General features: G+C 38.8%; 2 protein-coding genes and 1 long non-coding RNA gene across 7 annotated transcripts; 2 read left to right on the top strand and 1 right to left on the bottom strand.

The window, feature by feature from the left end:
* The first annotated feature begins 18801 nt into the window (after nucleotides 1-18801).
* pm20d1.L (peptidase M20 domain containing 1 L homeolog) lies at nucleotides 18802-54989 on the top strand. 3 transcript variants are annotated; one of them, XR_001934395.2, is made up of 14 exons: nucleotides 18803-19096; nucleotides 32637-32723; nucleotides 34982-35214; nucleotides 39043-39129; nucleotides 41760-41893; nucleotides 42069-42188; nucleotides 44015-44090; nucleotides 44347-44408; nucleotides 44503-44581; nucleotides 46095-46166; nucleotides 48191-48353; nucleotides 50116-50215; nucleotides 50774-50919; nucleotides 52312-52384. XR_001934395.2 is itself a non-coding variant. In XM_018246483.2 (13 exons), the coding sequence occupies exons 1-13, from the start codon at nucleotides 18901-18903 to the stop codon at nucleotides 52439-52441; spliced, it is 1539 nt and encodes a 512-aa protein (XP_018101972.1). In that variant the 5' UTR covers nucleotides 18804-18900; the 3' UTR covers nucleotides 52442-54989. The 3 variants fall into 3 exon arrangements, 2 of the variants coding, with proteins under 2 accessions (XP_018101973.1, XP_018101972.1); XM_018246483.2 differs by lacking the exon at nucleotides 50774-50919 and having other exon boundaries at nucleotides 18804-19096; nucleotides 52312-54989; XM_018246484.2 differs by lacking the exons at nucleotides 46095-46166; nucleotides 50774-50919 and having other exon boundaries at nucleotides 18802-19096; nucleotides 52312-54989.
* Nucleotides 54990-62674: 7685 nt separating this feature from the next.
* Nucleotides 62675-117027, bottom strand: slc26a9.L (solute carrier family 26 (anion exchanger), member 9 L homeolog). 3 transcript variants are annotated; one of them, XM_018246480.2, is made up of 21 exons: nucleotides 116890-117027; nucleotides 94274-94455; nucleotides 92739-92878; nucleotides 92547-92657; nucleotides 92095-92270; nucleotides 91668-91832; nucleotides 91431-91583; nucleotides 90751-90833; nucleotides 90174-90321; nucleotides 87762-87875; nucleotides 86754-86831; nucleotides 85995-86090; nucleotides 81863-81969; nucleotides 80700-80769; nucleotides 79492-79584; nucleotides 78892-79011; nucleotides 71791-72078; nucleotides 69917-69971; nucleotides 64524-64675; nucleotides 64020-64094; nucleotides 62675-63543 (listed from the first exon to the last, which is right to left on the bottom strand). In XM_018246480.2, exons 2-21 carry the CDS (start codon nucleotides 94396-94398, stop codon nucleotides 63496-63498), a joined length of 2397 nt encoding a protein of 798 aa, XP_018101969.1. In that variant the 5' UTR covers nucleotides 94399-94455; nucleotides 116890-117027; the 3' UTR covers nucleotides 62675-63495. The 3 variants fall into 3 exon arrangements, with proteins under 3 accessions (XP_018101969.1, XP_041437906.1, XP_041437907.1); XM_041581972.1 differs by having other exon boundaries at nucleotides 94274-94452; nucleotides 116890-117016; XM_041581973.1 differs by lacking the exon at nucleotides 71791-72078.
* LOC108708129 lies at nucleotides 106942-143766 on the top strand. The gene is made up of 4 exons (XR_005965364.1): nucleotides 106942-106975; nucleotides 108338-108680; nucleotides 143143-143181; nucleotides 143435-143766. It is a non-coding gene; the product is annotated as an uncharacterized LOC108708129 (long non-coding RNA).
* The last annotated feature ends 413 nt before the right edge of the window (nucleotides 143767-144179 follow it).

Raw genomic sequence — 144179 nt, 5'->3', positions numbered from 1 at the left:
TGATGTTCACGCTCCTCGTCTGGTGAGGGAGTTCCACTCCAAATTTCCCCAGAAGCCAAGTCCTGGTGGTCCGGAGGCCCCCCGTGAGGGGGGGGGTACTGTCACGATCGCCGCCCGGAGCTCCGGGCGGCGCGTCCCTCCTTGCCGGCGTCGCTCCCAAAATGGCGGCGCCCATGGCCGCCACGTGGGTAGCGGCGCCGGCGCGATGACGTCAGCGCGTCGACGTCGGCGCAAGAGCATCAATGACGTCAGAATGGCGCCAAATTTGAAAATAAAAGCGCCAACTAGACGCCAGAATGGCGCCCAAGAATAGGAATACTTTCCCTAAAGTGTATCCTGGGTTTCCTGTGTGCCTTATTGCCAAATCTTGTTCCTGATCTGTTTCCTGACCCTTTGCCTGGACTTTGGACTTTGTTTGTATTCTGCCTGCCTGTGAACTCTTGCCTGATCCTGACTATTCTTCGTTTAACCCTTTGGACACCGCGACCTTGTTCCCTCAAGAGGGCTTCCTCCTTGATCCTGACAACCTCCCTGGAGGGAGCTCCCGGCTCCCTGACAGTCTTTTCTAGACTATGCACTGCGTTTGTCCTTGAAGACTGTATATTCCTCGCAAGGATGTACAGTCCTTTAGTGCAAGGGTTAAACACTTAATCCAAGCACTAATGCTCTAATAAAAAATTAAAACATCCCACCGCTGCCACCAATTGTCACAAAAGCGACTCACTCAACCACACTTAACTCTTGGGTTTGGCTACAAGGGGTTACAATCCGTCTCTCAATCGCCTTACACACAGGTTAGACTAACATCAGACACCCCAAAAACACACCAACACCCACAAAGTTCATTCGCTGCCACCATCTATTATTAACAGGCGATAGAAACCTAATGTGACTATTCCCCTGCCCTCTATAACAGGTAATAACTCACACTACACAATACATCAAACACTCTCTCCTATGGTAGTTACTCAGGGTAAGATCCTACTAGTCTAACAAGCACTCCAGCAGCCAAAGGGTTAATCTACATTCAAACACACTTTCCTGCTAGCCGTACTAGTTATCCAACATACAAATAGGCAACTTTCCCTTTCCACACATACGAAGAGTTCATACACGTAGGCACAAGCATTCATATGGGCAATGAGTTTGTTTAGAGCACAAGGACTAACGTATTAAATGATATTTAATATTTAAAAGAAACAGTGCATATGTATATATATATAAAAATAATATTACAAAGATGACAGTTGCAAATACAGTAAATAAAATAAAAGGGAGTAAAAACACAAAGAAAACTCTTACTTTACCAAGTTTTGAAGTTGTCAGTGTATTTCCTCTGAGGCACGAGTTGGAAGCTGGACATACAATCCACTGAAAAAATGGAGCCTCCTTGTATGACAATGTGATATTGGGAATGTCACCTTTTTATTTCCTGCTGGGACACTCCCCTCATTACCTTATGCATGAGGTAGGAGTGCCCAGGAACATGTCATTTACGACCCCCTGCAGGGGGTTTGCTACTCTCAGGCAATATTCCCCAATATCCCTTAATATAATATGGGTACTTGCCAGTACCCAAAACTATAATAAAAACATGGGCAGGCTGTGATCCATATGTGGGCAAGAAGAACAATACCAAACACTAATAGGTTCCCACTTTCCAGTCCCCCAGGAACCAGCCCTCCTAACAGGTGGGTATAGGCTAGCCCTGTTTGGTATTGTTAGGAAGCATGTGACCTCCTCATAACCAATATGTGAGTTATGAGGTTGTGAATCCTATGACACAGGAGATATGGATACTTTCCTATAATCCATAATTTTCTACTAGCTATCCCCCCCTGCTGCTCTAGGTCCACAGCTCTGTTCTTTGATCAGCCGATCAAAGAACAGACTGGCCCAGCTTCCTTGCCCAAATGGTGTGGCTCCAGACCGTCTCAGATGACAGATATGGATGTCACCTTTCCACAGCCCCCTGGTGAGATATACAATAAAGGGTCTCTGTGTGAGCCTGAGACTGAGTAATTGCAGTATTAACTTTAAAAATGCCAGTGCAAGGTGGCCCTGGCATGACAGGTGGCCATAGACGTAACAATTACGATCTTTCTTGGAAAAGATCATTGTTTCAATACACACATGTAGAGCTGAATCGTCAGATATACAGGTAGAAACAAAAGAATTCTACCTGTATCTGACGATTCAGCACTAAAAATGGCCGATGTTTGGGTGCCTTCAAAGGCCCTGATCAAAGTTTTCATCCAGCCCGATCAACGAGCCGACCGATAATAAAGTCTTCTGCCGATATCAGTTGGCTCTTTTCCCACCATACACGCACTGAAAATTTGTTTTGTACGATATTATCTGTGCGTCTATGGCCACCTGAAGGCTGATGGCACATGGAGCATTGGCTCCCCTGCTCTCAGCCTGTGTTTTTTATGCTGGCATAGAGAAGTGGAATCACTGCCTTCTGCAGCTCAGTTTACCTGCACTGCAAAATACAGCTTCCACTCTGGTGCTGTGCCAATGAGGCAAGTTAAATGAGGCAGGTTACCAGGGGCGGCAAATTATCAAATTTACGTTTTTTAAATTGGAAATGTGGCTTTTATTGTGCAAGCGATGCAGTTGTGCTTTCTGCACTAGCAATGCACTTGTAATGCAGGAAAGGTAAACGCTGGGGGCTAGAGCGGGGCTGCATTGCAGTAACCAGAAACAGCCCTGCTTCTGCTTAAGTGTAGGTACACGGACCAGAGGAGAGGGTGGTCCAAAAATGTTTTTGGGCCAACAGGAATACAGGCATCAACTAACTTATGTGGTTCTCACTATGACCGCCTGTATTCCCCAAGGCTCCAACAATCGAATCAGATTGATATCGCCCACCTCAAGGTAGGCATATCAGGGAAAGATCTGCTCATTTGGCAACCTCGCTAAACTAGCAGATCTTCAAGTGACATAACAAGAAAATCATGTGTCAGACCTAGGAATACATTAACATTTAGTTACCATAAACATATGGGGTGCCGTTTGTCCCAAATACATTCTGTATATAAAACTATCTCTAATACACAGAATGAATGTCTCTCATGTTATATAAGTATTTGTGACCATACACAGAGAAAAAAATATACAAAAGACATTTCTATTAAAGAATGAGAACAAAATCTGGTTAGTGCACAAAAGGATGTGATTATATCACAAACTCCATTCTGTACATTTAACAAGCAATCTGTCTCACAAATGTATAACCTCCATGTAACGGACGCACTTATGTGCAAAGTTACTTACAGAATGAATTATGTAAAAACAAAGTTGGACATAATATATAATAGTGTAAGTAACTTGTGCTTGTCAAGCTAGATTTGACTGACAAAATAGATATCTGTGACAAAAAGTAAGATTTTATAGCACAGGATTCATTCTTTCCACAAAATGACAGTTTTGTTTCACAAAACAGATAAAATAACCATTCTGTGAAGCAACACTGTCAGTCACATTCCTGAACCAATAGGAACAAACCTTATTGCCATATACAAACAAGATGAGAAGTGGCCAGCTCTGCTCCACATGGCTAAGGCAAAGTATCTGACCTGCTATAGAGGCTCCTCTAATGTCCCCTCTGCTGCATAGAATTAAACATGAACAAACATTTCCTAAAAGAGCTGCTGTTAAACACTACAGGTTCATAAATGGAAGTTTTTACAAATGGCTGAGAAATATAATGCTGCACTTATAATGATTGTAGAGAAAGAAAAGTATGCAAAACATAAATATGATCATTTTAGGTGATATGGCTATTCTTATTGTAGTAACCTGCTTGTGTGGCCATTTTGGTTAAGGGCATTCCTGCTGTTTTGCCATTATCTTATGATTCAATCCTGTTCCTCTTCCTGTCTAAGCTGAGAGCAATAATGGGACAGGCCACACCTACCTGTGATGTTGTTTTACATGTACTGTACCAGAAGTTACTGTGCTTGTCTGGCTGCTTTGCCTGACTCTCAGAGACAGTTTTGTATATGATAGTTAGACTCCAATATCTACTCCTAGCTGTAATCTTGCACCAATTAGCTTGTTGTAGTCTCTTAATAATGTGCTTAGCTATAGTTCAACTACTACATAATAGCTTTAGCCAGAGACTTGGGACTGATCATGTGCATCACACATTATGTTTAGTATGATGTGTAGGTTATATGAGCAGCCACTCCTGAGTACTGTGTGTAAACAAAAGACTTCAGGACTTCAACTTCACCTCCTTTCGTGAATTCGGGTCTTTTCGCCGATTCGGGACTTCAGCTTCGTCTTTTCGGCACTTGTGCATTCGGTAATATGCTAAATGGCCGCACAGCTCGGGCGCTCATAAAGGGGACCCGGCCCTTTGAAAAATGCAGCACTTCTGGGCCCCCCTTCAGGCCTGGAACACTTGTCCCCCCTGTCCCCCCTGCTGGCGGCCCTGGACATGCATGTGACATGGGCACAGTTGTGCTCTCTGCTCTAGTGTTGTGCCCCCCTCGACCCACTCTGATGTGAAAGGGTTAAGCACTGGGCAGGTAAGGGGACGGCATCATTAGAGTCTTTTGTTATAAATAAATATAAAGCATTGTGCAGCTTGTTGCTTCTATATAAATAGATTATGATCCCCTAAAATTGCCCCTGCCTAAATGACCCCCTTTTGTTTACACACAGTACTCAGGAGTGGCTGCTCATATAACCTACACATCATACTATACAGAATGCGTGACTGTGCACATGATCAGTCCCAAGTCTCTGGCTAAAGCTATTATGTAGTAGTTGAACCATACCTCCCAACATTTTGGAAATAAAAAGAGAGACAAAAAATTTTTTTGCATGTAGTGCAGCAAATTTTTTTGACCACACCCATTTTGTGGCTGCACCCCCTAATTACCATCTTCATTTTACAAAGTTTGGCAGGTTATAAAAATTTGAAAATATTTCTCCTTAACTAAACTGTTAAAATTACTTATTTTCTTATCTCAAAATTGTTATAAAGCATCTTAGTTGCACCTGTTAGCTGTTCTGGGCTCTCTGCCAAAAGCCAATTAAGTTAGAAACTTTGTTTCTTTTTCTGGCTGTTCAGTGCAGAGAAAAGAGGGACTTTCCAGTACAAATGAGGGACCTCAGGTTGAGCTGTCAAAAGAGGGACTGTCCCTCTGAAAAAGGGACAGTTGGGAGGTATGCACTGTGCATATGATCAGTCCCAAGTCTCTGGCTAAAGCTATTATGTAGTAGTTGAACTATAGCTAAGCACATTATTAAGAGACTACTACAAGCTAATTGGTGCAAGATTACAGCTAGGAGGAGACATTGGAGTCTAACTATCATATACAAAACTGTCTCTGAGAGTCAGGCAAAGCAGCCAGACAAGCACAGTAACTTCTGGTACATGTAATACAACATCACAGGTGGGTGTGGCCTGTCCCATTATTGCTCTCAGCTTAGACAGGAAGAGGAACAGGACTGAGTCATAAGATAAAGGCAAAACAGCAGGAATGCCCTTAACCAAAATGGCCACACAAGCACGTTACTACAATAAGAATAGCCATATCACCTAAAATGATCATATTTATGTTTTGCATACTTTTCTTTCTATACAATCATTATAAGTGCAGCATTATATTTCTCAGCCATTTGTAAAAACTTCCATTTATGAACCTGTAGTGTTAAACAGCAGCTCTTTTAGGAAATGTTTGTTCATGTTTATTACTATGCAGCAGAGGGGACATTAGAGGGCGCCCTCTATAGCAGGCCAGATACTTTGCCTTAGCCATGTGAAGCTGAGCTGGCCACTTCTCATCTTGTTTGTATATGGCAATAAGCTTTGTTCTTATTGGTTCAGGAATGTGACTGACAATATTGATTCACAGAATGGTTATTTTATCTGTTTTGTGAAACAAAACTGTCATTTTGTGGAAAGAATGAATCCTGTGCTATAAAATCTTGCTTTCTGTCACAGATATCTATTTTGTCATTCAAATCTAGCTTGACAAGCACTAGTTACTTACACTATTATATATTATGTCCAACTTTGTTTTTACATAATTCATTCTGTAAGTAACTTTGCACATAAGTGCGTCCGTTACATGGAGGTTATACATTTGTGAGACAGATTGCTTGTTAAATGTACAGAATGGAGTTTGTGATATAATCACATCCTTTTGTGCACTAACCAGATTTTGTTCTCATTCTTTAATAGAAATAAGTCTTTTGTATATTTTTTTCTCTGTGTATGGTCACAAATACTTATATAACATGAGAGACATTCATTCTGTGTATTAGGGATAGTTTTGTATACAGAATGTATTTGGGACAAACGGCACCCCATATAAACAGTTATATTCTTCACTTGTGTCCTGTTACTGTCCATCTCCTCCGCTTCTCTAAGTGCCACCATCTTTTTACACCATCTAAACCCACTACCATTAGGAGGTTAGTTCATCAGTCTAAAACCTTTCTGTCTCAATGCTCTTCATCTGTGGAATTCGTCTGTAAGGAATACTCTCTCAACTTTCTTAAACAATATCTATTTTAGTCCAGTACTGGCACTTAAAGAGATACTGACACCAGAGATTAAAATTTTTTTTTACATCTATCTTAACATTGTGTTTGAATACTATCTTTAATTTTGCCATAAAAGTATTTGCAGATGCTTTTACATTACCAATCTGATCCCCCATGTTCCTCTATGAGGAGGCTGCCATATTTAAGCTTTAGTAGTTTGTTAGCATTAGAAATTCTAACTGACATGTTGAGAAGGGACAGTCAGGTTGGCAAAACAGTCAGTTTTAGGAACTTCAAGTAATGATTAATTACAAAAACCTATCTATGAAAAACGATCAATATGAGCTATAGGTGACTTTTAATCTACATTAATATTTTGAAGAATCATTTTTAGTGTCAGTACTTTAAGGGTCAATGCCCAAACCTTTATACACTTTTGCCCTCCAAATTGGACTTATATGTTATCCACCCAGTAAGACTGTAAGCTCTATGAGGCAGGGACCTCCGTCCTACTGTGTTTCTTACCACATGGCACATAATCTCTGTATATTTATGCATGTTTATTTTATTTAATAAAATGCTTGTCCTCCCTGTGTGTACATTGTAAGATTGTAGGGCAGTGGATATACTTGTAGTACTCTATAAATACATTTATAAATACCTACATACAATTTCTTTGGTCACCTATGCAGGGAGCCATGTCAGGTTGATCTGACAAACATGAATATCTGTCTAAAACGTGGTTAGATATTTATTAAGCAAGTTCACAGAACAACATTGGCATTGATAAAACAAGCAAATGTCACTATGTGTTGCCAGACGAAAATTCTTGCTAACCATAAACATAATGAATAAATATAATTAAGATTAGACAGAAGTGTTGAACAACAGCTATCCATGAAGTTAAGTGTTACTTTACTGCACTCTAGTGGCTATATATGTTATTGCCTATAGCAAATTATAGAGTAAAACTTTACAAAAAATTTTCACATTACAAAACTGGTGTGATGGTAATACCTTTATTTGCAAAGATGATAGCCACAGCAAGCTTTGAAACATCACTTGTGTATCCAATGTTTTGGCCCTCATTCCTATTCTATTTTGGGAGTTCAAAATGTTAGCTGTAATTTTGCTGAGAAATGTCCACATTTGAATTATGAGAGTGTGACTGTGGGGAGGGAGTGAGGTCACACGCATTGTAAAATGTGTAGGGGTGACCCCATAGTGTAAATGTTTTCCTAGAGTGCATGACGTAATTCATAGTGAGGAACACCTGAAAGCAGATGTCGAGCGAAAAATGCATTCTTGTTGTGCTACCTGAGGAGTTAAAGCAAAGGGTGAAGAACTACAGTCATGCAACAGAGAATTAAACCTGGAGGTGTCTTAACCCTTTAACTGCCAAGCACATACGGCGTACGTGCTGGCGGTTCAGGGCTCAGGCTGCCAAGAACATACCTTGTACGTTCTCCTGCAGCTGAGCCCTTCTCTCTGCATCGGCGCCTCTGCAGAGAGTCAGGAGGGTTGACAGCCCCCTGGGCAACGAGGCTGGGGGGCTGTCAAGTCGGATCTTTGACATGAATGTCGCAGATCCGACGTCAAAGTGCAAATGCTGCTGCAAAAGCGCTGCTGCTGCTCTCTTACCTGATCTCTGTCGCACATTTGCCCACTCACTTCCTGCTGTGCAATGACTCTGCTGACACGCTGTCCTGGCTGCCTCCAGTGTTTCCAGTGATCCTTCTGCTACAAAAACTGTAAGTGCACGTTTTTTTACACACTTACCTGCACTTACACATACTTACAGTACATTTATACACTTACATACACATTTTAGTAAAGTTTTGGTATTTGGTATTGGTATTTTTTATTTTTTTATTTTAGCACACTTGGTCCCTTTTGTACAATTATTTACACTTATTTGCATGTATTTGCACACTCAGACAACTTTCAGAAGTGCAAAAATATGTATACACAAAAACTCACAAACAGGTTTTTTTTTTTGTTTTTTTTTTTACTTATTCATTGTACCGTTTGTTTTGCCTAAAAATGTGTTATTTTGACAGCATGATTATTGGATAATCGATTTCGGCCACTAATTACGCTGTTGGATCAATTATTATGTTATTTCATTGATTTATGCTATTTTTGTGGTTTTATTGCAATTTTATCCCTGCATTATTGTTCCTTATGTATCTTTAGTATAGTTTTGCTGTTTGGTGCTTTGGTATAGAAAGATTTATTTAACTTAGTTTGATTCGCAGGAATATATACTTTCCAAAAATATATAGTTTTCTGGGGGTCTTTTTACAGTTTGGGGGTCTTAGGCGCATAACGCACAGTTGGGGCTCTCTTTTCTGCAGCTGAGTTGGCTAGCATGAAAATTCATATGCATGGTTTTCATTTGGGGTCTGTACACACCACATACTTTGGTAAATCTATGCATATTGTGCATCAAACTATTCAGTTGACCTCTGACATCCTTATTTAGGGTGATTTTTCTTTGTACATAAAACATTGTGTGCGATACATACGGCAAACTGCAACAATTTTAGGTAATTTTCAGAAATGTTGTAAAAACCTCTACGTTTAGAAAACTTTTGCAGTTTGGTGTAGAAAGACATCTTTATCTTTCGTCAGAATGTGTACTTTCCAAAAAGATATGGTTTTGGGGGTCTTTGCTGTTAAGAAGGTCTTGAGGCACATAATATGAAGTTAAGGGTCTATGTTCACAGAAGGCGAATCGGCAGCAGAGAAAAATCATATGCACTATTTTCATTTGAGGTCCGCACATGCCAGTTGCCTTGGTATATCAATGCATATTGGGCATCAAACTGTTCAGTAGACCCTTGGCATCAGTATTTATGGTGTTTTACAATTGTATGTAAGAAATTGGGTGAGATAAATGCAGCCAATTGCAATATTTTTAGGCAATTTTCAGAAATGTAAAAACTGTTGCTTTTATTACCAAATTTAGGAAAGGCTTGCGACTTGGTACTTTGGAGTACAAAGACATGCATACCCAATTTGTATACGCGGGAATGTGTACTTTCCGAAAATATATGGTTTCCTGGGGTGAATGTACTTTTTTCTACCTTTGCTCCCCCCCAAAACTATGTATATGTGTTGATTTTGCAGTACCTGAATAGACAGACCATTTGGGGGTCTTCCTTTTGGGGCCCCTAAATGCCACGTGCTTGGGTACACCTATACATATTGGGCATCAAACTGTTCAGAGGAGCCTAGGATTTCATATTTGGGGTGATTTCTCTTGATACCTAAAAGTTTGCAGGTAATTGATGCTGCAGGGTAGAAATTTGGAGGTGATTTTTGGAAATGTCACCATAATCACCAAATTTAGGAATGGTTTGCGGCTTGGTACTTTGGAGTAGAAAGACATGCATACCCAATTTGGATTCAGGGGAATGTGTACATTCCGAAAATTTATGGTTTTATGGGGTGAACGTACTTTTTTCTACCTTCTACCTTGGAGGTGATTTTTGAAAATGTCCCTAAAATTGCCAAACTTAGGAAAGTTTTGCAGCTTGGTGCTTAGGAGTAGAAAGACATGCATACCCAATTTGGATTCCAGGGAATGTGTACTTTCTGAAAATATATGGTTTACTGGGGTGAACATGCTTTTTTCTACCTTTGCTGTCCCCCAAAAGGATGTAAATGTGTTGATTTTGCAGTACCTGAAATGACAGACCATATGGAGGGTCTTCATTTTGGGGCCCCTATATGCCACGTGCTTGGGTACACCTATACATATTGGGCATCAAACTGTTCAGGGGACCCCAGGCTTTCATATTTGGGGTGATTTATATTGATACATAATAGTATGTGGGAAATATGATGTTGTAGGTTGGAAGTTTTAAGTTGATTTTAGAAAATGGCACCAAAATTGCCAAACTTAGGAAGGGTTTGCGGCTTAGTGCTTTGGAGTAAAAAGACATGCATACCTAATTTGGATTCGGGGGAATGGGTACTTTCCGAAAATATATGGTTTTCTGGGCTGAACGTACTTTTTTCTAACTTTGCCCCCCCCCAAACTATGTAAATGTGTTGATTTTGCAGTATCTGGAATTACAGAACCGATAGCTCAAATGAGGTGCCTACATTTTAGGGCCCCTATATGTCACATGGGTACACCTATACATATTGGGCATCAAACTGTACAGTGGACCCCAGGCTTTTATATTTGGAAGTGTTTTAAATTGATACCTAATGATGTGTAGGAGATATGATGCTGTAAAGTGGAAGCATTGAGGTCATTTTTCAAAAAATTCGCCAATTTCTATAAAACATTATAAATTTAGGAAACAATTGCAATTTGGTAGTTTGGAGTACAAAGATATATTTACCCATTTTTGATTCACCAGAATCTTTTCTTTCTAATAATGGGTAGTTTTCTAGGGTAAACCTACTGTTAGTGGAATGTTTGGCCTTGAAATCAGAAGTATGCCATTTGGGGAGTGGTGCTTTGGAAATTTGGTAGTGTACTGCTTGTAGATTTTGAGCTGTACAAGTGAGAAATCTCCATAAAACTATATATATATTGCTGCATTCAGGAGACATAGACCTTTCCAAATCGGCTGTGTTCTCATACATAAAATAAACAATGTTTCTGATATATCTGATTGTTCTCTGTGAAACATGATTTTTTTCATTTTATTAGATACTAAGAAGCCTATATTTTTTTACAGAAGTAGAATTACACCAAAATTCTTGCATATTTTGAAAGTTCAGGTTGTCCTGAAAAAAACAATATATTGTTTCCTGGGTAAACTAAAAGACCACCCCAGGAAAGGCCCTTAAAGTGAAAGAGTGCAAAATATCTAAAAACTGCTTGGCAGTAGATGTTCGCATCTAGGACAAAACGGCTGGCAGGGAAAGGGTTAAAGGTTATGTGAAACCTAGGCCCTGCACCATATGCGATTTGTCTGGGACTGTATGAAAAACAGAACCTATAAACTGCCCCTGTTGCTTTGCCCCAGGCCATACCACTGACACTTGTCCCTTTGAACAGTCTGCTGTTGCATTTGCCCAGCTGTTGGAGGCATATGACCGGTACCTTAAAAGTAAAGAGCGATTGTGTGAGCAAGTTGACACAGCTGGATGTTCCCAGTGCACCAGGTGAAGACAGCAGCCCTGAGCTACATACTGTGGAGTCTTTGAGTCATGTAGAGATACACTGTGTGTCAAGAGAATGGGGTAAGTGCTGATGCAGATGGAGTCAAATGTGGGCTGCATGTTAAAACATGCACTGGTTATATTGTGCCCTTCCTCAGCAGGCAATTTTGGGGTTTCTTATAAACTTTAGTCTTAAACTTTAAGTAGATGCAGTGGCGTAACTACCGGGGGAGCAGGAGGTGCAGTTGCACCATGGCCCACTCCCCCTCAGGGCCCGCCGGAGCCACTGACTTTTTTTGGGGGTTTTTTTGCCTTTTTATTTTGTGCTGGCTGGGCAGGCTCTTTTTTTGTGCTGGCTGGGCCTTTGAAGTGGAAGTGTCCGGGCGAGGGAAAGGAAGCCCCGCCTGCTGCAGTCTGTGTCTGCAGAAACAGGAGGCCCGGAAGAGGATCAGAGCATCTCGTTGACGCGCTGCTTCCACATAATCCAGGGGTGCAGGCTGTGTTGGGCAGTATGGCCCCTTTCTGTCAGTGAGCCGCAGACTTCGTAGAGGAGAGCGGGATGTAGGGTACACGCATGTTCTTTTCACTGCACCTCCCCCGATGGTGCAGTGGCCCTAACATGCAATATCAGTGAAGATGCACAAATCTGGGTATGCCGGTGCTGCTAGGGGTCGCCTTGTCATATTAGCCTGTGGATTTTTGCTACTCCTGCCTTCCAGATCCCCATTCCCCAGCTGCATCTCTATGAATCCAACTGCACTTCTGCTATTTACTCCCTGCCCATAGCTTTTCCCAACTGCGCCCTGAGAATCCCAGTCCTATTGTAGTCCTGGTACCTTGTAAATCATTTTCTCTTCTGTACTCCTTGAACCCCCCCCCCCACCCCCATAACCCTCAACTGGCCGATAATTCACGTTTGTCCAAATTTTCATATGAATCCCTGGTAGTCGCCCTGTGAATCTGCAGCCCTGGTTTATTTACTGTGCAAATCCCATTCATTAGTTGCACCTTGCACACTGCATTTTCCAGCAACAGCCCTGCTACCCACACCATAAAAATCCCATTTGCATCTATATGTGGGATAGCAGGTATAGTAGGGAGAGATGGTGCCTATAGTAACAGTGGGATAATAGTCTCTGGGAAGGGAGTGTGACTGTGGGATAGCAGGTATAGTAGGGAGAGATGGTGCCTATAGTAACAGTGGGATAATAGTCTCTGGGAAGGGAGTGTGACTGTGGGATAGCAGGTATAGTAGGAAGAGATGGTGCCTATAGTAACAGTGGATAATAGTCTCTGGGAAGGGAGTGTGACTGTGGGATAGCAGGTATAGTGGGGAGAGATGGTGCCTATAGTAACAGTGGGATAATAGTCTCTGGGAAGGGAGTGTGACTGTAGGATAGCAGATATAGTAGGGAGAGATGGTGCCTATAGTAACCGTGGGATAATAGTCTCTGGGAAGGGAGTGTAACTGTGGGATAGCAGGTATAGTAGGGAGAGATGGTGTCTATAGTAACAGTGGATAATAGTCTCTGGGAAGGGAGTTTGACTGTGGGATAGCAGGTATAGTAGGGAGAGATGGTGCCTATAGTAACAGTGGGATAATAGTCTCTGGGAAGGGAGTGTGACTGTGGGATAGCAGGTGTAGTAGGGAGAGATGGTGCCTATAGTAACAGTGGGATAATAGTCTCAGGGATGCTAATCCTCGCCCTACTACTTGCTCTCCCAACCCAGTAATGCTGTATTCCAGCCCAATGCGTGGGGGGGGGGTAGGGGGGCCCAGTTTTAAATTTCCGTACCAGGGCCCTTAGGGGTCTAGTTACGCCACTGAGTAGATGATCGCCAGACTGTCCTCTGACAGCATTTGTTACTAATTGCCTGCAGTTTTGTGGCATACAGTTTGGCACACACTCAATGTTACAGGAGAAGGAAAGGCAAAACATATACTCTTTCCCCTTCCGTAGTCCTCATACTGTGCTCTGTGATCGCTATGTTTTTTAACCCTGAAGAATGTTTTCCTAGGAAAATATTAATGTTGTAATTTAGCAAGCCCATTAGTAGAACACCGCCGCCATTTAGTAAAGGACAAGCTCTTGCCTTCTGCCAGTAGTCATTAATGCACATGTGCCAAAAATTCCCTACCCCTACCTCAGAAACGCACAATAAAAACCCAGTACACACTCTATACGATCCTGCATGCAGCCCCCCTGTGGACTCATCACTACAATCCTGGCCAGAGCCCCCCCTGTGTACTCTGCTTACTAGGATCCCTCTCGCAGCTCAATAATGGACACAAAGGAGTCGAGTGTAGTCATAACAACGAGATTCCTACTGGCTGGGAGGGGCTCACTGACGTCAGGATGATGCGCATGCAAATTAAGACAGGATCGCTTCAGGCAAGGAGTAAAGGGAGATTCAATTTACAAGATTGCGCAGAAGAACATAAAAAGCTGTAATGCGACTCTTCAGTGCCAGAGGCAGCGGGGTGGGAGCAGTAGAGGATTTTGGCTACGTCATCCAACTCTTTGACAAGGATTATAAAAGCTTGTGATTACATCTGACTGAAGCCAGAGACATGGGATTCTCTCTGCACAGTAGGTGCTTAAAGGAATTGTTCAGTGTAAAAATAAAAACTGGGTAAATAGATAGGCTGTGCACAATAAAAAATGTTTATAATATTGTTAGTTAGCCAAAAATGTAATGTATAAAGGCTGAAGTGGTTTTATGTATAACAAGTCAGTCAGAAACTACTTCCTGCTTTTCAGCTCTCTTGGTTTACACTGACTGGTTACCCTGGCTACCTGGCAGTAACCAATCAGAGACTTGAGGGGGGGCTACATGGGTCATATCTGTTGCTTTTGAATCTGAGCTGAATGCTGAGGATCAATTACAAACTCACTGAACAGAAATGTACAATGTGGCCCCCCTTCAAGTCGCTGACTAACTCAGAGTTATAGAGCTGAAAAGCAGGAAGTTGGATTCTGGCTGTTTTATTAGACATCTGTTCACTCCAGCCTTTATATATTACATTTTTGGCTAACTAACTATATTAGAAACATTTTTTATTTTGCACAGCCTATCTATTTATACAGTTTTTATTTTCACACTGAACTATTCCTTTAAACAGAATACCTTTGTTTTCAGCCAGAATGGTTTTTAAAATTTCATTGTCCTTTAAGGCATAGGGTGATTGTAAAATTCAGAATATGCATAATTTTGAGTCATGTGTGACACAAGCACACTGCTGACACAAGCAGGAGTAGGAAATCTGTGCAGCAACTCCAATAGATACACGTGTTAAGCTGGCCATCGATGCAAAGATCCGATCGTTCGAATCCTCGAACGATCGGACTTCCCCATCTCCAGACCTGCCACTAAACTTTTCAGATTAAATAAAGTCGAAAAAGAACAGATCAGCCGATGTTCTGCCCCTGCAGCAATCGTACGAAAGTTATATCCGACAAAAGCTGGTAACAGTCTCCCACTGAAAATTGTCTGATCGGCAAATACATGCAGAGATATTATCAGCAGCCAACAGAAACCTTTTAACCTGTCCTATCGACCAAACGACCGATCTCCATGGGACGAAAAATGTCGGGACTCTCCACACACGGCCTGAAAATCGTACGAGTCGAGGATTCGTATGTTCGGATCTTTGCGTCTATGACCAGCTTTAGATCTCTGGGGTAGAGGCAATATATTTGCCTTAAATGGTTCTTCCATATAAATAAATGAGCTGCTGTGTAGCAATGGGGGGCAGCCATTCAAAGGAGAAAAGGCTCAGGTTACACAACAGATAGCATATAAGCTATGTAGAACATAATGGTGTTATCTGTTAGCCACTTTTTAACCTCTGCTTGTTTATATGAACTATAGTGCTCTTTCTGAAGCAAACTGATCAGTTTTACCAGTGCAAGGCAACAGTACATGATATTTTCATTACTTTAAAACATTCATGTTTTGGTGTTACTGTTACTTTAATGTCAGAATCTGCATATGAAAAAAGTGACTCCCTTAATTTAGTTGTGATAACATTGCTGAGTACATTAAAGCGAGAGTACCAAAGAATGTGGGTAATGCCTGAGGGAGATTCCGATTCACAGGAGAGCATGTGTGTATAATTACAGATTGAGATGAAGGTGTTAAAGTTTTTACATGATGAAGAGAGGTCAATATGTGATGAAAAGTAGGTCCCTATCCCTATCAACCAACAGAGTGGAACAACTTCAGATAGAAATCCCTCTAAGGAAAAAGGAGTTTCTGTTGGGGTTTCACCGTGTTCCACTCCTGGGTCGAAGCGAGGGGGGGGGTGTAAGAGATATACTGGACTAGTGTTCACCAGTGTTACACTCTGTTCAGTGTTTACAGCTTGTGTGTACCAACATTGCTTCTTTGTAATCAGCTTTGAAGAAGGAACTGCAATGTTCTGAAAGCTTGCTGTGATTATCATCTTAGTAAGCCATTAAAAAGGTATCACCTTTACACCACTTTTGTTATGCTTCATATCAAAGGTTCTACCCTATATCCATTAGTGTTAGACATTCTAATGTACAGGTTGGCAAATAGTCGGTCAGGTTGGCAAAATAGTCAGGTCTAGGAACTTTTAAGTAACAATTACTTACAAAAGCAATCAATTATCCATATTCTGACGTAATCTTACTGGTGTATCTGGGTAATTATGGCTAAAGGGAGTTGCAAATAGCCTTAAAAATGTAGTACTGCCCAATATTGTGTTGAGACATAACTGTTTGTCTGTGTAGGACGAGGAGGGCAAACAGAAAACTGTCAGGGGTTGTGGCAGCCGGTGCACTAATCTGATGTGTGGGCCCCTGGTGTGAGGTTCTATGGTGGGCCCCAGCTACACCATCTGATATTGAACCCCATTGTCCAACTTTCTACTTACAAGCCAAACAAACATACTTTACTTCACTCCTTAACTCCCTTTCTAAAAAAACAGCACAACTTTTCTCCACCTTTAACACTCTCCTTTCCCCTTCTCCACCCCCTCCATGCACATCTGTCTCTGCTCAAGATATTGCTGAGCACTTCAAAAACAAAATTGACACTATCAGAAGGGACATTACACTACTCAACCCCCCTAGACTTCCACCTCCCTCCACACTCCCCAGTCTATCCTGTGCTCCTTCACCCCTGTCACTGATGAGGAAGTCTGAAAGCTTTTGGCCTCTTCTCAACTTACCACCTGCCCGCTTGATCCAATTCCCTCAAAACTTCTCCACAATACCAATCCTTGTCTAACCAAAGCCTTAACTCACCTATTTAATCTTTCGCTCTCAACTGTACTGTTTCCTTCTAAACTAAAACATGCTCTTGTCATCCCCATTCTGAAAAAACCCTCTCTTGATCCCTCCAATCTTGACAACCTCCGACCTATCTCTCTGCTACCTTTCATCTCTAAACTACTTGATCGCCTTGTCTACAACCGACTAACCTCATTCCTGCTGGACCCCCTACAATCTGGTTTTAAGCCACAACACTCCAGGGAAACTGCCCTGACTCGACTAATTAATGACCTTTTAACCGCTAAAGCCAACAATCATTTCTCACTACTAATACTGCTTGATCTCTCAGCCGCATTCGACACTGTAGATCACCCTCTCCTCCTCCAGTTCCTCCATTCGCTTGGCCTTTGTGACACAGCCCTGTCCTGGTTCTCTTCTTACATCACCAATCGTTCCTTCAGTGTCTCCTACAACGGAGTAATATCTTCTCCCCTACCTCTTTCTGTTGGGGTTCCTCAAGGCTCTGTCCTGGGACCATTACTATTCTCCCTCTATACTTCCTCCCTCGGCAAACCAATCAACTCGTATGGTTTCCTCTACCACCTCTATGCTGACGATTCTCAGATCTATCTCTCATCTCCTGATCTCAACCCAGAACTCCTAACTCTAGTCTCCTCCTGCCTGTCTGCTATCTCTACCTGGATGTCGGAATGCTATCTTAAATTAAACCTCTAAAACTGAAATGGTTTTCATTCCTCCAACTTACACCAGTAACATCCAGGAAGTAGCCATCATAGCTAACAATTCCACTATCACCCCCCTCTCCCCAGGCCCGGTGCCTTGGGGTTATCCTAGATTCTGCCCTGGCATTCACTCCTCATATCCAGTCACTTATTAAATCATGTCACTTCCACCTAAGGAACATATCCAAAATATGATCATTTATCACTCAAGATGCTGCCAAAATTCTTATTCACTCTCTCATCATATCACGGCTAGACTACTGTAACTCTCTTTTAATTGGCCTTCCCCTCCAGAGACTGTCACCTCTCCAGTCCATAATGAACACTGCTGCAAGGCTCATACACCTCAGCAACTGCTCCTCCTCTGTCACACCATTCTGTTAATCCCTGCACTGGCTTCCGCTACATTTCAGAATCAAATTCAAATTAATGACCCTGACATTCAAAGCACTTCATAACTCTGCCCCACCCTCCATCTCTGAACTCATCTCTATATACTCACCCAACCGCTTACTATGCTCCTCTACTGACCTGCTACTCAACTCTTCTCTCATTACCTCCTCGCATTCAAGACTTTGCAAGGGCTGCACCCCTCCTATGGAATGCTCTCCCACGGTCTGTCCGACTTTCTCCCAACCTTTCTGCTTTCAAGAAGCCTACCCTCACTCTGCTTAACTACCAAACACAACACCACATACAGTACATTTCTCACCCACTTAATTCGATCTTGCCCACTCCCACTCCTTGTGTATTACTCCCTTCCCTTTAGAGTGTATGCTCCTTCCTCACCTTTTTGTACTGGTATTGATTGTGATGTATGTAACCCCATATGTTCTATGTATATAATTCATGTGATTTAGTTGTATAATCACATTTACTTTACAGTGCTACGCAATATGTTGGCGCTATATAAATACATGTTAATAATAATAATACCTTATCATAAAATGCAATTAGATTTGTTTGACATGCTCTTTCTTCATAAAGCCATGCTGTTTATTACTTATAATACTATTCTCCAGTATATACTGTTACATTTGTTAAATCCAAAGATGGCACCGCTGTACTAATTTTTTTTTTTACATTCACATGTGGGTGTGTTACTGTCCCTTTAAAGCAGAGAGTGTTGAAGTCAGCAAATTCTGTGAGCCTTCAGATTCTATTTCCTGCAACAGCAGGGTGTGTGGGAGAGGGAGGGCTTAGTATTCAGTGACTGCAGCCAAGTGATAAAGGAAGAGATCTGACTATTATTCGACAGCAGAATGTGCAGTTGAAAGACTGTAATGGCAGTATCTCGCTGGAAGGCTGTGGGGAGCACCCTGCTTGCTATGTTTTTAGTGGGGCTGGTAGCGCTCCTAGCAGTCTTGTTCATCAGAACTTACACTTGGCCTAATGAGGTTGGTCGGTGGAATAGCAATGAAACTGTGATCATTGAACTTACTGAGAAAGAGAGAAAGCAACTGGTGGAGGCATTGAAAGGTAAGGGCTACCAGTGTTTTCTTCAGTGGCGTAACTAGAAGTCACAGGGCCCCCCTGCAAAAATACATTTGGGCCCCCCCGCCTCAACTCATCCTAGTTAATGCTACCTTCTACACGGCTTTGCTATATCCACAAGCATACTGTATAATGTGTAGAAGGAGCACATCCACACAGGTTTAAATTGCAAAATGTACTTAATGTATTTTAAATCTACCATCCTCATATACTGTGCATCCTTCCCCTGTGCTGATAGGGTCTGCTAAAAAAAGCTGACAGAGTGGTACATTGTATTCATGCTCTGATGCCCCATGTTGTGTGACTTTCTGGCCTTGCTTTGCCATATCTATTTCAGCTACATAACCTTCTCTTCATTCACTATTAGATACAACATCCTAAAAATGATTTTAATAATAAGATAAAGGATGAATACTATGAATACTTGACAAGGCAAAACAGTTCTTCCCTGATGCTGTTGCCTTACCTATCAACCTGTAATCCTGTAGCCCTGCTATACAAATAGCTAAAATGATCTCAGCCATGAAGCAGGACAGGACTGCTGCTTACAATGGGGATCAGACATGATCTGTGCAGCCACTGGGACAGAATGTTCAGTTATACAGATAGCTAGAATCTCAGCTGCCATAAAGCAGGGCAGGACTGCTGCTTACAATGGGGATCAGACATGATCTGTGCAGCCACTGGGACAGAATGTTCTGTTATACAGATTAGGGATGTAGCGAACGGCGGAAAAAATGTTCGCGAACATATTCGCGAACTTGCGACAAAACATGCGAATAGTTCGCGAACGTCGCGAACCCCATAGACTTCAATGGGAAGGCGAATTTTAAAAGCTAGAAAAGACATTTCTGGCCAGAAAAATGATTTTAAAGTTGTTTAAAGGGTGCAACGACCTGGACAGTGGCATGCCAGAGGGGGATCAAGGGCAAAAATGTATCTGAAAAATCCATTGTTGACACAGCGCTGCGTTTTGTGCTGTAAAGGGCAGAAATCACACTACGTCACTCAGGTGATGTTTCTGGACACGGAATGTGAAAAAGCTCACACAGCTAGGTGGCACTTGGTTAAAGACTGGGCAAATAATGCCTGCAAGGTCAACGTATACACTACAGCCGTTGGATACGGAATATATTATTGCTGCTTGAAAAACGTCACTCGGGAGGTGTTTCTGGAGACGGTATTATTATTGATATTTAGACAGCTAGGTGGCAGTTGTTTGAAGAACAGATGCAGATGAGAGATCAGCAGCAGGACAGCTGCCCACAGCAGCTACATACAGAGCACTGCAGTAGAAGGTAGATTACTAGCCAGCAAAGCTACCTAACCTAAAATGTCCCTCAAATCCCTGCAGAGTTCTGTCCCTACAATACAGAGCAGTATCAAGTAGATTACTAGCCAGCAAAGTTACTATCAACTGTCCCTCAAATCAACTAACAGCTCTCTCCCTACACTAGCTCTTCCAAGCACACACAGGCAGAATGAAAAAATGCTGCAGGGCTTTCAGTTTATATATGGAAGGGGAGTGGTCCAGGGGGTGTGGGGGTGGTCCAGGAGGGAGAGCTTCCTGATTGGCTGCCATGTATCTGCTGGTCTGGGGTGAGAGGGCAAAAATAAGCGCCAGCTAAGGCGAACCCAAATTGGCGAACGTCGCGCGACGTTCGCGAACATTCGCCGAACGCGAATAGTCGATGTTCGCGCGAATTAGTTCGCGGGCGAACAGTCCGCGACATCCCTAATACAGATAGCTAGAATCTCAGCTGCCATAAAGCAGGGCAGGACTGCTGCTTACAATGGGGATCAGACATGATCTGTGCAGCCACTGGGACAGAATGTTCTGTTATACAGATAGCTAGAATCTCAGCTGCCATAAAGCAGGGCAGGATTGCTGCTAACATTGGGGATCAGATAGGAAGGGATTGAGTGGTCAAATGAGTTTAGCTGGTTGACACTAGATGTCACCTCTTTATATACCAGTATACAACATGAAACAGGGATGAAGACCATAGAATTTTGGCTACTTTATTCTAATATTTATGATACAGATACACAACAGTTTATCCTGCTCAGTATTGAATATCTCCTAACACATAATTATTTTATGTTTGATGGGGTTTTTTACCTCCAGAGACGAGGCACCGCTATGGGGGCCAAATTTGCCCCCACATATGCCAACCTAGTAATGGGTTGGTGGGAGCGGTGCAGCGTCTATGGACGGATTAACCCCTTCAGACATTGTATAAAAACTTATCATCGTTATATAGACGATTTAATTGTAATATGGGAGGGTACTGAGCAGGAAGCCATTAAATTTGTGGAGTACTGTAATACCAACAATTACAATTTACATTTTACACATAATTGGCAAAAAAATGAAATTGAGTTTTTGGACATCTTATTGAAGGGTGTCACTCAGGACAAAATTGAATGTGATATATATATGAAACCCATCATGAGAAATACAATTTTAAGAGCTGACAGTTGTCATCCCAAATCGGTCCTGGGGGGCATCCCGGTGGGGCAATTTCTACGTCTGAGACGTATTTGCACCACATGGGATGCCTTCCAGGACCAGGCCATGGCACTTTGGGATAGACTGCTGGAAAGGAAATACGATACGAGGGTCATTAAAGAGGCCTATGAGAGAGCAGTGGCCACTTCTAGACAGGACCTTTTGAGTGGGGCTCGTAACAAAAAACAGAGTGACAGACAGACAGATAAAAGAAATAATTCACAAAAATACTTTAATGAACAGTCAACATTGTTTATTACTCCTTATAGTGGTCAGACGAATCAGATTAAGAAAATAATTAAAAGAAGATTGGATGTCCTTAGAATGGATCCACTGTTGGATCAATCGGTCTTGAATGACATTAGATTTGTATTCAAACGTAATAGAACCATTGCAAGCGATGTCTCTCCCAGCTTATACTCTTCAAAAAACACTAGAAAAGAAAGCAATAAATGGTTAAACAAAAATGGATGTTACAAATGTGGCAAAAATAGATGTAAGGTCTGTAAACACATAATGATAAAGGACAGTTTTCAGAATAGTATAACTGGAAAGAATTTTCCTATACGTAGTTACATTAATTGTGACTCCAAATGTGTCATTTATTTAGCCACGTGTGAGTGTGGCATACAATATGTGGGTCACACCTGCAGACCGTTAAAGGAACGGGTACGAGAACATCTTATACCCATCAATTTGAACAACCTGGATTATACTAGTTATAGCCACAAGAGAGTCTCAGCCATAAGTAAACATATTATGCTAAATCATAACGGCAATTTCAACTTAATAAAATTCCAAGTCATTGAATCAGTTAAACTAGGAGTGAGAGGAGGAGACTTGCAGAAAGTGATAGATCAAAGGGAGGTATATTGGATCTTCACATTGAAAACACGCCTCCCACAGGGGTTGAATAGCGATTGGGAGGTCTCATGTTTTCTTTAAATTAAACTGAATTGAATTAAGTATACTTGGACAAAAATATTTCCCAATCTGGATTCCGACTATTGTATAAATTTTGTTCAAACATTCCCACAAATACATAGTGAAATTATAGCCTGAAAACAAACCTAAAGTGTAATATGCTAATTTTAAAGGGTGTATTGTTTTAATTGTATTTACTATATAAGGCAGAGAGCTAGGACTAGACTCCACCTCTGATGAAGTGCCAAAGAGAGGCACGAAACGCGTCAGGTGACTAGACACGTCATGGTTTAGTTGAACAGTTCCAGGAGAATGCCTGTTTGTGTTTTTAAAGATGCTTGGAAATAAAGACATTTTTTTATCTTAACACTACCCGTGGTTATTACGGCTCCTGTCTATCTACTGTTGTCTTGGATGTTGCCAGTTTGCCAGGAGCGGAGTCCGGCTGACGGAGGGCCACCACGAGGGTAGATGCGGACCAGTCGCATGTGAGTAATTTGTATGCGTATAAAGCAGGACAGGACTGCTGCTTACAATGGGGATCAGATAGGATCTGTGCAGCCACTGGGACAGAATGTTCTATTATACAGATAGCTAGAATCTTAGCTCCCATAAAGCAGGGCAGGACTGCTGATTACAATTGGGATCAAATAGGATCTGTGCAGCCACTGGGACAGAATGCTTTGTTATAGATAGCTAGAATCTCAGTCGTAAAGTAGGGCAGGACTGCTGATTACAATGGGGCCAGCACCAGCATGACCCCGATACTGGAATAGGGATCTATGGAACAAATATAACTCGGGGGGGGGGCTTCTGACTGCACAGACCAAACCGCTTTATTTGCCAGGGAGGTTAATGTGCTTGCTGACACTCTCTTTAACATAAAAATAAATCATCACTTTTCACGTCCTACTCCTTCCTAGAATGTGAGGCAAAAGTGCAGCGGTAAAGCCGGCAAGGAATGAGGGCTACGGTACGGCCAACTATTCCCTTGGTTGTCAGCAGGGAAAATAGAAAGAATAGTGGCTAGTTACCTACCCTCCATTGTCACACTGGGCCGCTGTGGACATTGGCGCAGAGCGCACCAACTGTGACATCACACACAGCACGCTATGGAGATCCTGGCAATGATGCAGGGCCGGAACTAGGGGTAGGCAGAAGGGGATGCAAAGGTGGAAGGGTGCCTGGCAACGTACCTCTTCTGATGCCTTGCCCCTAGTTCAGACCCTTGTTTCCCCTGTGGCATCAATCCAATACTTCTTGAATATGCACTGTTTTGCGAATGCGCGCACGCACAGCAGCAGGTTCTGCGCTTGTGCACGCTCGCATATAAGAAGGAGGCTGATGTAGTCATAAGTTACTCGTGTTGCCTTTGGCGCCCGGCACTGGCTCTCCCCTCTCCTTTTGTCACACCCCCTACCTCCCTCCACCATCTTCCTATGGAGCACTCGCACATGCGCACAAAGAGCATGTATGCGCGCACACGGGGGTGCAATAGCCGATCCGGTGCCTAGGGCACTGTTAGTACGGGCCGGCCCTGCGATGATTGCGGGCCCCATAGGGTAGTTCCGCCACTGCTGAAATGGTCCCTGCCGGTTGCGCATACTGCTGAGGAAGCAGGCCCCGCCGGGCCCCCTGTACCCATGGGCCCCCCCCGCGGCTGCGGGGTCTGCTTCCTCGGTAGTTACGCCACTGGTTTTCTTTATGCTGGGTAAAGAAGAAGCAGACGTGTGTGTATGTATGTATGTACGTATATCTGTGTTTATACACATTACTGTACACAACGCCCTTTATTTACACTTAAACCTTGTGGCAAAAATTTTAATTACAAGGATTTTAATCACTGTATTGTGAAATGTACCAAATCACTCACATAAATGTAACTGGCATCAGCGAGACTGCACTAATAGTTACACTATAGTTTAGCAAAAATAATAAAACATAAAACCAAGGTCAAGGAATTATAATTAGTAAATTTTTGCATGATAAAAATAAGCTTTATTATAAAATGGATTTAGACCACAATACCTGCTCTAAATGGGCATGGCTGTACCAGGAAAAGGGCTGTCACTTGCCAGCCTTAAGTTTATTTTGCCCTGTAGTTTATATGTGTTATATATTAATAACAGAGGCACCTCGTCATTGAGGCGAGTTGAAAAACTCTCTAGCAATGGGGCTAGATGGTATGGCTGTAGCAGTGTATTTAAGCTGGCCAACTACGTCAAAGTCATCCCATATCTGGCCAGTCCTACGCTTAACTTTCATCTGATTCATTAAGAATTCAATTGCTTAATTATACATTTTACAAAGGGACTAAGTTTTACCTGCAACTTACTAGCTGCTTTCAAAGTAAAACTCCCAAACTTGGCTGCCCTTTTATTAGACACCAGTGGGATCACCTGACTATAGCTGGGAAGGGTGGGAGCTACAACATGGAGCTGGTCACTGCTCCTGTATAACTATAACAAACAAGGGAAAGTTGTGCTCACCACTATTTTTTAAAACCATTAGGCGAGGGTGCAATGAGGGTGTGACCACAAAATACATATAATCAACTACAAGAGTCCTCTGCACTCAACCTGGTCACACCGTCATTGCACCCCCGCCTAATGGTTTTAAAAAATAGTGGTTAGCACAACTTTCCCTTGTTTGTTATGGCTGTAGCAGGAAAAGGGCTGTAGTTTATATGTGTTATTTATTAATAACAGAGGCACCTCGTCAATGAGGCAAGTTGAAAAACTCTCTAGCGATGGGGCCCCCAAGAATCCCCCTAGCACACACAGGTCTTAAAGTGGATATATATATATATATATATATATATATATATATATATATATATATATATATATATATATATATATATATATATATATATATATATATATATATATATATATATATACCAGAAGGAGGCTCGCACTCACAGGTCTTACAAAGAAATAACGGTGTTTATTAGTCATAAATAAGAACTAATGTTTCGGCTAGCACTCTCACCTTTTTCAAAGTGAGAAAGGCTATATATTATATATATAATAGCTCAAAAGAAGCTAGCACTCACAGGTCTTAAAGTGGAGATATCTATCTATCTATCTATCTATCTATATATATATATATATATATATATATATATATATATATATATATATATATATATATATATATATATATACTGTATATATATATATATATATATATATATATATATATATGTCTGGATGCCGGCACGACTCGTGTAGAGGTTTAAGTTGCCTGGGTATAGATAAGATAAATATATACCAGAAGGAGGCTCGCACTCACAGGTCTTACAAAGAAATAGCGGTGTTTATTAGTCAAAACGGTGTTTATTAGTAAAATAAAGAACTAATGTTTTGGCTAGCACTCTCGCCTTTTTCAAAGTGAAAGGCTAGAGTGCTAGCCAAAATGTTAGTTCTTATTTTTGACTAATAAACACTGTTATTTCTTTGTAAGACCCGTGAGTGCTAGCCTCCTTCTTGTGTATACAAACAGAACGCACAACCTTCTGCCAAAGCCTCCACCTGGATGATAATTCAATGAAGATAATATAGATGGAAAATGGCAGCACTCTTAGTAATTTTCAACACGATAAGGTATATAGCAAAATCAGGTTTATTAATTGCAACGTTTAAGTTCCGTAGAGGAACTTTCATCAGGGAAAACCAGAACTCATACACAGGGGGACGCTTAAAACCACCTTATGGCGCCAAACGATGTTGCTAGGCTAGCTCAGGGAGCCGGGAGAGACACGCCCCCTGTCTGGGGCAGTCCGTTCTTTACCCACCTGTTCCACAACAAGTAGGATGAGGATCTATTTAAAATTCCACACCACTTAGCACAGAAATCAGGGTTACTGCTGTCCAGGGTAGGAATGTTGCTTATTCTGAAACCCCTGGGGATAAGGCGTTGTCTATGATAATTAGACAGGTAGATGCCATGTACATACAGGTCCTGTTCTTTTCTCTTTAAATTTAATAGTTTGTGATACTCCGGGTCACGGCACCAAAAATGTTGCTTTATAAAATATTATAATCCGTAGAGTGTTGTGAAATGTAGAGTCCTCAATTTACCACAGCCAGGTAAAAGAATGATTTTGTCAGGTCCCAGCAGATCTGGCTCAAGCTGAGCCGACGTCTCCTCGGGCCAATATCCCCACACCGGCGCCTGTTGCTAGTTCAGGCGCGTTCAGACGCAGGCGCGCATTCTGACGCAGGCGCTCGTTCTGACGCCAACATGCGTCCTGGGGTTAAAAGGTCACTCCGGCCTAGCCTCAATGCGAGGTGATCGTCTCTACTGACACTAAGCGTATTTCTACTGATGAATTATTCTGATTACGACTACGGCTTGTTCCTGACTACTCTCCTGATTATCCCTGGATTCCTGTATTTGCTTCTCCTGATCTCGACCTTGGCTTCCCTGACTACTCTACTGGATTTCCCTCAACTGGCGCCTGTTTCTTGATTGTTTCCTGTGTATGACCCGGCTTGTTCCTGACTTCGCTTCTTCTACTGCAGATAAGTGCTGAGTCCCTATTACGAACTGTTATTTCTGCGGGCTCACTTAGCACTCCTGCTATTCCTTATCTGGGACCGTCCTGTACCAACCTTCAGGGCGCAACTCAATGGGAAGCGTGGGGGAGGCTCATACCTTCAGACTCGCCTTGATTCCTGACATATTTATTCAGATTATCCAGACCAGAGACAGCAAATTATACAGAGATCTTTCAAAATGTGCCCACAGGTTATACTTCCTTCCTTCTCTCTTTCCCTCTTCTTTTTCCCAATCCTTCTCTTCCTCTGCTTACCTTCCTCTTCTCCTCAGCAATAGGGATGTAGCGAACGTCGGAAAAAAAGTTCGCGAACATATTCGCGAACTTGCGCAAAAATGCGAGCGGTTCGCGAACGGTTCGCGAACCCCATAGACTTCAATGGGAAGGCGAACTTTAACATCTAGAAAAGACATTTCTGGCCAGAAAAATGATTTTAAAGTTGTTTAAAGGGTGCAACGACCTGGACAGTGGCATGCCAGAGGGGGATCAAGGGCAAAAATGTATCTGAAAAATCTGCTGTGTGTGCTTGGAAGAGATAGTGTAGGGGGAGAGCTGTTAGTGATGCTACCTAAGCTTAAATGTCCCTCAAACCCCTGCAGACTTCTGTCCCTCCAATAACAGAGCAGTATCAAAACGATTACTAGCCAGCAAACTTTCAACTGTCCCTGAAATCACTAACAGGCAGCAGCTCTCTCCCTACACTATCTCTTCAGCACACACAGGCAGAGTGAAAAAACGCTGCAGGGCTTCGGTTTTTATAGGGAAGGGGAGTGGTCCAGGGGAGAGCTTCCTGATTGGCTGCCATGTACCTGCTGGTCTGGGGTGAGAGGGCAAAAAAAAGCGCCAACAATGGCGAACCCAAAATGGCGAACGTCGCGCGACGTTCGCGAACTTCCGGCGAGCGCGAACACCCGATGTTCGCGCGAACAAGTTCGCTGGCGAACAGTTCGCGACATCTCTACTCAGCAACAACCAGCTCCGTTGTTATACTGTTTCTATGCCATTGACCCAAATAGGGAATGGTTCTGATTGGCTGATGGCAAGTTAAACAGGGAAACAAGCTAATTTCTTTAGATGTCCCTTTTACCAATAACAACTGTACAAACAGTTCCTCTTTGAAATGTAAAAGACCCTCTCCAGATGGTTGTTCTGGGTGTGTTCCACCTATTTAACAAAGCATCCTATCTTATTTTTGCATTTTATTATAAGACAGGACATATACTAGCTAAATGGGGTTAATTACAATCCTTTGAAGTAGGTAGGAACTAAGAAATGTGTATTCATGTATACATAGGTCTACATATATTACTACATCAATGTTTGGTTGACTCACTATATCCAAGGGAGTCTCGGTGAATAGAATCCTATCTGCATCTTGTGTGGTAAAAGTAAACAAGTAGTGGGCCGTGTCCAATGTCCAGTATGTTGTATTGGAAGTCAGCCAGTTCCCGAAATAAACCTCCGTCTGAAGTAAGAAAACAAAAAGTTACTTAATATGGGCCGTTAGAGCCAAGCATGGCTTGGCCCCACCAAAGCCACAAAGGCAAGCTGTGAACCCAGGACAAAACCTTGATGCTGATTAATCCAAATATACAATGCACACAGAACGCACAACCTTCTGCCAAAGCCTCCACCTGAGTGCTAATCCAATGAAGATAATATAGATGCAAAACGGCAGCACTCCTAGGAATTTGGGCTTTTGGAACAACAGTATTTGGAGACATTGAAAACCGACACTACCACAAACTGGCTCAACAAACTTCAGAAGGTGGTTGACCAGAAGGTGGTGGACTCGACTACATTCAAACAGAATAAGCTTAAGAAAGTGTCTGACGACTATAAGCCCAAAAGGGTATATGGTTGGCTGATGGGACTCAGATCAGACAACTACAGGGCACCCCTTCGTAGCAGAAGACGGATCCCTCGAACACTCCATAAAGTCGATAGTTCGGATCAAGCTACTGACTCTGACACCGGACCCGAAGTCTTTTTTAGGAGTGGAAACCAGATCAAAAAAGGGAAAAGAGAAAGAAGGAGGAGAGAACACACAAGACTTGGTGGGAAAACCCCCCAAAGGGAAACCACCCAGGAGTAGGAAAATATGATCTTCAACTTGAGTAAACATTTCCTTTCACAGGGTGAAGTTTCATTGCTCTCCAAGGGCCTCTCCTTCATACCCAGCGTCTCTCCTGATACTTTTGACCTACTGGTGGATGTTCATAAGATTTCAGCTAAAACTAAATCTTAAAGACCAGCGGACAAGGGTATTGCCATAGTTTTATTGGACTATTCATACTATAGAAGTGAGATTTTGGGCCAGCTATCCGACAGTGCGACTTATCGACTACTCCCAGGTCACCCTTCTACTAAATTTAAAAGGGAACTGGATGAATATCTAACATTAGTCAGAAATGCTGGATGGCTTGACCAGAATACCTACAATTTTTTGATTACCGACTACCCCCGTATGCTGATCGTCTATACACTCCGTAAGGTCCATAAATTCTCTACACGTCATCCCGCATGACCTGGGAATTCAAGCCTGTAATAGAGCTTTATCCTCCTCCCCAACCTCGGGGAGTACCTGTTCATCTCCTCATTCACCTGTTGGAACTAACTTTGTCCAGTAATTTTTTCAGATTCGAGAGGCAGTTTTACCTGCAAGTATCTGGTACGGCTATGGGAAGTGCGTTGGCACCTTCCTATGCCAACATCTTTATGCTGGAATATGAGACTACAAACATTCTGCCACATTTGGGGCATTTGATACTAATGTACTTCTGTTACATAGATGATCTTTTTCTGATATGGACAGATACAGAGGAGGCCCTCCTTTCTCTCCATCAGGGTTTGAATGAACTTGATAGCCCTACCTGGAGCCTGACGACGGCTCCAGGTGAGCCGAAACTTGTTGATACACCATGCACCAATAAATAATCTTTTGATGTCCATCTTTTGATGGCGTCTGCTGTGAGTGCTTTTAGGACTGTATATATATATATATATATATATATATATATATATATATATATATATATAACAAATGTAACAAAAAATAAAGTTGTGGTATCGCAGAGCAATTGTTTTCATGGATGCTGTTGTCATTCCAGAATATTGTACTTTTCCCTCTGCATAAATGCCTTTGTAGATTTCGAAGTGTGTTTAGGGTCAATGTCTTTTTGGAATATCCAACCCCTGCGTAACTTCAACTTTTTGACTGATGCTTGAACATTATCCTGAAGAATTTGTTGATATTGGGTTGAATTCATCCGACCCTTTACTTCAACAAAGACCCCAGACCGTGAACTAGCCCCACAGCCCCACAGCATGATGGAATCTCCACCAAATTTGACAGTAGGTAGCAGGTGTTTTTCTTGGAATGCCATGCAAATTGCTTTTTGTTATGAGCAAATCAATTTTTATCTCATCGGTCCAAAGCACTTGGTTCCAAAATGACTGTGGCTTGTCTAAATGAGCTTTTGCATACAACAAATGACTCTGTTTGTGGCGTGAGTGCAGAAAGGGCTTCTTTCTCATCTCCCTATCTTTGGAGGTGATCTTTGTGTTGTCTGTAACCATTCTCACAATCCTCGGCATATTTCACTCCTGTAATTTTCTTGGCCTGCAGACCTAAGTTTTACAGCAACTGTGCCTGTGGCCTTCCATTTCCTGATTACATTCCTTACAGTTGAAACTGGTAGTTTAAACCTCTGAGATAGCTTTTTGTAGCCTTCCCCTAAACCAGGAAACTGAACATTTTGTTTTCAGATCTTTTGAGAGTTTCTTTCAAAGGATCCCATGCTGTCACTATTCAGAGGAGAGTCAAACAGAAGCACAACTTGCAATTAAATATCTTTTTTTCTCATGATTGGCCACACAATTGAGCAGTATTGTATTGAGCAGTTACATGCATTCAAATTTGCAAAACTGAGTGGAGTAAATTATTATGCAGCTTGAGGGGTGTTCCCAAACCTAAATTTAATAATTTAGATAACTGGCACTCTAAGCGGGCGACAGTGGTCTATGTCAGTGTTTTGTGCAAAATGTACTTACTTTACCAGACCAGAGGTTCAGGACACCTAATAGTTATGATCAAGACCTTCAAATCTGCCCACAGGAGCTCCCCTTCTTGGATCTTGCTAGGTCAGCTTTTGTCTGTCAATGATAATGCACTTGCTCAGTATGGTCTGGGCTTTTGTTGAGCTAAGGGTTCATCAGATACCAACAAGCAGAAAACGAGGGTTGTTGCTACATGGTTAATTTATAATCAATTCTGATGCAGATTTCTATGCTGTTGTGTAATGTGAATCCAATTTAATAACAATTTATTACTAGCCATGCAATGTAAGTTTTACATTATAAACCATATATTGTGAGTTGGTCCCTAAGCAGCCCAGAAAATATTTTGTGAATCAATAGAAAAGAAGCCTAAAATTTCAGCTTCTCAATAGCATCAATAATCCAGGACTTCAGACTTGTCACAGGGATCACTATCTTGGAAAGTGTCTGCAACACTCACATGCTTAGTGTGCTTTGAGCAGCTGTTGAGAATCTAAGCTAAGGGGTTGTCACAAATCATAAAGCAGAAAATGAGGTTGGTCTGTAATATAAGCTGATGTTGCAAGGCTGATTATAACATTCTGATGCTAGTTGCATTGGTTTCTGTGCTGCCATGTAGTAATTATCTGTATTAATTAATAATCAGCCTTATATTGTGACATTTATATTCTATGTGTATATATATATTTTGAGGTCTATAAGTTCAGTAACTGACAGCAGCACAGGGCATGTTCACGAGTCAGCAGAAAATAAGATGGGGAGCTACTGGGGCATCTTAAGAGGCACAGATCTAAAGTGACAAAGTGCTCTGGTTGCCATGGGCTGGTATAAAAGCTCAAAACATAATGTACAACATTGCTAGCCTACTTCTTTAGTTAAGCTTTAGTTCTCATTTAAGGTAGGCAGTGTAAGTGTAATCAGGTCCTGTCAATATGTTGCAATGCTTTAAACCAGAGATCCATGACCTTTTTTAACTGGTGCAAATGTAAAAAGAGTTGGGGAGCAACACAAGCATGAAAAAAAGGCTCATAGGGAGTGCAAATAGGGACATTGATTGGCTATTTGGTAGCAACATGTGGACTGGCAGCCTACAAAAGGCTCTGTTTGGTAGTACACCTGGTTTGTGTGACTTAAAAACTTCCCTACAAGCAAGGAATTAAAAAATTAGCTCTTGGTTTGAGCTCCCTGTGAGCAATATCAAATGGGTCAGTGAGCAACATGTTGCTCACGAGCCACTGGTTGGGGCCACTGGTTGGGGATCACTGGCTTTAAAACATTCTTGTTAAACTTTCATATTTGTTGTGTGTTTCTTCCTTAGGCAATCTGTTAAATATAAACCAATGACTTATGAGGAAAGCCGTGTGTTGGCACTACTGTTTATTTTTTTAGCCTTACTGCATTATGTGTTGCGCACTGTATATATCTTCATAATGCACATACTAGATATTTTAATTTTCTCTTTGTAGGTGCCATTCGCATTCCCACTGTCTCCTTTTCAGAAGAGGAACAGAACACCACTGCACTCAGAGAGTTTGGAGAATACATACAGAAAGGTAATCTTAAACAGAATTGAGGAGACCATTTGATTATTTAAAGTTGTTTTTACCCTTAGCATAGAGTAATTGTATATGACTTCTTTATGGAAGTAGCACCTCCCACTCACCAAATGTCCATTGCCAACATGACTTTGTGCCTGTCCTGTACCACTGGCACTTTGATGTGCAGTATGCTATAGGTCTGATAAAGAAGAGCAGTAACATGAACAAAACCTGACTTATCACTTTTAGCTCTATAGCATCATATACTGGAGAAGGGGTGAGGTGTAAATAGCAGCTGTCACAATGTAAAAATCATGTGGTCACAATCTTACAAACTAAATTCTGGTCTCAAATTTTGCATGCACATTTTTTAAAATTTGCTCTTAAAATATATTTTTTTGCCGCACATAGCCACAAAGGAATTAGAGTGAACATTGCATACCTTGGCGTATTTTCAGTTATGTATCCTTGTAAAGTAAAAAAAGAACAACATAAATATTTACTCCACAAAACTCTCTATTGTACTGTTTTTTAATGTGCATATTTACCCATAACAACTCTATTCAGAGTTAATTGGCCTATTTAAAAAATAGAGTATACTCACAAGTCTGTGGAAAGATTCTTTTCAAGACAATAGTTACCACAATGAAAGGGCAATAGAGAAAAAAATCCACTGCCTTCCTCTTCCTGAATGTGTGTGCACTGACAGGAACAGGATCAGCCCATCAGTGCATACTTTGCATTTGTGTGCTGAAAATTACTGTGTGTACATAATTACTTTAGACAAATATAGAGTACAATTTACTGTTGGTGTCATTAACTCCATTTTGCTGAGTTAAATTCGAATTAGAAAGATGGAGTAAGGCTAGCTAAATTGCTTTGCTCCAGCTTGCAAAATAAATGCATTTTGGTATTTGTTAGTGTAAATTATGAAATGGTGTCAAGACAATTGTGAATTTGTCCATTTTTATTGATATACTGGCCAAAATGAACATATTACACAAACTTAGCACCACATAAAAATCTGTATAATTATAGTCCTTTTCAAATTAAACATGAAACCAAAATAATTTTTTCGTGAAAACATCCATACCTGCTATAAAACTCATTTACAAATCTCAGCTGTCAATCATATTTTGCCTGCCCCTCTTCTGTGACTTAGGCATAGAGGCAGGGCAGGCAATTACTTTCACTTTCCATTATGCACTTAGTAGATGTCCCTGCACTCCTCACATTCCTCCTCCCTTCTCACCATCTGATTGTGTAGCCAGAGCATGGGCATTGGCATCAGGCATGATGCAAAGCCTGCCTTAAGTACAGAGCCCATAAAATGACTGCTGCCTGCTTGTTGTGATTGTGAATACCAAGACTAAGGGGCACATTTACTAAGGGTCGAATATCGAGGGTTAATTAACCCTCGATATTCGACCATCGAAGTAAAATCCTTCGACTTCGAATATGGAAGTCAAAGGATTTACCGCAAATACTTTGATCGATCGATCGAAGGAAAAATCGTTAGATCAAATTATTAAATCCTTCGAATCGAACAATTCGTCGGATTTTAATCCATCGATCGAACGAGTTTCCTTCGATCAGAAAAGGCTTACAAAACTTATGGGGAAGGTCCCCATAGGCTAACACTAGAGCTCGGTAGGTTTTAAGTGGCGAAGTAGGCAGTCAAAGTTTTTTTAAAGAGACAGTACTTAGACTATCAAATGGTCGAATAGTCGAACGATTTTTAGTTCAAATCGTTCAATTCATAGTCGAAGGTCGAAGTAGCCTATTCGATGGTTGAAGTACTCAAAAAAAAAAACTTCGAAATTCAAAGTTTTTTTACTTCGAATACTTCACTCGATGTTAGTAAATGTGCCCCTAAACAAACAAGATTTAAATCATTTTGATAGTGTAAGTAAAGGTTATTTTGCTTGATTTACATCATAAAATAGGATTTGAAATTATTTCTTAAGGTGACAAGTCCCCGTTAATGGCAGCTGAATACTGTTTGTGCCAGTAAACACTGCTTACTTTATTGGTAGACTTACTAGACATTCCTATATCTGTGAATTGTTGTATGTTATAATTCTACATGCTATTTAAGCCCGTATAAGCATTCAGTGTAATCAGGTGTATTTTACTGGGATCCCATATGCCCAGATTTTTGCTTGTTGTGTAAAGTCCAAGATCTAGGTGTCTAAAGATGCGGGGAGTTGCTTTGCACAAAAGTTGAAGGGTTGAGAATATACAGAAAAATAATCAGTTTTTATTTCTCTCAGTCTTCCCTCAGGTTTTCTCCTCAGTTCTAATTCACCATGAAGTATTGGGAGGTTACAGTCATCTTTTTAAAGTACAAGGCACTGACCTCAGTCTACTGCCATACATGTTACTGGCTCACATTGATGTTGTACCAGCTCCGCCAGAGTCCTGGGAGGTGCCGCCTTTCTCTGGCGAGGAGCGAGATGGTTATGTTTATGGAAGGGGGACTCTAGATGACAAGAACTCTGTTATTGTGAGTAATGGGAACACACTGAGGCTGATGTACTAATATAGGTACATTTTACCAGGACAAGTAGTTATAGCTAAAAATAGCCTCTTTGCTTTAATTTTTTAACATGCCTGATGGTTGCTATTGCTTTTACACTGGTGGAATTTAGTATCTGTATTAGCAAATTAGCCCCACTATTAAAATTGGTCTTATTTGCTTCCTAACAAGTACTTAAGCTGAAAAAAATAGCTGAATGACATCACAAAGTTAAAAAATAGTTTAAGTAAATATGAATGTGTCCTTAAAGTGCAAAGAAAACCCAGCTTTGACATGTTTTCTTTTCTTAGTGTTAGATCAGATTTGATAGTTGCTGTGCCACCACCCAGAGCCAGTAGCTCTATGACTGAACTTCGATGGTAAATTGAACTTATTGGGGCAAATTTACTTACCTACCAAATTTGCGCCAGCGTTGGCTTCGCCGCAGTTCACCAGACAAAGTTTCACCAGGGCACCGCTAATTCACTAAAATCCGAAGTTGCGCTCAGGGAGGCGAAAGGTAGCGAAGTTGCGCTAGCGTTAATTCATCAAGCAAAGCGAAGTTATGTTAGCGATGCCTAATTTGCATTCGGCGCCAAGTTAAAGTACAATGGACATATATGTAGCAGAAAATACATTACACTACACAAGCCTGGGAAAGCTTTATAAAATGAAATAGAGTTGTTATTTTGCCCTATACATGTGCCCACTGTATAGTTTAGGTGCCATATGTTAGGAAATGTAGGGGGGAAGGAGTGTACCTCCAAAAAAATATACAATCTTTTTCAGCCTATCACCCTTAAAGGAGAAGGAAACAAAAAAAACTAGACCACCTTCAATATGTTTTCCTTCAGGCCCCCTCCTGAAACGCCACAGTAAAAACGCTGAGATAGCTGCTGCTTCTGTGCACCACTGTTCAGAAGTTTTGCCCCTTTTCAAAGTTTGGCACCGCCATTTTAGAGTTGGCGTATCATTTCTGCCCTGCGCTCCCTCTTTGTGACCCCCTCCTGTGACGTACTCATAAGCATATTTAACTGCACATACCTGCGCTAACCTACAGACCTCAGTCAGACAGTCCCGATCACTGGCTGGCTTATTTAACATTCCCCTCCTCCGCTCCTGCGCTCGCTCACTGACAAACTGTAAATTAAACCAGAGCGAGGAGCTTCAAAGCTTCCCCTAATAGCCTAGCAACAGGAAGCTGCGTCTGCTATTGGAGTGAGAACGAATGAGGCGGGGGCAGAGAGGTCAGCATCAGCATGACGAATGGCTGCATCACGTGACCGCTTTGTCATTGCTGCACAGGGAAGACTTGTGCGCATGCGCAGGGCACTGCTGGTAACGATTGCGCATGCGTGTGCCATATTTGGAAGGATTTCTGGACATCAGACAGGGTAGGCTGTTACATACATGTTTAATCTTTTTAAAAAAACTATTGCAGCAAAAAGAGGGAATGCTTGGGGTTAAACATATATACTCTTCTTTGGCAACACTTAGAGCTTAGGTTAAATTTTGATTTCTCCTTTAAAAAGTAAAAGATGCCAGCGTTTTTTGGGACTTGGGAAAAAATGTCAACTTTTTTTGAAGCAAGCCCTATCTACTCTATTGCACTTCGCCTGGTCTGAGGTGGTTAAGGCAAGTCTGGCGCAAGAGGTAACGTTTAGTAAAATGCGCAAGTTATTGAATTAGCGTAGTTACGTCCCTTCGCCATAGCACAACTTCGCCTGGTGTAAGGGTGCGAAGTAGTGCTAGAGTAGGTCCACTTCGCTAGCGAATTTACGCCAGCACCCATTAGTAAATCGGCGTAGTAATGAAATTACTTCACACTGGCAAATTTGTCCTAGCGTTAGCCGCTTTGCCCTTTAGTGAATTTGACCAATTTTCTCTTTCAGTTTTTCTTCAAGTCCCATATGCAGTACGGGAGTATGCCATGCATGTTCCAAGTCCAAGCATTCCAATCTTGAGGCATATTTAACGAAGTATAAAACTAGAATTCACTACAGTTTGCCAAAAGGAATTCTTACCTCTGCCTATAGAAAGTTAGCACATGTTGTTTTTTAACTTTGAAAGTTTTGTTGTTTGCTACATATTATCCCTTAAGTTACTGAACTACTACACCACTCGAAAACATGAATTGTACTGTGCATGGAACCCATGCTCTTATTTCCTTGATTCCCAGAGTGTTATTGGAATAATGCTGAATTCAACTTTTCATACACCTTATAAACTCTGTTGCCTCTTTTCAACATTCTCCTCAACAAAGATTGTATCTATTGTACAGTGCTCAGTAAGAAAATCTAGGTACTGTAGCTGCTGTCCTTCCATTTACCTTTTTGCTTATTGTACTGCATAGGCAAAGTCCATCTGTTGCTATCTCCTTATCTGTATTGGATCTGAAAAGAACAGATAATAATAAAAGAGTGCTTGATTGTAGCTTTCCCAGTTAATAGGCAACCTAGGAATGCATTTGTGCTTACCAAAAATACCTAAATGCAAAATATTGTCTTTATACTTGGACAATGGGAAAATTCATAATTAGTAATAATTTAATTTAATCATATCTATCCTGCTACTGAAAATTAATTCATCATAATTCTTACTTGGTTTGTTTTCCATTGAGGGGCCCAAAGATAACAGAATAAGGGTATAATTTATATGCATAGAACACATTTATATTTACACACATTTCACCTAACCGATATAGAGATATAAGAAGTGAATGAAACCCAAAGCATCAGATTTTTGCAAATTCCTCATTATTACAGCAGATCTGGACTGGGAGTCAAAATAGATCCTGCCATTCCAAGTACACAGAGGCCCAAATAGTCCTCCACCAGCCCACTAAATATTGACAGCCTATGGGACCTTACAGCAGCCCCTCTGGCATTTACCAGAACCCACAGCTTGCCAGTTCGGACCTGTATTACAGTATATTGATTTACAATGATAATTGAACATACATAAACCTTTTTGTTTACAGAAAAATTGTTTGTGTTTACTGCATGTTTGATTTTTTTTGCAAAGTCACAGAGTAGAATGAACATCAATGTAATAAATAATTTTGTGAAGTTTTGTATTTCTTTCAATCCTGAGCAACCATCAAATTCTAACCCTAAGTCTCCCTATAGGCAATGGCACATGGGTCATTAGGGATGCATCTTCAACTAACCCATACATGAGGCTCTAAAGTGCCCACTAGACTTTTATTTAACCTGTGGGTTTTTTTTGTGTTGCCTCTTTGGCACTGGGTTTTTTGAGATAAAATATCTGGCCTGGGATCAACTACATATATCTATTGAAAGGCTTGGAAAATACAAATAGGCCAGGACTAAAAAAAGCTTTTTCATAGGCCCATGTTCATCCACTTGTGGCTTGGGGGCCAAACAAGAAGATTATCCTGATTTGGCTCATCAGCTTGGTGAAACAAAGCAAACATACATCAACTCATTTGGCAACCTCACCAAACAAGTGGATCTTTGTTTATGGCCAGCCTGATATTACCTTGTATTCTTGGAAAAATGGACAAATGATGCACATTCAGAAGCATGATTCCTCCTCCTCACCCAATGTGCTCTCTGTACTAGTATATCCAATTTTGTTTTAACAAAACAGAATTTAAGCTCTTAAAGTTTACCAGGAGTGACTTTTTGCCATTCCTGATAACCTGTTGGCGCTGAAGCCTGAGGTGAGTTTCTCAATTTGCCTCATGGCTGGAGTGTACCTGTACACATTCCATATAAAGTGATTACTGTAAACCTATAGTTACTTTGTACTGGACACTGATATTAACCTTGTTGTCATTTTCTTTGTTTAAAGGGGATTCTTCAGGCACTTGAATTTCTCCTGAAAAGAGGCCACAAACCTCAACGATCTTTCTACATAGGACTTGGGCATGATGAAGAGGTAGTGTGTGTGTATGTGTATGTATATATATATATATATATATATATATATATATATATATATATATATATATATATATATATATATATATATATATATATATATATAAATTGTCTGGTTCTGTACCCTTTGTTAAAAAAAAACAACAAACATTCTATCTGCAACTAAAATGTAACAATGAAATTAAATGAAATTACAATTCACTGGTAAAAATAGTCTGCAGTGACAGCTGCTATTTGAGTTAGTTTCCACTAAATGTTAAACAAGTTTCACTTAAAGAGGCAGTATCCCCTTTTTCAACATGAGTATAATGAATAGGACTTGTGCTGAACATACTTTTTGCCATTTATTTTAATCACAAAAAAAAATCTATTTTTTATTTCTTTAGCTAAACGGGGACACTGAATTTACTCCATGTTTGGTCTTTGCAAGGTTGATGATTATATTATCCGGCTACAGCTAAACACAAGTCCATCTGTGCATTGTTAATTTATCTGTCTTGCAATGACCAAGCATGGGGTCACTTCAGTTTCCCTGTATGACCTGTTAATCTAGAACATCTCGTTATGTTTCAGCTGTAACAGTCTTGTTTGGCCTGGAGGAAATGTGCTGGAGCTGGTAATACAGTGAGCTCTCTGTGTATCATGAATTTGTGTTTAGATATACAATCTTACTTTTTATGTAGTTTCCCCTACATATGGTAATCCACAAGGACATTCAACAGGTTTATCACATATGTAGATTCACATGTAAAAAAATTATGATTTCATATTTTCTGCAAGAGTGCGGGTGCTAAAATAAATTGTACTTAATAACATAATTACACTGAATACAGCATGAACAAGGGTAAGTTCGAATTTGGGATTATATAAGAACCTTTACCTTTTTTAGAAGAACTCCCAATGTTAGCATGACAAGATGATCTTACCAATTAAATTTTAACTTCTTAAGTCTTAGGTAATTTTAATATATGTGTTGGTTCCTTCACATATAATTTGATCTTGTGAACCAGTGGTTGTTAAGTTTTGTCCAGGAACATAGCTAGTGGGCTTAACATTGAGTCTTTGCCTGCTACAATAGGTCCGCCTGGTGGTGTACATAAACTTTTGTATCTTTGGGAAAGTATAAAAAACAGGAGTAATTGGATTATCTTTGCTAAAAAATTCTTGAGATTCTCATCAATAATGTCACTAATAAGCTCAACGTTGGACACCCTGAGGGTTGACCATCATCTCTGCATATGGTGATGTCTCAGAAAAGTGCAGAGAACAGTATGCTGGAAATCTGCAATGCCTCTCGTGTATGTCGACTGTAGAGATATGCAGTTTTAGGTAATTTTCAAATATAGACAATATATGGACTATTACCACTTAAAAAGATTCACACCATAGACTTAAATCTCTTAGGACTTTTTTTGTATGTGACATCACAAGGGAAGGGGAGGGCCTATATACCCTGCCAACCACTTACTCTTTCTTATTAATTCACAGATTGTACACGCTAGACTTGATAAAGGGCACAGAGGGGCCTGAAATCCATTTGGGCTGACTAAACACTTTTTTCATTACTTGACAATTTATCAGTGTGCTACTGGATTCTTTCTTGATTAAAAAAGGCTACTATCAAATTTATTTAAACTTTGATAATCCATGGGAGGGTTGCTGGCGCACACAGGGTTAATGTTACCGGTTTTGACGGTTTAAGTACGTTTTAGTGTGGGCTGATTGGTAGTTTACCTTGATCCCGTGTGGACTTCCTGCGGGTATAAAAGGACAGTGGTTGCAAGCTTACCTTTTCATTCCAAGTATAGCTGGCTTGGAGGTGTCTTCAGCATGCTGTCAAGATTTGTAACCCACCCAATATTTATATTCTGTGTTTATTAAATATTGAGTAATGAAATGTTTATTTATTTATTCATGAGGTATGTATTAAAAATAAATAAATAAATAAAAAATAAATAAATATATATATATATATTATTATATATTGTCGCAGCTGGAGGGTATTAAGTATTGATGTGTTATGTTTAACCCAGCCTGGAGTGTAAGGCAGGAATTTTTGCATCAATTTAGCCACATTTTTAGTAGGCAGCCTTGAATGAAATATAATTCTAGGCCGGCTAGATCTAGTTATAACAATGAGCTAATTGTTATGGCTATTTGTGATATGATAATAAAAGCTGGGGCCATTTATATCCACTCAATTCCGACTTGTATGTTTTTATTTGTGTGAAATTGTACATTATACCATTCCCATGGACTGGGCAGGGTCAGATTGGCCTAACAATGGATCAATGGGTGGTCTCAGGCTCTAATTCCAATCTTTCTGTTTCCACTGTGGAACATATGGCACTTTCTGTATCTAACTGATACTGATCAACTGTGTGAGCCCAAGTTGTCAGGGTCAGGTTCTCTGGTCAGCCGTAAGAGACACAGTCTGACACTGTGTTTGTTGGGAGGGTGTCCTGCCATTACTAATACATGTATTCTAAAGTAAAACTAATTTTTATAATTACTGGTTTTAGGTTTATTGGCATGACAAATATTGGTCTCAATAAATTATGGGGCAAAATTACAATTTGTTAATGTAAAGGTTAATGTGATTTAAGTCTTTTTGTTTGTATGCTTAAGGTATCTGGCCACAAAGGTGCCCTAAAGATTGTGGAGAAGTTGCAGTCTCAAGGAGTTCAGCTGGCGTTTGTTTTAGATGAGGGCTTGGCAGTCCTGGATGGTGTTATTCAAGGAATACGTCAACCTGTTGCCCTGTAAGTAAAAATTAGAGTAGCAATATCGGAGTAGTGACAAAGTACTATTTTATTGGTGGTAATAAAACACATTAAATTACCCCTTAACTTCCTATTCCAGCTAAGGGCTCTTTTAAGAAATCTAGAATTATAACGCGTTATTTTTGTGGTAAAACTTCATTTTTATAATTCCTAGGATTGGTACCACAGAGAAAGGTTCAATTACCTTAGACCTCACCGTAAATCGTTCACCTGGTCATTCTTCTATGCCACCCTCTGAAACTAGTATTGGGATCCTAGCTGCAGCTGTGTCTAGGTATGTATTTACCAGCAGTTTTGTCCTGCTTTTCTCATGTAGTGGGTGATTATCCTGTCCTTGTTTGAAGAAGTTTAAGGAAAACTTTGGCATATTAAAAACTATAAAAACGCATGTGGGACAGCCGTGTCATAAAATCAAGCACACGAAATTACCTTACTTTTTAATAATGCATAATCAGGATATTTAACATTGTGGAAATGTCTCTTTTATCAAGCTTGCTATTGATAACAAATCTTTTTCTATTGACTTCATGGGGCAGATTTATTAAGGGTCAATTTGAAAATTCTAATTCTAATTTTGAATTTTTTTTTAAAATTCAAATTAGACTAGGGAATTTTTCATACTCAATTCGAGTTTTTACAAAAATTCAAATTCAGTTTTCGAGATTTATCATACTTTGGCCTTTTAAGAATTTGAATTTGACTATTTGCCACCTAAAACCAGCCAAATTACTGTTTAAGTCAATGGAAGAGGCCAAGGGATCAATTTGGAGATGTTTGCATTCTTCCTGACATATGATTTTTTCTGAGAAAAAACTTGAATCGAGTTTGATAGAATTCGATTCAAGTTTACGGTCATTTAAATTTGTTTTGAGTTTTCATAATTTGATTTTATTAATACATTTCGCCAGGTCAAATTTCGCATTCATTCGAATTTAAGGGAGTTTAAAAAACTCACATGAATTTGAAATTCAACCCTTGATAAATGTGCCTTTATGGGGCATATTTATCAAGGGCCGAATTGAAAAAACATAAATGTTGAAGATTTTTTTTTTTTTAGTCGAATAGGTCAGTTTTCGCTCAAATATGTCCTTATTCGGCTGCATTCAAATCGTACGAATCGAATTAGTAGCGCATTCGATCAAAATAGATTCAAAAATTTTCCCAAAAAAACTTTGATCTTTCATAGTCCACCAATTGACTCCAAATGGGTTCTAGGAGGTCCCCCATAGCCTAAAACAGCAATTCGGCAGGTTTTAGATGTCGAATGGTCATAGTCGAATTTTTAAAAAGACAGTACATGATAAATTTTGATATTCGAATTTGAGTTTTTTTCAAATTTGAATTGAATTTGGACTATTCCCTAGTCGAAGTACACAGAAAATAGCTCGAAATTTGAATTTTTTTCATTCGAAAACTCTCCTCAACCTTTGATAAATCTTTGATAAATCTGCCCCTATGTGTTGCCAACATGATGCAAGAAAAATAAGAGAAGAACTTGTTGTGCTCCCATCAAATAATATATTTAAATGAAATGGTTTTGCTTACACGATGGACAAAAGTCAGTACCATCTAATGTGTTATGTTGGTACATATGACATGATCTTGATACAATTTCATACACGTTGAATTCGGAAGTACGAATGAAGCACATATCAAGACAATTTCACACTTGAGAATGTCAGAAGCACCAAAGAAAGCACTGGGCGATATAGACATTTAGCTGGAAAATTGTACCACGACATTGTAAATACAACCATTTCATTTTATTAAATTGTTATATTCTCACACAATCATGATAGGAGCTGCCCATTTCTTCTTTTTTGATTGTAGCCACTTTCTCTGCTGGCACAGGTAGTCAAGCTGGGGAAACTTGTAGGCTGTAGGCTTACTTATAGGCTAATTTCTGAACCCCTACCAATTGTATTACAGATTTTGAATGCAGATTTTTATGGACTTTTTTTTGTATATACAAATTGACTTTTTAAATATTTTTTTCTATTGTTTGGTTTTAGCCCTCTGTGTTCTGAGCACCACTTCTATTTATTGTTTTCACCATAATGTAAGAGTCTATAACTTAATGTTTCTGTCAACTATGTAAAGGTTGGAGCAGAATGCAATGCCCAATATGTTTGGGGAAGGTCCAGAACAAGACATGTTTGAACGTCTTTCTACCAAGGTAATCACTGACCCTAAATTTCCTGGGGGGTAATTGTAGATTGAAAAAATGTCGGGACTCTCCACACACTGTCCGAAAATCGAGGATTCATACGATCGGATCTTTGCATCTATGGGAAGCTTTGTAATAAAGAGGCACTTATTGTTTTTCATAGACCCAGAAATAACTGACCCTTATAGAATTGTGCTCCATGTTCCCCCGATGACTTCCCTGGTTGCTTTTACAAATTTATACAAGTACTGTTTCTGTTTTACAGTTTGACTTTCCTCTCAATATTATCATGGCAAATCTTTGGCTATTCTCCCCCATTTTAAGCAGGTTAGTAAATTGCATTTATTCTTCTCCTGAGTTGGTGTTTCTCATTAAAATGTTGTAGACATTTTAACATTAATAAGCTATTTTTGTGTCATAGAATTCTGGAGCGGTCTCCTTCCACCAATGCCATAGTGAGGACAACAACTGCTCTCACCATCTTTAAATCGGGGATCAAGGTGAACTACAGTCGTTTTTAGATAACAAAAAACGTAGATGCTTTCATAAGGTCCACAATATTGATGTCTGATGTAAACAATGTTTGGACATAGGTTAGCACCCTTCTATAACCACTAATGTTTCTCTTGTCTATACATCTGACCTTTGTGCCTCCAGGGAGTAGCAGACAAACTAATAAAATTGCTTGAAACAAGGAAGAATAGGATGGAGCACACAATCCGCAGACTCTGCTGCACAATACTTTATTTGATCACAACATGTTTCAAGTGTACACTTGAAAAAAGATCCATGTGATCTGAAAGTGTTTTGCAGCAGAGTCTGCAAATCGTGTGCTCCATCCTAATCTTCCTTGTTTCAAGCATCTTCATTGGTGTGTTAGTGTGACCTAACATTGAAAAAGAGCACAAACACAGGTGAAAGTTGTTTGAACAAATTTGGTTTTATTTAAACTAATAAAATTGTACAGGTGGTTCATCCTGCCTAAATAATGACACATCTGTTGTTGCAGGGTGTGCTGTTTAGGGGCAATTATATTGTGCTTGATGCTGTTTGTTATGATAGCATGCACATACGCACACTTTTACAACTACCAGTGCCATAAATGAAACCAAGCCCCTTTCAGATTTGCACCTGAGGAAGGGGTTGACCCCAAAAGCTTGTGCCAACACTGCTGAATAAATGTCTTAAAAGGCAAAACCATATGTTTGGTGTGCTTCCTCCCTATGGGTATTTTCCGTTTCAGAACAGTACATGAGTGGCTGGTGCACAGCCAAATCCACTTGCTCGGCCGTATTCAGTCCCATGGACATATACTATGGGGACTTTAGGTTATCTACATATTATTATTCTCATCATGCTGTAGAATAGAGCGCACATCGACATTTCAATGTGGAATTATAGCCACAGCGCAAACAGTGTGTGGAATGAAAAATGTTTCCGGAGACTTCTGCCTCCCTTCCTCAGTTCAAGATCCTGCAAGGACCCACTTCTGGGATCTGTTAGAATTTATATTGGTATTGCATGCTACTATTTAAAAAATGCTACTATAATACTTGCTAAAATAAATGTCTACCTCCTTGAAGCTAAACCTCCTGGAGGCCACCTTTATAAAACCAAATACAATTACAGGATCCATTATCCAGAAACCCAGTTTCTAGAAAGCTAAGAATTCTGGGAAGGCCATCTGCCAGACTCCATCTTAAACAAATAATTCATATTTCCATAACTCATTTAATTTTTTATTCTGTAGTAATAAAACAGAACCTTGTACTTGATCCCAACTAAGATATAATTAATCCTTTCTGGGGGCAAACCAATCCTATTGGGTTTATTTTCTATTTAATTTTTAAATTATTCCTAAGTAGATGTAAAACAATGTGATCCAAATTACGGAAATACCCCTTATTTGGAAAACCCCAGGTCTCGAGCATCCTGCATAACAGGTCCCATACCTTGATATACATTTGAACTTTGCAGAATCTCAGTATAAAACGCTTCTATTTCTTTTTATAGTCAAATGTGATCCCACCTACAGCCACAGCAACAGTTAATTTTCGGCTTCACCCTGCACAGACGGTACAAGAGGTAATAACGGACACAGAATAGAGTCCTTTATCATATCCCTAGTTAAATACAACTTTTGCTGAATTTTGTGGGGTAAGCAACTGTAGTATGAGTTTATCTGAAGATGCAAAAATTAATATGCAGGTCTATGCTGACTGGTTTTGTGAACAAGGGATGCAACAATCCAGAATTAATTTTTGCAGGGTTCGGAATTGACTCAATCCTGAGTGACTAGTGGGATTGAGTTTGAACCCCTATAATGTCACGTGACTTTAAAGTGCAGGAAAAACCAAAGATTATACAATTTTAGGGATGTTTCTAATTCAGTTCAGTAGTCAGCCAAATACTCAACAAAAGATTTGGATGAATACATGGATTTAGTACATTTCTATTGTGAACTGATTTTTTTTCTAGCAGAAATATTTCTAGGCAAAGCAATCTGATCTCTTGTGATGTTGAATAGTATCATCCACTCTACTGATAGTCCTTGCTGAGATCCATAATCATTAACTCCTGTGATTTGGATCAAAAGTCTGTTGAACAATAAGGGACCTTTTACCTAGACTTTTCTCACATATTATTCTCATATATTATTCTCACATATTACTTTAATGCAAAAATTCCGAAAACGTAAAATCAAGTTTTCCAATGCCATTACGTTTCCACATTTTTTATAGCAAGCAATTTGCACAGGTTATATAGTGTACACCTACAAAAACAATATAATTCTGGGGGTGGGGGAAATGTATGTAAAAAAACAGCATTTTGCATACAAATTTAGCATTTTAGACTTTGCATGTTGCACTTGCTTTGTAAATGTGCCCTGAAATCCTAGTTTTATAAATTTGATTATTTTCACTTTGGTGTGATAGGGAGGGACAAAGACCATGTCTTGAAATTATATATGTTTTTAGCTAAAGGACAGTAGAAGATTGTCCCCATTGGCAGACTGAATAACATCAAAAATGATTCATGTGGTTCCTAGCATAAAAATAATGCATGATACTGCATTTTCAGCCAATGCAATATTTAGGTTGAAGTACAAGTTAGCCAGGGTTCCATCTCAGTTTTGCACCCAGTGTACTAAGTATGGGAGTTAGTTGGTTATCATATTGCTGTTCTTGCCACACTGCATCTATGCTATCTATAATAGGCATCTCGGTGTACACTGAAGTTTTGAGTAGATACAAGAAATGGATGTGAAATACCTAAAATATCTGGAAATCTTGTGTTTAATAGACCTGGTATCGCAACTGTAAGAGTACTGTGTCAAAGGTAAAAGATTGTAATCTATGTACCAAAGGTTATAGTAAAAACCTATGGCCTCCCTGAAGCCGAAGAGTGATGTTGGTAAGATGAGTACAAAGAGGGACGAGAAAGAAACAGGATACAGAGTGGCACCATACAGAAGACCTGCTGTATGGTAGCAATGCCACTGGGGAACATATGTGTGCCCTGTTTTTGATCTAGTAGAAACTAGTGATGATGGGGATCTGTTTGTTTGTAAAAATGATGTAACTGAATGTCTGCTTTTCAATTTAGGGCAATGGCACATGGGAAGTTTTGTTTCCCATGTAGGTGACAAAATGCCGAATAATATTTGGTTTTGAATAGTTTTGAATACTTTTTGCATTTTGTGCAATTGAACAATTGGACCATCTTGCATTGAAATTGTCTTTATTTTCAATTTTTGTGTATTTCAATGTTATCCTATACTGCACAATACTAAATGTTATGGTAAAGGTAATCATCCCCTAGTGTCTGTATATTTGGTTTGATTTACCCATAAAAAATACAATATGGACAAAGTTAAGTGCTATTAAGTGCCATCCCAATGCAATTTTTTTTGAAAATAAAAAAACTGGGACGAACTTATTATTAGTGCAAACTTTTATAAATTGTCCAACCTCAAAGTGCTCTTTTGCACTATTTTTTTTATGCTCTTGAAGTTATTTAATCAAGAACTTATATCTGCCATTTTAAATAGGATACAACTATGTATGTGTTTCTTGTAATAATGTCGTCTGGGTTTGATTCTTTTTTAGGTCCTGGATATTATGCAGAACACTATCAAGGATGAAAGAGTGGAAATATCTGTCTTGAATTCATTTGATCCTTTACCTGTCAGTCCAAATGATATGAGTTTAGGGTACCAGATTCTTCAGCACACCATTCATAATGTGTTTTCAAGAGCTCCAGTTGCCCCAGGTCAGCTTCTTAAATTACTGCTGCTAAGGTAGATTTAATTTTAAAATTTGCATCTTTTATTTATATAGTGTAGACATAATACAAAGGGCTTTGCAGAAATTGCTCATCATTCACCTCAGTGCTCCAGTGCATCTTTCAATGCAGTTTCTTGATCAAATGCACACAACACACTAGGACCAATTTTATGAGGAGCCAAGTAAGCTGTCTGTATATTTTTTTCGAGTGTGGGAGAAAGTAGTAGGAAACCCAGGCAGATACACAGCCAGGGAGAACATGAAACCATTTGTAGAAGGAGTTAAACATGTTGCTCCATTCCCTTATTTATTGTCATTTATGAAAAACTGTGACACACTGGGTACACATACACCTTGTATGCCTTTTGTGTGTCAAGTTTTAGTACAGTACATATGAACTAAATCTATGCGCATCATAGCCTCCCTAATATGCATGATTTAATGAAAGAAACAATTTCCAAGGGTGATGGCACACAATTCACACTAACACCAATGCAAAGGTATTTTCTGACATTTGTCACCCACTCTTGAGGTGATAAAATGTAGCACATGACATCACCTTAAGCGACTATTGCTTTTCCATGTAATCATGAATAACATTCATATTCTTCCGAATTACACATACCAAGGTGTAGTATTGTATACTAACTCGCTTAGGAGCACTGATCAAAGTATATATACATACATACACATAGCCACACAGCATGATGGAACCTCCACCAAATTTGACGGTAGCAGGTGTTTTTATTGGAATGCAATGTTCATCTTCCGCCATGCAAAGCGATTTTTGTTATGACCAAATAATTACATTTTTGTCTCATCAGTCCAAAGCACTTTGTTCCAAAATGACTGTTGCTTGTCTAAATTAGCTTTTGCATACAACAAGCGACTCTGTTTGTGGTATGAAGGCTTCTTTCTCATCACCCTGCCATACAGATATTCTTTGTGCAAATTGCGCTGAATTGTAGAGCGATGTACAGATACACCATCTGCAGCAAGATGTTCTTTCAGGTCTTTGGAGGTGATCTTTGGGTTGTCTGTAACTATTCTCACAATCCTCCGCATATGCGCTCCTGTATTTTTCTTGGCCTGCCAGACCTTGGTTTTACAGCAACTGTGCCTGTGGCATTCCATTTCTTGAGTACATTCCTTACAGTTGAAACTGAGAGTTTAAACCTCTAAGATAGCTTTTTGTAGCCTTCCCCTAAACCATCATACCGAAAAATCTTTGTTTTCAGATCTTTTGAGAGTTGCTTTGAGGATCCCATGCTGTCAGAGACATGGAGAGTCAAACAGAAGCACAACTTGCAATTGGCCACCTTAAATACCTTTTCTCATGATTGGACACACCTGCCTATGAAGTTCAAAGCTTAACACGCTAATCCAACCAATTTGTTGTTGCCAGTAATCAGTATTGAGCAGTTACATGCGTTCAAATTAGCAAAATTACAAGGGTACCCACATTTTTGCACAACCAGTTTTTCACATTTGATTTAATTTCATACAACTGAATGCTGCTTTTCACTAAAAATGTTTGTTCAATAAACACCCCAGTACCCAGATGTTCCTGGGAAATGAAACACATACCAGTGTTATCATATGAAACATAACATTTATATAACATTTTTACTGAGACTGAAATATCGGTTAAATAAATTACCACTTTTTTTGTCTTTGCAAAGACCTAGGAGTGCATTTTCATATGATGTTGCATAGTTTTTTATTCTGGTATCCATATTCCTTTTTAGGTGTTTGTGTTGGCAATACAGACAGCCGCCATTTTGTCAACTTGACTAATAATATCTACAGATTTAGCCCTGTGGTGCTCAAAAAGGAGGATGTGGATAGGTAAGTAAATAGCATCCAAGTGTTGGAAACCTATTTTACCTTTAGTGTTATTTCTGGAAATCATTTTGTCCTTGTTTGACGCTTTAGTAAGCGTATTTTTTATTCCCCATTAACATGTCCCAGTCATTTTAATTTGTGCTACAAATAGAAATATGAAAGTATAAATTACCAAACATAAACAGGTGTATTAAAGCTTGGCTTTATTACTTGGCAAAAAATTTATTAATTTTTTCCTGGAATTTACATTCAATATTGCTGGGTGCCTAATGCTAAGAACAGGTCATAACAATAGGGTACATAAATAATCATCCCAGAAATCATATAAGTTGTGAAGACACAATGGAGGTCACATTATTTGACAATTAACAACATGTATCTATCTCCACCTCAAAACATATTAACAAGTGAAATGCAGCTCTTTACCATTAGGGATGGCAGAGCCCCCATCCATAGCGGACTTTTCCAAGGTACCCTGTCTAGCTGTGTCTGTACAACAGCTGGTCCCCCATATAGGTAAAAAGCGAGAAGAGCTTTACACATATAACTTGTCACCCTCAGAAAAACGAATTAATATATGAAGAGAACTTGGCTTGACCGTCCGGCAGTACCCGTCAATTGGGCTCATCATGATCCACAGCCTTGCTACATCATAGAAAGACCCCTCATCTTCTGCCAAGTGACCTCTAAAGTTTTTATAGCTTTGTGTAAGTGAAGGGGCACTTTGATCCATTCTCTCTATTCAGACTGGTAGAAATAAGCTCATTTCAGATTAACTGTGCTCACTTGCAGGTCATGGAGTTACTAACTTTATGTCCCCTTGAAAGGCTTAAAGGAGTGGTTTACCTTTAAAGTGATACTGACACATTCCTATAAAAATAGGAACGTGTCGGTATCAGTGAAAAGAAGCTGCACGCAAAATGTAAGCTTCTTAGAGCTCCCAAAGCATGACTGAAGACACTCAGGAAGATGATTTAATGGTGTCGGAGGGTCGCCGTTACTAAGGTTCGCCGATCTAGCAGCGGCATTGAGGAGCTTTTAACTGCTTACATTTCATGCAGCTTCTTATCACTGATACCGACATGTTTTTATTTTTATAGGAATGTGTCAGTGTCACTTTAAGTAAACTTTTTGTATGTAATTGAATGGCCAATTCTAAACAATTTTAAATTGGTTTTCATTATTTATTTATTTTTATTTTTATAATTATTTGCCTTTTTCTTCTGACTCTTTCCAGCTTTCAAATGGGCGTCACTGACCCCGTCTAAAAAGCAAATGCTCTGTAAGGCTACAAACTTATTTTTATTGTTAATTTTTATTTCTCATGTTTATATTCAGGCCTCTCCTATTCAGGTTCCAGTCTCTTATGCAAATCAATGAATGATTGCAAGGGGAATTTGGACCCTAGTTACCAGATTGTTTATAATGCAAACTGGAGAGCTGCTGAATAAAAAGCTAAACAAATCAAAAACTACGAATAATAAAAAATAAAAAACAATTGCAAATTGTCTCAGAATATCACTCTCTGCATTATACTTAAAGTTAACTCAAAGGTGAACAACCCCTTGAAAGGAACAGTTCAGTGTAAAAATAAAAACTGGATAAATAGCTAGGCTGTGCAAAATAAAAAATGTTTCTAATATAGTTAGTTAGCCAAAAATGCAATGTATAAAGGCTGGAGTGACTGGATGTCTAATTTAATAGCCAGAATCCAACTTTCTCACTCTGAGTTAGTCATCGACTTGAAGGGGGACCAAACGGGACATAACTGTTCAGTGAGTTTGCAGTTGATCCTCAGCATTCAGCTCTGATTCAAAAGCAACCGTTGTGGCCCACCTCAAGTCACTGATTTGTTACTGCTTGGTCACCAGGGTAATCAGTCAGTGGAAACCAAGAGAGCTGGAAAACAGGAAGTAGTGTTCTGTTATTTTGACATCCAGTCACTCCAGCCTTTATACATTTTTGGCTAACTAACTATATTAGAAACATCTTTTATTTTGCACAGCATTTTATTTTTATATTGAACAAAAATACTAAAACTCAAAAATGTTATTATTGGCACAGGGGTGATTTTTTTTTTTTTTTTTTATCTCCAACAGGATTCATGGGCTGAATGAGCGAATTTCTAAAGATGCATTTGAACTCCTTGTGCAGTTTTACATCCAGTTGATTCAAAATGCAGATACAGATAAAATCCTTCCACCACACCTTAACACACATGAACTTTGATTGGAAAAAGCCAGATCAACAGCGTGGATGATTTTTGATATAAGAAGATGGGTGAGGACTGTCTGCATATTGTTCCTCTTCCTTACTGCAGAACATTACTTACTGACACATGTCTATTTTATGGATTAAACTCTATTTCTGAATATTTTACTGTATTAAATGCAGTGTATAAAACCTTTTAGAGCAAGACGCTATACCATTATAACAAAATGAACCTGGATACAGAGAATAGATAGTGCTTGTGTGTCAGCCCCTTAAATTGTATGATCTATGTGGCATAGAACAAGTTAATTAATCCACTTACCAGCATTAATATATCACCCAATCTCCATACTTTGGACCAAAACAAAAGGTTGTGGGAATTCACTCAAATAGCAGAATTGGTTATAACATTTCCAAAGTAAAAGGCAGAGACCAGCTGTAAACAAAACAGTCTGCTTTACTGCACTTGCGTTTTCCATAAAGAATGTTTTAACAGTACACACAGGACCACACGTGCCTGTCAATACAAAATGCAGTACAAAACACGGCTGAGCAAAGCGAATGATCCACTCAGTGGGGGTCATTTATCAACATTGGGCAAATTTGCCCATGGGCTGTAACCCATGGCATCCAATCAGATTGCTGCATTCATTGTTCTACTTGCAGCTGGCTTTAAAAAGCTAATCACTGATTGGTTGCTATAGGTAACAGCCCATGGGCAAATGTGCCCAGTGTTGATAAATGAGCCCCAGTATGTCCTTACCCTAACGATATATGGGTAAGTTTGTTCACCACTGCCAGCTACCAGAAAATAGTGGTGGACAAAACATAACTATACTGTAAGTGCCACAGGGTATTCACACAGAGCAGTGACAGACAGACCCAAATGTTTGTTTGAGCATTTTACCAGCTAATGTATTCCAATAACTTTTCAGTGTGCAGTAGAGCAGTTCACTTATCTTACATAGGACAGGCTTTACAATTCAGCCAATTTACTACATAAAAAATAAAGAAATGAAATGTTGGGAGAGATGTTCTGTTCCCAGGTGCCCTACAATTAACAAAATTAGCTGAGGTATATAGGAACAAACCAAAGCAGTTGTTTCTCTCTCTCACAGAACCAGTGAACATTGTCTCTCTCTTTGTTATCAGCAAGCCCTGAATAGAGATAACAGTACTAAGAAAATCCGTTCATATCAGTGAATCCCATACCATTGAATCTAACCTAGAGGGATCCATCAGGACTCTGTAAGATAGTAAGCCCCCTTTAAAGAAGACCTTCAATCTGTTTGATGCCAAAATCTTTGAAGCATAGATGGCTATTTATAACTTTATACGTTCCCCTATAACTTTATAACTTCATCTATAGGTAGGGGAAATTGAATCTGCCTGCTTAACAAATAGATCTGTTAAGCACTGACACATACCTTAATTATAGATAGATACTTTGATTATTTTTATTCCAAATAACCTGACTTTAAAAGTGTAATACAGGTATGGGATCTGTTATCCGGAAATATGTTATCCAGAAAGCTCGGAATTACGGAAAGGCCGCCTCCCATAGACTCCATTAGACTTGATCCAAACTAAGATGAAATTAATTCTTATTGGAAAACCAACCTTTTGGGTTTATATAATGTTTATATGATTTTCAAGTAGACTTAAGTTATGAAGATCCAAATTACGGAAAGAGCCATTATCCGGAAAACTCCAGGTCCCGAGCATTCTGGATAACAGGTCCCATACCTGTACCAATAAAACCATGGCAACAAATCTTTCAAATTAAATACCTGTTCCAAAGAGCATATAGCTAATGACATTCAACTGCATATATCTATCAAACAGAGAAAAGTCAACACCTGCCCAAAAATGACTAGTATGCAGATTTTTAAGAAGGTCATGCAGAATTTGTCCCATTGTTCCCATATGCACACCTATGTGCCATAACACACATTTCACAAACAGCCTCCAATGCAATACAGGGTTGAAGATGGAGAAGCACCCTTTGAAACCTTGTGCTGTTTTTCTGCATTATTCATCTATAAAATACCTGCCTAACTTGGTTAAGCTGCTGTTTTAATCACTATTCACGACAGCACAGAAATGTGTTAGATGATCAATCTTCCTTTGTACAAAACCTATTTAAGAAATTGATTTGAAAACAGGTAATATGCCTTATAAAGCTCACATTAATATTACAATGTTTTGGTAAATAATATTTTAATATACTTCCTTTGTGTTGGTATTACCAGAAATTGGGTAGGGTTTTGATAAATCAGGATATATCTCAGTACAGCTGGGTGTGACCATGCAGATTAAAGCATGGCCTAAAGCAGGTGTCCCCATCCCCAACCTTTTTATTTACATTTGAATGTGTCTAATGGGTAAAAGAGTTGGGGAGCAACATAAGCACAAAAAAGTCCCTGGGTATGCCAAATAATGGATGTGATTGGATATTTGATAACTCCTATGTGGAGCCTACAGGAGGCTCTGTTTGGCAGTACACCTGGTTTTTATGTAACCAAAACCTGCCTCCGAACCAGGAATTCAAAAATAAGCACCTGCTTTGAGACCACTGAAAGCACCATCTAAGGCAGTGATCCCCAACAAGTAGCTCGCGAGCAACATGTTGCTCACCAACCCCTTGGATGTTGCTCCCAGGCCTCAAAGGAGGTGCTTATTTTTTAATTCCAGGCTTGGAGGCAAGTTTTGGTTGCATAAAAATCATGTGTACTGCCAAACAGAGTCTCCTGTAGGCTGACAATCCTCATAGGTGCTACCAAATAGCCAATCAAGACACTTCTTTGGCTATCCCAAGAAGTGTTTGCATACCTGTGTTGCTCCCCAACTCTTTTTATTTTTGAATGTGGCTCATGGGTAAAAAAGGTTGGGGAACCCTGATCTAAGGGGTTGGTGAGCAACATGTTGCTCGTGAGCCACTAGGTGGAAAACACTGACCTAAACTGTCCCATTTTTAAAGGAGAATTCAATCCGTAAAAAAAAAACCCTCGCCCCTACCCTGGGTAGACCCCCCTCCTTCCTCCCCCCAACCTACCTGCCGCCGGGCAAATGCTCCTAATTTTTTACTCACCCCTTTTGTGCAGATTCTGGCCTCGGAGTTCATGGCAGCCATCTTCTTCTTTTTGGGAAGTTTCGGCGCATGCGCAGTTGGAGTCAATTTCTGGTCCCAAACCACTGCACATGCACCGTAAGTCACGAAAATTTCCGAACATTTTTTTGAAATTTGTGACGTTCGGCGCATGCTCCAACTGCGCATGCGCCGAAAATGCTGTCAAGACACGAAGATTACCTGAGAAGAAGAAGATGGCTGCCGTGACCTCCGAAGCCAGAATCTGCAGGGAGGAGTGAGTAAAAACTTTAGGGGCATTTGCCCGGGTGGGGCGGTCCACCCAGGGTAGGGGGGATGTTTTTTTTATTATGGGTTGAATTCTCAAGACTGTTCCTTCATTAAAGTCTTGATAAAAATTACTTCTAATTGTAGGTTATGAAACATGCATTCATTGCAGTGATAAAATATATATAACTGCTTAATTTATATGCACTTTTGTGTTCAAATAAATTAATTTATACTGTTATTTTTGTACAACATGGAGTTGTCAATGTGAAATAAATTAATTGCTAAACAGCACTGTATTTTATTTCTTTTACCATTAATACATTTTGCCAAAATATAGGGATATACTTCCATATCATTTCTTATATGATGCAAACTGATTTTTGACTCTCTTAAGTGGGAGGGCAGTGCGGAAAGCAATGAGAGCAGAGGTCATGTATAAATGAATACACTATAGCCATGGCTGTCGTGTAAAATATATAGTGGATAATGTACCAACGACTATAATCTATATAGTAAATAAAGTACCCCCTCTTGTAAAACATAAAGATATTATAAGTTACCAAGTAGTTCCATGACCATATAAAACATGAGGCCAAAGGTCATGGAACGCAGAGGTGACTTCTAATAGCCTCATATTTTGCAACAGGGGGTACTTTATTATAATACACACGTTTCAGTGAGTCATGCGACAGAAATTACATCACTAAACTCAGATTATAACCGATGACTTCACTAAGCACCATTTATCAGATGAAAATTGAGCATAGGACTGGCCAGATATGGGATGACTTTGACGTAGTTGGCCAGCTTAAATATATTGCAATATATGGACAAACAATCCCTGTTTTGCTTAAATGGTAAGGCATTTTTCATTAGCATTATGCACAAAATGTCTCTATCTTAAATATATTGATAATGGGTTGAGTGCAGAGGACTTTTGTATTTGTCTATATGTATTTGTGGTCACAGCCTCATTGCACCCCTGCCTAATAGTTTTAAAAAATAGTGGTTTTTCATACGATTGCAGTCTGTCAATTAATGGCCAGAACATCATCTGATATGTTATTTTTAGTACTTTATTGAATCTGGTTATTAGCAGCTCTGTTCATTGGAACGAACAATCATACATCATACATGGGAACAAAATCTGCATATTTATGGACAGCTTAACTTTAGAACTGTAGATGTAAAAGTCTCATTAACAAAACAAGTAAAATACTGATTAAACAAAAATGTATAATTTATACAATTTTATACATAAGTTTTTAACTCATATTTGCATTATTTTTCTAGTTTAACTTAATGAATAAGGCAATATTAGTATTTTGAGTGAATATATTTTATAAATCTAAAAGAAAAGTTTCCAGCAAGGCCCCTCACAGGTGAAGTGAAGGTCCCACATAACACATCCTAAAACATATTTATCCTCACAGAACCCATACCTGTTGTACCAACAGTATAAAAAAACTGGTGATGGGTCCAAGGTATATATCACCCAATAGCATTACTATTATATTATATATTCATATATATTAAATATTATATATTAATATATATTAAATATTATTATATAATATTATTATTATAGCATTACTATTTCTGAGAATAGCTCCAACGTTTTGGCACTATGGCCTTTGTCAAGGGGATTCTGACGTGTGCCAAGTTTTGTGTAGGTATAAATACCCCATTCAATTGAGTATGAATTCCTATGCTTCCAGGTATGTGATGTCACTTCTGCGGATAAGTAGTCCGACTTAGTGACGAAGCTCCCTCTACATTTGCTATCACCAGGCGTGCAAGAGTGGAAGCATGTGTTCACATTGTATCCAACAACCACAACATGGAACGATGTATCTCCCAGCCTTCATAACATGTCAGCTCACAGATCGTTACAAATCAGGACATACATATAATATGCAGCAATATTAAAGTCACTATGTGCAAAAAATTCATTCTAAATATAAAAATGTCACAAATAATTCATATATTCATGCTCCTAACATGATCAATTTATATAGATACAAACCACCATATATAATAAAAGGCACTAAGTTTGCCCATGAGCATAGTAACCAATAAGATGTTTGCTTTTAAACAGGGGACCAGTAAATTCTGTCAGCTGATTGGATGCTATGGGTTACTGCTCTTGGGCAAACTTAGTGCCTTTTATTATATAACCCCCTAAGAGTTTTTTCCTTCTGACACATCTTCTTGGATATGGCCCCTTGCACAGTTTAATCATACTCCCTGAATCTAGCAGGGCTTTACCACAAACACTGTTCACATACACTTTACATTCAAAACATCCTTCTGGCAAAACAGGACATGCAATGCAAACTGGTTGAGCATACAGTAAATGGATACTCTCTGTAGGGCATCACATTGTATTCGTTTCAACTGTAATGGACACTGAGCCCAAATGTGCCCCATGCATTAATGCTGATTCCAGGGTTGCTCCTAGTTCCTCTACTGTTTTGGGGTCTCTGTGGCTCACCCACCTCTGAAAGTAGAAGGGAAGAGAACACAAATACCGGTCCAGCATGACCCACTGCACAATTTGTGGGCCCGACAGGGATTCGGGCTGCAGCCATTAGCTATACCAGATCATGCATCTGGAAATGAGAGGAAAGCTTTGCTTGACAAGTACAGTTGTATACCCACTGGACTCTAACTAACTGCGGACGTTACTCCAAGACAGGCCAGAATCTCCCCTTTAAACTGATTATAGTCCATGGCATCCTCAGGTGAAAGGTTATAATAAGCCTTTTGAGGGTTTCCTAGACAGAAAAGTAGCAATGGGGCCAGCCCATTCATCCCAGGGCCACTCCTCTTTCTGCTGTTCTCTCAAAGGTAGTGAGTAAGGCCTCAACATCATCACTCAACTTGTAAAGTTCAATGTGATCACCCATGCACTACAGCCACAACTATAGAGCAAAGAAGGTGCACGCCATTCAAGCAATTGAGAAACATTAGGAGTGTAATAAATTTGCCAGTCGATCACTCTACCTCCGCTCTGTCCGCGGAAACAAACTCTTCAAAGTCAAACTTGATAGTGAGGGTTACATCACCAGATCAGCGATTTGCAGGAAAACCAAACTTAAATAAAACAATTGAAACTTTATAAATCCATGTTAAAATAAAGCAATGAAAGCGTGCATGGGAACTGGCTTAACGTGTTTCGTGACTAACTGACACTTCATCAGAAGCCTAATTGCCCCCTGTAGGTGAACAACTTATATAACCACACCAATAAAATATGTATAATTGACATGATTAAAAAGTCACAATACAAGCGTAAGCAATGGTTTCAATTGAATGGTGTAATCTATATATTAAGTAGCGTACTCAATCAATTGTTAGCCTAGTTAATATCTGATCATAGTAATAATGAAAATAGATGAATCACATTATACTAAATATAAAAAAAAAGATATTCATACATTTATATAATAGAAGAATAGTTAGGAAAAAAGTGATTTTAATAAACAAAAAAGATTTCAATTGCTTAATAAAATGAGTACTTTTTGTGTTGTTCTGGCACACTTTACCTGCATCCACGCATGCTGTGCTTTTGTTCTGTGAGTGCTCCTTCATGCAGGGTCGGACTGGGGCCGGAGGAACACTGGTAAAAACCCCTGGTGGGCCCTGGCTATTTTGGGCTCCGCCGGGCCAGATCCGCTCCTGAACTCCCTCTCCTTACCTCCCTTTCTTGGTTATGGTCTCGCTGCCTTTCTGGAAAAATGTGTGCACAAGTGCGTGCACTTGCATAGGAAGGGGTTTAGCGGCCGTGGCATAGAGTTGTTTGCAGCTGGGGGTGTATACCGTATATACTCGAGTATAAGACTTAAACTTATTGACTCTAGTATAAGCCTAGACACAACTACAGCCCTGTCTCCCAGCAGCGCACATTCCGCCAAAGGGACCCCCCCAGCGATCAACCGGACTTCTTTGCAAAGTTGATGGTGACAGAGAATTGCCAAACGGATTACTGTGTGCATTGTCCCACTATCCCACTACCATGTACAGAGGGTGCTGTGTGATATTGCCATCGCTGTTAATCTTTCATATAACCAAGAGAGGGCGCTGTGTGATATTGCAGTCACTGTTATTCTTTCATATAACCAACAGAGGGCGCTGTGTGATATTGCAGTCACTGTTATTCTTTCATATAACCAACAGAGGGCACTGTGTGATATTGCAGTCACTGTTAATCTTTCATATAACCAACAGAGGGCACACTGTTATTCTTTCATATAACCAACAGATGGCGCTGTGTGATATTGAAGTCACTGTTATTCTTTCATATAACCAACAGAGGGCGCACTGTTATTTTTTCATATAACCAACAGAGGTTGCTGTGTGATATTGCAGTCACAGTTATTCTTTCATATAACCAACAGATGGCGCTGTGTGATATTGCAGTCACTGTTATTCTTTCAAAAAACCAACAGAGGGCGCACTGGTATTCTTTCATATAACCAACAAAGGGTGCTGTGTGATATTGCAGTCACGGTTATTCTTTCATATAACCAACAGAGGGCGCTGTGTGATATTGCAGTCACTGTTATTCTTTCATATAACCAACAGAGGGCACTATGTGATATTGCAGTCACTGTTAATCTTTCATATAACCAACAGAGGGCACACTGTTATTCTTTCATATAACCAACAGATGGCGCTGTGTGATATTGCAGTCACTGTTATTCTTTCATATAACCAACAGAGGGCGCACTGTTATTCTTTCATATAACCAACAGAGGGTGCTGTGTGATATTGCAGTCACAGTTATTCTTTCATATAACCAACAGATGGCGCTGTGTGATATTGCAGTCACTGTTATTCTTTCATATAACCAACAGAGGGCGCACTGTTATTCTTTCATATAACCAACAGATGGCGCTGTGTGATATTGCAGTCACTGTTATTTTTTCATATAACCAACAGAGGGCGCACTGTTATTCTTTCATATAACCAATAGAGGGCGCTGTGTGATATTGCAGTCTCTCCCCAAGCGAACTGTTGGTATAGGAATGACTAAAAGTGACTGCAATCTCCACTACTGCCAAGCCGAGGTAGAGGTAGACTTTTTCAGCACATTTTGGATGCTGAAAAACTCGGCTTATACTCGAGAATATATGGTGTGTGTGTGTGTGTATGTATATATATGTATATATATATGTATATATATATATATATATATATATATATATATATATATATATATATATATATATATATATATATATATATATATATATATATATATATAGTACAAGTTGGATATATAATAGATGGCATATATAGATCTATATCCCCTTTACAGTATTTAGGTTTTGAGCCATCACTTTAAGACTTACCTCTTTGAGACACCATAGGGTTAACCTGGCAGAGGTGTGGGCTGGACATCCAAGGGGTGTTGTAAGGAAGTGAGCAGCAGGTGAATGGGTGTGAGAGTAGGAGTTAAGCATGGGAGCTGCTTTGCCAATTAACCCAATGAATTTACTGAGAGCAGAGTTTTGGTCTGACAGCATATTGGAGACTTTTCTGTTTTGCTATTCCCCTGTGGGATTCCCTAAGAAACCAGCCATTTTAGTCTACTTGTGTACTAGACACTAGAACTACTAAAGAAAGCAAATGTATGCTTTAGTTGAACTTTTTGTTGCTGAACGCAAACTATATTCTGTTGCCATTTTACTGCTTCTGGAAAAGCTCTTTTGAGTTGAAAAATAAACTGATTGTTTTTCCTTCACTCTGGAGTGGCCTGCACTTATAATGCATATAATCGTCTCAATACGATTGTCCAAACTTCACGATATATATGTGTGTCTATAATTATTTTATATGAGACACAATGATTTAGTGATTTTACAGTTTTGTACATGATCTAAATGTAGAAAACTAGTTCAAGGCCCACTTTAAATAAAGAAAACATGCAAGTATTGGAACAATAATTTATTTCATATTATTATACATCATAGATTAAATACAAAGACAGCCTCTGTCCTGGAGAGTTTATACTTACATTCTGTAAATGTAAAACTGGGAAGTGAAAAAACATACAGCATAGATGGATAGTGGCTATTTCTAAGTAAAAATTGGCACACTTTTGACAGCGATTTAAAATAGATGAAATAGTAGATGAAAGGAGCAGTTTCTGCTGTGTATTATTAAATTCTGTCACTTGTCAGGGTTGTTTTGTGTATATCAGAATTATGGAAGCAGTAAGTACAGGTAGATATAACATGGGAAATCTGCAGGATATACATGCTATATTTGAGGACTGTTGTTTGAAGCCATATTTTATGAAGCAAAACAGTATAAACTCACTTGCAGCAAATTTCTCAGGACAGAACTGAGGTTTAAATATTTTCATTCATTTTCTTTGCAAAATTCTTAAAATTTGACAAACCCAACTGCAGAACCATTTGTGTTATAAAAATGTAATGACACATTCTAAATCAAAATTTATGCCACTACCCAGTGACAAACACAATGTAAATCATTATGGCAGGCAGTGTGGAATTGGCATTCAGAGGGGCATGAAATAAATAACATTATATGCCTATTTTTTTTTTCTTTATATATACAGTACAAACACTGTGTATCTTGTATATAGCATCTGTTCCTGTTTTGGCACTTGAATGAGCTTGGACTTTAGTGTTTATTTCATGCATGCTATAGAGATCATTTTTGCATGTCATGACACATGAGCTGCTATTTATCCCACCATTGGGGAAAGGATTATATTTAGTGATGAGCGAATCTGTCCTGAAAAATATGTGAAACGCATTGAAGTAAACGGTCATCCAATTTTTTTTACATGCGCAACAATTTTTCTCCCTCTAAAAGGGATTGTAGTCAATGGGTGTTTTTTCTTGTGGCAACTTTTCTACATCAAATTTTTGCTGCAGTTTTACAAAAAAATTTGCAGATGGCAAAATGCGGAATTTCGCATCAAATACATGGCTGGTGAAAAAATCACTCATCACTAATCGCGATAAAATCTTAGCAGTATCTTAGTGGAATGGTATGCATAATGTGTGGATATAGCAGATGTACACAGTCAAAGCTTCTGATTGACAGAGGAAAATTAAATCATATACTTACAGCCAGTATGTGGCTTTAGTCCTATTAAAGGATAGGCACTTTATTTCTCATACATTTTATTTTATTATCATTAAACTGGTACCCTGGTGCACAGGCTATGCAGTCAGTTGAGGTCTATATAATTAGACACCAGTTTCATAGATGATGTCATGAAATTGATACTTTAAATGCTAGGGGTTAATAAATTAAAAGGGTTTCCAGCGATGAATAAGCATTCCTCTGTGTAGTTGGTTAGGTTGGTGGGAAGTATCCAAGTGATCAAAATAGTCTTTATCAAAAGGAGGCACCTATGAACTGAGAGTGACCAAGCATGTAGTCATCCAAATGATGGCATATTTTGGATACCGTCTTACATTCAAGTTATATGTGCAACCTCAGATTGTCTTTTTGAAGATCTCTAACTATGAATATTCTTCAAATTACCTGAGTCACTTTGTTCTGCTATTGGCTGAAAAGCAGCAGGCAGGTAATACTGCTCCAGTGAATATGGGACAGCAAAATGGAAGGCAAGGTTTGAGATTGTGTAAAAAAAGTGCTATGTCTTGGAACCTTCTGTTATCAGCAGTATATTATAAAAAGGGAACTTTCAGCTGGTCAGCATGGAACTCTATAGTGCTGTCTGGATTTCTGTCTGGAACATACTGCCAAACATTGCCTTGAAAATGAAAAGTGAGTTACTTAAATTGTTTATAAAAGTGTAAATAAATTAGAGCGATGTATAAATTATTATACATTTTTGATAATTTCAACAAATTGTACTGTCACTTCATTATATTATATATAGTTTATTTATTTTAGCCTCCTTTTAAGTACCACTTTTTCTATTGCAATAGAATAAAATAACGAAACAGAATATTTCCTAATTTTCATACATGCCTCTTGTTATTTTGCTCAGTAGTAATTGGAACTTTTAAACATGAGGTTAAATTGTGCGTATTATTCTAACTTTATTTGGCTCATGTCTCCATATGCAAAACTGAAGGGGATATTTTATTAGTTGGCTTATATTCACTTATAAAAAATCAAAATTGCACTTTTCAGACTTTAATGGAAATGGTTAGGTAGGTATGATATGTATGGTTTTTAGTCAGGGAAAGCATACTTATTATTCAATAATCTATTTCTACTGACCTCTTCGAGGTTGGGATAATCATCACTGATTTCATCCTGTGTGTCCATTATATATATCTCAGTATCACCTGCTTCCTAGAATTCACATAAAACTACTTGTTTGAAAACTGCATTTATAACATATCAGTGCAGTTTGGGAGTAAAATAACAAACATTCAAAGTAGAATCAAAGCTTAGAAAAAAACATTCTCAAAAAGCAGACCCCCAAGGACTCTATGGTACAGAATTTAAACATTTACTGACATTTAATTTAAAAAAATACTCTGATCATGGCAAATATGGCTAATCTTTTATCCACATTCCCTAAAAATTGTGAGCAGGGGTGTAACAAGAGCACTGGGCCCCTGGCCAAAATATTTTTCGGAGGGCCCAGTGCACATAGATGCTTCTGCCCCCTTTTCCCAGGACCCCCTGCTGGGTCTGCTTCCTCTATAGTTATGCCACTGATTATGAATGTTCTCTATTGTATGTGAGAAAGGAATGAATGGCTGACAATACCCATACCTTTGCCTTTTTGCCTGAGTCAGTGTTTCTAATCCTTGTGTTGTTGGCCTGTGCATATAGTACAGCATCATGCACAGTAATGAAAAGATGTTTATGATCCAGACTTCCATCTGAAAACATTCCACCATGTTCGATATCATCATATACCTGGGCTGAACAGGAACACAATATCACAGTTTATTGTGTATTTAAAACAAGAATCTAAGACAATCTGCATAACATTTCTTCTCTATTCCCTGAGTTAAGCATGCACATATTACATCCAACTCCTTCATCTTAATAAAATCAGTCATTCTAACATGTTTTTGTTTACAAACCATGACATTTGCACCCAACACTGCATTATATTTTCTCAAAAAGCCCAGTTTCCATTCTAATATTATTAACATTAGTGCAGGTATGGGATCTATTACACTGAAACCCAATATGCAGAAAGCTCTGAATTATGGAATTATCGTCTCCCATAGGGGCAAATTCACTAAAGCGCGAAGCGCCGAACGCTAGCGTTAATTCGCTAGCGTTGGCCATTTTCGCTACTGCGCAAATTCACTAACGAACGCTGGCGTAGTTTCGCTAGTGTTACTTCGCAACCTTACGCCAGGCGAATCTTCGCTAGCGACGAAACTACGCAAATTCACTAACTTGCGCAGTGTAGCGAACGCTACCTTTTACGCTAGAATTCCTTCGCCACCTCAGACCTGGCGAAGCGCAATAGAGTAGATAGGGATTGTTTCAAAAAAAGTCAAAATTTTTTCTAAGTCCCAAAAAACGCTGGCGTGTTTTCTACATGACGGGTGATAGGCTGAAAAAGATCTAAAATTTTTTGGGGCTCCCCTTCCTCCCCCCTACATTTCCTGACTCATGGCAACTTACCTAGACAGTGGGCACATGTGTAGGGCAAAATAAAAATTTTATTGGCTGATTTGAAGGTTTTCTAGGCATTTGTAGTGCAGATACGTGTTCCTCCATTGAAATTTGAATTTCGCGACGTATGCAAATTAGCCTTCGCTAGCGCAACTTCGCTTTATATAGCGAAACAACGCTAGCGCAACTCTGCAACCTTTCGCTACCCCTGTGCGCAACTTCGCATTTTAGTGAATTTGCGTAGCGCTGGCGAAAATTCGCCTGGCGAAGTGCGGCGAAGTGCGGCGAAGTTGCGCCTGGCGCAACTTCGATTCTTAGTGAATTTGCCCCATAGACTCCATTTTATCCAAATAAATCAATTTTTAAAAAATGATTTCCTTTTTATGTGATGATAAAACAGTACCTTGTACTTGATCCAAGCTAAGATATAATTAATCCTTATTGGAAGTAAAGCCAGTCTATTGGGTTCATTAATGTTTACAAGATTTTCTTACTGTGGATAAAAGTACCACAGAATGTAGATTCTACGCTCTGCATCACTTCCGGGCTGGGGGCTGCTTTTGAAGCCACTCGCTCAGATGCCCCATGGCAACTAGCAGAGCGGGGGAAAAGTGGCCCCTGTGACACAATCGCCCATGGACCCCATAGGTGCAGCAGACACGTTTGTTTGCTGCTGCCTCGCACTGCCTCCACTTCCTGTCCCTCTAGCGACACCCTCCACCCAGATCCCAAGGATGATCCCTTCCTCCATATCATGGCTCATAATACACATGCCGGGTGATAATATTACAGTAGCCAGAGTGTCAGCCGTGAAAATTCATATGCACTGTTTTCATTTGGGTGCCTCTGCATACCACATAGTTAAATGGTAACATGGTAAATCTCTGCATATTTGGCATCATCTTGTTCAGTACACCCATGGCTTTCATATTTAGAATGTTTTATATTGGTACATTACAAAATGTGGAGTTTATAATGTGACAAATTTCAAGCTTTGTGACAATTTTCAGAAATTTATAAAAACAGCTGTGTTCTGGATGGCTTTACAGTTTCATAGCAGCTGCACCAGGGACCGTGCCCCTGCACCCCCAATGGGGCCCGCAACCCAAGAGAGGAGTACCAGGTACTAATGGGTACTCCGTGGCACCAGAAGATCTGTTCCTGCACCGGCGGGTGCACCGGTGACGTCACAAGCAGCCACTGGTGTCAGTGTGCAGGGGGCGTTTGAGAGAGTCTGCACGGGGGCTGGTGAGAGAGTATGCAGGGGGGATTGAGAGAGTATGCAGGGGGGATTGAGAGAGTGTGCAGGTTGGTTGAGAGAGTGTGCAGGGGGTTAGAGAGAGTGTGCAGGGGGGGATGTTGAGAGAGTGTGCAGGGGGGTTTGCGTGAGTGTGCAGGGGGCTGTTGAGAGAGTGTGCAGGGGGGTTGAGAGAGAGTGCAGGGGGGGTTTGAGGGAGTGTGGAGGGTGGTTTGAGGGGGTTGTGGGGCGGGGGCTTGAGGGAGTGTGGAGGGGGGGTTTGAGAGAGTGTGCAGGGGGGTTTGGCAGCCAATTGCAACAGGGGAAAAGGGTGCCAATATTAGTTCATATTGTTGTAACAGACAGGCAGGATCAGGCCCGGATTTGTGGAAAGGCCACCTAGGCCCGGGCCTAGGGTGGCAGGATTTTAGGGGGGCGGCATGCTGCCCAACCACACTGGTTCAAAAACACTGGGGATGCGCTGGAGATACAATAATTTTTTAAATTTCCCATGCGCCAATCACCATTGCTCCAGTCCAGATGATGGAAATTTGCATGAATAAAGGGGAAGGGACAGGGGTGGCGAACGGCAGTGGGCCTAGGGACACCCACTATGTAAATCCGGCCTTGGGCAGGATGAATGGATGGCAGACAGTGGTGCTGCTGCTGCAGGTTCCTTCTCTCCACCCACCCCCAAGACTATTAGTGAAGAAAGAAAGAAGGCCCTCCTATTATGAAATCTGGTGTATTTGTACAATGAATTGACAGTGTGCCATCCTACTATATATGAGTTCTAGGGGTATTAAACATGAAATTCTTACTGTGTTCATCCTGCTTTTAGTTCTGGGGTATTATACATTGAACTGCAACTGTGTTTATTATGATAAATGTTTTAATAATAAATTAAATTGCATCAGTGTCTTTTATCTAAAAATGATGAGATTTGTGCTTTAGGTACAGCTAAAAGAAATGTTTAGCTATCAATATTTATAATATTTCTACCATAGTGGGCATGGTCTAAATTCAGCAGGAACAGCCCCTAAGTTTGCTCATTGTCTGTACAGAGAGATCTCATAAAACTATGGGAGCATAGGTATTCCCCTGTACTAAGCACAATTCAGCAGGAACAGCCCCCTAAGTTTTCTCATAGTCTGCACAGAGAGATCCCATAAAACTATGGCAGCATAGGTATTTTCCTGTACTAAGCACAATGGTCACAGAATCCCTCAATGATTTCTAATATCCTTATCATTTACAGTATGGGGTACATTATCCCTTATAATACATGAGTGATACTCAGAGCTCCCTGTATAACTCAGCCTGCAGCCTTGTGCCTTTATATGGTCACAGAACCCCTCAGTACATTATCCCGTATATCATTAAAATACAGTGAAACCTCAATTTTACATGTCCTTTTTACATGTTACTTTTACATTAACTGTTGTTGCTAATGACCCATTTGTGTATTCAGACCCTCTTCTTTTCATATTTCAGTCTCTTATTCAAATCAGTGCATGGTTGCAAGGAGAATTTGAACCATAGCAACCAGAATGCTGAAATTGCAAAGCGGAGAGCTGCTGAATAAAAAGCTAAATAACTCAAAAACCACAAATAAAATAAAATGAAAACCAATTGCAAATAGTCTCAGAATATCACTCTCTAAATCATACTAAAAGTTAACTCCTAGGTGAACAAGTCCTTTGAGGGGGGGGGGGGCAGTTGTAAATTTCTGTACTGGGGCCCTTAGGGGTCTAGTTATGCCACTGTTTCATAGTTTGCGTATTTACCCATTTTAGATTTGTCATAATATGTACTTCTGGAATACATATAAAACGTCTTTTAGGGTCTGCCTACTGTTAGGGAGTCTTTTGGCTCATAATACACATACCGGGTGCTAATATTGCAGCAGCCAGAGTGTCAGCCGGGACAATACATATGCACTGTTTTAATTTTGGTGCCTCTATGGGCCAGATAATTTGATAATCCTTTGCAAAATCGACATTAACCCTTTCAGTGGACCCCTGGCATTCATATTTACAATGTTTTCTCTTGGTACCCAATGCTATGTGGCAGATAAGATGCTAAAAAGTGTAGACTTTGAGGCAATCGCCAGGTATTTCATCAAAACCAACAATTTTGGGAAAGCATTGCAACTCAGTAGGTTGGAGTAGGGTTACCCATTTTAGATTCGGCTAAATGTGTTCTTTTCAAAAATATATGGTTTTGGGGGGGGGTCAACATATTTTTTGTGTTTTTTTGTCCTGCAAAAAATGCAGTAAATTCCATGAATATTCAGCAGTTGAATTGAAATCTGGGACAATTTGTATGCACTAACTTCATTTTGGGGTCTCTAAACATATACAGATACTTTGGTAATCCTATACACAATGGGCTTCAAACTATTCAGTGGACCCCTGGCATTCATATTTAGGATGATGTTTTATGGTACATAATGCTATGTGGGATATAAGCACTTGCAAATGAAAGTTTTGAGGTGGTTTTTCAGAGTTTTCAAAAGCTTTGATATTTGGTACTTTGGAGTAGTAAAACATGGTTACCCATTTTAGATTTGGCAGAATTTGTACTTTTCAAAAATATATGATTTCCTGGTGTAAACCTGCTGATTTTTTGGCTTTATAAAGTATGCCATATTCTGGATAGTGCTTTAAAAATTCAGTAATTTACTGGTGGAAGTGTTTGATCTATAGAAGACAGAAATCTCCATAAAACTATACAGATATGGTATTGGCATGTTCATGTCACTTGATGCTTTCCAAATCAGTTGCATTTTTGTGCATAAAATATTTACTGGTATAAATCCCATATCATGAAAAATAGACTTTTTCTTTTTTTTGTTGGTATTTAGAGTTCTAAATATTGTTCCAGAAGTGAAAATACACAAAAACTCAGGCAGATTTAGAAAGCTCAGGCTCTCCTAAAAAACAAACAAACAGTGTATAGTTTTTCTAGGTTAACCCCCAGGAAACGCCCCTAAACTGAGGGAGCACAACATGTTCAAAAAACAGCTGCCAATGAGTGCAAATGAAATGGGGACTAAAGGGTTATGGTATAAAGATCCAAATAACGGAAAAATCCATTATCTGGAAAACCGAAGGTCCCAAGCATTCTGAATAACAGGTCCCATACCCTGTAATTTTAGCATATACAAAACAAGCCTACATATTCCGCAGCTGAAGTATGTACACTTAACTTCTTCCAACTAGTTTAAAGCTATTCACATTCAATATTTACTTACCCATCACTTCCATGTTCCATTTATATATGTACTTACCCTGTACATCTGCTAAGTAAAAGTTCACTCCAATCCTCTGAAAACTTGTACACAACTAAATGGGATAAAAATATGGCAGTTATCAGATCTAAGGATCTTATGATAAAATAAAAATTGAACATCATTCTATCTATCCTTTTATCTATAATGAAGTATATTTAGAAACAGTCAGCAAACCCTGAAATACCACCATGCTATAGTGACAATGAAATCCTTGATATATGAGTTATAGTAAGAACAATAAAAGGGGCTTGTAGCCATTGCATCTTCATCTTCAAGTTGCATTTTCATCTTCAAGTAATTTGGAAATGTCAAAAACGTATTTGAGGGCAGGGCCAAATGAATACAGCAAGTAGCTAGAAGACTGTGAAGGGCTTGTTCCAAACATATATATATATGTGACTTAAATTTAGCTAAATTCATATTAAAATGTGGTAGTATCAAATGTCACAATGCCCTAAATTGTGGTATTTAGCAGTTTTGTGGTTCTTGTGCATCACATGACAGGGGTCCAGCAGAGACTATGCCAGGAGTTAGATTGGAGGCATGCAACATAATTATAAGGAATGCATGTACCTGATGGCAGGATATTTTTAAATAATGGAATGTAATATTATTATTAGTTATGCTCAAAATTTTTCGCCAGGCATGGATTTGCAGAGAAATTTAACATTTCACATGCAAAAATAAACTGGGCAGATTGTGGAGCAAGTTTAAACAGTGAGTATTATAATTCTAAAAGAAATGAAGATACAGAGTCAATGCCTCATCATTATTGGTTGCTTCTTAAAGGGATACTGTCATGGGAAAAACATTTTTTTTCAAAATGAATCATTTAATAGTACTGCTCCGGCAGAATTCTGCACTGAAATCCATTTATCAAAAGAGCAAACAGATTTTTTATATATACAATTTTGAAATCTGACATGGGGCTAGACATATTGTCAATTTCCCAGCTGCCCCAAGTCATGTGACTTGTGCTCTGATAAACTTCAATCACTCTTTACTGCTGTACTGCAAGTTGGAGTGATATCACCCCCCTCCCTTTCCCCCCCAGCAGCCAAACAAAAGAACAATGGGAAGGTAACCAGATAACAGCTCCCTAACACAAGATAACAGCTGCCTGGTAGCTCTAAGGGTAGGGACACACTGGGCAATTTGGGGAGATTTAGTCGCCTGGCGACTAATCGCCGCGACTTTCCACGACCAATCTTCCCCGAATGCCTCCCCTCGCTCTGCGCCTGGCTAAAATGAAAAATCGCCTGCGCTAATCACACGCGGCGATTCGTTTTCCGAAGTCGCCCGAAGTTTCCTCGTGAGGCAACTTCGGGCGACTTCGGAAAACGAATCGCCGTGTGTGATTAGCGCCGGCGACTTTTCATTTTATCCAGGCGCAGAGTGAGGGGAGGCATTCCGGAAGAAAAGTCGCTGCGATTAGTCGCCAGGCGACTAAATCTCCCCAAATCGCCCAGTGTGTCCCTACCCTAAGAACAACACTCTAGTAAAAACCCATGTCCCACTGAGACACATTCAGTTACATTCAGAAGGAAAAACAGCAGCCTGCCAGAAAGCATTTCTCTCCCAAAGTGCAGGCACAAGTCACATGACCAGGGGCAGCTGGGAAATTGACAAAATGTCTAGCCCCATGTCAGATTTCAAAATTGAATATAAAAAAATCTGTTTGCTCTTTTGAGAAATGGATTTCAGTGCAGAAGTCTGCTGGAGTAGCACTATTAACTGATGCGTTTTGAAAAAAACATGTTTTCTGATGAAGTCAGATCAGTGAGTTGTAAATATGCTTAACTGTGTAAGGTATTAGGAGGAATATAATTTTGTGAGGTGAGATCTAGCCAATTTGAACATAAAAAAAATACCTTTCCAAGAGCCTTGATCCCCATCAAGTCTACAAAACACACCCCACTCATATCAATAATGACAGTATGGATGTTCACAATAGGAGGAGCTGCAGTGATGGGATCTTGTGTCTGTGCAGGAGTAGATAAGCCATTTTGAATATTTGCTGTTGTCTGTGACCCTGCTGTTAGTGTTTTGGATGAGATGTAACTAATGGCACTTGCAGTCCCATTGACAGTGCTGTTGTTATTGGAATCGGTAGGTGAAACACCATCAAAGTCTTCCTGGAGCTCTTGCAGTGAAAGTGTCTACATTAAAGACATAAAACAATTATTTTCTTATTTTCCTGCTATTCGTGGTTTATTAGTTGGGGAAATTGGTATATAATGGGGATTGGCATTACAAAAATAGAAGTAGGTAGATTAAAGGAGAACTAAAACCTAAAAATAAATATGCTTAAAAATTGCATATTTTACATACTGAATTTATTGTGCAAGCCTAAAGTTTCAGCATCTCAATAGCAGCAGGATTTCAAACTTATTACAGGGGGTCACCATCTTGAAAAATGTCTGCAACAATCACATGCTTAGTGGGCTCTGAGCAGCTGTTGAGAAGCTAAGCTTAGGGGTTTTCTCAAATTTACAAGCAGAAAATGAGGTTTGTCTGTAATATAAGCAGATGCTACAAGGCTGATTATTAAAGTATGATGCTAGTTGTACTGGTTTCTCAGATGACATGTAGTGATTATCTGTATTAAGTACTAATCAGCCTTATATTGTGACATTTCTATACTGTATATACAATATATTGTGTGTTCGGGGCATCTTTGGGGGCACAGATCTTTACTGCTAAAGGGCTGTTTTTGCCTTGGGCTAGTATAAAAGGACAACATATTATGTACAACATTACTAACCTAATTCTTCAGTTAGGCTTTAGTTCTCCTTTAGGGGGCTTATTTATCATGCTATGTAAAACATTGAAGAAAAACATCAACAGTGATGTTTCCCATAGCAGCCAATCAGCACTTCAATTTCAACAGTCAATTGGTTGCTATGTGCAACTTCACCGGTGAAGTTTTTCTCAACTGTTTTACACAGCATGATAAATAGGCCCCACCAATGTTAAGGAAGATAAGGACAAGATCAAAGCATAGTCACATTTAATCAACAAAGTTCATTAAATTGCTGAAAAATAGGAACAGCGGGACATTCAAGTAAAATTCAATAATCCTTTATTTGCATATAATTACCCAACGCATTTCAATCCCCCTTAAAAATTGGGGGGCTTCTTTACTTGGTGACATCCCCAAAACCTTTTTGCCTAATAAATTTAAAGAAAAATTCAAAGAACACATTTTTAAATCCTCTGATTGTACAATGTGTCTATTTAAGATTGTCTGGGGGAGGGGCAAGAGTGCTGCTGGTGATCAGGGCCAAGAGACAAAGCAGCTGCTAATCCTCCACCTGCTTATCTGGTATGTGGGGATTATTTCATACTCATACTACATTGCACAAATCAAATCAATGGTCTATGGTAGTTCCATTGATCTATTCAGGTAGTTGTTATGGTACCATCGTGACCAGATCACACTTTCACTGTGAGTTTCAGCCAACACCTACCTGAATAGTTTAATGGAACCATTGTGATTGAGTTATTTTCAGATTATTCCCCATAAAAAAAGTCTTTTTTTTCAAATGCTTTCCATATTTACTTTTTACTGTTTTCCCAAAATTGAAGTTTAATGTTCGTGTCTCTGTTGTTTCAGTCTGGCAGCTCAGTGATCCAGGAGCATTCTGAACTGTTACTATTTGCTACAATTAGTTGATACAATTCGTTAAAACATTTCTTAGCAATATATGAGGACTATTAGCAACTATTGTATCAGTTTACCTTTCTCTGGATCAGCTAACAGATCAGTTTTGCTACTTTTACCGAGTCACAACACAAATGTTGTGTTGATGGCTGAAAGCAAGTTTTTTCTCAACCTTATCTACTATTATATCGCATTACTTTGAAACTGCAGTAAAAAAAAAAGCAGCTACTGTTTTTTGCCAGGGGACCAAAATATATTTGCATTGTACTTTCTATGTATCTCCTATAAATGACAGTTAAAATATCCCTTGTGTTTTTGGCAAAGTATACCAATAAACATGCTTTAATGTTAACCCAATCATTATCCCTGATTTCCAGTAATGGGAATGAACTGAACTTTTTCTATAATTTTGATAAAAAAAGAGTGCTATGCATATTCATTTCAAAATAGTCTGGGCTTTGTACTTAACCATGCAGCCTGTGGGCCCATCAGTAAGTAGCTCTTAAGTCAGCCCATGTATGGGACAGATATCAGATTGCAGTTAATTTTTAGACAACAATCCTCCCTGTGTGCTCAGACAGGTGAATTACAACTTTTGCCAATGCTTATAATATCGGGATGAATCATCTGTTTTTCTGCCAGTGGAAAAATCACTATTTAAGAAATTGTTGATTTAACAACTTGCACTATGAGCTATTTTCCATAACCCTGTATCCCCTCACTTGCTAAAAAGCCATCCAACCCCCTTCTTAAAGCTATCTAATGTATCAACCTGTACAACTGATTCAGGGAAAGAATTCCACATCCTCACAGCTCTCGCTGTAAAAAAAAACCCTTCCGAATATTTAGGCGGAACTTCCTTTCTTCTAATCAGATTAGATGACCTTGTGTCAGCTTGAAAGACCTACTGGTAAATAAACCATTGTTATATGACCCCCTTATATATTTATACATAGTTTTCATGTCACCCCTTCTCCAAGCGTGAACATCCCCAATTTGGCCAGTCTTTCCATATCTTTTACCGCATTGTCCTGTTTGAGCACTGGAGACCAAAATTATACGGCATATTCTAGATGGGGTCTTTCCCGTGCTCTATACAAGAAGAATGACCCCTTCCTGCCATAAATCAATGCCCCTTTTATACAGCTCAAGACCTTATTAGCCCTTGATGCCGCTGACTGACATTGCTTGCTACAGCCAAGTTTATTATCAACAAGTTATTTTCAATTATGGATTTGCCTAGTGCAGTCCCATTACGGGTATAAGTGGCTTGGGCTTTGTTACATCCCAGGTGCATGACTTTACATTTATCAACACTGAATCTCATTTGCCACTTAGCTGCCCAGATTGCCAGTTCTGTTGCAAGGATTCTGCATCCTGGATGGAATTTGGGCTGGATATTGTCATCTGCAAACACTGATACATTACTTACAATACCCTCCCCTAAGTCATTAGGGACCCCACTAAGAACCTTACTCAAAGTAGAGAATGTACTATTAACAACCACCCTCTCTACTCTATACTGTAGCCAGTTTCCTATCCATGTGCAAACAACTTAATTAAGCCCAACAGACCTTAGTTTAGAAAGCAGTTGTTTGTGGGGCACGGTATCGCTTTGGCAAAATCCGAATAGATGACATCTATGTCCAGCATATTACTTACCTTATCTTAAAAAGCAATCAAATTTGTCTGACATGACCTATCTTTCATAAAGCCATGCTGATTGCTGCTCACAATGCCATTCACTAGGACAAAATATTGAATTTGATCCCTTAACAAGCCTTCAAATAGTTTTCCCACCACAGATATCAAATTTACTGGCCTATAATTGCCAGGCTGAGATTGTAATCCCTTTTTAAATATTGGAATGATCAGCTTTTCTCCAGTCCATAGGTACCATACCCGATGAAAGTGAATCTGAGAAAATCTGAAATAAGGGCTGGTCTAAAACTGAACTAAGCTCTCTTAAAACCCAGGAGTGTATGCCATCTAGCCCTGGTGCCTTGTTTAAATAATTTTTTTTTAAATTAAAGCTTTATGAATCAAATCCTGAGTCAGCCACTGACTAGATTGAGCTGAGCCATCAGTGCAGTTATGAAGTGACCTGGGAACTCTGACTCCTCTTTTGTATACACTGAAGAAAAGAACTAATTTAGCACATTTGCTACAACCATACTGGTACCATTAGTTAAAGGAGCAACACTCTCAACCCGCATCTTTTTACTATTGATATTATTAAAAAAACTTTTTGGGGTAAGTCATAACCTTAGCCGAAATGCACTACTCATTTCCATTTTTTGCCCTCCAGATTGCTGTTTTACAAAATTCATCATATTGTTTAATTGAATTGAATGCAGCTTCTGTCTTAACAGACTTGTAGTAAATTCCATTTTTCCTCTTTCCTATTAACTTCATTACTTCTATATTAAGCCACATAGGGTGATTCTTAGTGCTTCTACATTTACTCCTTAAAGGAAAAAATTGAGAACAGTAACGATTTAATATCATTTTAAATAACAACCATTTCTGTTCTGTGTTTTTAGCTGAAAACATAATGCCCCAATCTAAGTTCTGAAGGGCATCCCTCAAGGCACTTAAATTAGCTTTTCTGAAATTCATGGCTTTTGTTGCCCCAGTCTATATTTGTTTTTTGCACTAGACATTAAATGATATAACATTATGGTCACTATTACCCAGGGGTTCAATTGCTTGCACATTCGCTAGTTCTGGGTCATTAGAGATCACTAGATCCATAATAGCATTTGTTCTGGTTGGCAATAAAATTGTCATGCAACAAGTTTATAAACTTGTTCCCATTAACTGACCTGGCAGACTGTTGCCCCAGGCAATATCACATCAAATTTTCCCTACAGCTCTCCCATTTTACAGACTCCTTGCATTTGCAAACATACATTTATCATATCTCCTTCCCCATTTTCCCTTCCTTTGCCAACTACCTCATCTAACCTGTCTTCCACAGAATCCTTTACTGACCCCTCCCCCCATGCCTAGTTTAAAATCTCCTCCAATCCTCTAGCCATCTTGTCCCCCAAAATAGCTGTACCATCATCATTGAAGTACAGCCCATCCCTGGCAAAGAGCCTGTAGCCGACTGATAAATTAACCCAGTTCTCTAAAAATCCCAAACTCCTGTCCCTACACCAGCCACGCATTAATTTCCCTAAATTACCTTGGAAATTCTCACCCTCATTTTTACACATAGTTTTTTAAAATCGTTCTCTAACTTTATCATTGGTACCTATGTGTACCAAGACTGCCAGGTCTTCCCCAGCCTCTTCCACAAATCTGTCTACTCATTCCACCACATGCCTGAACCCTAGCACCAAGCAAGCAGCACACTGTTCGGCATGAATGGTCCTTATGGCAGATTAACGTATCAATCTTTCTAATAATTGAACCCCTATAACTAAAACCTGACTTTCCTTCATCGCACTCCCCCCAGCACCTGTATTAGAGCCACTGCCTCCCAGGGTGCTCTGAGAGTCAGCCTGCTCCATACATACTAGTTCAGAGCTTTCCTCCCCAGCATCTTCAGCCAAAATGGTGAATCTGTTGCTTTGGACAAGCTGTGGACCAGCCCCCCTACCATTCTGTCCCCTACTTTCCCTCTTGACTGTTAAAAGACTTTCCTCATTAGTCTCCACTGTCCCTTCTCCACCCTCCACTACACTGTCCCATGCCAGTGGTTGCTCTGTGATACTCCTTTCCTCCCCCACATTTGCCACTGCCCTCAATGCTGCAAGTTCCACCCTTAGAGTCCGCAGTTCAGATTCCAAGATGAAAACCCACCAACATCTGTCAAATGTAAATACTGCATGGAGCTGCTGCTCCAACACCACATACATATGACAAGACACACAGTAATACCACTTGCAAACCCACTTGCACTTGTATTTACACTGGGTACTTACAGTCTCCTGCAATTCCTCACAAATTTTTGGTTTTAAAGGAGCAGTAAAAAATAAAAACCGGCTAAATAGATAAGCTGTGCAAAACAATAAATATTTCTAATATAGTTAGTTACCCTAAAATGTAATCTATAAAGGCTGGATTGACTGGACGTGTAACATAATAGCCAGAATCCAACATCCTGCTTTTCAGCTCTCTAACTCTGAGCTAGTCAGAAACTTGAAGGGGGGCTACATGGGACATAACTGTTCAGCGAGTTTGCAATTGATCCTCAGCATGCAAGCAAAAGCAAATAGTTATGACCCATGTGCCCCCCCCATCAAGTCACTGATTAGTTACTGTCTGGTAACCAATGAGTGGAAACAAAGAGAGCTGCAAAGAAGGAAGTATTGTTCTGGCTATTATGTTACACATCCAGTCACTCCAGCCTATATGCATTACATTTTTGCCTTATTTGCACAGCCTATCTATTTACCCAGTTTTTATTTTTATACTGAACAATTCCTTTAAATGCCATAAGGTTTTTAATGCTGCTTAACACTTAATTCAAATGCAACGCTTATATCACATGCAACACTTGCTTAGCAGCTCCCACACTCGCTGTAAACTATCAGTCTACCCCAAACAGAGAAAAGAAAAAGCTTTTTATCTCAGTCAAATAACTCAGAACACACAGCAGTCAGTTATTTGCACTTACTCCCTCATTGCACCCAGCATGAACAGCAAAACACCAATGCCTTAAGGTTTTTAACACTGCTTAACACTTATTTCACATGCTACACTCGCTTAGCAGCTCCCACACTTGCTGTGATGATAGAAACTTATTGAGGTTTCAAACGTTTCTTGTATTGTTAGAAAATCAAGGAATGTGTGTTTTTATTCGAAAATGTGCACTATTTAAAACTTTATAGCCACTGATACTCTATAATCTCTATGTAATTTGTCTTCTGCCCCTACTTGTGACAGTATGCAGCCCTATATTACCATGTAATCCTTACCAATTCTGCCCTTATTTGTGACAGTATGCGGCCCTGTATTACTATGCAATCTTTATGTGGTGTCAATCCCAGTGATTTCACTTCACCCTCATTCATAGCAGTACATAGCCCCGTATTGCTTGGTGCCCAAATTAACACACAAAAGGTATTTAATGTAATTTCTCCAAATGTGTGATTTCCTTCTTTTTCGTCTGTGCCACTGATGAAAATCCCCCATTTTTAGGGGGGTCGAAACACGGTTAGTAATTATATGCAAATAAAGGGTTATTACATTTTGCCCTACTGCTCATATTATTTAGTTAACTCCTTGGGGATCTTACAGGGGTCCCCTGCAATGAGCACCTAAATAGTATTACTAGTATTTGACAATGTGTCCTTACCTTGTTTTTCATAAATAGTGATCCTCTCTTTTTTTTCAGTTCTTTTTTTTTAAGTTCTTGTTCTTGCTTCTTCAAGTACTTCTTCTTGGATAAATAGACCTTGCCAGGATCTAAACCTGCCTGAGAGATAAGAAAATAATGAATACCAATCCATACATTTAATTCAGAAACTAGCATAACTGTGGTTTAGTTCTCTCCTTTTTTCTCACTTTTTTTTAAAATTTGTAATACCATGAATCCATCTAGCATTCTAGCTAGTAATGGTGGGCAACCTTTGACTATCCAGATGTCCAGGGAATCCCACCATCGGTTAAAGGCTGTGGAGGCATCTCCAATATCTGGAAGTCTCCTGGTTGTCCATATGAAAGTTGGTATATTCTGTGGACATCACTACTGACTGCATTCTTAAATACCAGGTATGAACTACCTGCATATTATAATGCTCAGTTTACCTATCATGCTCGTCAGATTTTTCACTGGCTTTTTGTACATTGATTGTTTTTAGCTACTAAAATCAATGTTCAGAACTGAATTCTCAAGACTGAGCAATTAAATGGAAATAAACAACATTAAATTTTGAGACTTTAAAAAGATAGTTACCTTTTTGATAACCTTTTGTCTAAATATCTCAGAGTTGGCAAAGTATAGTGGAGAACAATAAGTGACAATTGTAATTCCATCAATGGGTTGAACCTAGGGAAAGCAAGTTAAGAACAAATAAAACAAAAATGTGAATACACAAACACAAATATATTCCAAACAATGTACATATGCATGTTCCGCCCCAAATTTTCCTTTGCCAGCTATACCAGCAAGATCTACCACCTCAACTGAAATGTTGAAGGTCTATTCAAGTGCCAAAGAAAATGAGCCATAAGAAAATGTAGCTGTGAGGAACGATATACTGGTAGTTCGCAACCTATACCATTACTTCTAACTTGGATTGTTAAAGGGATCCTGTCATCAGAAAACATGTTTTTTTCAAAACGCATCAGTTAATAGTGCTACTCCAGCAGACTTCTGCACTGAAATCCATTTCTCAAAAGAGCAAACGGATTTTTTTATATTCAATTTTGAAATCTGACATGGGCTAGACATTTTGTCAATTTCCCAGCTGCCCCTGGTCATGTGACTTGTGCCTGCACTTTAGGAGAGAAATGCTTTCTGGCAGGCTGCTGTTTTTCATTCTCAATGTAACTGAATGTGTCTCAGTGGGACATGGGTTTTTACTATTGAGTGTTGTTCTCAGATCTACCAGGCAGTTGTTATCTTGTGTTATGGAGCTGTTATCTGGTTACCTTCCCATTGTTCTTTTGTTTGGCTGCTGGGGGGAAAGGGAGGGGGGTGATATCACTCCAACTTGCAGTACAGCGGTAAAGAGTGATTGAAGTTTATCAGAGCACAAGTCACATGACTGGGGCAGCTGGGAAATTGACAATATGTCTAGCCCCATGTCAGATTTCAAAATTGAATATAAAAAAATCAGTTTGTTCTTTTGAGAAATGGATGCAGAATGCTGCTGGAGCAGCACTATTAACTGATTAATTTTGAAAAAAAATGTTTTTCCCATGACAGTATCCCTTTAAAGATCTTCAACAGTGTAGAGAATGAGTAACCAACACTAATTTAGAAACAGTGGTGATCCTTTGGGCAGAAGTTGGAGGAGACATCAGGCATCTTGTGGTAGCTAACACAATGAAATGGACATAGAAAGAATTTATTACTAGGTAGATACAGTAGGGTAATTGCTGACAATATGCCAAGGAGACCTGAGTTAATCATTCAGGATGACAGGAAAAGACACTCACCTTGCTATATACCTTTGGATTTACATAAATATCAGTGGCAGTCACCTGGTTTAAGGTTGAGCCATTCCGGCTATTAATAAAAAAGGAGAGAGAGAGAGAAAAAGACTTTACTTTTCAAGCATCTATATTGTTGCCTATCCCTTCCCTGATATTATATATATATATATATATATATATATATATATATATATATATATATATATATATATATATATATATAGATATAGATATAGATATAGATATAGATATAGATACCTGGTGCACTCACGACCCACACATTTCAAATGCCCGGGTGCAGGTCAACAAAATAGTATACATACAGTTGAATCAAAGAGACCGCACTCAAAGGACTTTATGAGTGGAAAGATAAAGTGATTTATTTTGACGTTTCTGCTCTTCTACTTACCTCCTGTTGACGGCCTAAGTAGAAGAGCCGAAACATCGAAATAAATCACTTTATCTTTTCACTCATAAAGTCCTTGGAGTGCAGTCTCTTTGATTCAACTGTATGTATATATATATATATATATATATATATATATATATATATATATATATATATATATATATATATATATATATATATATATATATATATATATATATATATATATATATGTCTAAGATGGAGACCGAAACGTTGACCTGACCAACTTTTTAACATGTATTAAATAAAAGTAAGTTTTAATTTTTTAAGAAATCCTGGTGTGCATCCATTTATTCACATTTTTTGTATGGAAGCACGTATGGATAGCACCTGGGTCGGAATTTAACTAATGGTGTGCTGAGAATAACTTTGAGACTATATATATATATATATATATATATATATATATATATATATATATATATATATATATATATATATATATATATATATATATATATATTATAATTTATCTTAGTGACCCAATGGTTTGACAACTGGGTAGCTAAGAACTATGGCCAGAATGGGACATTCACCTTTGATATACTCAGTAACTCTCATTACGTGAGTGTGTGTAATAGAACTATGCAAGATAAGAACATAGGGCTGATACCTCAGTGATAAGCTCAGAAACCACACAGAAACATGCAGTGAGGCTGCACTAACCACTAACTATAGGATAATGGGCAGTTAAATAAAAATAAATTCTTACAGTTAAATTTAAAAAACTACTTACAATTGGGTATTGAAAATCACAACCAGGATAGAAAATGCAACTCCAACAGCCAATCCATATGGGAGACCCAGAATAAATGTGGAGAAGAAACTCACCAGCCAAACAAGCTGTAATACAGAGAGGCAAACAGGGGTACTGAAAAATTACTAGATTAAAACTAGATTTAAATTAAATTTACTAGACGGTCCCTAAACTAGAAATATCTGCATGTTATTTGCCAAAGGAAAAAACAATTACTTTCCTTAGATACAGTTTATTCTTATTTCGCAGCGCATGTGCTTTTGTAGCATTCTATAGAATAGATAAGAAAAATAAGACCCCAAATCTATCTAAAATCAATATAATACCACATCAATCAACCTGTGACACACAAAACATTGATGTGTCACTGTAATTGCTTGCCAGATTATACATAATTTGATAACTTCATGATATACTATTTTCAGGCATGTTTCCATTGTTCATGTACAGTTGGTCTCTGTGCAGAATTAATAACCCACATGGCAGGTATAAGAAGTATTTGCCATTGTTGGTGAATTATTAACAAACTGCTTACTACTAGATTAAGGCAATGCATAGTGCAAATGCCTGCAGAAAAAACAAAGCATCATAAAATCATTTCAGACAAAGAGACTGATAGGATACATCAATGTTAAACAATTTATTTATTTGTTTATTCCAATTAATTTTATTTTTTATACCAATTGCCACATTTCTCAGTGAACTGGAAAGATTGTCCGCTGCAGGTATATGGAATCAGGAGATTCAAAATGAATGTGATTGTTCTTTGCGTTATCTGGATATCTTTTGGCAGCATAAAGTGCAAGAGATACGCTGTACATAATTTATAATTCCACCAACATATGGTAAAGCGGATTTTGAACATGGGTGGCCATATTTATCCGATTTCTAATTATTTTATTCCAAAAAGTCTGACCAAACTAGAATCCATGATTGGACCTTATTTATTAATAAAAAAAATCATGGTTTAACCAGATTGAGGACAAACACTAAAAAATCAAGAGAAAATCTGAATCGTAAGATCTTTTTTGAGTTTTTTCCCAAATCTCTCATTTTTTCTGGCCCTTTTCCCAAAAAGCCTGAATTTTTTAGATTTTTGATAATTTTTTTTAGATTTTCAGACTAATTCCAGCGCAGACCACAGAAACTTTCAAATAGGAAAGAGACCTCTCCCATTGACATATATACAATCTTGATAGGGCTGATATGCCGAATTTTCGGATTCAGATTTTTTCCATCATCGGGTATAATAAATCTCGAAAAATTATTTTTTGTCCACTAAAAATTCTGATTTTATAGAAAAAAAGTTTAAAATGTTTTTGACTTTCGGACTTTAATAAATAAGCCCCTAGATGTAACAATCTGCTTACACTAAAATAAACTAGAAAGTGAAAAATACAGTTTTCCTACATTTATTTCCGGGATCAGTTTCAAGGTAATTTTTTAGTGCAGTCCAAATCTTCCACGTAGCAGACCAATAAAAGATATGCTATAGGGCTCAGTAGTGGTTTGCAGCAATCAGCTGCACAAAAGAATCCCATATAAAGGATCATACACAGACAAACACCAAAGATTTTCAGTGTAACTGTGTCCGATTAATTCTAAAGTGCATTTTAATGGAATGGTGCAATTGCATCAGGTGCAATACTATCCCTGGTCCCAGACAGCTGTAAATCATTAAGCAACCATGAATTAATATCTGAAATTAATCTGATGTAACTTTATTTTAGTGGCACAAAACTCTGAAATCCCCCTACATTTCCCTAAATAATATTTGGTAGTTGATAAGGGACAAGCCCTGATATGTTATAAAAGGCACTAAGTCTGTTGGGGCAGTAACCCATAGCAACCAATAAGATGTTTGATTTACATGTGTAGGGGAGGGAAAATGGTAGGGGATGACATAATAAAACTGAGACAAGTGAAACAACAAAAAAATTATAATTTTTTTTATGATATCATCAACTACCATTTTCCCTCCCTTACACCTGTAAATAGTGTGTTTGCTTTCACCTGAGTTAAGGCTAGGGTACTAGTCGAAATGTAAGTCTCATGCTATTAAAATTCACAGCATTCACGCTGAAAAGTATAAATAAAAGACAGCTATATGGTCTGTTTAAAGGAATTGAGCTTTCAACCACAAGCCTTAGGGGCAGATTTATCAAGGGTCGTATTTCGAATTTGAAAAACTGAAATCAAATTTGAAAAATTCGATTTTTTTTTTTTTATTAGAATTTTCATTTCGACCTTTGATAAATCTGCCTCTTAATGTCATAATTTTTTGAATTATTAACAAACATATGTTTGTACTCTTGCTAATTATTAGGGATGCATTCAATATATAAATATATATATATTGTTTGTTTTTGGCAAAATAGCAAACTGAATCTGAACATGTCATACGATGTAAAAGGTATACCACTGAAAATTGCAGGTCTCTATAAAAATATATCAAATACAATGCTTTTTTCATAAAATAGAAAAACTGCCATTTTAAGTACTAAGGACTGGCTCATGCAATTCACTGTGCTCACACACAAACCAAGGGCATACATACTACATCAACCAATTAATGGGCAAAGTTCAATGGGAAAGCAAAATTACAATCTAGTTAAACCGTTTTTAACTCTGCAATAGCATGTAGTATGCCCTTTAAAGTTACAACTGTGTGAAAGGCAAGGGACGGAAATGCCATTGTCTGGGAGCATCCCCCCTCCCCCCAGAAAAACCAGACGATAAGGTGAAACCACAAATTCACCACTAAGCTATAAAGTTTGCTTAACCTAGCAGAAATGTGTACAAAAACATAAGCATACATTTTGTTCTTAGGGTTTCTGAGTAGACATTGTGTAAAATTTGTGTATTTTGGCATTCCTGCAGAAGCAGCCATAAGCCCCTTAAAAGCAACAATCCTTTCAGAATTAAGTGCTATAATAACATTACCTTTTGTTTCTACAGAGATTATGTAATTGAGTAGACAACAAAAACAAAGGTGTTAAACTGCTTGTGGGTGATGTCAAAATTCAAAATAAATTCCCCTGGCATGTGTTAAACTCCAGTAAATAATCTAAAGATCTACTTATCAATAAAATGTTTTTTCCTCTTTAGAGCTAAAGAGATTAATGTTTGTATTTACATTTATTTATGCATATTTTCCTGGGTAGCATGCATGTAATACATAGTAACATGACTGTTCTGTTCATTTGTACACAATCACATAGATATTAGACTGCCACCAGAAAATTAAAGAAATTCTGTCATAGAAAACCATGTTTTTTTTTTAAAATAAAACACAGTTAATAGCATCCCTCCTGCAGAATCCTGTGTTTCAAAAGAGCAAACATATTTTTTTTCATATTTAATTTTGAAATTTGAAACAGGGCTAGACATGTTCTTAGTTTCCCATATGCCCTCAGCCATATGACTTTTTGTGGCTGTTATAAACTTCAGTCCGCAAATTGGATTTATTTTCCTCCTCCAACAGCCTATCAGTAGAACAATAGGCAGGTAACCAGATAACAGCATCCTGGCACCTCTGCTGAAGGATTTAGACACAAGCTGTGATTCGGGGAGATTAGTCGCCCGGCGACAAATCACCGGTGGGATGGCACTCAGAACGATTTGTTTTCCGAAGTCGACTTTGGAAAACGAAGCTCTCCGAGTGCCATCCCGCCAGCGATTTTCATTCTAGCCGGCGGGAAGGCAGGGGAGGCAGTTTGGGGAGATTAGTCGCCCGTAGAAGAGGAGATTTGTTGCTGGGCGACTAATCTTTCCGAATCTGACAGTTTATCTCTGCGCTTAGCTGCCTAAGGGCATGGACACACATGCGGATCTTCACACCGCATTTTTTAAAAAAGTTGACCACCGTGTAAATTCGCTAGCATGAGTTGCCATTACCTAAGTGCATCTATGCGGAAGTCGGCTTTTTTTAAAAAAAACACGCCAAAAACGCAGCGGAGATCTGCATGTGTGACCAATGCCCTAAATTGAGAGGACCTCCATGTTTGTATGCTATAACCACTGCTCTGCTTGGGCTAATAGCACTGCTGTTACACTCCTGTTTTTTAGCAACTGGGGAAACAAACAAAAATACTTGGGGTGAAGAACTTACACAGTCGAGTTTGCTTTTCTTCCACAGGTAAAATGGATCAGACAATTGCTTCAGAGAGTTTTTCAAGTTGACTGCTATTAGAGCTCCTAGAACAGACTGTCAGGTACATAAGATATTCAGGTTAAAATTAGAACAAATGTGGCAATAAAAAAAAAAACTAAGGGGTAAAGCAATTGGATGGGGGGAAGGAAAAGGGAACAGCAGATTATCAATGCAATCAAAAATAGATCAAACAATGGAAACAAATAAGATAAGTACAAAGGAGGGTGGATTTACAAATTAGAACAGGATTTCTTAACCATTTTTGCTGGGTCACAGTCTGAGACTAACCCCTATATGTAATCAAAGGCACTACGTTTGCCCAGGAGCAGTAACCCATAGCAACCAACAACATGTTTGCTTTTAAACAGGCGACCAGTAAATTATGCCTACTGATTGGTTGCTGTGGGCTACTGCACCTGGGCAAACTTAGGGCCTTTTATTACATAACCCCATAAAGCACTTGTTTATATTGCACTGGACATAAGTGCAAGAACACAAAGGGGAGACTTATCCAAACCCACATTGAAACAATTTTTGGTTATAATTATCATGTTAGAGACCAGTAAGGCAGAATTTAGATGTCTGCTCTGATAATTGCCTCTTTTCAGCTACTCCTGCTACTGTTTTCATGATCTCTTGCATGTAAATACACCCCAAACTATATAATGGCCTGTAATTTGTAGTATTAAATCTAAATTGCTAAGGAGGGCACTGTACCTTGGGTAGGGGGTTCAGATAGGTTCCAAGAGCCAACATTGTCACCATTACTGACATCATGACAAAGAAGCTGGCAATCTGAAAAGGCAGACAATCAGTCAAAAACAAATGGAAGATAAGTACAATCTTGTACTTGGTGTGCAAAACACAAATTTTACTGAAATACTGTATGCTCTATTGGCTACAAATTCACTCTGTGTATCCCATTTTCTCCACAGAACAGGATATAAAAAGCTGTAGTGGGCTCACTGACTGATTTGCAGTTTCAGAGAATAATATGCAGGGCTGCTTCTGCCATGAGGCAAGGTGAAACCCTTGCCTCAGGCGGCAGCGAGCGGCCAGTTACAAGGGGCGGCAAAAAGCCGCCTCTTGTAACTTTAAGAGCCGAACTTCCGGGTTTTAACCCGAAAATTCGGCTCCGCTAGTGCAAAGAGCGCTCTAGCGCTCAATGCACTAGCGATACTGCGCCTTGAAACCCACTCCGACGCAAATATTTAAGCGCGGAGTGGGAGAGGAGGGGGGCGGCATCTGGGCTGCTGCCTCAGGCGGCAGCAGCCCCAGAATTGGTGCTGATAATATGTGTACAGAAGAAATAAAGGTCAGAGTCCCTTTGCAGTTAAGCTCAGGGGTCATTTATAAACACTGGGCAAATTTGCACTTTGGCAGTAACACATGGGAACCAATCAGATGATTGCTTTCACCGGTCAACCTGCAACTGGCTGAAAAAAGCTAATCACTGATTGGTTGCTATTGGTTACTGCCCAGGTGCAAATTTGCCCAATGTTTATAAATGAGCCCCAACTCTCTGTTTCTATTATTTCCTTTGCTGCTTTTGTTTAACTGTTCAGTACAGGCATAATACATTTCTCTACTAATTTTTTTTCCTGCAAGCTTCATTCTGAGTTCCCTGTCACTCCTCCTCTAACACAGAGTCAGATACAGAATTGTATATTTTTGCAGGTGCCCCTGCAGTTTCCAATAACCAGTGCTTATATTGTTTAGTCTTACCTGGGATTTACCCCCGGCACCGTCCACTGCCAGTGTGACAGACAAGGCACAGGAGATCACATGTATAAAGAAAAATGAACCAAAGAAATTACCACTTCCAAGGGCCAACATTTCCTGTAAAAGCATAATGTTGTGTCAGTTCACAATAAGCAGCACCAAATCTATGGGAGTATTAGGCACTACAAATGCTTCCTTGAAATTAGTCTTGTCCAGAAACTATTTAAATAAAGATATTCCTAATCTAAAAATATATGTGATAATGTTATTTATTTTTATATTCTAATTTTCAGAATCCTGGGATGCTAATCAGCCAGTGAGGCTCATTTATCAACACTGGGCAAATTAGCCTATGGGCAGTTACCTATAGCAACCAATCAGTGATCAGGTTTTTAAAGCCAGCTGCAAGTAGAACCATGAATGCAGCAATCTGATTGGTTGCCATGGGTAACTGCCCAGGGGCAAATTTGCCCAGTGTTGATAAATCACCCCCAGTGACACAGGGGGCAATTTTGAGTGTTGCTGCCTGGACATTTTGGCTTCGTGATTAAAAGATTAGTTACTTTACCCATATGTAAACTTCTTTTAGAACTAAAAAAGTAATTATCTTATTATACTTGACTTTTTCAGACAGATTTGGAGAGTCTCAAACATATTAGTGTTTGGTCTTCTGCTGCAATTGTCTGGATATGATGCTTTGCTATCATGAAATTATACTGCTGCTACATGTGAACTTATTTGGTGTTGGGACGCAAAGCTGTCTTGGTATCATACTAACATTTAGAACAACATAATTAGCTTTTAAAACACACAGGCCATTTCACAGAGAATGCACATGATGATTTGTTGACTGAAAAGTTTACTTAGCAGTGTCAAAAGGCACACTAGCACTTGATTCAGAAGAGTACACTATTTGGAAGTGTAAGCAGTGTGTTTGGATGCAAGTATCATTATATTGGTGTACATTTTAGTGCAGCCTTTGCATGTGCATTTATAAATTCCCCCTTTTCCATTGTTTTAGCCCTAAGCAAGGAGAATGGAGAAAAAGTGAAGATCCGTATACCGGGCCATCTGTTAAAAGCCGAATCTTTATTTGTTCATTTAAAACACATGCTGCATGGTTTTACTTGACGCGTTTTGGGCACAGCTGCCCTTAATCATAAGCACAAAACACAATGGTAAGAACAAATATTTAAATAGCCCAAGCCCACAGTGACCTTCAGTGGCAGAACTATATATATATATATATATATATATATATATATATATATATATATATATACACACACACACACTGAATTTAGGACCAACATTATTCACATAAATTAAAGGAAATATATAATATAATAAGCTTAAATGAAGTGAGAAATATCAAACCTGGTGTTCAAACCATATGGACTACGTGTGTGTAAGGTTAGTATCCAAAATGCTTCACGGGAGTTGAGGAGATATAGCAGATCCCCTCCCCTCAGGGAGATATTTACTTTTTCAATCATTTTTACTCCTAAATCCAAGACACCTCGTTTGCTACATAAGTTAAAATGTTTGCCCACTGGGGACTTTGTATCACCCTTTTTTATTGCAATCAAATGCTCTCTAATTCTATCTTTGAGGGGGTGTGTTGTACGACCTACATACTGTTTTAACCAGGACTTGCATTCCAACAAATACACTTCCTTGCCTGTAATATTGGACTTAAAGTCTGAACTGGTAGAAAAAAACAGTGCATGTTATACACGGGTGTCTTCCACATTTATAGGTGCCCTTAGTGGACAACCAATCCTTTGATTGAGAACCGGTCATGCTTGAAACCAAACTGGGAGATAAGTTTCACCCTAGAGTGGATGATCTTCTAGATACTGTTTTCAATTTACTATCAGTCAATATTTGTTTCAAAGTCAGTTCATTAAACAGAACTGGCAAATGCTTATGTACAATTTTGCAGATTCTGCATGCTGTATTCTGTACTAAAATAAATGGCTGATTTATTTGAATTTTCACTGTCAAATTTTACTGTTGATACTCCATCATTGTTTCCATTATTCCTTATTTTGTTAGATGGAAGAAGACTTTTAATAAGCTGATTCTATTAGCTCTGTAGGATAACCTCTGTTTAACAATTTATGTTTCAAATTAGACGATTGCTCATCAAAAAATTCAAGTGTGGAGCAATTCCGTCTATAACGTAAGAACTGGCTGAAAGTTATACTATTTTTTGTGTGGCGGGGATGGCAACTATAGGCCCTCAAAATGGTGTTACCTGCTTTTGGTTTGGCATACACCTTAGTCTCAATTTTCCCTGTTTCTGGTATGCCGATGAGAAGGGCGTCCAAGAATTCAATTTGATCAGGATTATGATTTAAAATAAATTTTAATTTAAGGAGTTAAGCAAGGAGAATAGCATGGCGGTCTCACCTGGTTCGCATCAACATCAAAGCCATGCTTAGATCCCAGTGTCCTGCCCATGGCTAAGTTAACCACATAGCCAACGATAGCCACAGAGAAGGCAGTGCCAACCATTTCATCCCACTGACCAACAGTGGGCAGCGTCGGGGAGGGGAATCTATGAGGAAACAGGACATGACCTCACTAAACAACTAATGAATCATGAAAGATTATAGCATATTGCTTTGTATCTGCCATAGATAAAACAATTACAAATGTTCTGTTATTCAAATAATGTTATTTTGCCTCAATAATGCAACTTAATGCTTAGTCCAGGAAAGCAAACCAAGAGGGGCCACTTTTAATAAAAAGCAGCCTGTGCAGCTTTACAATTGATGCTTGTGTCTATACATTTCCCTTGCTATAAAAGCAAGTAGGTGTCACTGTCACTCAGACAATTGTATGGTGTGTTACTGTTGATCACCCAAAAACCTTCTACCTGAAAAGAAGCAAGAAAAGAAACAGATGAAAGGACAAAACACGTAGAAAGTATATCCATGCTGAGGGGTCATGGATAAACCTATAGATTAAAGTATTAGGCACTTACCCTAGCGGAATATGCCCAACTACATTCATGTGATACTTTTCAGGAAAGTTAAAGCTACCAGATATAGCCGTTGTAGCAATGACCTGGAATGAGAGACACAGAAATGTATATTTTTATTGAGAGGCTAAAACACCTATTTTAATTTAAATTTTTTGTTTTCAGACTTGCTCTTGATTGGAAGAAAGAAATACTGCTCTCATTCTTGTGAAGCAAACACATCAGTAGATATCACGTTGTCCACAGTTCAGGGGAGCTAAGAATTTATATAGGTTCTTACTCAAAGATGAAAGGTACAAAGCTCTGGGATCAAGAGCAGGTGTGTAATTAAAGAAAGAAACCCTTGCATTTGTTGGGGGCCCAGGATGTATATGGGGCCCTAAGTAATACTTTTTTTTATAAACAACTTCAGTATATGTTTATGGAATATATATTGTGGCCAAAGGGTTGATGCCCTAAAATGTTTGTGTTCTAGCTATACTACAAACAATTTCAAATGTAAATGAAAAAAACAGAAATGGAACAATTACCATCCAGTTTGGGGACAGCAAAATTAAAAGACACAAAATGAATTAATACAAGAACAGAAGTAAGATTTAAATGATACAATGATAGAAATTACATTTTCAGAAAAATAAATACAAAGAAAGTAGGAAGTATAAATAAATAAAAATAAAACATACAATTACGATCTCCATGGGAATGGGGAAGCGGATCTTATGCATAAATTTCAGGTTAAGCTCCTTGACAATGATGAGCAGTACAATACTGACCAGAGCAAAGATCAGTGAGGCCACATTGGTTTTGGGTAGTTCCTTACAGATATCTATAAAAGTCTGGAAAAAGAATCAGATCACAAAGCAAGTCACATTGTGGTCCAAACCATTGTTTTACTGTCCCATCTACTGTACAATACTTACATAAATAATGGCCAAGACGCCACTATAAGGTGGGATTGAGACTCCAAAGATGTATTTGAGCACAGAGATAAGAATCTGCAAACCGGCAGCTGTCATAAAACCCCGGATGAATGATTCTGAGAGATATATGGCAACAAAGCCAAACTGTACAAAGCTCAGTGCAATCTGAGGAAGGTAGAAAGATTGGCTGTATTAGAAGTAAGATAAAGGATGAGTCCGTAAAGAATACAAGAATAGATAAACACACAGCAGTGCACATCGGATTAATATATTTACCCTTACTGCTTTTCACACCTCAATTATCCCAATCTTTAGCTGTCTTGTACATAGAATGACACCACTCATTTTGGGGCACATGGGAAAATGGACCTGGTATAGCAAACAGACATAAAAATAGGCACAGACTATTCTGTTGGACAACTCTAACCTGTATGATTGCTGTCAGACAGGCCAGCGTTGCTGATATTTGCATACGTGCAGCATACATGGCCTCTGTGTCAGTTATGGTTACATTGCTGGTCCCATTATCATGCTGGAATTGAGACTCAGGCGCAAGCTTCAGGCAAACATTTCCAACTATGATGCTTATAACAGCAAAGGTACCTGTAAGGGAGGTTAAAATGGGGATTACGGTAATAATGGTCACAAAGCCAAACCAAGAATGCAAATTTTTGCTCTGATTATGATTATCACCCTGTTCACATTTTAACTCTATAGATGTCATTCCACAAAGTATCAAATGTTCCCCCCCTTACAGGTTCAGAAATCTGGCAATAATAGTGGGCAGTGTATTATTTTTATTGTGATCTTAAGCAAACCTTTATTTTATCAGTGTCAATTTTATAATGCCAGTGATAGAATGGCAGAAGGATTTCTTACCTGGTACCATCTGTGGAATTCCACCCATGAAAAAATATACCACAAGTGGAAAGAATGATGAATATAAGCCATTTACGGGAGGAAGGTTAGCAAGAAGAGCAAACGCCATGCCTAGAACAAAAAGGAATGCTTTTAATTATCTCCTGGCTTTACAAATACAGTGTTTCTATTTCAGCCAGAGGTGCCACTAACCTTGAGGTATCTGGATGGTTCCAGCACTGATCCCACCAAGGACATCTGACAGAATATTTTCTTTAATATTATACTTGGGCAGCCAGGATAGAATAGGAAAAAGCCGAAAAATAAAAGCCTTTAATTTGCTTGTGGAGCAGCTGAAACAAAGAATATTGGGAACAATCAAGCAGATGGCAGAATACAGTTCTAATTTCTGATCAGTTGATTGTGACATCATTTGTATCAAGTCTAAGAAAGCTCCACAGCAGTTACACTCAATGGTCTGTACAATATCTGAACTATTGAATATTTGTAGGAAAAAATACACTACAAAATGAAAATATATATATATATATATATATATATTGGTGTTATCCTTTGTGGGAGACTTAATTTTATACAAATTCCTAAGTGTCAGTTGTTTGGATAAATACTGAAAGAGGATCAGAAAGGACAAGTAAACAAAAGATGCTCTTACATTACAGTGTATCTGTTACAATGACATTAATTGAACAGCAGTAACAAAGCACAAGCACCTTGACGTAGCTGTCTTTTGGCACACCAGCTTTCTGGGACAAATCTACGATGAGATCTCTTTGGATGCTAATGAACTACTGTAGACTTGATGTGTTTGCTGTGACCTTGAAGATACAGCACTATGAAAGTGGTAAAAAGTGGCACAGATATATGACTTATGAGCAGGGTGCAAAGTACAAAACAACAGATGCAAGCTGCCATGTTTTCCTCACTTTGTACCCTGCATCCCCTTACATTTTCATATGAATACAGAAATGTCTACATTTGGCAGTGTTGTTTTATGAGTGGCCTGCATTGGAAGCCATATAGGCAGCTTCCCTCCTCTAGGTGTACTCTCACCCATATCCTAACTTTCATGTCATTGCCCCAAGTGCTTGCTCATGTCATTGCCCTAAATGCAATGTGCAAAAGCACTAAATGGAATCATTCTTGAACCCCATAGTGCACTTGTACTATTTTTATTTAGTTTTCTAACCTACAGGGAATGAATACAGAAGGAAAGAGGGAAGGTGAATACTGCATATCAAGTGGAAACATCATCAAACATTGACATGTAATCAGATCATATTAAGATGGTCAATGTTATCATGCTAACATTAATAAATATGTTTCCGTCCAAGTTCCCCATATCTTGTAGAACTTATTGGGCTGACCCCAAGTTTCATATGGCATGTTTAATTAATGGGAGCATTTTGTTAACATATTCTATCCACCTTGCCTTTTTGGGATGGGAGGCAGTCAACAGTTTCCTTGCATAACAAAGGCGGAAATATACCAAAATTCTCACATGATTCATAGGGAAAAGTTCATCTACCAAGCCCAGGAGGAGGTTTGGGGCAATAATAAATGATGGGGCCCTATATGTAATGAATCATATCTAAATTAATAAGGATCATCCAGACAATAAATGCTGTAGATAGCCACAAAACTCTTGCACCCCTTAGTATGCCGCAACTCTACCCTGGTCTGTAGTAAACTAATGGCTCTATGGTGGGAAGTAGCAAATTGGGTTTTACCTGAAAAGCTTTCTGGCTTTCCCTCCAATAGGGTAGCTACGAATCTTCTTTTCATATTCCTCATTAAAAAGCTCAAGGGAATATGCGGGCCGATCCACAATATATCGAGGTCGCACCTTATTCATTTCTATCTGACAGAATTACTGAGAATGAAGGTGTCACTAGGCCAGCTATTGATTCTGCTGGAAGGTCAAACAAAACAAACAAAACAAACAAAAGAAGAAGATATTTGTTATTCCCATAAAATACCTTTACATGATCTCTACACTGTGCAATGTCACAAGGGATAGAAAGCAAACAACTACATATGCAATACCCATCCTGTCTTGGCTGTATTCGCTCTGTCTTGTGCATTGTTATGTCCAAAGACTTGGTGTTCATGATAATGGGGTGTCATTTTATAAAGGTGAACCAAATATTATTCCCAAGATTAGAGATAAAGCTGTATGTGAGTGATAAAATGCATCATCATAAGCATTTGTTTGATTTGAAAATGTAAAAGCACAAAAGCGAAATGTGCAACACGTAATTTAAATGACTTCTAATCTGTATTTAGATCCCTATTTTTACAGTATGGGCCAGTTGCTGTTGCACATTAGTCCATGCACTCAACACCACTCAGACCATTGCGCATTATGTAAAGGCTGGTACAATTCCTACTCTAGCAACCAACCAGCCATTAGTATTGCTATTGGTTACTGACCTGGAGATAGTGTTGTTCCTGTACAAAACTCCCACTGCCCCATTGCCAACATAATTTGTGAAAAGCAGATGTGAACTTCCACTGATTCACATTTATTGACTTATTCATGAAACAATGTCCATATGTTTCTCTAGGGCACATAAATGCAAAAAATTGTTGGGAGGAATACAGAATTACTTTTAAAGAAACAATGTTTCCAGCATTATCCTTATATTGCTGGCTTTTGTGGCTGCCAAGCTGAGTTTTGGATGTAAATTTTTAATAGGCAGAAGACAAGCCCTATATCTGCTTAAAGGGACACTATCAAAATGTGTTTATTTTTTACATGAAAACATGTACCTAATGGTACAATGAATCGAATGATTATTTTCCATTGGTTGTAGATTGAAAAAGGAACTAAAATGTTCTGAAAGCTTGCCATGATTATCTTAGTTAACCAATAAAGGTATCACCTTTATACCACTTTGTTATTTTTATATGAAAAGGGCTGCCCTTTAAACACTGTACTAACTGTACTTTAATCTGTACACTCTTAAACCAATTTAATATTGGATTATGGTTGTGAAAAATATATAGCTATGACATATAAATTACTAATACTAGATAGGCTATAGATGTAAGAGAGATATAGTTGAACTAAAAAGACATGAAGCCAATGAATTTGAGAGATGCTGTTGAATCGTAACACACATGAGGTCATAGAATTTGGGATGGCAATGAATTATTATAATAAAAAATAACAAAATACAGGTATTATGTTGTTTTTTTTAGGCCATCAAAATACATATATATATATATATATATATATATATATATATATATATATATATATATATATATATATAAATATATATGTGAATCATTCTTCTTAAAATATCAGAAAGTTTTTTTATCACGTTCTATTAGGTATGTTATCCATTATCTATAAACCTGTTATCCAGAAACATAAGAATTAAGGGAAGGCCATCTCCCATAGACTCAATTTTCATCATATAATTTTTAAAAAATAATATTTTTTTTTGTAATAATAAAACAGTGCAGTGTACTTGATCTTAACTAAGATATACTGTAAATAATCCTTATAGGTGGAAATACAATCCTATTTGATTTAATTAATGTTTAGATTATTTTATAGTAGAGGTATGGAAATCAACATTATGGAAAGATCCCTTATCTGGAAAACCCCAGGTCCTGAGCATTGTGGATTACAGGTGCCATACCTATAATGAATATGGGTCTCAGTACATCCCTGCATTGCTGTAATGTGCAATCATTAAGTGACATTTTCACAACTCAAGTGCTTGCATGGCAAAATCCTGCCAGGAAAATATTAGGTAGGAGAATAAGGACTTCTCCTAGACACAGAGAGAGAGAGAGAGCGTGAAATAAGCCAGAGCCCACAAGGACATAGAATATAAATGTAAAAGCATTTACTTTAAAGATGTACAATTAGAAATACTAACTTCCGTACTGTTTGATAACACTGGCAAATTGCAGTATCGTTATATGATGCCTTACAGTCAGAATGGCTCTGCCTGTGTCTATAACTCTTTTTATTTGTCCCTATTTAATTTCCTTATTTTTAAAACTGAAAAATCAGTTAGAAACAAAGGAGTCACAACATAGTAAGTTAGGTTGAAAAAAGACACACATCCGTCAAGTTCAACCTTAAGTATGTATATAACCTGCCTAACTTCTAGTTGATCCAGAGGAAGGCAAAAAAAAAAAACATTTGAAGCCTCTCCAATTTAAAAAATTGAATGGGAAAAATTCCTTCCTGATTTCAAGATGGCAATTGGACCAGTCTCTGGGTCAACTTGTACTATAAGCTATCTTATAGTAAGCCACACTTTGACAACTAACCTTTATAGCCAGTATTGACTGGTGTCCCTCCAGGTATGCTGGCTATATACAGATTGTGCCTGCTTTCCTTTTTGGTGGTTGGTTTTCAGGTCTGAAGGTACCAATGGAGCTTTATGAAGCCAGACTAAGTTTGCAATGTATATATACCAGCATGCATCATATTTATTTGTATTTAATTTATTAGGGAAAGCACTTATATTTGTGTAGATATTTAGAATAGAAATGAGAACAAAAACTTCTTCAGCTCGAGTGCTAGAAGGGAAGGGCTTAAAACAAGCATATGTAACAATAGGACTGAGTGCTTCAGAGCGACATGGATTATGCTGGGAATCTCAGCCGCTGTTCTCTGAAAGATCACAGGGTGTCTTTGTGCATGGACTATGTAAACAGACTTGAGAAAGCATAGGGACTTCTGTTTCTTGTTTTTTTCAGATTTCACCATATCCTGTGCAGATATGAATGGAAAAAGTATCAGTATTTGATTTTTTTAAGTAGGTGGTACACTGTTTGCTGCAGTGTTTAAACACAGGCAGTAACCCTTAGCAACCAATAACATGTTTTTTACACCAGCACATGCTGCCTGCTAATTGGTTGCTAAAGGAGTTTAGAAAACCTTGCACAAGTGACTGCCCAGACCTTTGTGATTACAAGAAAAAAAAAGATTTTCTCATTTAATATAAAATATAGCTTGTTTCTATTTAGAATGTGATTGTGTGCTACTTTGCTTATCTTTCATTACTTCAGTTGCTAACAGCACTATGTCTCCCAAAGCTTTCGGCACTGCTGTATTCAATGCCAGCGGAGAGTACCAGAAATAACTCATACAGACTGGAATTCGAATAGAAAAGGCAAGTGGGGCATTGTAGGTAATGACAGATGTGAATGAGGAAGACACCTTGTGATAATATCATCAGTTCTGTTGCAAAACAGCAAAACAAAAGAAATAATTGTTTCTATTCATAAGCCTATTAGTACCTTGAGCAAGAATCTAGATGCATACTTTTTCTGATCTGCCTTTTGAAGTAGAAGTAAGGGCAGTTGCATCAATAAGAAAACAAATGCACAACAGATAATATATTAGTAGTAGTATTAATAGAGATTTATGTAGTGTCAAAGAAGAACTTCTAAATTCTTAATTAACGCAATAGTGACCCTGATAGAGACATCCAACCTATCCTATACATGACACTGTTTGCGATAGCGGAGAAACATCTCTTTCCCTGCAATGTTATAAATAGCCAGCCAAGACTCCGATTCCCAAAATGCCTTGCACGTTCTGAGCTTATGAGTCATTTCGGTAAACTGAAAAGGCAATAGCAAGGCACAGACAGAAACTGCTTCCAATTGCAATTTCATTGTTGTATACATGGATACGTTATCACATGGTGGTTCAGTTACAATGTTATTTATAGAGTTTAAGCTTTGGTACAAATGTATAGAATAAATAGAACATAGCATCCACCTTTTTAATGGACTCGAGGTGTCTTTTTATTATGTTGTCTTTTAACATGATCATTGAGCTAAAATCTGGCAAATCTGGTAGGGTAAAACTAAGCAGTGTATTTCTCAAGTCTTGAGAAAGAATGCTGCAGCAGGATATTTTCTACTATGTCTATTTAACCCCTAGCAAAGGTTCCCAAACTGCATTGCACCCAACTTCAAAATTTTGATAAGTTGGTTGAGGTACCACCTGTCTATTTATTAATATTGCAGAATAAGCTGCATGCTTCTTTCCAAATCAGGTTGATCAACAACTCATATGACCCATGGGTAATTCTCTCTTGAATGAATGGGCAGAAAGGAAAATGATAAAAATAAACAGTGTGTGCAAACACCAAAGAAAAGGTAGCAAATTAAACTCCAAGTTCTGCAAACAGATGAAGTAATTCATATAAAACACTAACAACAGAGGCTAAAGCCTGAGAGTGTTGTCAGTCTTCCATCACAGACTAATTTTACTGCACTTCATCCTGAGAGACAATGATCAGATTCTGTTCTAACATATTAGGGAAATAGGGGCTTCGTAAATCTAGCTGCATCTGAAAAGATCCTTTTCATAAAAATATTTTGATAAAAAAAAGACCATATGACACAGGAGGGCAGATTAATACAGGATTGTAGTTGAGAAATGGCCGAATCAATGTAAAGAAACGCAGTACATTTTCTTGTATTAATTAATTGCAGAATCCTGCATTTAAATCTGTTTTTCAAAAGAGCAAACAGATTGTTTGTATGTCATGCGAACTGACAATATAAAGTTACAGTAAGTGTTTTAGGTCTTTAGAAAAAATATGACATAAGAATCATATATTACATAACTAGCCTCAGACTTGAAGACCGCGCCTTGCTCCATTTCATGGGCCACTTCTTACCAACCTTTGCAGCAAGGCTTTCTTTTATTGTTTCATTGCTTGCTTTTCTAGCAACATACGAAATAATTCCATATTATTAAAATACAAGAGGAATTGTCTAGAGTGAGTGGAATATAATGGAATAGTTTTTGTATATGAAATGACGCCATCCTCTCCAGCACCACTAGAGCAAAAGAAGAATATAAATGATTGTTTAATTTTATTCAGCACCATGGAGAGCAAGCATGCTTATTGTGTCCCTTTCACATTGCTCACACTTGATCTGCTGAGGGGACCCTAAGAAAGACAACTGCCTTTTGTTTGGTTACTCAATGCAGGTAAGGGACCTGAGGGTTTTCTGGATAAAGGATAACTAATTTTTCTGTAATTTGGATCTTCATACCTTAAGTCTACTAGAAAAACAAAGTAGACATTACATAAACCCAATAGGCTAGTTCTGCGTCCATTAAGGATTAATTACAGTATATGTTAGTTTGGATCACGTACAAGGTACTGTTTTATTATTTTTTAAACATTTGGGTAAAATGGAGTCTATGAGAACCTTTTTGTCATTTGATGGATAACTGATCCCATATCTGAATTATACAATAAAAGCACTGATGCTCACTGATTAAACTTGCCAAATTTCTTTGTTCACCAGAATCAAGGATTTAAATTTATTAGTTAATAAATTAAAGAGAGTGTGCTTATCATATTCAAGCTTGTTGCAAGTGTGTGATTAAACCCTTTTTGCACAAATATTTTTCACAAAATAAAAAACTCAAAAATTTACTGATATTCATTTGCAATTCCAAAAGTATTCTTCAAGAAGATGAGGTCTATTTTGTCGGTCTACTATATAAGAAGTCACAACCTGAAAGATTTATCATGTCATAGTCACTTTGAAAATCAAATTAGAATAGTAAATCATTAAAGAATAGGATAAATTGATCCTTCCTCTGTGGCAAATGCAATATGTCCTATCAAATGATGACAATTATAAAATGTAGATAGATAGATAGATAGATAGATAGATAGATAGATGATAGATGATAGATAGATAGATAGATAGATAGATAGATAGATAGATAGATAGATTTGGAAAAGAATGGAGACTTAGGGGGTTATTTATCAAGGTCCGAATTTATCTCAATATCAGCTGTTACAAACTCCGATCTAACCCGCTCGGATTTTTAATGCTTATTTATTTCTACATTTTCCCAAAATTTTGCTTTGCGGGAAAAGCTCAGATTTTCATGATTTTTTCGTGAATTTTCCCCGAAATCTCTGAATTTTTCTGAGTTTTCGCCCGAAACCCCCGACACAACCAAAAATCAATGGGACTAATCCCATTGCCTTTTATGCAACCTCGACAGGTTTGAGATGCCGTGTTTTTATATTCAGGCTTTTTAGCCCTCAGGGTTTAATAAATTCGTGATTTTTTTAAAAGTCCGATTTTATTAAAAAAAATCACAACTTTTTCGAATTTCGGGGAACTTGGGTATTTGGAGCTTAGTAAATAACCCCCTAAATTGTGAGATTAGTTGAAGAGCACAGGGTCTGGATTACTGCATCAGATGTCCATGCCATAAACAATATGAAATGACAACACAAATGTAAAAACAACGGATGCACAAACACACCCTTTGTATGCACTATACAAATGATCAACATGCAGCTAAGTTTTTCTAGGAAAAAGGTTGAACTTGATAGATTTTTTTCAGCCACAGTTACTATAATGCAAACTCACAAATTATTTTTTCACGTTCAGTATCCCAAACCCAGAGCAGATGCCAAGGTTCCGGTCACGGCTCACGCTTCTACCAGTAACAGCCATGTTGGCAGGAGCCCTTCACTACTCGGATGCCGTTAGGTCTATAGTGAAAGAACCAAGGTGTCACTGGGCGCATGCAAGTACAGTAGCCAGGCAGATCTTCAGTGGAAAGTTTGTGCTTTATTTTTCATGCAAATGAAGAAAACAATGTGCAAAGCTGCAGTATGCACTTTTCACCAGCAGGAGGTCAGCAGTAACCCTGCAAACACACATTCCTGAGCTCCAGAACAACCTCTCACAAAGGCTTAACACACCCCAATGATTTCAGTCTGCAGCTTTTATAGCTTCCAGACTGCTCTATGCTGACACCATGTGATCAGCATCTACCCTATAAATATTCATTCTGAGAGGCTGCCCACCCCTTTAGGAAGTGGCTTCTCTGAGAGCTGTAGGTAAGTGCTTTGTACAATAAATTTCATTTATATATAAAAAGTAAAGCTTTCCATGCACACTTGTGTTTTAACATAAAGCAAAAACAGCTTTCAATCTATAATTGTTTTAGCACCATTTACATATACTCTGAACACAGCTGAGTCACATGCTTCAAACAAGTAGGCCTCAGTTTGTTAACCAAAGCTAAATAACACCCAAAGTATTTACATAAATTATACACATAGCTATTTACACAGATTACTGGCCAGCAAAACAAATTAGCATTAACAAACAATAAAAAACTAAATTCACCCCATCACATATCCCCCTCCTTAAGAAGAAGGGTACCTTCTTCAGAAACAATCAAAAAAACCTTATCAGTACTCACATGAACGTGAGTTTCCTCAAAGACAGAATTATTCTTCCTTTTCAGTTCCTGCACCATATCTAGATAAATAGTCAGCATTGTGATGTTGACTACCCGGCCGGTGGTGAACTGTAAATCTAAATGGTTGGATTGCAAGGTACCATCTTGTAACTCTTGCATTTTTATCTTTCATTCTGTTAATCCATATAAGTGGGTGGTGATCAGTCACTAAGGAAAACTCTTGACCCAGTAGGTAACATCTTAATGACTCTAGTGCCCACTTTATTGCTAAACACTCTTTTTCAATGACACTATACCTAGTTTCTCTAGGAAATAGTTTTCGGCTTATGTAGAGCACAGGGTGCTCCTCTCCATCAATTTCTTGACTCAGTACAGCACCTAAACCTTTCTCAGATGCATCAGTTTGTACTATAAATCTGTAATCAAAATTAGGACTCTTAAGAACTGGTTCAGTACATAACATGTCTTTAAGCTTCTGAAAAGCGACTTCACATTGTGGATTCCATATAACTTGGTCTTTGCAATTCTTTTTAGTGAGATCAGTCAATGGAGCAGCAATTTCAGAGAAATTTGGCAGGAATCTCCGATAATATCCAACCAAACCTAGGAAAGAACGTACCTCTTTCTTTGTTTTTGGTGGAAGAATCTCAGCAATGGCTTTAATTTTGCTTTTGTCAGCTTTTACCTTGCCATTTCCTAGAATATAACCTAAATATCTAGTTTCTGTAAAACCTAGAGCACACTTTTTCGGGTTAATTGTAAGACCAGCAGATTTTATAAGAGACACAACAGTATCTAGATGTCGCAGATGACTTTGCCAATCTGGGCTAAATATCACCACATCATCTAAATAAGCAGAACAGTATGAATCATGCCCTCTTAGGATGCGGTCCATAAGGCGCTGAAAAGTAGCAGGCGCCCCATGGAGACCAAATGGCATGGTTATAAACTGAAAGAGTCCCTGGCTTGTTGCAAATGCTGTTTTCTCTCGAGACTCTGGATCTAAGGGTATTTGCCAATAACCCTTTGACAGGTCAATGGTAGAGATAAATTTAGCTCCACCCAGCTGGTCAATTAACTCATCAATGCGTGGCATTGGGTATGAGTCAAATTTAGATATGAGATTGATTTTCCTGAAATCAACACAAAAACGAATAGAACTATCTTTTTTTGGAACCAGTACTACTGGTGAACACCAATTACTTACAGAAGGTTCAATTACACCAAACTCTAACATCTGCATTACTTCTTGCTTTATAATTTGTTTGTATTTTTCAGGCATCCTATAGGGTTGCTGACGAATAGGTTTTGCATCACCTGTATCAATGACATGCTCAATAAGATTAGTTCTACCTGGTGTTGTCACAAAAATACAATTGTACTTGTCTAATAACTTGCCCAGTTCTGTTTGTTGATCTAAAGTTAGCACAGAAGATATATTAATCTTACAGGCTTCAGAACTTTCTCTGTCCAGTCTCTGATATGCTTCTTCAGCCATATCAGGTGAACATTCCTGCAACACCATCAAAGTAGTATTTTCTTTCCTCTCCTTCCACTTTCTTAAGAGATTTACATGATAAATCTTTTTGTTCCTTCTACCTGGAATCTGAATTTCATAATCTACAGGACCCACTTGTCTCAAAATCTGAAAGGGACCCTGCCAACGAGCCATTAGTTTATTCTGCTGACTGGGAAGTAAAAGTAGGACTTTTTCACCAGATTTAAATGTTTGTTCCCTTGAACGTTTGTTATACCAGGTACTTTGATTGGACTGAGCCTCAGCTAAATTTTGCTGTGCCATTTCTGACATTTTGCACAATTTCTGTCTCATACAATCAATGTAGTCAATGACACTCTGAGGACTATGTTCATCACTTACCCAGTTTTCATGAATTACATCAAGGATACCCCTAGGTTGTCTTCCATAAAGTAATTCAAAAGGTGAATAACCAGTAGAGGCTTGCGGTACCTCTCTATAGGCAAAAAGAAGATAGGGTAACCATCTATCCCAGTGTTTTGGATCATCCTCCACAAACTTTTTAAGCATACGCTTTAAGGTTTGGTTCATCCTCTCTACTAAACCATCAGTTTGGGGATGATAAGGAGCAGTTCTCAGTGCTTTTACTCCAAGTAGTACATACAGCTCTTTTAAAAGACTTGAGGTAAAATTTGTTCCCTGATCAGTTAAGATTTCTCGGGGAATACCAAGAGAGCTGAATATTTTAATTAGGGCATCTGCCACAGATTTTGCTGTAATGTTAAAATGGATTCAACCAGAAAAAAAAACTGGTGAGGAAATCCTTGAAATTATTGCACTGGAGCAATTGGTTGAAATTCTGCCTGAGAAAGCAAAGTTATGGGTAAAGGAGCATCGTCCTGAAACAAGCAGTAGCAATTCCCATGGCACCAGAAAGGAGTTCTGCTTCACTTGGAATTTCCTCTTTTCCTTCAGGAGAATCATGTGAAGGGCCCCTGCAAGGAAAGCGAGAATGTCCAAGCGGGACGATGATGCTTCTTCCAGAGGCCCTTCACATGATTCTCCTGAAGGAAAAGAGGAAATTCCAAGTGAAGCAGAACTCCTTTCTGGTGCCATGGGAATTGCTACTGCTGAGCTTATAGTGAAACCAAAGGCACATATCTTAAAGGCTTCTACAGAAAAGGAAGAGCAGCCTACAATGCCGGAGACTATTGCATCTTTACCACCTTCAGGTTTAGATGAACTTCTGAAATGGATGGTTCTGAAACAAATAGAATCAGATCAGAAGCACAAGGTGGAGGAGCAAAGATGGAGGCAAGATGAGGCTAAAAGGCGAGAAGAGGAGCAAAGGAGATTTCAACAAGAGGCAAGGGAGCACCGTGAGGAAATGCTGATGCTACAACAGATGCAGCACAAGCAGCTTGCTGAAATACTGCAATCCTGGAAAGCACAGAGTCCTAATCCTACAAGTCTTAAAGATCTCCGCCTGACTAAATTGACTGCAGATGATGATATTGAATCCTATATCACCATGTTTGAAAGAGTTGCTCAAACGTGCGTTTGGCCCATAGAACAGTGGGTGATACGTCTTGCTCCATATTTAACTGGCAAAGCACAGAAAGCATACAGCAGTTTAAATGCCAGAGATGCTCAGAATTATGACTGTGTGAAAGATGCCATATTTCGTCGATATGAGCTAAATGCTGAAACTTTCAGACAAAGATTTCGGACATACAAGTACAACAACTCTGAAGGTCCTCGTGAGGCATATGCCCAGCTTTATGAACTGTTGTTAAAATGGATTCAACCAGAAAAAAAAACTGGTGAGGAAATCCTTGAAATTATTGCACTGGAGCAATTGGTTGAAATTCTGCCTGAGAAAGCAAAGTTATGGGTACAGGAGCATCGTCCTGAAACAAGCTCAAAGGCAATTGCTCTAGCGGAGGACTTTTTGCTCGCTAGAAGGGATGCAGAGCAAAGAAATACTGTACGATACAAACCCTTTCCGCAAAAAGAACCACAGCCCAGAGTAAATCCTCAAGACCGTGGAAATGTAAAATGCCACAGCTGTGGAAAACTTGGACATATTGCCAGATTTTGTCATAAAGTACAAAACAAAAGTAACCCTACTAATGTTGTTGGAGACAATGGTGGTTTCCTGGTTGAAGCACATGTAAATGGCCAGAAAGTGCAAGCCTTATTGGATAGTGGAAGTCCCCAGACACTGCTTAAAGCTGGTCTATTAAGAAATCTTAATATTTTAGGAAACACCACGATAACCTGTGTCCATGGTGACAAGAAAAAACATGCTTTGGCCAAAATACAAGTTAAAGTTGGATCAACTGTCCACAGACTGATTATTGGACTGGTCCCCAAGTTGCCTTACCATTTGATTATTGGGAGAGACTTTCCTAATTTTCTAAGTTTGTTGCCACAACAGAGGACAGAGTCTCCTATGGTAGCAGTAACTACGAGGGCACAAGCAAAGCAAGCTGTTGCCAGTGAGGAAACCTGGAATAAACTTTTCCCCTTTTCTTCAGATTTGTTTGAAGGACAAGGTAAGCCTGGTAAGACCAAAAGGGAAAAGAGACTTTTAAAGGCTCAGTGGAAAGCAGAACACAATGAGCCCAAAAGAGACTTTATTGCTACAGTCAATTGGGACATTGATATTGAAAAGGCTCAGAGAAAAGACAGCAGTTTGTTGCCATTATTTAGAAAGGTTGTAAGTAATTCTGAAATATCTGATGAACAGCCTTGCTATGTTTTGCAAAATTGTATCCTTATAAGGGTAAGACAAAACAAAAAATTGGGGGTAATACAAGAACAAGTAGTGGTTCCCAAAATGTTTAGGGAGGAAATAATTCGTTTGGCCCATGAAACACCGTGGTCTGGTCATATGGGTAGAGAGAAAACCCTGAATAGGATCTTATACAGATTTTTTTGGCCAGGTATTCATCAGCAAGTAGCTGAATACTGCAGTTCTTGTCCTGTATGCCAGAAAACTGCACCTGTTAAGCCAAGTGACAAAGCTCCCTTGATCCCAATACCAGTTGTGGGGAAAGTATTTGAAAGGGTAGCAATGGATATAGTTGGCCCTTTAGAAAAAAGTAGTAAGGGTAATCAGTACATACTTGTTGTTTGTGATTATGCAACAAGATACCCCGAGGCCATACCACTAAGAAACTAGATATTTAGGTTATATTCTAGGAAATGGCAAGGTAAAAGCTGACAAAAGCAAAATTAAAGCCATTGCTGAGATTCTTCCACCAAAAACAAAGAAAGAGGTACATTCTTTCCTAGGTTTGGTTGGATATTATCGGAGATTCCTGCCAAATTTCTCTGAAATTGCTGCTCCATTGACTGATCCCACTTCTGACACCATATGTCACTGGGCGCATGCAAGTACAGTAGCCAGGCAGATCTTCAGTGGAAAGTTTGTGCTTTATTTTTCATGCAAATGAAGAAAACAATGTGCAAAGCTGCAGTATGCACTTTTCACCAGCAGGAGGTCAGCAGTAACCCTGCAAACACACATTCCTGCGCTCCAGAACAACCTCTCACAAAGGCTTAACACACCCCAATGATTTCAGTCTGCAGCTTTTATAGCTTCCAGACTGCTCTATGCTGACACCATGTGATCAGCATCTACCCTATAAATATTCATTCTGAGAGGCTGCCCACCCCTTTAGGAAGTGGCTTCTCTGAGAGCTGTAGGTAAGTGCTTTGTACAATAAATTTCATTTATATATAAAAAGTAAAGCTTTCCATGCACACTTGTGTTTTAACATAAAGCAAAAACAGCTTTCAATCTATAATTGTTTTAGCACCATTTACATATACTCTGAACACAGCTGAGTCACATGCTTCAAACAAGTAGGCCTCAGTTTGTTAACCAAAGCTAAATAACACCCAAAGTATTTACATAAATTATACACATAGCTATTTACACAGATTACTGGCCAGCAAAACAAATTAGCATTAACAAACAATAAAAAACTAAATTCACCCCATCACACAAGGCGAAGGCTTTGGGCTGGCAAAACCAGAGTGTGTGACTGGAGTAACAGGGAAAGAGTAGAGTCAAGTAAACAGGCAGGGGCCAATAACCAGACAATCAGCGCGGTACAGAATCAGGATCAGAAAACTGGCAAAGGTTGGTACAGGCAGCGATACCGTAATGGTCAGGCAAGGGTCAAGGAACAGTAAATCAGACAAGCAGCACTCCCAGGAACTATTTAGAATAGACCTACACTGGGCACTGGAAAAATGGACAAGGCGCCTTAAAATATCTGAATTTCGATCCAAGGATGGCAGAAGCACTGCACCAAACAAAAAGATATGCATGTATGGACGTGAGTGACAAAACAGAAAGTATATGCATGCCAGAAACCAGAAGGATGTGCACAGGATCAAGAAGGAGGATGCAGGCATCCCTGCGCTAGACCACCAGGTATCATTACATCATTGTACTGAAAAGCAGTGGTGTAACTATAGAGAGGAAAGACTCTGAAACTGCTAGGGCATTCTGGAACAATAGGGGGCCCAGTGTGACTTTGACTGATATGCAGCTGCAATATATAGAAAATGTCTTCATCACAAAGTGTAAAGGCCCAATGATTTTGCTGTGTGGCTCGTAACAGTTGATGTTACTCCATAATAAATAGTTCATATCATGTGAATAGTTTGGTTAAGTCAATCAGTTCATTGGGGTTGGTAGAGTTTGCACTAATTTATACCCTACACACCTTCATGCCCCTGTCATACTGCTCTGCCATCTCATCTCATTGCTTCCTATGGAAGTTGCACAAGTTTTGGGGCCCAATGATCTTGCTGTGGGGCTCAAAAACCAACCAATAGCAGTTGATATAAATAGTAAAAATGATTAATGTGCTAAGAAGTCAGTCAGTATTTTACCTTAAAATTTTTAATTCATTGGTGGTTAGTGGAATTTGCCATAACTTTAAACCCTGTCCACCTGTATGACCCTGTCACACAGCTCTGCCTTTTTATTTCTTTATACATAAGTTATGTAACTTACTATGTAAGTTTCTAAGCAAGTATTGTATGTTTTTACAGAAGTTACATAAACTCAGGGCCGGACTGGCGCATTGGGGACCCACTGGAACTGCAAGCAAAGGGCCCTCCATGCAGTCACTGGGGACTCCCTCCTGACCGCCAATCTCCCTGACCCAAAAGACTCTCTGCGCGCCAGCGCAAACGATGCTAGGTGCACATGCATGAACATGCTGAAGCTGTGCGCATGCGCGGAAACGCTGAAGACGCATTGCATGGATGCGCTGGAGCCTACGGGCCAGCTGATTAATGAGCACGTCTGGGTCAGCGGGGGTCCATGAGAGCCGGGGCCCACCCGGTTTTCTCCCGGTATTCCATCGGCCCAGTCCGACCCTGCATAAATTGTGTAAGTGTTAACATAAGTTTATACATAAGTTTCACAATTTATGTAACTTTGCACTATGTGGCTTAGGATAAAACCAGGCCCAGGACAATGGGTCAGATTTGATAAGGTCAGATTTAAAATATATTTTGTATATGATCTGTTCCATTGAAGGGAAAGGGGGGCAGGAGATGTCAACCATTTTAAAGGGGCAGTATACCTCCTTTTGAACACAAGTTCAAAAAATAGGGTGTGTGCTAAGCATGAGCATATTTATTGTAATTTTTAATTACAAACATTCTTCCCACATTGTAGCACATATTAATATAGGAGAGACATTTTCAGTCAAACAAGTTCAGACATGCAAATGACCGTACTTACTAACCAGGCCTTTGTTTTGTATGTACAAGTGAAAAATGTAGGCCACTAATGACTTCATAAATGAGTTAATAATAGCCATGTTGTTGTTAGCCTTTGTGTTTATAGCATTATCACTGAGTATGGTGTGGTGTGTCAGATTTTGTGCTGATATTTGTTTATAGTGTGATCAGTGGGTGTGTGTTACCAATATCTCAAGCATTATGTGCCAGTGTGATGTAATTTAACATTATGACTGATCGTGTGAGAATTAGCAACTCTCTGTTTCACTACCTGAACTTAGTAAGTGTTACAAACAGAAGCAGAACAAGAAGAAGTTCTCTAAAGACTGTACATTGTGGGCTGCACATTGATCTGGCAGGCTGGCATATGCAATCTAAACTCTGTATTGTGCCTCAAAAACACACAAAGGAAACAGTTTTAGCATTTTCCATATTTTTTTTGTTAATGCCTTTTAATACATCCCCTTTATTGTGCAAAACATTGTATCCCTGATTTGTTACTGAATTTGGGTAAGCTGTACTTACCAGGGGTTATTTCCAAACTCAGGAGCAGTATACAAAGTACAAGCTGTCCTGTTTTCTGTATTTTGCACCCTGTCCCACCATGATCAACCACAGGCAGAATGAAGGGTACGCAATTTGGGGTAGGCACATAGATGAACTCAGAATGCAGTATTCTATTGATTGGTAAGGCACTTGTTGGTGTTCACAGCAGGTGCAAAGTGCATAAAATGTGGTGGCTTAGGCCTGCTTTGCACTATGCATCCTGCCCTGCTGTTTGTGAATGGTGCGTCTTGTAAATTTTTATAGAAGGAATGTACCTAAAAAACTGGTGTTGAAAATTTCGGCAAAAACCGTATTAATGCCACCCTTCTGTTCCACTTCCTGCTGCCTCATTTCCCAGGCTGTGCAGGGGAGCCAGCAGCACTCTTCACACTGCATTGAAGGATAGGAACCAATCAGCACCTGATAGGGAACCGAAGCCTTCCTTTGCTTATGTGACTGCAGGGCTGTGATTTGCTGCCCCCTCCCACTGTGCTTCTGGCAGAGATTGTGAGGCAGAGATTATGGCAGATATATTTATCTAAGACGTCTTGATAAAGGTCTTAGAGTCTTAGATCGCGGTGTGCACTTTTTTTCCTGAACATTATATACAGTCAGGTCCATAAATACCACATCATCTGTAAAACATGGAGGAGGCATTGTGATGGCTTGGGCGTGCATGGCTGCCAGTGGCACTGGGACACTAGTGTTTATCCATGATGTGACACAGGACAGAAGCAGCCGAATGAATTCTGAGGTGTACAGAGACACTGTCTACTCAAATCCAGCTAAATGCAGTCAAATTGATTGGGAGGTGTTTCATAATGACCCAAAACATACAGCCAAAGCAAACCAGGAGTTTATTAAAGCAAAGAATATATATACAAAAAAAAAAAAATATATATATATATATATATATATATATATATATATATATATATATATATATATATATATAAATTAGTGGCTCTGAAAGGTTCAGTTTGATGAAACCTGGAATATACTGTACTTCCCTTGCTGGAGCAGGCATAAGGGACATTCTCCCTTCTAATAATACCACTTGTGTACATATGGTTAGGATGATTGTTGGTGGCATTAATAAAAGGGGTACAATCCCCGACTGCAACATTGGTGTGTGCGGACCGTTTTTGAAATTTTACAGCAGTAAGGAGACCGGGCTTGGTCAACGGAGGACCAGCACCACCACGCAGAAAAGTGGAAGGAGGTGTGCGGTAATACAATATTTCATTACATATGGTTAGGCACACCAAGAGAATAATGCTCCCCAGTCGCCTGCCAGCATAACATCTAGAACGGGAAGGGCTTTGGTTCTAGTGTGCATGGACCATAGAATATTTAATCTTAGCAACCCCATCAAGGCAACTATCTCAGGCAAGACTAAATCACTTTCTATATGTCTGATGTTAGGCAACTATTTGCTTGCTGTATGCTAAAATAAATTTTATTTGCCTTATAGAAACTACAACTTAGAATATTAGTGCACATCCCTTTAGGAGATGTTTTATAAATCTGTCATTTTAGTAGACTGTTGAAATCCTGTAAATCTCACAACATCTGACCATTTAGATGAAGGGTCATTCTATCAGATAACCCATGTGCATGGCCTCCCTACCATTACATATGATTTAGCATTTTCCATCGATATAGAACAATGCAATATTTATCACATAGATTGCTGTTTTATTGCAGTATGTAGAGAAAACACAAAAAATATTACCTTAAGATTTAAAAAAAGTGTTTCTCTTTACTTTTAAACAGTTAGCATTTTTTAAATGTATTGTGTTTTTTAATTATAAATAAGAAGGGGCATAATTCATTTAATTGTGCCCTATTCTTTGTTTGTTTTGCTGTCATGTGCAACAATTGTAGATTTCATAGTACACAAAATTTATCACCAGGGGACATAAGCAAATAAAGAGTGGAAGGTGTCAAAGAAAGGAAAAACAGATCAAACATTCCTGCCCTGTATGCTATCAGTAAAGGTATACAGTGGCCAGGGCATTAGGGGAGGGGTTACATGGGAGCCTTTACAGTACGAATTACTAGCACCTCATCTGGGCTGAATGCAGAAGAAAACAAGGCTTGATTAAACATGGTACAGATATGGGACCTGTTATCCAGAATGTCCTGTACCTGGGGTTTTCTGGATAAGGGATCTTTCCATAATTTGGATCTATAAAAATTATTTAAACCCAGTATACAATAATGATATTCAACTGGCAAAATTCCTGTTGCTTCAAAATGAAGCAAAACTCTAATAAGCATGATGTTTCTAAGTATGAATTAAACATATTATTTTCCAACTAATTGTGAGATGTCGGCTAGGCCCCTTACTTACAGTACTTGGTTTGACAGGGAATATATGCATTTAGGGAAGGAAAATGATCCACTTGTTCGGACCCCCAATTCACTGTTAAAATAACAATTACAAATATGCAATGGGTACTGGAGCATCTGCTTGTGACTAGATTAAGAGCAGTGGCACACGAGCAGATTCGGGGGATTTAGTCGCCTGGCGACTAATTGCCTCTTCTGCGGGCGACAATCTCCCCGAACTGCCTTCCCCCTGCCTTCCGCCTGCTATAATGAGAAAACGCCTGCGCCAATGCACTCGCGGCGCTTGGATTTCCGAACTCACCTGAAGTTTCCTTGTGAGGCAACGTCGGACAACTTCGGAAATCCAAGCGCCGCGAGTGCATTGGCGCAGGCGTTTTCTCATTATAGCAGGGGGAATGCAGTTCGGGGAGATTGTCGCCCCACAGAAGAGTCTATTAGTCACCTGGTGACTAAATCTCCCAGAATCTGCCCATGTTCCCCTGCCCTAAGGATTTCTACCTTGATCTCTGCCAAGAGAACCATTCTGAACCATTTCACACAATTTTAAGCATCAATGGATGTTTTTTTTTTATTAAAATCATATGTGGATCAGCTTTAAATCCTTATAATGCCACAAGCACTTTCTGAACAGAGAGAGACTTAAAAGAGGCATTTCAGGCTTCTGGTGTACAGAAACTACAGGATACATAAATGAAAGAAAATCAGAATGAGCTTCATTTTGTATACTGTTTTATTCCTAGCATTTTTTACACAGCAGTTTTATTGCTTCGTACGATATTATCTGTGCATCTATGGCCACTGTAAGCAACTCTCGTTAACAAGACATAGAGACCAAATGGAGACAAAAGAACAGAGGAAAAATGGGTAAAGTCATGCCAGAAGTAAGCATTAAACAATTAATTGAGCTTTGGAGTGAATTGAATAACCTCTACACCTGCCAACCTTTTCTAATGCTACGAAGTAATGAATTGTTGTGCAAGGAGTGGAAAGCAGCAATGAGCAGTCTTTGCATTGGCATGTGTTGGGTACAAAACATATTTTATAAAACAGCTATGAGAGATGACAAACACACACAGGGATCAGAAGGTGAAACCAGCTGTGGATTACAGTTTTCATTTAATGAATAGCAAAAGCAACTATGTATGATATCCAGTCACAGGCATGGCCATAGCTCATTTTATCTTTTAGGATAGTTATTGAAATCATGAAATCCTTTACAATGGAATACAAATTTTTGAACACACTTTTAAGAAAAAAGAGGAACAGAACAATCTCAGCCAGAGGATAGAAATGTCCATGAGCGAAAGACTGATCAAATAGAAGGAAATATGCAATCTCTTTCTGAATACATCAGACTTTTGTATTCACTGAGATGTGCGTCAGCTGCTTTTGTTGGACTTTGTTTTGCCTGTAGAAGGCTACAGTCTCAGCTTATTGGTTAGCTGTTAGCTGTTAACAAGTATTCATAAAACACCAAACACAATCAGAGCTGCCCTGCAATAGTGGTGGGATTGGATAATTGTGTATAGGTATGGGATCCCTTATCTGGAAAAATGTTATCCAAAAAACTCCAAATTATGCAAAGGTCATATCCATAACTGTCAATAAAGCCTAAAAATAAAACCAACCTCTTATTTAGCTCTGGCATTTAATAACCAGAGTTGTTCAACTCCTGTGAAGTATCCCAGCATCGTCAATCAATAATAAAATAAATGGATTAATAGTCAGGAAGCCACTGGTATGATACCTATGAATTAACTTGGGCAATGACCCAGTGATTTTGTCAGTTCCCTAAACTCAGCAATTATATAGATGCAATGTTGTGCTTATTCTCAAACACTTCCATGACATGACTCATGGATGTTCAAATTGTATAAAATGTATAATTGTCACATCATTTTCTGGGAAGCCCATTTAGGCAGCCCCAGTGAATAGATTTGAGCACTTGAAAGCTGTATTTATTATAACTGATACAGTGGCGAGTTTGTCTTTATTCATATTTATATATACAGGTTCTACACTGATCCAATACCTTCTTGTTACTGAGGAGCAAGTTTTCCTGAATGAACCTGCAGGCATAAATCACTTGCTACTGACTGCGTATTACTGTCCTTAGTAATGATGCTCATTTCTGTGAAAGGTATATACACTGCATCTGATCACTACATTACACTTACATTACTATAGAGCCTTTGTGTCATAGTTAAATATCTGAAATACTCCATGTTATATCTGCATGTTTCATTGTTTTGATTTATTCAGAGCTGCATTTTTGGATGTCCACAAAACATTGCCAGGTTATAGCAGTGTTCATTGAATAATCCCTTGATGTTAGGGGGAGGGGTTCAACTCTTAAAGGAGCATATCAGTGTAAAAAAAAAACATCTAAATAGATAAGCTGTGCAAAACAAAAAATGTTTCTAATATAGTTAGTTAGCCAAAAATGTAATGTATAGAGGCTGGAGTGACTGGATGTGTAACATAATAGCCAGAGACTACTTCCTGCTTTGCAGCTCTCTTGGGTTCCACTGATTGGTTACCCTGGTTACTAGGCAGTAACCAATCAGAGACTTGAGGGGGTCATAACATGATTCATAACTGTTGCTTTTGAATCTGAGCTGAATGCTGAGGATCAATTGCAAACTCACTGAACAGTTATGTCCCATGTGACCCTCCTTCAAGTCACTGACTAACTCAGAGTTAGAGAGCTGCAAAGAAGAAAGTAGTGTTCTGTTTTGTTATGTTACGCATCCAGTCACTCCAGCCTTTATACATTACATTTTTAGCTAACTATATTAGAAACTTTATTTATTTTGCACAGCCTATCTATTTACCCAGTTTTGATTTTTACACTGAACTGTCCCTTTAAGTAACATATGTATTCCAGCTTCTTTTAACATTATCAGTTTTAACATATTAAACACTGGATACATTTACTCTCATTACAAATAACTCCCATTGCAGTCTGGCAAGATCCCTGTTACAGGCTGCTCCCCATCCCCCACACCAATTGCTTTGGGCCCCTATAGGACAGCGACAGTCCCACAGGAAGTGTTATTTTTAACGCAACTAATATGAATATATTCAATATCTGAGCCTGACTATGCAGCTCAGAGACCCTCAAAATTACAGTTTTGATCTTTTCTGTACTAGATTTGTAGCATATGACCAAGCAGTTAAACCAATGTAATACATAATTACATTTTCCTTTGATAATATAGAATTAACTCCCTTGTAGTACATTGCAGTCTTACATTATACACATTTGCCTTACTTAAACTATTCCTGTTGTTCATAGTAAAAACAGAATTTCCAATACTAAAGCCACCAGAGTTGTGTATCTAATAAAGGTTTTATGACCACGTGCCCTTCACTAAACATTTTACTTGGACTTTTTTTGCCCTTAGTGGTAATATGGAAAAGTCTTCATTAGAACTGGAAAGAGTTAATACTTTCACCACTCCCAATCATATTTTTCCGATCAGTTTCTCCACATCAATGTGAGTGATTTGTTCTTTGATAAGATTCAGTAAGAATTTGATTTGAGAGAGTCCTTACAGGGAAAGAAGCAAAGTAACCCATTAACTGCCAGATACTACAAGATGGGGAGCTGCACTGAAACTTACACAGAGGAAAATCTGTTTATAGGTGATAGCTGCATATAAAGATAACATACAAGAAACCTGCAGAAGAAAGTGCCATGTGTGTGTGTGTGTTTGCCAAGTTTGCTTTTCAGAAATACCAGAAAATAAAGGCATATTTTTAATTTATGTGCATTACATATTGATGAATTGATCTGAATATTAAGAGTAGAAGATGTATTAGGTATCTGTGAAAGGTGCATGTCCTGATAAGTCTGGGACTGACCATGGAGCACATCTAATAGTATGGTGCAGATATGCTACAGTGCGGTAACCTAGAGCAACCAATAAGAAAGAAGCTTTAATCAGTGTAAGAGTTTGAGTAATGTAGGTGTGAAGTATGTGGATTAGACACTTGTAGTATAGTAAGTATATTTTGTTTATTTTTGTACCTCAGGATAATTTAAAGAGTTTAAAGAGCTTGTTATAAGCAGATAACAGGCAAGGTTTCAGTTATCACAATCGGGAAACAATTCACTTAATACCTTCTTGTTCAAAATAGGCTGTATCTGCCGATCAATTAAGAGATTTAAATATTTTAAATCTCTTGTGCAGCAGAGCTATACATCCTATTGCCTAGGCTTTAGAATGACTTGGAGTTGAAAGGTTTGTCTTTCATGCCTGTATGGGGGGAGATAAGGTAAATATGTCCGTATAACTGAATATTGCTCTGTACAAATGTGTTGGCAGGAAAAAACGTTGAGTTCCTTTTAATAATAAAAGTACCTATTAGAAATGAATTTGGTCCATTCAGTGAGCAGTTAAACGCAAATCTCACTATTGCAACAAAACTCAGTACATATCAGTGCCAGTTTACCTAGATGTCATATAAGCTAACAGCAGTCCTGTTCATAGTAGTGCCACCAGTAAACAGACATATTACCTACATAATATTCACCCCAGTTGACTCCTCAGTTTCTAGGTAAATATACATCCTAAATAACTCCCAAAACAATGTATGTGCAGTACACTGACCTATATATAGTACACTGTGCCTTCATATAACAACTTATATCTCTCCCAATATAAACAGATTACCTTTAGAAGCATTTGGATAACTTAAAAATATAAATATTGTTTGAATAATATTCAATATTATTCCTGAGTAATCTAAGTAAATCCTGAGTAATCTAAGTAAATCTCTGAAACTATAACAGACCAGAATTAACAAAGCAAAGATACTAAAAACTAACCTGGGTTTAATGCAACCACAGATTTTTCTTACAGTTGTTAGTATAATATAGCAAAATGCACTATGCAGATGGCTAACACTTTTAGCACAGTGTAATAAGGTATTTGACTAGTCCTTACCTGAGTGTCTGGTATTCAAGGTATGATCTCACTAGCAGGGCTCTGGGTGCTAGAGGTAATTGAAGTGGAGGTACTTGAAATAGAGAAGAAGAAAGGTAAATGCAAACACTCTCCTTTCTGATCTCAAACTGACTCATTTATAAACAGTGGCAAATAGGGAGGGGAGAAGCTGAAAGAGTCTCTGGATTGGCTGCCAATGAGAAGTGATTACGAATGGTACAGCAGGTCTAAATCCAAGAGATAGGAGAAACTGATAAGATGCGAGGGGGGGTTGGGATAGAAAGTGGAGGGGGTAGTGGGGAGAACAGAACAGCCCTCTTTTTGTTCCTGCCTCCACTCTCCCACCCCTTTGCTTCCTTTACTACCTTGATCTGTTTCTGAAATTTCCTAAATACACCCAGGGACAATAGAGCACATTGAGAACTCCAAAGGTTTCCCAAGAACTGAACCTAGGTAAGGAGATAGGAAAAGGAAAAAGGCTTAGAGGGGCACTTTGGATTTATCTTTTTCTCTTTGCAACTTCCTAAAGGAAGCTTTGCGATCAGACCACCCCCAGTCTCATCACACAACAGGGATGATGCTCTTCCACAGAGGAAGGGGGAACGCTAGGTAGTATTCAGTGTGAGACCTGGGACCACCTCCTCCTGCTTCTGTCATATTCCATTTATATAAGTGAAATTGTGAGATTGAAAACTGTAAACTCTATGGGGCAGGGACCTCCTTACTTCTGTGTCTCTTAGCACAATTAATGTTTGTTCTCCCATTTGTACTATATAAATATATAGTGCTGCCTATACAAGTAAGATTATATAAATGAAGCTATAAGTATATATATAGATTTGCTTCTACTGTTGAAAGCAATGTTTGTTGGTGCAATGAGGTGGGTCTGTAGCTGACAGCCTTGTTTAGATTTCTCCTGTACAGAATAAAAATGTATTTATACATATCAGAATATATATACCAATGTGCCCCTAGGTCATAGTAAGTAAACTGATGCTGTGACACACTAAATAATTAGGGCTCTTACACCCATTCAGAATATAATGGAATCAATTAGCAAATGAGTTTAGGTGTGATTAAACTTGTGTCTGCAACATCAAACACATAAAAAACATCTGTGTGTATGAGCCCTTAGAGTGACCACAGGGCTGTACCTATGAATCCTGTATTTTACATTATAAAGAATAATATGGAAATGTTAAAATCTGACATTAACACTTTGGAGAATTTTCTCCTTGTCTGATTTTACCAAAGGTTACCTCAGCTTGCCAGGCATATACCCACATATCTCGTATTTTTTTTAAAGGTTTTTATTTATGCAATTGAAAACAGCACAACAAAACACAAAACAAAAAAAGGCATTGCTTAGTCAAAATATGGTTTGCTTTGCAGGACCACAGCACATCAAGATGGGAACAGAGTATAATAGAACAGCTACAGGCACACAAATATAGAGTATTGCATTCATATCACAGTAGTTACAGTGCAGGATCTGTTTCAGGGCAGGTCTCTAGCCAGGGGCCCCCAAACCTTTTCAAACTTTTGAGGACATTGTCTAGCAAGATATGTTCATTTTATCACTGGAAGTCTATCATTGAGAAGCTTCACCCAATTATACACCGTGGGAGGCTGCAGGCTCACACATTTGATTGCTACCAACCTTTTGTCATAGAAAAGGAGGGTTCATAGCAGATACCTAATTTTAATTAGGGGTGCCAGGTCATCTACCAACCCTAACAGGCACACCTCAGGACCCAATGCTCCAGGGAACATGATTAGATTAGTTAGGTAGTCTACCACCTTGGACCAAAACCTATGTACTAGGGGGCATGTACTCAAGAGATAAAATAAGTCAGTATCAGGGTGTTGGCATTTGGGACACCATATATCTCCTATTTACTAAAATTTGTACAATGAAGTACATCTTCGCTTGGAGTAAATTCTCTGTGAAAATTTGCCAGTGTATTTTCCCCATACAGTTGTAGAAGGGAGATGGTGTATGTGGAAAATTGCCATAGGACATGACATAGGTAATGAGATGCAAAAGTGGCTGATCTATCTTTATAATGCTAGTTTGCCAGTCTAAACCCGGAGAAACTTATAATTTAGTTATTCTTGTGCTCTTAGTAAATTGGAGAATTCATTGCAGTATTTGTTCAGTGTTGGACTGGGCCAACGGGACATTGGGAAAAAACCTGGCAGGCCTTGGCCTCACGGAGGCCCAGACCTGGCAGAGACTCAGAGTGCTACTCCTTGACCTCCTGCCCTGGCCCTGATTATGCCGCAAGTGGAGAACAAGGTGTGTGGGGGAGGGAGGTGCAGGTAGGGACTTGTTGTACTCTACTTTTAGTAAACTGGTAATGTTATGGTCATTCTAGTACCATGTTAGAAACTATGCTCCTAAGGAAATCTGAAATAGAATGCAAAAGGAAGCGCACACAGAGTAGTATTGTCTCAATTAAGATAAGCAATTAAGCCCCTAGAGCCACAGAGTGTTTAAAAATGGTGCCTGGAGAGCTATATTGCAGAAGATCCACCAGTGTGATATTCTTCAAGATTCCCCCTTTCGGGTATATACTCACAAGATTTCTTGGATTTTTGATGCATATAGTAATGCATATTTTTGATGCATATAGTGAAAAATCCAAGAAATCTTGTGAGTATATACCCGAAAGGGGGAATCTTGAAGAATATCACACTGGTGGATCTTCTGCAATATAGCTCTCCAGGCACCATTTTTAAACACTCTGTGGCTCTAGGGGCTTAATTGCTTATCTTAATTGAGACAATACTACTCTGTGTGCGCTTCCTTTTGCATTCTATTTCAGATTTCCTGTGTCGTTTGAACCTGGTGTGAACGTTGATATTCAAGGAAGCAGCCCCCCCCTTTTTGTCAATAGTGCAGTGGCGCGGTATTGGTATAAATTAATTATACCTCTTTCTATCTAAAAATTTTTTATCTATGCTCCTAAGGAGTCTACCTATAGGTCTGCCTTGCACAGTCCCCAGTCTTAATGAATAATTGGCAGTTAGAAAACACAAAACCCACTGTGAATGCTAAAGAAGGTGGCAGGAGGACTGCCAGCCATTGTCCCCAGTGAACAACTGGCAGTTATAAAACACAAAACCCACTGTGAACACTGAAGAAGGTGGCATAGGACGTGTCAGTCATTGTCCCCAGTGAAAAACTGGCAGTTAGAAAGCAGAAAACCCACTGTGAATGCTGAAGAAGGTGGCATAGGACTTGTCAGTCATTGTCGTTACTTTATGAATAATTTCACCTCCATAGGATCAACCAGAGAATTTTGAACTGGCAGTCGCCTAAAACCAGATTAACAAAGGATTAATGGGCTAAATTGGACCAACAGAAACCTTCCCATGTCATCCCCAAATCTTTGCTAAAATGGGTTGTGGGTGGCATTGATTGGTTATTACTGCCATAATAAATGTAGGATTACCAGGTTTTACAATAGTAAAATAGATGTTGTGTAATGTACCACCTACTGTAAAGGTATACCACTGTATAAGGACAGTAGACTGCAGCCCAAGTGCTTTTATAAAAATAAATTAACTTTAAGGTGACAATAGTAAATCAGGGTTTTCCAACCTGTAGCCACCCACAGCTGACCTACAACAATAAGCACCCACTGAAAGTCTTGGGTCTGAGCTTGGCAATATATACAGAAAACATGTAAGAATGGTAAAATAATATGATATATAGCTTTTATAGGCTTCTGGTGAGGGCCCATCCACTCCATAAGTTGTGCAATCAGAATGGCATATATACAGTATATATACAGTATATATATATATATATATATATATATATATATATATATATATATATATATATATATATATATATATATATATATATATAGTCATTTTGTTGGACTGGCACTCACCATTAATTGGTCATATCCCGGGTGCTTCTTCAGAAAAGAGCATATAGAGTAGTTAAGAGCACTCACGGGTATTGTGACAAAAAGCTTTTATTGGAGCATTACAATCTACCCCACATCAACGCGTTTCGGTTCTCTCTGAACCGTCGTCAGGATGTACGGTGTTCTACATTAAAGTGTTAATGTCAAATACAATATTCATTGTCAAAAAATCCAAACAAGTGTTGAAAGATAATGTATAAAAATGTAGAGATGTAAAAAGGTTAACCATATTAAAAAACGTTAGAAGTAGTGGACCATCTAATCTATTTAGACATAAAACTTTTTATGTCTAAATAGATTAGATGGTCCACTACTTTTAACGTTTTTTAATATGGTTAACCTTTTTACATCTCTACATTTTTATACATTATCTTTCAACACTTGTTTGGATTTTTTGACAATGAATATTGTATTTGACATTAACACTTTAATGTAGAACACCGTCATGAATATCTAATTAATTAACACTGTTCACTGATTGGTTGATGCTTGTATTTATGGATCACGTGATGACTTCTGTGTACATCCTGACGACGGTTCAGAGATATACCAATGGTACATAGTACAGGTATGGGATCTATTATTCAGAATGGTTGGGTTTTCCGGGTAAGGTTTTTTTTCTATAATCCTGCCTTAAATCTATTTAAACATGGTATCCTATTAGAATTGTTTTGCCACCAATATTGGTCAATACAGCTTAGTAAGGATCAAGTACAAAGAACTGTTTTATTATTACAGTGAAAAATTATATAATTTTTTTAAAAATAGAATTAATTGTTTAATAAGACTCTAAGGAGATTACCTTCCCATAATTTGAAGCTTTCTGAATATCGCATTTCTGAATAAGGGATCCCATACCTGTATATATTTTTGAGTATGTATATAGACAACTACATATATTTTTCACTCTTTCTCAAGAATCTCTACTTTATTTTGACAAGACAACATCAGGAAGGAATCAACAAGGTCAAACAATATGGCTTCCAATTAACAATAAATTTAATCATTTAAGGTAGGTAAAGCATTTCAGTATCTCTAAATGTCATAATACTATGCTCTTGTTAACAACTTGTGTAAGCCTGATGAAGTCGGACATGGAACAAAACGCGTAAGGCAAGCAGCAGTTGGTCATCCCTAAGCGACCCAGAAGTGTTACACTGAACGTGGAGGGAACACTGGTCGGAACCTAACCGCAGAACAGTTGGAGACAACACAGACAAGGGAAAAGGATTTAATGTGCCTATTTTAAACTACACAAATTACAATACAGCCCTGAAAACTACAGTTTGATCCTGCGTACATCTAAGCTAAATGCTTGTGAGTACCCACCCAAGTTTATCCATATAAAGAATAATGTACACTGTATGGTAATAGTGAGCAATTGTTGAATTATAATAATTGAAAAACTCACTACACTTACTGTAGATTGTCTTCTTGCTACATCTTATTCCCTACGATTCTGTTTAGCGCTGACTCATACGGACAAGACAACTAACAACTTGCGTTGCTATGGCCTAAAGAGATGTGTTTGAAAAAACTGCCAGACAAAAAAAATACACTAAATGGTATGGTTGTTTTTTGTTAGTTGCAGAAACAACTTTTCTGGTGCCAAAAGCAGAGAATTTTTCTTTAAAAAACCCAGCAACTGGCAAACACTTCTGGTGCCCTTTATCATACTACACAGCGAGAAATATTATTCTCCTCACCCATATTTACTTTATTCCAACATGCTAGTTGTTTCTCAGATTCCACAGCCTCTGGGAAAATCGGTGGCTCAGTAGGCTCACACAATTTCATTGGTAAATGCAGGAATTTAATATCTCATTAATAACATTAATTTCCAGCAATTATTTATTGATAAAGAGAAAAGCAGTGTAGAAAGCAGAAGTAATCTTTTTCGTATCATGCAGCAGATTTGGATTTCTGTAAAACTAATTAATTAATGTAACTTTTATATAAATATTGATGTTAACTCAGAACTACCATATAATCGGAAGTTATTTTCTTATGACCAGCGATCATACACAATCCATAAATTATTAAATTAATAATACACATTTATAATAATTCCAGAGATTTCATGGTCACTCGTGTCACTCCGAATGAATTAGTATGCCAAATTATTTCTCCATCATTAATCTTGTATGTATTATGTTTTAAATCTTGGGAAAACAACCACATTTCTGTATTAGCGTCAACAGAATTTTTTATACTTGGCTAATGTTTTGGAGCCTTTGTTACATTAGTACACTTTGTGAATTCAAGTATCAGGGTATTGCAGATAGTTCTTACACAGCAACTTTGGATTGCTTAGGGCTGGATCTCTTTTACACACTTCAAGTACCCATTATCAGCTGTTTGGTCCGCTTTCTCTGTTGTAAATTAATTTTTGCTTTCATTACCGTAACTTTTCTGCGGATTCGCACAGACTCGATGCCCTGAGTGGGTGTGGGTCCTGGTCAATCGTACCACCTGCACCCCTGGTAGTTCCGCCACTGCTTGCCTTGTTTAGGCTAGGGCCAGACCTTGTGGATCTTGGCCTGCTGAGAAATGCAAGCTGAGAATCCATTCCTCCACTACTTGATGTTCCTGCACCCGGATACATTGCCTGCACACTAGCTGAGGCAATGTATCCAAGTGCAGACACATCAAGCAGCAGAGGAGAAGATTCTCAGCCTGCTTTTCTGCAACATCTGTCTCTATTCTTAGACTAACACAGTGATCCCCAACCAGTGGCTCGCAAGCAACATATTACTCACCAAATCCTTGGATGTTGATCCCAGTGGCCTCAAAGAAGGTGCTCATTTTTCAGGCTTGAAGGCAAGTTATGGTTGCATAAAAAACTGGTGTATTGTCAAACAGAGCCTTCTGTATGCTATCAGTCCACAAAGGGGCTACCAAATAAACAATCACTGCCCATATTTGGCACCCACGGGAACTTTTTGCATGCTTGTGTTGCTCACCAACTCTTTTTATATTTGAATGTTGCTCATGGGTTAAGGAGCCCTGGCCTAACATGTCACATACACACTTTCATATACACAGGGCAGTTTCTGGGGTAAACTATACACAATTGGTGAGTTCTATTGTGACACTACTAAGCACCTTATTGACTACCAGTAATAAAATAAAACTATCATTTTAGGGTCACCCCTGTACTCATAGGGGCAAATTCACTAAAAGACGAAGCGCCTAACGCTAGTGTTAATTCGCTAGCGTAGCGCATTTTCGTTAATTTGCCGATTCACTAACGGACACTGGCGTAAATTTGCTAGTGTAACTTTGCACCCTTACACCTGGCGAATTTGCGCAACAGACGTAACTACGCAAATTCACTGACGTTCGAATTTTTCTGAACGCTACCTCTTGCGCCAGACTTCCATCGCCACCTCAGACCAGGCGAAGTGCAATAGAGTAGATAGGGATTGGTTCAAAAAAAGTTACAATTTTTTCTAAGTCCCAAAAAAAGCTGGCGTTTTTTCATTTTTATGGGTAATAGGCTGAAAAAGATTGAAATTTTTTTTGGGGCTACCCGCCTTCCCCCCTACATTTCCTAACTCATGGCACCTTAACTATACAGTCGGCACATGTGTAGGGCAAAATAAGAATTTTATTTGCAGTTTTAAAGGTTTCCCAGGCTTGTGTAGTGATGCTACATATACCTCCATTGTAATTTAAATTTGGCGCCGTATGCAAATTAAGCATCGCTAGCGTAACTTCACATTGCTTAGTGAATTAACGCTAGTGCAACTTCGTAACCATACACTTCCCCTGAGCGCAACTTTGGATTTTAGTGAATTTGCGTAGCGCTGGCGAAAATACGCCTGGCAAAGTGCAGGGAAGCGGACGCTGGCGCAACTGTGACTTTTAGTGAATTTGCCCCAGAATGTTTGACAAATACTTTGCAAGATTAATCAGCCTCCTGGCTTTACTCTCTATTTCTTGTTCCTTGCAGAGGCAGACAGCATTCCCAGGCCTTCTAGGAGTTCCTTAGGGCAATAACAAATGATGAGGCTATTTGCCCCCCCCCCCAATTAATCTCCTCTAGAGTAGATGACTAGTCTATTCCAAATGCTCCTCAGCAGTTAACATGCGAAACACCACTGGGGAAACATGAGGCACCTCTACTTTCCGAAGTAGCCCAAAGTTTCCTCGATAGAAACTTTTGGGCAACTTTGTACTATGTATATTTCCCCAGCAGTGATTTACATGTTAGCTGCTGGGGCAGCATTTGTGAGCCCTTAAAGGAGAAGGAAACCCCCTGGGGGCAAAACCCCTCCCCCCTCCCCTGTGTTGCCCCCCCTCCCAGGTAGGCCAGGGGGAGGAGGGAGGGGGGGCAACACAGGGGAGGGGGTAGGGGTTTTGCGCATAGGGGGTTTCCTTCTCCTTTAAAGGGTTTGATCACCTTCCAAACACTTTTTTTTTCCAGTTGTTCTCAGGTTGCTCCCCAATCTACCATGTTGTATTTTCTACCATTTTTCCAAAATTGAAGTTTAATTCAAGTCAGTCTAGCAGTGTTACAATTTGCTACATGTTCTCAGCAACATCTGTGGAATATTAGCAACTATTGTATCAGTTATAACAATGGCCTTTAATGAAACTCAGATATTCTGCTTAGCAGGGACAAAGATAAGAAATGTATCAACTAAATGTATCAATTCAAAACAGTTTACAGAGTCATGACCCCCCTCCCAGAGCTGCTTTAGAAAAACATCAAAAGGTATAGAATTAATGAAGCAGCTTCCATCCAGCCGCTATCAAGAAATGGCCATACAAATCCTCCACAACTCATATCTAACCCCCGAAAGGCGCTATAAAATGGGTCGTCTCCCCTCAGACTGTTGTATTCGATGTCAAGCCCCCAAAGCGGATCTCTTACACATGTTTTGGTCTTGCCCTAAAATTTCGGACTTTTGGCGTGATGTCTCCTCTTACTGGACGCAGATGACTAATAAATTGATTCACCCTACTTTAGAATGGGCACTATTTAGCTCGGTGAAATCTTTCAATACCTTCACTAAAGAGGAAAACCATTTAGCGACCCGATTGGCAGCGGCGTCTCGAAAGGCAATCTTACATCAATGGCTCTCTGCGGACAGCCCATCCCTTTTATTGACCAAACAAAAACTGCATTTCATCTTTCACATGGACTGGCTCGAGGCCATGGCCAAGAAAGAACGACAGGTAGACAAATTCTTCTCTATTTGGGGCGCGTATATTAATAGCCTTCCATCTCCACTAAAATATTTGACTACGTATACTTTTCAACGCACCACTTGGTACGATCTAGAAACGCTTAGGGATAATCCACTACTACGTGACACTTTTCAGTACATTCAGACCACTCTCTGTGGTAATACGGCTGTTCCAACCTCGCCCCCCAGGACTCAGCGAACCAACCGGCTTTTAGCCTCTTATCTGCGGTAATTGACCTTGACCTAAAGTAATATTTGGATTTTGTTTTTCTTTTCTTATCTTTTATTTACTTTTCTCTATCAGAGCATATATTCCCTGCATGTTAGTTTGTTTTTTGTTTTTCTTTTCTTTTGGTTTGTCACTGATCCCTTGCTGATGTTTATGATACGCATACATGTATCTATCTGTTATTCTGCTCATTACCATGGGCCTCTGGTAGGTCCGACTGTTTTCATGTTTATACATGTTTAACTTGTAATAAAAACAATTTGGAAAAAAAAAAAAATAACTACATATTAAAAATCTTTGGTTCTTAAAAAAAAAAAAAAAAAAAAAAGGTATAGAATTAAACTTTAAACTTCAATATTAGAAAAATGGTCACAAATAGAAAATAGAAAAAAGTAATTGAAAAAAGTCTTTATTTCTGATGAACTATCTGAAAAAAGTGTTGGATGGTGAATAACCCCTTAAAACACACAGGGAGCCTTTCTGCCTTTTGTCCTGCTCAGATAGGCCTTCCTAAAATTGTATCTGCAATACCAACAGCCTTCCTTTCAATATGTGCAACAGATCAGTGAAATGGAGTGTCTGGCCCACCCATTCCTTCCAAAACACTCCAGCTTCCAGGACCTAACAGCAATATTCTCTAACCAGAGAAAACATATTATCTTTTCAGCAACATCTTTCCTGGAGCTTACATTTCCTACTATGGAGAAATTAAAGGATAGATATGTAAACCCTACATTTGCCTACCATGTATATAATTTGGCCAAATCTCCTCAAATTGTATAATTTGTACTGCATATATTCCCTCTGTTTGCCAGTGCCATCACATTTTACTAAAACAAATAGCTTTCACCCAGCAGCTATTTTCCCTCTGACACATCATTAGCAGGGTCAGACTGGGCAGGCCCCCATCAGCCCAAAGCCCCACTCCCGATCTGCTGGCCGTAACAAAAAAACAAATTGCGGCGCCGAGCCACTCGCGCATGCGCATCACGCAGCACAAGTTGCGCGTGTGATCTGCATGGGGTCCCTGGGTTTGTAACCTGGTGGTGTCGCGTGCGTTGTCACAGTAGGGAGCCTGGGGGGGGTCCGGAGAGGGTCCCTGGACAGCAGTCCTGGTGGGCCCCGGGTCCCCCAGTCTGACCCTGTATTTGTTTACTGCAGTTAAGCTGTGCTTTTTTTAGTATGTAGAACAGATTCTTAAAATATTTTATAAACTGCTTCAGTCTTACATTTACGTAATGGCATTTATCTTTGTTTGTTGCTACTCTGCTCCCAGGCAGATACCTGCAGTTTAGTACCATTGAGGAAAGGGACATATCCCTTAGTCATAGACTTGGAATGTGTCAGTGTCTCGCTAATCCTCAGAATGGGATTTAGTAATACAGGTATAAGAAAATACATCTGTAGGCAGACGGTGATAAAAGCTCTCATTTCCCAGACTGGTGACACACCACAGCATTACGCCACTCTTGTTTATATTTTGTACACAGTGCTACGCAATATGTTGGCGCTATATAAATACATGTTAATAATGTATCCTGGTTATGAAAATAGACAAATATATATATTATACAGTACAGTTACTTGATAGGGTATTACAGAATACACTCTGGCTTGCTATGGAAAAAATATTACTTTATAAGAGATGTGATTTAAACAATGTCACTAACTATTAAATGGCCCATTATAAACTGGGAGTGTGCCATCTGCAGCTAATATGAAATGTATGGGCTGGCTTCACATGTGAGAAGCCCAGCATTAGTAAATGAACCTGAAACATTTATACACCATACTTAAGGGATTCTGTCATGGTAAAACATGTTTTTTTTTTTTTTTTTTTTTAAAAATGCATCATTAATTGCATTCCTCCAGAAGAAGATTTTTTTTTTGAAATCTAACATGGGGGCTAGACAAGTTTTTAGTTTTTTTCTAGTTGCCCTCCGCCATGTGACTTGTGCTATGATAAACGTCAGTCACTCACTGCTGCCCTGCAAGTTGGAGTCAGGTAACTTACTTTGACTGTTTGTAGATAGTTCATCTTTAAATAACTTCAAGTATGTTATAGATGGACCTATTTCATTTTCAAGTCTTATATCCAGAGATGTAATTTTTGATCCCTAGGTACCCCCATAAACCCACAACCTTATGTCCCTGTCCATCTCCTGTGCACCAGCAATCCATATAAATTCAGTTTACCTTTCAATAACTTCAAGTATGCTATAGACCAGTGCTGTCCAACTTCTGTGGTACCAAAGGCCGAAATGTTTTGGCCTACGTGGTGCAGGGCCGAAAATGGAAGCCAGTGTTGCCCACTCCCTTTTTTAAAACACACCCACTGTTAACCACACCCACATTACCACAAGAACTTTTAAGATCATATCCACAGTAACGGTGGTAGCACACCAAAAGCAGAGCAGAGTAAGCAGAGTATGGGTTATCCAAGCAGCACTGGGCAAGCAGAGAATGGCACACACAAGGTAGAACAGAGCATGAGACAGGGAAACCTATCAAGACTCTAAGATGGACAATTCATACTGTGCTTCATACAGTGACACAGTGCTGGTGCCCCTCCAGCAGTTTGTATGAGTGTAAACAGGTAAACAATGTGGGCAGTTTCAGTCTGGGTCTCAGGTGTGAACAGTACAGGGCTTGAACAATAGAGGTATTACAAGTGTGATCAATGCAGGGGGGATTACATGTGTGAACAATACAGGGGGTTACAGTCTGAATTTGTGGTTTAAACAATGCAGAAATCAGATACCTTTTTAATTTCACACATGGTAAGCAGACACAGAAGGCAGACTTTCATGGGGGGGGGGCACGCAAGGGTGGGGCAATTGGACAGTCCTGCTATAGACAGACCTATTTAATTTTCAAGTCTTCAATGCAGGGTTGTAATTTGGGATCCTTTGGTACCCTCACAATCCAACAAGCCTCCTGTCCCTGTTCATCTTCTTTGTGCCAGCAATCCATGTGAATTCATTTGGAAGTCCTTCTCAACGAATGAGACCCAAAACCACCCATCCAGGGGCATATTTATGAAATGTACAGGTCACAGTGGTCTGCCAGAGTGAAATCAATCTGAAATTCATATCGGTTCTATAGGATTTTAAAGGCCTATTTATTAAAGACTAAAAGTGAGAGTTCAGCCAAACCAAAAAACCAACCCTTTAGAATAAAATTCTCATTTAAAACAGCAAAAGTGGTAAGGGCACATTAGGGGTCATTTAACATTGCAAGTGCAGTGTGTAAAGTTGCATCCACCACAGCTGCACCTGATACACTTATAAATCATGTGTTAATTGAATCTAGCATTTCCAGAGTAAAAAAATTCTATTTGTACCATATTAAAAGTAAATTTTACAGGGAACTATTCCTTTAAGATAATTCCTTTATATACCAATCTATGAGTCAAAAAATCCTGAATTGGCCATCAACCAAAGCTTCATTTTAGTTTAATTAACATCGTTTTCAAAATAATCATCTTATTTGACTAACATTACATAAAGACAAAGAGGTTGAACTTGATAGATATGCAGTAGCATAACAATTGGGAGCTGGGCAACAATACAGAAAAGTTTTCTGGGCCCCCTGAATGTATGCCCCCTTGCAGGAGCAGTGGACTAGTTGAGAGTACCATTGACAGGTGTCAACTGCCAGCTTTAGCAGTCAGTAGTGAGTTGCATGGGCGACAGACCCCTCTGCCCAATGCCCCCTGGCTAGTAATTACCCCACTGTGGATATGTCTTTTTTTTTTTACTACACAGGCCACTACACAGACTGTGTCAGATACCTTAGCAGAGTGCACTCACTCACTGGGATTATTATTCCTATTACTGGGCAGGTCTGCACACAGACGAGCGCTGGGGGGGGGGGGCAAAAGCTTGTTACGCCACTGGAAGGAAATGGGTACACAAGGGAGAAAAGAAGACACAGATGGTGGGGGATAGGCAGATTGGAAAAGATACAGATGCATGAAATTGCTGAATGCGAACATTAAAATATTTCTACTCATTTAGATAATAGCAATGTATTTTACCAAAAGACTACTGCTAAAACTTGGAAACAGAGCTATTTGATTTGGTTAATAAGAGGTGTGAGGGGTTCTGCCAGGCCAGGGCAACCTGGCTGGCCACTTTGCCCTGTCCCTGGCGCACTGTGACGATGCACGTAGGGGGGAGTGCGCATACGCAGGGGAGTGCCGGTGGGGGAACAAGGATCCGACCTGAGGTAGTCGAAAGAAGAGGTACGTGCTTGGCACCCCCTCTTTGCTGTGCCCTAGGCACATGCTTCCACTAGTTCCGACCCTGGGTAATGCTTTCTAAACTTGGACGGAGATGAACTGTTTTACCTATATATCCATTTCTTAGGATGTCCACCAATGCAGCAACTGTGTTATACAATTTGGTCATTTCAGGCTAACTGTATGATTATTGTTCCATGAGTGAACAGACTTATAAATTTATGTGGCGAATTAAAGGGCAAGTGAAACCACAGACAACCTTTATTTATCTTATGGCATAGAGCTGCTGTGATCCAAAAATCAGCAGTCCTATTTCTCTTAGTACCTCTTTTTTACAGACACATACTTTATAGGTTGCTCTTTTTCTCTTCTATTTGGGATTAGAGAAATGTCACAGGACACATGGTACTAGGTTACATCAATACTGTATAATGCAATCGGTATCTCATGAAAATACTATGCGTGTGTTAAGAAAGAGGAGGGCTGTACATGAAACGCCTAGTAGGTAAGTTTGAGTTGCACAAGGAGCTTTATATTAAAGGGATAATTCACCTTCCAACACTTTTTTCTGTTCATTTCTTTTCAAATAGTTCACAAGAAATGAAAACTTTTTTCAACTACTTTCTACTTTCTATTTGTGACTGATTTTCTAATATTAAAATGTAAAGATTAATTTTTTACCTTGTTAAGTATTTCTAAAGCTATTGAAAAATGTCTTTGTCTTTAGAACAATTTGAAAACAACTGAACAAAAAAAAGCATTTGGAAGATGAACAACCCCTTTTAGAGTCATAGCCCTTCTGGCCATTTGAAACTCCACAAAAACCCTGTGTCATTACTTGATAATGGATTATTGCTTGGACTGTTCCTTGATCAGCCTTTGTTATAGAGTATAGTATTTAAACATTATAAGAAATGTATAACCTCACTGTTCTCTATGTAGATATCTCCTCGCTTTTGCTCTAATGCTGGAAACATCTTATTGCACAATGTGTATTTGTGTTTGCTTAGTCAGTATATTACTGGGGTTGGAGGGTAGTAATAGTGTGTTTTCCCATCATCCAACATATCTTTTTGGGTTCTTAAGTTGTCACAGGGATCAATGTTAAGCAGTCTTTGCCAATCAGTTCTATCTCTTACATCTGCCAGTTAGAAATGTGCCAGGGTACAGGAAGACATGTCATTTTTGGAATGCCCACATTTGCTGAGAGATGAATTACTCTTTTCAGCTTAATCCATCACTAAAACGGAATCCTTGGCAGATGATCCAGGTTCATGCACAAACAACTATTTATCCCCACTATTTACTTGTTCCCATATTTCAGCACTGGCCAAACAAATATTTTGCATCAAGAAATACTTTTAATCCGCCTGAAATTTTACCCAAAACAGCATTATATAATTATGATCTCACTCAAATGAGTTAGTTTCCATTGCTTTGACCACTGCCCAATAGTAATAAATGATTGATAGTAATACATAACTATACTGATAGCATCCATACATTAGCCTACGCAAGTTATTGTATAAATTGCCACTTAGGGCCTTCAGATATAAAAAAATATAAAATAAAATGTAAAGGTTATCATTACTTCGCTACTGGTTAAATTAAGGAATGTTGGCCTGGAACATAGTATTTGTACCTGGATAGAGAACTGGCTAAAAGATAGACTACAAAGAGTGGTGGTAAATGGAACATTTCCTAATTGGACCAGTGTTGTTAGTGGAGTACCACAGGGCTCTGTACTAGATCCTTTGCTTTTCAACTTGTTTATTAGTGACCTGTAGGTGGGCATTGAAAGTACTGTCTATTTTTGCAGATGATACTAAATTGTGCAGAACTATAGGTTCCATGCAGGATGCTGCCACTTTGCAGAGTGATTTGACTAAGTTGGAAAACTGGCCAGCAAACTGGAAAATGAGGTTCAATATTGATAAATCCAGGGTTATGCACTTTGGCAAAAATAATATAAATGCAAGTTATACACTAAGGGGCCGATTCACTAAGGGTCGAATATCGAGGGTTAATTAACCCTCAATATTCGACTAGGAATTAAAATCCTTCGACTTCGAATATCGAAGTCGAAGGATTTAGCGCAGATAGTTCGATCGAACGATCGAAGGATAATTCCTTCGATTGAACGATTAAATCCTTCGAATCTAACAATTCGAAGGATTTAAATCCAACGATGGAAGGAATATCCTTCGATCAAAAAAAGTTAGCCAAGCCTATGGGGACCTTCCCCATAGGCTAACATTGACTTTGGTAGCTTTTAGATGGCGAACTAGGGGGTCGAAGTTTTGTTAAAGAGACAGTTCTTCGACTATCGAATGGTCAAATAGTCGAACGATTTCGAACGATCCTTCGATTCGTAGTCGTAGTCGAAGGTTGAAGTAGCCCATTCGATGGTCGAAGTAGCCCAAAAAAAATTCGAAGTTTTTTACCTTCGGATCCTTCACTCGAAGTTAGTTAAGGCAGTGTGTTGGGAGTTTCCTTAACTGAGTTGATAGCAGATAAATTGTCTAATTCTGGGCAGTGTCATTTTGTGGCCACTAATGCAAATAAAGTTCTGTCTTGAATAAAAAAGGGCATAAACTCAAGGGATGAAAACATAATTATGCCCAGGGGACATGATTCCACTTTAGTACATTAGAGGACATTATAGACAAATAGCAGGGGACTTATTACCCATATCTTTCATTTGAAGCAACGTAGGTGGTTCTTCACAGTGAGGACAGTGAGGTTGTGGAATGCACTGCCGGGTGATGTTGTGATGGCTGATTCTGTTAATGCCTTTAAGAATGGCTTGGGTGATTTCTTGGACAGACATAATATCAAAGGTTATTGTGATATTAAACTCTATAGTTAGTATAGGTAAGAGTATATATAATTTACAGTATGTGATGTTATGGAGGGGTGTGTGTATGGATGCTGGGTTTTCATTTGGAGGGGTTGAACTTGATGGATTTTGTCTTTATTCAACCCGATTTAACTATGTAACTATGTAACTATGCATGCTTATTGTAAGTGTTCTAAAGGCAGACTAACAACCATTACATGAAAATATAAATGCAGTGTTTTTTTATTTCCTTTAGTAAATCAATAGTTATAGGTCAAATCAACTGTATTTTTCTTTTTCCTTGAAAAGGTTTCACCAGTTATGCGACTGGCTTTTTCATTTCAGAATGTCCTATACAAAAGTATTTCTGGTTATATACCCTGGAATCTTACTCCAATGAGCATAATCGGTTTAGTAAAACCAGCATGGGGTCAGAGACCTCATGGAGCCATGGTGTTGATGGCATTATTGTAGCTCATGTTTGGAAGTGGTATCAAACCGATAATAGTAATCCTGTAGTAACTGGTCCTAATTTATTATTATTATATTCCCAGATGTGATATTGGGTTAAATAGGAAAATGCTCAAATGGAATTATAAGCTATTTGGTTTTAATTTGTATTATTGCAGTACTGTAGTCTAAAGTTGAATTGTGCTGATTTTGGCAGGGATTTTGTGTCTCATTGCAGCTCTTTGACCCATAGTAAAGTATTGGGATGCAGTGGGGCAAAATGTAACACTTCAATTTCTGCCCACTAAGGGGCAGATTTATCAAGGGTCGAAGTGAAATCGAGGGAATTTTCGAAGTTAAAAAATTTGAAATTCAAAGTAATTTTTGGATACTTCGACCACCGAATAGGCTACTACGACTTCGACTTTCGATTTGAAGTAAAATCGTTCAACTTATTCGACCATTCGATAAAGGCAGACAACCATTGCATGAAAATATATATGCAGTGTTTTTTTTATTTCCTTTAGTAAATAAAATCGTTCGAATCGTACGTTTCGAAGTATGATCGGAGTTCAGAATGCGATCATACGATGCAAAAAATCCTGTGAATTCGACTTCGAATTTCGTAGTATTCAATTCGATGGTCGAATTTCAAAGTATTTTCCACTTCGAAATTCGACCCTTGATAAATCTGCCCCTAAGTGTAAGCAATTTTCTGAGTACAATGGGTCAGTTGATGGAGATGGAGATGGATTGCCAAATAGTATTTATAAATTGAGGAACCCTATACCATTTTGTGTGCATTTGGCTTGTAAAACCTGTGCCTGCACGCTGTCATTTCCAGCCCCAAACAAACCCAAGACATTTACTTTGAAAGTACAATAGTGTTGGTAGCAAAGTCATCTTTATCTTTGTTATTAAACCAAACCATAAGAGACTGTACTTTTACCAGGTACAAGTTCAGCTTGCAAGCATTTCAAAAGTGGAACAAAAATTAAATGTATAAAGAGATTCATACCTGGTAGTTAGGTGAATGGCCAGATATTTTAGGATATCTTTATGCAGTTATAGTTAACACTGAGAGTAAGCAATTTTAATCATCTGCCATGTGTCATAGAAGTGCCTCTGTTTTGGTGTTATTGATTTTGTAGCCAGATACAGTAATTGCCTGCTTTCAGTCATGACTTGATGCAAACTGGAAAGGGATACTAGCATTTTCAAAATTGTCAAAAGTATGTCATCCACATAAAGGCATACCTTAAAATATTTTTGTCTAAATTTGACCCCTTTTATATTTTGGCTATTATGGATTTGGGGAGCTCAGAACTAACAGTAATGGGGCCAGGGAGCATCCTTATTGGGTGCCATTTTAATTGCTAGTGGCTGTGAGATTAGTCCAACAATATTAGCTATAGTTGAACATTGGGAATAGAATGTTCTCAAGTCCATGGTCTCAGTGGTGGCAAACATAAAACCCTATTTTTGATGATCTAAGGCCTCTTTGGCATCTAAGGCGTCTTCTATACTTTTTCATTATGACCTGGTTACATTAGCTAAGGGTGTTGTATGTGTAGGAGTTTATACAATTGTTGATAGTATTGTCTGAAACATTCTACATTTTCGCCTGGGTTAGGTTATAGTTTTTCTTTTGTCTGAATTATTGTCATCTTTGCTCTCCTCACTAAATTTATTCGGTAATACAGTATGTGGTTTATTGGCATATAATTATAGTACCTTAAGGATTTTTACACTATATGGATTATATTATAGTTTATGATGTTTCTGAATGAAATTATTTTGGTTAAAGGGGTTGTTCACCTTTGAGATAACTTTTAATATGATGTAGAGAATGATATTCTGAGACATTTTATTAAATATACTAGCCGACCCATGAAAACTGAGTACCTGGAGACTAAATGAGTCTCTATTAACCTTCCGAGACCCAAACCACATTTGCTGAGAACTTAAAAGAATACTGTCAGCTGAATGTAGGGACTATATGACCCACCCATCCTATGGGAGGCATATAAAGCCTTAATTTGGGGCAAATGTATATTGAAAAGTTGCTTAGAATTGGCCATTCTATAACATATTAAGAGTTACTTTAAAGGTGAACCACCCCTATAAGAGACTTTTTGTTGGTTGCTGAAAATATTTATGTACTGAATGTTGGCGAGAGTGTTTCATATCTTGTAATGATTATTCTTTTTTGACTAAACTTGAGAACAATATACATTTGCCCCAAATTAAGGTTTTATATGCCTCCAATAGGATGGCTGGGTCATGTAGTACCTACATTCAGCTGAAAGTATTTTTTTATGTTCTCAGCAAATGTGGTTTGGGTCTCGGAAGTTTAATAGAGACTCCTTTAGTCTCCAGGTACTCAGTTTTCATGGGTCAGCTAGTATTGGTATATTAAAAAAAAGTAAGCATTATGAGTCCAAGTAATTTTCTGCCAATGTTTGCTGCTACCTTTGGGGAGCTTAATTTGGGAGAAATATAGACTGTATTTCATCACTTTTACTAACATATATAGTACATCAGAAGCATTCTTGGATTGAGAATGGAGCTCGTTGCCTGTCCCATTGTTGGAATCGCATGATGCTAATTCTTTGAGTGTGTCTCTTTGAGAAAATACTGAGACACAAGGCATAGCCAATAATCAAGGACCCTTGGAGAATTGTGTCAACAAAGGATAATTTCACAAATGTATTTGATCTTGTAGATGTCAACGAACATCCAATGAGACAGGAGGAAATAAAGTTTCACAATTTGTGTAGGAAGTAGTGTTTTGTATAGTTTTGGATACTTATGGATGTCAAGCAATAAAGAACTTGGACAAGAAAACAATTTCTAATGCTGGAAAAGACACTGTATTTAGGCTGGTTCTTTAATAAAACCAGCAATTGAAAATGTTTGGGCTAATATGGAATTTATTACATAAGAATTAATTCATAGTTCCTTGGAGAATTATATTTTGTTTCCGCATGTAGAGAAAAACTTGAACATGTCATTTTTCAACCACATTAGCTAAGTATTTTACTACAATGATAGCAAATAGTGCAGATAAAACAGTTTCAAATTTCAATTCTTCTTATTACATTTTTTTTTTAAACTAACTTTACCATCCAGATTTTACCAGTGAGCTCTGATAATGGTCCACTGCCTCAAAAAACATTACTCTTCTTCTTCCAACAAATTGAAGCAAATTGTTGAACACTTTATTTTGACCCTGTTTACTAAGTTAATAATAACTTGCTTTCCAGCAAAAGAGAGAGATAACAAGCCACCTTTTGCATTATTTTCAGAAAACAAATTCATGAGAGGAAAGGCCAGATACCTGCCAGGAATTTCCAGAAGCTAAAACAGAATCGATACATTCAGCAAAAACAAATGCAAACATTTCATACAATGAGGACACTACAGGGGTGGAACTACCAGGGGTGCGGTGGGTGCGACTGCACCCAGGTGTGCACCCCCTCAGGGCCCACCAGATCGAGCCAAAATGTATCTGGCATAAAAATTTCACCTGGGGGATGGGGGCAGATGTTGACTGCGGTGTTGATGTGGGGGGCCCGGGTGCAGGTGTGCCACCCCCGGGCACAATTTTTTTGCCAGATTTGTTCTGGGGCGATCATCTGAGAACTACTAGTTAGGTTACTGGAATCATCTACACCACTGTCCCTTTACCATTACTTATGATGTATGCTTATTAAACCAGTTGACCTGGCATCAACACTGCAGTGAACATTTGCCATTTTTTCATATTCAATATAAATATATGCCTTTCACCAACTCCCAAAACCCTTATTCTATAATCCACACCCTTATCCTATCCTGCCTAGACTAATTTAACCCATTACTAACTGATCTGCTCTGTTCTGCTCCTACTAAAACCTCATCCCCTGCTGTCGAAATATTTACCATGGCTGCCTATTAAGCAAAGGCTAAAGGTGGCCATACATGGGTCAATAAAAGCCGCAGAAAGACCGAGTCGGCAGCTTATTGGCCAGTGTATGGGGCCCTCCGACGGGCTTCCCCGATCGATATCTGGCCGAAACCCTGTCGGATCACGGCCGAATCTGTTCGTTGATGCGGTCCCGTTACCGTTACCCATCGTTAGGATTCGATCGTTGCAGGCCCGGACTGGCAATCTGTGGGCTCTGGCAAATGCCAGAGGGGCTGCTATAAGGTGTCATAGAAAGTCAGTATTTAGTGGGCTGGTGGGGGCTGTTTGGGCCTCTGAGTGGGCTGATTGAGCCTCTGTGTACCTAAAATGCCAGGGCCTATTTTAATTCTCAATCCGGACCTGGATCGTTGGGCCATATGGCCCACGATCGGATCAGCCCGATATTGCCCACCTTAAGGTGGGCATATCGGGGAGAGGTCGCCAAATGAGAAGATCTCTCCGTGTATGGCTACCTTTAGGCGTACAAATCACTGTGTTCAAAATCCTTTTCTCCTTCACTAAATCTCTTCAGTTGTGTCCCCCAATGTTCTTCCATATGTTCTCAGCAACTCTCCATATCATCCACTGCTGTCTCCTGCCTTAAACCTTTAATTAACTCTGGAAATCTATCCCCAAATTCAACATTAAACTACCACAGCAGTTTTTAAACTTAACTAAAATGTTATGTTTTGGAGCACATTTGATCATATTCTTCTTATGTTTGTCTGCAAGTTACACAGTTTTATGGTAAGCTCTACAGAGAAAGGACCTTCTTCCTCCTGTGTCTCTGTTTCATGGCCATTACACAGACATGTTCTTCTTTCCTTGAACCATTACTCTCGGTGTGAAGAAATGAATAAAACAATTTCTGGTTATTTGCTGCCATTAAATGGCATATCTATATCTATATCTATGTATAACCAACCATGTTTGCCCCATAATATCTTGAAGTACGGCATTCAACATTAAACACAAACATAATTATCATGGATTGCAATTCTCACGCATTTATTATTACTACACAACCTTAAGACACATTTATCCACAAAGAGATATATTACTTTTATCATTAGCATTCTAATCAGAAGAATGATTTATAACCATGGTGTTAGGGTATGCTTATATGGCTATAATCTGGGTACAACAACGGGAGGAGGACCTATGAAATCTCAGCTATGGTTTACAGACATTTAATATTAGACATACTGTACTACAAACTGTCGGTACATAACCCTATGTCATTATTCCTTATGCAATCAATCAATGCGTTTGACTTGTAGAATGCTATTGATTAGTCAGCAGTGGATTACATCCTGCAGAAGCTCCACATTAACCTTAAGGACTAGTGCAAGTACATGTGCCATATAACTAACTGTAGGGTATCACCATCTTGTACCATATTGATTGAATAAGACAAATTAGCTGTTGATTTCAATTTAAGTGGTGTTTTTCTCTTTTGCTTTTTTTTTTTACAGTGTGATTAAGCAGTCAAAACTATTGTGTTATCAGTAGAACTACAGTATAAATTGCCTCACTAAATAACTTTACCACGTCCAGATTAGATCAAGCCAGCTTCATTTATCAGTAATGTGTATAATAAAAGTATCCTTAAACCCCCCCCCCAATATATGTATGTCTGTGTGTGGTATATGTGTGGTATATGTGTGTCTGTGTGTGGTGACCAATGGAGGGTTATTAAAATGACATTTTTTACACAATTTATTTAGTAGATTTGATTTTGCTCAAATGGACCTGAGCAATGTCAAAGTGCAATTGTCCTTCAACACTTCACTTCTTATGATTCACTTCATTTTGAAACCACAACTTAACTCACACATTATGAATGTCATGACATTTATTAAAAGATCATAATAAAAAAAGTACAAACAAAAAATAATGTGCCAAAAAATACGAATACCTCTAAAACCTCTAAAAAATGTAGTTTTTCAGGTCCTCGTAAATTTTTTTTTTTTATAAAAGTCTGGATTGATTTAAAACAGCCCAATAAGATCAGTGCAGCTCCCATTGGCTTCTATAGGACCTCAATGACTTTTACCTGGCAAAGTTTTGTAAAGTGTTTTTTGTGGTTTTTACACTTGCATTTTTAGAGGGTTTTTTTTTAAAAAAACAAAACAAAACAGGATAACCATGAATTTTTTGAAAAAACTAAATTTGATTGTTAGGTTTATGCCAGATGTGGCCTTAGGCTTATGCCAGATGTGGCTGATTCTCAGCCTATGGATAAACGTAGGCCGAGAATCAGTCCTTGGAACATAGAGCAGATTTCAACACCGATTTCACATTTTGGCGTTGGTATTCACTCCATGTGCCTGCACCCAGTCCAACACAATGGATCTCTTATCCAGAGATATGATATTCAGAAAACTCAGAATTACAAGAATGTCTCATATTACAGGAATCTCAAATAGAGTCCATATTAACCTTTTAAATGCCACAGATCGTAGAATCTACGTTCTGTGGCAAAGGTACTTGAAATGCCACAGAACGTAGATTCTACGTTCTGCAGTACTTCCTGGTTCTCGAGCGGAGGAGCGGCTGTTAGAGCCGCTCGCTCCGTTCCTCCTCGATCCCCTGCCCCTAGGCAACGAGCAGAGCAGGGGATCGAGTGGCCCCTGGGGCGCGATCGCCCAGGGGCCCAAAAACAGCAGCAGGCACGTGTTACGTGTCCTGCTGCTGCAGCCTACACCGAGCCGTCGATCTCCGCCCCCACAGCACAGAGACAGGAACCACGTCGCAGATGTCTTCCAGGGGCTCTTCCTGATCGTCTGCAACAGTCTCCAGCGACTTTTTCAGGTTAGTGCAACAATTACACACACCAACACACACTTATTACAGTAATACACACTTAGATTCACACTTACACACACTTACACATACATTTTTGGGGATTGGGGGGGTCACTTACACTCACTGCACTTACACACATGTGCACACGCACACACGCACACATAACATGTAATTTACCATTTGTACACACGCACACGCACATACATGGCATTGTGGCTTTTTTTTTTTTTTCTTATCGCATCGTCTCTTTTTTTGGCTGAAAAAAATGTTTTATTGCCATTACGAATAGCGTATTCGCTAACCGTACTGTGCAATACCTTTTGTATGTTATTTCGGTGATTATATTGCAATTCTGGGTATTTTGGTGCATTTTTAGCCATTTTATTGAATTTTTAGCCATTTTATTGCATTTTCAGTTCTGCATATATTGTGTTCACTTGTTTCTAGCCGTATAACCTGTTTGGCCCATCTAAAATATTCAAACTGTGATTCTGACGGCCGATAACACTAGTCTGGAAAAAAAAAAACATTGATTTTTGTGGTTTTATTGGATTTTTTTGCATTTCACCCTTTACTGCCTTATTTTGTTTTGCCTTGTAAATTTTATCTACTATATATCCATTTGGGGGTCTCTGTGTGCCACATAGTATGGTATATCTATGCATATTGGGCATCAAAGTGTTCAGTAGACACCTGGCGTTCATATTTAGGATGTTTTATGCTGATACGTTACGAAATGTGGGGCATATAATGGGGTAAAATTCAAGCTTTCTGACAATTTTCAGAAATTTGATAAAAACCGTTATGTTCAGCATTGCTTTGCAGTTTGGCAGTTTGCAGTAGAAACACTTATTTACCCATATTGGATTCGTCAGAATGTGTACTTTCTGAAAATATATGGTTTTCTGGGGTATCTGTACTGTTAGGGGGGTCTAATGTCGCATAATACACACACACCAGGTGCTTATATTGCAGCAGCCAGCGCGTCAGCTGTGAAAATGTATATACACTATTGTCATTTGGGGGTCTCTGTGCGCCACATAGTTTGGTATATCTATGCATATTGGGCATCAAAGTGTTTAGTAGACCCCTGGCGTTCATATTTAGGATGTTTTATGCTGATAAGTTACGAAATGTGGGGCATATAATGGGGTAAAATTCAAGCTTTGTGACAATTTTCAGAAATTTGATAAAAACCGTTACGTTCAGCATTGATTTGCAGTTTGGCAGTTTGCAGTAGAAACACTTATTTACCCATATTGGATTCATCAGAATGTGTACTTCCTGAAAATATATGGTTTTCTGGGGTCTCTGTACTTTTAGGGGGGTCTAATGTCGCATAATACACACACCAGGTGCTCATACAAATGTTAATTATCTAGAAAAGAAGCTCTTTTTGAATAATGATCTTTATAGCAAACATATCTTGAGATATTTTCGTTTTGTGGACGACATTTTTCTTGTTTGGATTGGTTCTATGGCTGACTTGGTGAATATGATGGAGGAGGCAAATCGAAGCCATAATACCATTAAATTTACGTATGAATGTTCATTAAAAGAGTTGAACTTTCTAGATGTTAAAATGTCCCTAAATGAAGGGATAATACAAACTGACTTGTACAGAAAAGCAGTAGATAAAAATAACCTCCTACACGCTAAAAGTTATCATAGCCCTAAAGTGAAAAAAGCGATACCGAAAGGACAGTTTATGAGGGCAAAAAGGATTTCTTCCAGCTCAGAAGGATATGCGGAGGCCTCTGAGGTTCTCGCTAATCGCTTCTTGGAAAAAGGTTATAGACCTGAGTCTATTAATAAGGCAATTAAAGAAACAGATTCACTACTAAGGGACGACCTATTGGTCAAAAAACAAAAAAATGGGAGTGAACAAAGAACAGCATTTGTTTCCACGTATAGCCAGCATAGTGATAGAATAGAAAAGCTGATCACTAAATACTGGCCGGTATTACAAACAGACAGACAATATGGTCAGTTGTTCGTTAAGCCGCCATTATTTTGCTATAAACGTGGTCGTACATTAAAAGATATGCTTTGCCCTTCGGATACAAGATCTAAGAAAAGAAAATTCGTAGGTAAACCTAAATATGGAACATTTCCGTGCCTAGGTTGTAATTGCTGTTCGTCAATAATGAAAGGAGCTAAAATCTATCATCCAACAAAGGGACACGAAATTAATATAAAATGTCATGCCACTTGTAGTTCGAAATATGTAGTTTATATGCTGAAGTGTCCATGTGGCATGGGATACGTGGGTCAAACAAAAAGAGAAGTTAAAAAAAGGATCCAGGAACACAGAGGTTACATTCGAAATTTTAAAGAAGGAACACAGAATGACACACAGGTATCGAGACATTTTTATGAACATAGACATAATTCAATGCAACTTAGGTGGTGCGTGTTAGAAGAGATTGCTATAAATTTAAGAGGAGGGGATAGACAGAAAAAATTACTTCAGGCAGAAGGGAAATGGATAAAAAAGCTGAATACACTAACCCCGGAGGGGTTAAATGACAGTTGGAGTTTAAAACCATTTCTATAAAACATTTCATGTTGTATTTTTCTTCTTTTGACTTTGCAGGCCTTGAATTTACTTCAACATAGATGAATAAAGTATATGGTAAGATGTATTTATAGCTGAAAATATGCTAAGTAAATGGTGAAATAGCTATGTTAAATAGAATATAGGATCTTACTTGTTGCAGACTAATTGAGTAGAGTATTATGTTACATTATATATTGATACTGTTTGCGACTAGAATATATTGTTTCAAAAAAGATAAGATAAGAACAGCAATAGGTTCTATATGCCTTGTACTCATGTTGTTTTTATATGTTTTTAAACAGTGTGTATGTATATTATTATTTTACAGCACTGATGGGAATATTGAAGATTTTAAAGCACAATCTATGTTGATTTATGGATACACGGATATTAATGTTTTTTCGGAAGTTTTATAGCACAATAATGTTTCTAAGAATTTTTTAAAAAAAAAAATTCGTTTTGTACATATGATGTTAAAAAATGTTTTCCTTTTTTTAATATATATGATGTTAATTCAATTGATGGCACGCCCCTTTGGCTAATTGTTCACCTGATGGGAGGGCTTTTATAGCCTTGTTTGTTCTGTGTTAGTTACACTTGAGAAAGGGTATATAATAACCCGAAACATGTCGTGTAGTAGCTTTTAATAAACACAACCACAGCGTTTTTGCTATTGAACAGTGCTCTCCTCATTCTTTAATTTTTGACACCAGGTGCTCATATTGCAGCAGCCAGCGCGTCAGCCGTGAAAATGTATATACACTATTGTCATTTGGGGGTCTCTGTGCGCCACATAGTTTAGTATATCTATGCATATTGGGCATCAAAGTGTTCAGTAGACCCCTGGCGTTCATATTTAGGATGTTTTATGCTGATACGTTACGAAATGTGTGGCATATAATGGGGTAAAATTCAAGCTTTGTGACAATTTTCAGAAATTTGATAAAAACCGTTATGTTCAGCATTGCTTTGGAGTTTGGCAGTATGCAGTAGAAACACTTATTTACCCATATTGGATTCGTCAGAATGTGTACTTTCTGAAAATATATGGTTTTCTGGGGTCTCTGTACTGT

This window comes from Xenopus laevis, chromosome 2L (genome assembly GCF_017654675.1).
Source record: "Xenopus laevis strain J_2021 chromosome 2L, Xenopus_laevis_v10.1, whole genome shotgun sequence".
Lineage (NCBI taxonomy): Eukaryota > Metazoa > Chordata > Amphibia > Anura > Pipidae > Xenopus > Xenopus laevis.
This window is presented reverse-complemented; position numbering and strand designations above follow the sequence as displayed.

Bases quoted from the DNA above. Each gene is read 5' to 3' on its own strand.
- pm20d1.L (XM_018246483.2), top strand. From the start codon at position 18,901: ATGGCAGTATCTCGCTGGAAGGCTGTGGGGAGCACCCTGCTTGCTATG. The intron at 32,724-34,981 runs GTAATCTTAAAC...TATTTCTCTCAG, and splicing joins TGGAGAATACATACAGAAAG to TCTTCCCTCAGGTTTTCTCC. The intron at 44,582-46,094 runs GTGAACTACAGT...TTCTTTTTATAG, and splicing joins TCTTTAAATCGGGGATCAAG to TCAAATGTGATCCCACCTAC.
- slc26a9.L (XM_018246480.2), bottom strand. From the start codon at position 94,398: ATGAATAAGGTGCGACCTCGATATATTGTGGATCGGCCCGCATATTCC. The intron at 92,658-92,738 runs GTTAGTGGCACC...TTTTTGTTCTAG, and splicing joins AACCATCCAGATACCTCAAG to GCATGGCGTTTGCTCTTCTT. The intron at 87,876-90,173 runs GTGAGACCGCCA...ATGCTTTTACAG, and splicing joins TTGATGTTGATGCGAACCAG to GAAATGTTGGCCCTTGGAAG.